This window comes from Alnus glutinosa, chromosome 10 (assembly GCF_958979055.1).
Source record: "Alnus glutinosa chromosome 10, dhAlnGlut1.1, whole genome shotgun sequence".
In the NCBI taxonomy this organism is placed as follows: domain Eukaryota; kingdom Viridiplantae; phylum Streptophyta; class Magnoliopsida; order Fagales; family Betulaceae; genus Alnus; species Alnus glutinosa.
In genome coordinates, this window is record NC_084895.1 from 19643415 (window position 1) to 19751444 (window position 108030).

Genomic DNA, 108030 nt, shown 5'->3' on the forward strand with positions numbered 1-108030 from the left:
TTTTTGTGGTCAGATGATCCCTGGCCGTGACAGGATGCTTGATAGAATCGATCGGTTGGACTTGTTCCCCTGCAAACCCGAGTAAAAGGCAAGTAGCAGGGACCACCTTTTCCGGGCTAATCTCCATGCTTCAAAAGACCGACCAATATAAGATATCGGCTGAGCTTTCGTTATCAACGAACATTCAGTGGATTTGGTGGTTGGGCACCTAGAGCGTGATCACGATCGCATCAGTATGAGAGAGTGAAACTCCCGCATAGTCTTCATTTGAAAATCCCACCACCAAAGACTCCCTTCGGTGGGACTTGTGAGACCTTTTTATAGTCATAACCTCCCAATGCTTCTGGTACCGAGCGTAGGCTTTCCTATCTGCACTCGTTTCTCCTCCTCCTCCTCCTCCGAAACCTCCGAATATGGTTCGGATGTCGGAAATGACTGGCTCATTTTGAGGATCATGATGCGGTGCGCCTCTGCTCTTACTTCTTTCTCGCCGAGGTTCCTCCCTTCTTCTGTCTCCCTGATCGTCTTGGTGCTTTGGAGGGGAGTGATCTCGGCGCCTTGGTTCTTGGTCTTGATGCGACCGAGACCCCTGATTCTGCCGAGGTTGGCCTTGGTTATCTGCTATAAAACGGAGAAGTTTTCCGTTCTTAATAAACTTCTTAATCAGGACTCGGAGATTTTTGCACTCCTTGGTAAGGTGGCCTTGGGCGTCATGAAACGCGCAGAATTTGTGTATGTTTTCTTCTTTCACATATTTATTGTGGAGGGGATAAGGTCTCTTGTACTGCGGATCCCTCCTGATCTCCATTAATACTTCATTAATAGGGGAATTCCAGGGAGTCTAGGTCATTTATACAGAACTGTTAATACTTCGTAGGCTCTATTGCTGTCTTCGTCTCGGCCGATTTTTCCTCTTTTCGGACTTTTTTGTTTTTCTCGGAACTGCCCGACTCCGGAACCTTCTGCTTCTGGGACTCTCTCAGAGCCGTGAGGGTTTCCTCTTGGTTTATGTATTTCTCGATTACCTCCGTGAGGTCAGCCAAATTCTCTGGATGATTGAGAGTGATCTTGGACATTATGGGCCCTTCCACCCGTAATCCTTGATAAAGGGTAGCATAAACCATCTCCTCGGTTGGATTATCAACCGTGAGTCTTGCTTGATTGAATCGGACCACATAATCCTTCAAAGGCTCGTCCTCCTTCTGGCACATCGTCATCAGTTGACCGGAAGGCTTCTTCTGTTTACACCTAACCAGGAACTGGATTACGAATTTCCGTCTGAGATCCTCAAAACTAGTGATGGAACTCGGAGGGAGTTTTCGAAATAAGTCCCGGGCAGAACCGGGGCAAAGTAAACGAAAAGGCTTGGCATGCTAGCTCCTGTGGTGTCCCCCGAAGATCCATATGCACCTTGTAGTTGTCAAGATGCTCAGTTGGATCTTCAACCTCGGTATAAGTCTGGATGGTCGGGATTTTGAATTTTTTGGGGAGGTGGATCGCCATGATACACTCGGTGAATGGGGAAGACCTATTCAAGAGACTGTCCACTCGAGAAATTTTTCCCTTACTCTTATGTTGGATCTCATGCTGCAGATGGTTATACTTTTCTTCATACTTTTCATCGAGCATGGCGATAGCTTTGTTGAGCCTTTTTTCTTCATAGCAAGGATTCACTGCATCTCCGCTAGGGGGAGGGTTTCTAGCTTCCTTGGCTCACCGAGACCGATTTTCGGGCTGGCTTCTCTTGGTAGCCCTTCTGGTCTCCCTATCTTTTTCTTCGTTCGTGTTGTTCTCTCCTTCTCCATGCCCTTTAGATGCCTCAGGAGCTCGTTCATCCGTCAGTCACCTCTATAGAAGGAGGTTCTATTGAGCTAAGACCTCCATGTCCTTAGACATTTGGGCTATTTGAGCCTCCATCTCAGCTACATTATGATGGGATGTACCCCCCACCTTGTGCTGGGGGTTGTTTGCTCCTGAGGCCGTGGCTCTTGTTCGCACCATTTCGTATTTTTTTTTTCTTTTTTCTTTTTTTGCGTAGTAAACGAAGCACACTTGCTAATGGTTTTCCACAGACGGCATCAATCTGTTAGAATAGATTTCGGTTTGGTAACTTGTTGAATTGAAAGAGCCTGCCTTCTGACCTGTAAAAGAGAAAACTGCATCGGGGGGGACCCGACAATCCCACTCCGATGCTAGAGTCAATATTATCTCAAGCGTATATCTCTTTTCTTATCACAGAGAGCAATCTTTCTACCCTGTGTAGTTTGTGAGGTATTTATAGACGGAGTGTTGGGAATGGCCGGTTGTATCATTGGACCACGTGTTGGGTCTGGAGCATTTGTCGACCATCTGGATCGTGGTACATGCTTCACGATCCTTGCGGAGTCGGTCTTCAACCGGCTCTAGATCGTGGGGCACCTTCCGTGACAATCGCTATCGTGCCGATTGTGGCGTGTCCCCTATAATCATCGTTGGGTCGGTTTTTTAACCGGCCCTGGGATGTACGCGAACTTAGTATTTCACCGACTCTGTGTAAGATAGCCTCGGTGAAATGTTATCATGACCTATTGGGCCTTTTCGTTGATGAGCCCAATAGGTCTGGTTTGTTTTTGGGCTTGGTTGACCAAAGCTTCGGCCCATTCGGCAGGGTTGGGATTATTTCCCAACAAAACCCTAATTTCTAATGAATCTAACAAAAAGATGCAAAAGATCCAGGCTTTAGATAGAGCAAAAAGGTCATAGAGAGAAAGTACAAAGGGAGATACCTTAGGAGCTTACAAAGAGACCCAAAGTATGGTACCTTCTGAATCTCGCCCCCAAATATATAGAGAATTTTTTACCCAATTGCTGGTGATCTTCTATAGGAAACGGGAGCTGGATTTGTTGGTTCTTAAAAGCTTTACTTGATATTCACAAAATATTTAGAACTAAATTAGGATTTGGTGTGATAGTTGAATTAGAAATGGAGTTAGCATTCATATTTATTTGTTGGTGACAATATGTAAATTAGGCTAGTTAGTTAAAAAAAATAAAAATAAAAACTAGAAAGAGAAATTTATAATGATCAGGGGTGGAATTGAACAAATTCTTAATTCTATATATGGTTGTTCATATATATATAAATGAATTTATTTGAAAGGCTACCATAAATTTTCTAAAACTACATAAATATGGGAGCTTTATTTTGTTTGTCATCTGCTAAATAAATCATTTGAAAAATGATTAAAAGTAAATAATTACTTACTGTCTTTGGAAGAGCTGTTCTTGTCTTCCCTCACCCGAGAGAGGAACAAGCTAGGCTTAATTAGCAGAACCACTAACTCTCGGTCGTTTTCCTTTTCTAAGCTTAACTCATATTCCGAGGCAAAAGAAAATAAATAGAGGGAAAATAAAGGGGATCCCAATTGCCAATTATGCCTCCCTCTCCGACCAAGATTCACTTTCTTCTTTATGATTTGCTTGTGTCGGAGACCAAATGAATTCTTTTTATATTTTCTGCTCTGCCTTTTACGTTTAATTAACTATTTTTTAGTTTGAGTTCAATCCCAACCATCATTTTTCAGGTGGAGAGGGACCTTTTGGACTTAAAAAAAAAAAAGCTTATTTTTCTGAATCCTGATTGGTCAGTGGTAGGCGATGAGTTTTTCTGTAGCAAAAATACTATCTGGAAATAGCTTTTCCGTTCGGGGAGGGAAATTTGGCTGGCAGTGATTGTGATAATGTTACCCGAACTGTGAGGTAACTGGCGGAAAGGTTGTGCCCGCCTGGGCCCCACCCTGAGAGCGCGCTTTGTTAGACCAAGATGTGATTGGCTTAGATATATCGCATTCAGTTTCGAGCTGTTAGGGCCCGAGGTCACTGCAACATCACATGCGTGTATTCGAATGATCTAACGGCTGCTGTTTGTGTCAAAATGGCCGGCTGTCAGCTGCCTTCGCGTTTTGGTTGTTGGTGACGACGACGTTTTGTGTCTTTAGTTGGGGGCCGCTAACATTTTACGGCCCATTTGGTACCATGGCGTTTAGGGCTCAGCCTGCCATGCGGATTTCAGCCCGATTCCGTATGAAATCAGTTAATTAACTGATTTAACCGACTGGGACAGTTCAGTGAACAAAAAGGCGTCTATCATCAGGGATTTAACCGATACTCAGTCTTATATTTATACTTAGGATTTAAAGTTGGTGTAGGTGTAAATGATTTAAAATTATTTAAATTTTGAAAAAAATATACATACCCTTCTTAAGCTACCATCCAATTGTCAATCTGTCCCATAAACTATCAATTATGTCAATATCTTACCTAAACTACCAAATAATGTCAATGTTTCCCTAATGATAAAAATACATTCCATAAAATTATAAAATTCTTAAAATTACATAAGAAAAAAAACTAAAAATTATTTTTTTAACAAAATTCAAAATTAAAAAAAAAAATGAAAAACCAAGGTTTTCAATTTTTAATAATTTTTGTATTTTCGTTAGCTTTAGGGATATATATATATATATATATATATATATATATATATATATATATATATATATATATATATATATATATATATATATATATATATATATATATATAGAGTAATGTTACACAATATATATATATATATATATATATATATATATATATATAGAGTAATGTTACACATTATCTCCTTGTCCTCCTTTTGTCCCCCCAAAATTGATGTGGCTATTAAAATTACCATTGAATTTTTGATATATCACTCTTGAATTTTGATCAAATGGTGATTTTAAGAGCCACATCAATTTTGAGATGACAAAAGGAGGACAAGAGGATGATGTGTAGCATTACTCCATTAATAATGGAGTGGTAGTTTGAGGGATTATGATCCTATATAATTATTTACCTGAATTTGAGAGAATTCAGATAGGTAATTGTAAGAGACCACTTATGTGACCCGCCTGCTCAAATAAAAATTGGGTTGTTCGGCCATTTATCCTGTTAGATGGATCTCATAAGTGGTCTCTCACAATCACCTGCTTAAATTCTTTCAAATTCAGACAAATAATTGTAGAATATACTAATTCTAGTTTGAAGGAGAGTGTATATTTTCCCTTAAATTTTATAAAAGATGTCCAACATTGACTTTATGCATACATGTACAAACTTAAAAGCTTGACCATAAAATATTAAAATTGATATTATCCATTTCATTTAAAATAAAGAGAATCAATCCACCAGTTCGTTCATGATGATTAAAGTGACATAAATAGAGTAGAAATAAGGTGACGAGCAAGAAAATTAAGATTCTCCTGTTTTAAAACCAATCTTGAATGCTAATTCAGAGATTGCCCTTGTAGAAGAACCTTCTGCACTTAGTGCATTCTCAGCAGCCATCTTCATGTCTTTCATACGGCTGTGAACTCTTTTCCCCTCTTCTCCCACCATCAAACCCTTCACAATTTTCGCAATTTCTTCTCTGTTCACAAGGCCTTTCTTGTTAGCTTTTGGTCTTAAAGCCACTTCCAGATCCTCAACAAGTAACACTGCATTCATTCTTTGCTCTGAGTAAAGCGGCCATGCAATCAAAGGTATGCCATGCATGACACTCTCCAAGATTGAATTCCAACCGCAATGCGTTAAGAACCCGCCCGTGGCGTCGTGGCTAAGGACTCGGGCCTGCGGCGCCCATGACGGCACCACTAGTCCTTGCCCTTTGGTCCTCTCAGCAAAACCTTCCGGCAAGAAAGTTAGAGGGTTTTCATGGCTTTGGTCACTGAGGTATGCTGCATTAGCCAATTCATTGTTTGGGCTTCTTGCAACCCATAAGAACTTTTGCTCACTCAATTCCAATCCTAAGGCTAGCTCATTGAGCTGATCATAGGATAGGGTTCCACCGCTCCCAAAAGACACAAATATGACGGAGCCGCTTGGCTGATTGTCCAACCAACTTAAACACTCTCTCTCGTTAACCTGTCAGAATTTTATTAAAATGATTAAATTTATCATATTTTTTTTGTTGTCAATTTAAACTTTTAAAAAAAGTGATAATTTGACATAACATATATCAGAGCAAATGTTTTAAGTTTAAACCTTGTTTCTATTATTCACTTTTCATTCCAATTAAATATTTGACGTGAATTTGGGCCCACAAGCGAAGGAGAGTGTTAGAATTTATTTAAATGATTAAGATTCTGTTTGAGATTATGTTTAAAAATAAAGCTTTTGTCAATAGAAAGGCCTAAAAGTACTTTTTGTTTTAATTAAATATTTTGTTTGTTGGGTCTACATGTGAAGAGTAGTGTTAAAATATTATTTAAATGATTAAGAGCATGTTTGAGATTACTTTGAAAAATAGAGCTTCTGTATGTAAAAAAAGCCGAAAAGTGTGTGTTTTTTTTCTTGGGTACATCTTTTTATAAACTAAAAACACTTTTTAAGCTCCTTAAAGTGCAAATGAAAAATGTAATTTTAAACTAAATCGCAAAAAATATATCGTTCAGAAAATGCATTTTTAAAAAATTACGATTTGAAAAAGAAAAATACTAGCCTTTTCCAATTGCAGAAAATGTGGTGCATTTTAAAAAACGCACGATTTTAAAGACTAAACTTAAATTTTAAAGGTTAAACTATGATTTTACCAAATACTTAATTGCGTTTTTAAAAATCATTTTTTTTAAATCACAAGTTTTAAAATTGTTATTTTAAAATAGCACATTTTAAAATCACAAATTCAAAAAGACCATTAATGCAATTCCAGACCAGCTCTAAATTTACCATTTTTTATCGATCTTAACTTGTAGGATAAGTACAAATTTAACCCTACCTGTGTAGTACTTGAAGCAGTTTGAATGATGGGTCCAATTGGATAAATTGTGGGGTTTCCAGCTCCTTCCTCTTCCAAAGCTTTGACAGCTCTTCCTTGCAAGTCCATGGACGTATTAACCATAATGCCCTCAGCCAATCGGAGCCGTTTTGTGTGGCGAAGAAACAATTTGTACAGTTCACTTTTCCGGTCTTGAACGTGGTCCATAAGATCTCCACCGTCAAGAGGTACGCACCCCGGAAGTTTCAACGGTTCCGGCAGGTCTCTGTACTCGCACGAAATCGTCTCGTCCAGCTTTGGCAAATGCAAGAGCAACGACAGAGCCAAAGCACTTGACGTGAAGAAAATGTAGGGCGAGAGGTTTAGCTCCTTGGCAACATCTAGTGCGTCGGTGGCCGTATGATCGAGGATAACCGCGGCTAACCGAGAAGTTTCGACCAAGGACTTCAACACGTCGCGAATAGATGGCAGAGAGCGAGTCATGGTGAGGAAAACTTGGATTCCGGGCTGTTCGCCGGCCGGGAGGTCGTTCAGGTTCACCGGAGGAAGAAAGACATGGTCTATGCTTGTGGGGAGAGCTTCGAGGACTCCTTTCATGGCTTTTGATGGAGACCCAATTGTGGGAATGATGCATGTGAGACGGTAGTCATGGCGAAGAGCAAGGATCTTGGCAAGCTCCACAAGTGGGATAAGGTGACCCATCCCTGGACTTGGTAGAATTGCTATGTGGGGTTTGTGTTCCATGGACAAACTCCTCTTTTTTTTTCTTTTTTTTTTCTTTTTTTTTTTTTTTTTTTTTTTTTTTATTGAGAATTTAGCCAGGACTAGATTTTCGAGACATGCATCGTGGAAAACACATGTTAGAATATAAATTAAATAATTAAATTAATCACTTCCTATCAACAAATTAAATTATCTTAATATTTTAGAATAAGTGGTGATTTAACATTTTATCAAAGTAAAAAATTTTGAGTTTGAATCTTGTATCCATCAATTTACTTCACACTTATATATATATATATATTGTATGTGTTGTTTTAGTGTTTAATACCAAAATGACTTCGTTTTGGATTGATATAGGTTATGTTTACATTAGTTTGATTGGTTGTGTTGTTCTTTCGTGTAATATTTGGAGAAAAAGACAAAAGTAATGTGAAATTAATATATTTTTAAAAGATTAGGGCCTAAAAAAAATTAAACCAAACCCAGCCCCAAAACAATAAAGTTTGACCAAAATTATTTACAAAATCGTTTAAAATAATCTCTAATAGAGATTCAAAAAAAAAGCACAAATTAAAAGAGTAAAATAGGTTCAAAACGCCAATTAATTACCTAATATGCGGATAACAAATAATAACCACAATAACTGTACAAATACGGTTAGTAAAAATATGAGGCAGATATCTAAAATTGATATCCGTATTTTGCAGATACGATTACAAATATTATAAATAACTATATCCATATTCGTATGTATGCCTCTACATTTTTAGTTCTGTCTTTGTCCGCAGACTTGACTTTAAGTCTTCAAGAAATTGTTTATACCAACAAAGGTCTAACCTTACACTTAATAATTTACGAGACATTAAAACAAAGTGACTTGCCACTCAAGCCCCGCGCTCAGGTTTAAAACTTCTTGTTTTTGTGGAACGAGAGAGAGAGAAAGAGAGAGAGAAGCAGAGGAAAAAAAAGAGAGAAATTGTCGTTGCCGGGGGAGGGAGGCGAGCCTCCTTCCCCTTGGCTTTGGTCTTGTCCCTTAGTCCTCTTGGACTAAGGTTTTTGTTTCCTCCATGAGTTTTCCTCAGTGGAGGCTAGATTTCTCCCAGCTATTAAGGCTGTGGAGCTGTTGTTCCCCTAGCCTTGTTAGGCTATGGAGGCTTGTATTTGTTTTTTTCTCTTTCTCTTTCTTTTGTTCATGGCAGAAAGGCTCAAATCTAGGTGATCCAGCTTGGGAGTGTGGCGGTATTCGTGTCTTTTAACGGAGGTGTTTTGGCCGGTTTGTTCAAATTTTCTTCTTCAACTTTCGAGCCAGATCTACACATCTTTGTTGCATATTCCAAGACACACGCCCCTCAGCCGCGTTCATCGTCGTTGTCCGCTCCAGCCGCTGGAAGCTCAGGCCACGTCGGTAATCGGTTCCCAGCGCAAGGCCGGCACGCGCCAGAGAGCCTTTTGCTCTTTGGAGCGCATGATGGCCACGCTCCACCTTTTCTGGCCGTGCACTGTGTTGGATGGGGTTTACGGTGGTCTATTTACGGCTGGGTGGTACCGGTGACGGCGCGTGTCCTCCACGTGCCACAGTCTCCGGCGGAATCCGCCACTGCCTCATTGCCGGCAGCTTTTATGGGTTTTCTCTGTTTTTGTGTTGTGTATTCCTCTTGTTTCTTCCGGTATAGTTTGACTATGTATTGCTCAAATTTTATTGGAATTTTTGTTGACTAGATGCTAGATTGGCCCTCTTTTATTTGAGTGTGAGCATTAATATAAGAGAGACTCAAATGTAATTCTGGTAAAATTTGGTGTCTTTGCTCTAACAGTTGTTTTTTAAATCAGATCCTTCTAGCTTAGAGTATAGAGGTCTTGTACCTCTTTCTCAAGATGTAAGCCTTCGGGCTTTTTTAAGCAATATATAGTAACACATGCTACATGTTAAAAAAAAAAAAAAAACTTCTTGGTTTTAAGAGTGTTACGTATAAAGAGCTGGCGATTTATGTGGGAGTGAATGTGTGGCTTACATATCTAAAAATAAAAAAAAAAAAAAAAAAAAAGAAAAAAAAGTGTGGTTTATATAATAATCTTCTGTTTGTTTCGACGTAAAATGATTTTTATCATAAAATGGTTTAAAGGAAGTCATTTTTCAGGAAAATGTTTTTTACCGAATACATTTTTCGGTGTTTGGCACGTACGGAAAATTATAAATATTTTTTATATTTTTATTCAACCATATTAACTTATAAAAATCAATTTTCATTCACAACATAGAAATATTAATGTAAAATAATAAAAATCATTGGTGACGAGATTCCGTTACTGACCGGCAGGATTTTGACTAATTTCATCAGATTCCGGCCACTGTTGCCATATTGTGAGATAAAGGGCGAAATCCGAACAGTTCTGTCATAATCTAGGTTGGTCGAATTTCCGCGAAGATGGCTGGAATCTGGCCATTTGTGTCGGAAGCCAACTGTTCTAGCCAGAACGGCTGGAATCCAGTACAAAACGACCGGATCCCGACCAGTAGGCTGACGTATGGGCAGATCGGATTCCGGCAAAGGTAGCCGGAATCCGGCGACAGTGACCGAACATTGTCGGATTTCGACGCTGACCATATTCTGGTGGTGGTCGACTACTTAAACGTAAAGGTTGACTGTATCGTTTAAAAGAGGGTTGAATGCGTCTGCCATCTGAAAAAAATGATTTATACTTTTAAAAAGCGTAAATCATTTTTTAAAATTTACAGAGCATTTTGGGTAAAACGGGAATCATTTTTCGATAAACTATTATTTTTGCCCTTACTAAACACTAAAAGATGCTAAAATCATTTTGCACAAATCATCGTACGCCAAAACAAACCGAGGATAAATGTAAATAACTTGTGAGGTTTACAGTCTTTTGTTTATATGTGTTACCTTTCCGTCCGGAGCGAGAATGTCTGAACGCACTGTAGCTTTGGCAGTGTTTCTTAGCTCGTGGCGGCGCGTTCCTGTCGACGGTAACCTCGATTACGTAACGTAAAGAGGCAGCAGATCTGTAGTTCCGGTTTGTTGGGCAGGTAGCTAGCTAGACAGAGAGGTGACGGAGCATCGATCTGGGTTTCTCTTGTAGCTCCGGCGGACTTCTGTGCTCGGCGAGATCTTCGGCAGTCCAAACAGCAAGCGTGAACAGATTTTACAGACAAAAGCTACAGATCGTATATATATAGTCAAGCTTATGTTAATTTGCAGCAACTCTTTGTCTGGCCGGCTTTCAGATTTTCCGTGCTAATGAGTGAATGAAGCACCGGATGCAGCAGCCAAGATTCTTTGAATCAGTCAAACATAAACAAAGCTCAATCAAATTCACCAACCACGCGCAGCCACACTTTAATATATATATATATATTTGAGTGGGGATATATCTTTACAGTAGCATAAAAAGTGTGAAAGGGCCTTCTACAGCGTTTCTTGTTTGATGGTGCGGTTTTACGATTCTACCCTTGTTCTTTTTTCTTTAAATTAAATTAGGTAGGGTTATTTTGTCCTTTATTTTTCTTAGATTATAGAGTTATTATGTTGTCCTTGTTCGGCCATTGCACAGAAAGAATACAGAAAAAAATCCACCAAACAGATTTTGTTTGACGGAAGGAATGAGCGAGGCTGAGAGTTCAAAAGAAAATCTACCTAAACGAGATTCGATCCACGACAATTTTTTTCAATCATATCCGGCCTCCCTCTTACTTCTTTTCAATTGTCTAGCGGCAATGAGTGTTTCTATTTGTGTGTGTGATTTTGAAGGGTCAGAATTACAAATCAATACATGAAGGAGCTCTCACACAAACACACAAAAAGATCAAGAAGTAAAAATACACTAAAAAAGTCATAGCGTTGGTGGGGACTTTAATACCTTCGAAAAGATTGAAGAAAGAGAGGCTAAGGAGATTGAGCGTTGTTGGTCGGACAAGCTTGACCTACGAAGGCTACGAAATGGGTTGCGATGTGTTTGACAGAGAAGATGAGCTTCGTGTACAAGCACCGTATGAGTAATGGCTCTAAGCAAGAGATTTAAAATTTCCATAAAGGTAGACAGTTTTGATGAGTGGAAGTTCCTAATTATTGTTCATGCTCCTTGATTGTCGCTTTTTAACCCCCCTCTTTTTTTTTTTTTTTTTTTTTTTTTAAAAAAATTCTTTGTACAGTTTTTTGATGATTGCAATGGCGTTGGTCATGCATCTGTTCCGAGAAAGCTACAGTCAGGTGTGTGGTTCATGAATCAGAACTCGAAAGATTTTGGCATTTACAATTTTTCGGCAATTGGAGTCTTCGTAATTTATTTTTGTAATTTTTTTGTTTGTTTTTTGATGAATTACTTGGAGCCTCATAAGTACATCGATACATATAGTTTTTCTCTATGCGTGTCTGTATGTGTTTATGTAAAATAAACTATAAAAGCCTTAAATTTAATTTCACATTTAATTGTAAGTCATTATTGTATACAAAAGTTACATGTTTATAAAATCATCTTAGAAGAAATCAAGAGAACTTTCCTTTGGAATACACAAGTTTCCTATTTTTCTATAGACATGTACAAAATAAGTGATATTTATCCTATTAATAAGTGATATTTGTTAGAATTTCATTATAGTTCTTATTGCTACTAATAAGTGATATTTATCCTCACTCTTGTGTGGACATGTAAAATATATATATATATATATATATATATATATATATATATATATATATATATATATATATATATATATTTATTATAGTTTTTATTACCACTACTAACAAATTAAACAAACTTGTATAATTTTTTTATATCAAAGTATCCATTCGATTCAAAATTATAATTTCAAATTTTCATGATATCACAAACCCACAATAGTATAAACTACTAGTAAAATAAACTAAGTACAATTTATGGGGTTTAAGAAAAATGGTACTATTGAGCGTAAACTCTCTCTCTTAACAAGAACCCCCGAAACCTCTAACAACAACAATGATGAGAGTCAAGTCATAACAATGTTGAAACATGCAAAGCCTAAATGATAAGCTCATTTAAAAGTCAGAACATATTTGACCAAATATGAAAGCACATGATCCATAGATATGATAACTCTTAGAAATCACATGGTCCATAATTCGTACAGCTATGCTAGTAAAAGAAAGAAGTAACAATTATGATTTATGGAGAAACTTAAGCATCTAATATTCTAAATTTCTAATTACTATAATGTTGGAACAGTGCCGGTCGGCCTTACAAGAACAAGATAGTGCCATACTGGCATAGAATAAAAAAAGTTTGTTCTTGTCAAAATGCCAAATTAAGAGTACCATAAAAAATAAAAAATGGAAGAGTTATAAGAGATTTCTCTATCACTTCACTTGGAATCTTAAAATTAGAAATGAAAGATGGAATCCTGGACATCAAGACTATTAATAAAGAGATTTCTAATCAATATAAAAAGCTATATATTATCAAACTACCAAAAATGAAAACCATGCTAAGAATTTATAAATAGAAATCAATAGATACATTAGTAACATCACGAAATCACTAAAAAAACTAAAATTATAAAAAGGAGTACTTTAAAAAAAAACAAATAATTGGCATGAAAAAAATGTTATTGCTTACATGATGAGAGAGAGAGAGAGTACTCACTAGTCACCACGGCACAACCTGGTTGCCATCTAGAGGGGAAGCCAATGTCCAATACAAAAGGAAAGGGCCTGCACCCAAGCTGAGATTTGAGAAAGTAGGAGAGAAAAGAAACAGAGATAATATGGCTTGCACAATTAACATCATGACATGATAGAGCAATACCTTGCTGGTCCTTGTAGACGTGGAGTCACTGCAATGGTAGTTGTTTTCGACTCATGACTTGTGAGCTCAAGTTTTAAGGCGACTAAAAAAGAAACTAAGTTTGGATATTTGGTTAGAAGCGAACGGTAGAAACAAAGGAATATTTTTGATCTTTCAAGATGAAAGAGGGGTAAAAAATTTTTAGGGAGGACAAATTTATAAATTTACATATTTTAAGATGAATTTCAAAACTTTTGGAGCGACAGTCGTCCCCCACCCATGGATGTGAGTCCGTCACTACATACATGCATCAATTTTAAATTTTATAATAAAATTGATATATATATTGTTGATCCATTTTATTTAAAATAGAGAAGATAGATCTTATTCCCTTTAATAGTGGGCAGTTTTACGATCCGTGAGCTCATTCATGATGAGTAGAATCCAGCCGTATCCATCCGTAATTAGCAAACGGGTAATTTTTCCAAATCGATTCGTTTTACTCAGGAACCATGGGCGTGTCAAAAAATCAAACACGAAATTCATATCATTTTCTCTTCGTGTCTTTAATCATCCACCGAAGCAATCGAATGGATGCGAAATTAATTGAAGTAAATGAAACAACAATTCATAACAAATAGCGCAAAAATCATATAATTTTGTGACCTTCACAACCACATGCATTTCCCTAATTTGTTTTTCACTTTTTTATTTGTTTGATTTTTTTTTTTTTTTTTTTTTTTATAAAGATTATTTTGGTCAGTTTATTTTGTCCAATTAAGATTTAACGAAAAGTCATAAAGAATGAGTAACTAATTAAAAGGGATTGAAAGATTAGAACTCACATTGCAAATTTTTAAAGTATAAGAAGAACATTAAAAAAGAGAAATGCTAGTAGCTATCAAAGCTTTTTCCAACAGATGTGCACTAAAATGATGTGGAGCTTGTTCTTTGGTACTCATAACATTTATTTTTATTAATTGTTTTGATAATTTTCAATGAATATGCTCCACATTATCTTGATAAAAAATTTGATATCCCTAGCATTTCTCATTAAAAAATGCTTGATAGTTTAGGAAAAAATTATGCGAATTTTTCCCAATATTTTTAATATGAGAAATGCTAGAGCTCATTCTAATGTCTTTCTGGGATTCATCTATGCTGACATAGCACCCTGTTTTTAATAATAAAAAAAAAAAACTACAGATTAATTTTTCTTTCTTGTTTTTATTAAAAAAATTAGGGTACCATGTCGGTATAAAAAAGCCCCAAAAAATCATTTGAATAGTTTTAACATTTCTCTATTAATATACAACATTTGCACCGATGTCAGAGAAAATAGGTGACGTGCCTCTTCTTGTGGTCAACAGTTGCTTTGCCTCGAAGTGGTAAATTAATAGGTCTGATCTCTCATCGTTCTTCTCTCTTATTCAACTTTTCTTATATCAATGGTATTCTTTTCCTTGGTTTACATTAAAACCATTGTGTTTTTCCCCTTAGCTTACATAGGAAAAAGGAAAAAAAATTAAAATTAAAATAAAAAGCGCTAATCACATTTAAGTTATCGTTCTAAAAAGAATAGTCCACTTGAAAAGAACTAGTCAAGTTGGATTTGAAACGTCTTAAAATCTTTTATAAAGCTTATTTCGAAAAGTAAAGAATCAATGTAATAATTCGTCTACTTTATTTAAACTATTCATCTTCTCAATATGAGATTGTTGTGTCAAAATTGAGTCACTTAGTCACATTCAAAACAAGCACAACATACGAAATGATATAATTAGTTAAACATTCTACATTCAACAAACAAATAGATTATTTCTATTTCAAATGAAATGGAGAGGAGCTGATTAGTGAAAAAATAAGGACAAAATTATCTAAAAATATGAAAGGACAATTTTACTCTTGCTTTTTTCACTGACCGGTTCCTTTCCATTTCAAATCCATTTTCCAACAACAATATATGATAATTAAAGTGATGTATATATATATATAGAATAGAAATAAGGTAGACGAGCAAGAAAATTAAGATTATTGTCCTGTTTCAAAACCAATCTTGAATGCTAATTCAGAGATTGCCCTTGTAGAAGAACCTTCTGCACTTAGGGCTTTCTCAGCAGCCATCTTCATGTCTTTCATACGGCTGTGAACTCTTTTCCCCTCTTCTCCCACCATCAAGCCCTTCACAATTTTCGCAATTTCTTCTCTGTTCACAAGGCCTTTCTCGTTAGCTTTTGGTCTTAAAGCCACTCTCAGATCCTCAACCAGTAACACTGCATTCATTCTTTGCTCTGAGTAAAGCGGCCATGCAATCAAAGGTATGCCATGCATGACACTCTCCAGGATTGAATTCCAACCGCAGTGCGTTAAGAAACCGCCCGTGGAGCCGTGGCCAAGGACTCGGGCCTGCGGCGCCCATGACGGCACCACTAGTCCTTGCCCTTTGGTCCTCTCTGCAAAACCTTCTGGCAAGTAAGCTAGAGGGTTTTCATAGCTTTGGTCACTGAGGTATGCTGCATTAGCCAATTCATTGTTTGGGCTTCTTGCAACCCATAAGAACTTTTGATCACTCAATTGCAATCCAAAGGCTAGCTCATTGAGCTGATCATAGGATAGGGTTCCGCCACTCCCAAAAGACACAAATAGGACGGAGCCGCTCGGCTGATCGTCCAACCAACTTAAACACTCTCGCTCGTTAACCTGCCATAATATTATTAAAATGACTAAATTTATTATTTTCTATCGATTTAAGCTTGTGAAAGAAGTTATAATTTAACATAACATATATCAGAGCATATGTTCTAAGTTTAAACCTCGTTTCTATTATTCATTTTTCATTCAAATTAAATATTTTACGTGAGTTTGGGCCCACGTAAAATATTATTTTTTATTTTTACATCTTTTTATAATTTAACATAACATATATCAGTGCACACTTTTCATCTACATATTTTTATATTCTAAAAACACTTTTTAAGCTCCTTAATGTGCATTTGGCACTATGATTTTTTAGACAAAAAATGTAATTTTAAACAAAATCGCAGAAAATATATCATTCAGAAAGTGCGTTTTTAAAAAATTGTAATTTGAAAATTAAAAAATCAGTATTTTCAAATTGCAGAAAATATGGTGTATTTTTAAAACACGAGTTTAAAAGATAAATTGAAATTTTAAAGATCAAACTACAATTTTACCAAATGTTTAACTGCATTTTTAAAAATCACATTTTTAAATCGTAGATTTTAAAATTATTATTTTCAAATCGTACATTTTTTAAATCACAAATTCAAACGGACCAGTAATGCAATCCCAATTAAACAAAGCTCTTGTAGAATACATTAAGTAAAAACTTATCCCTACCTGTGTAGTACTGGAAGCAGTATGAATGATGGGTCCAATTGGATAAATTGTGGGGTTTCCAGCTCCTTCCTCTTCCAAAGCTTTGATAGCTCTTCCTTGCAAGTCCATGAACGTATTAACCATAATACCCTCAGCTAATCGGAGCCGTTTTGTGTGGCGAAGAGACAATCTGTACAGTTCACTTTTCCGGTCTTGAACGTGATCCATAAGATCTCCACCGTCAAGAGGTACGCACCCCGGAAGTCTCAACGGTTCCGGCAGGTCTCTGTACTCGCACGAAATTGTCTCGTCCAGCTTTGGCAAATGCAAGAGCAACGACAGAGCCAAAGCACTTGAGGTGAAGAAAATGTACGGCGAGAGGTTTAGCTCATTGGCAACATCTAGTGCGTCGGTGGCAGTATGATCGAGGATAACGGCGGCTAACCGAGAAGTTTCGACCAAGGACTTCAACACGTCGCGAATAGATGGCAGAGAGCGAGTCATGGTGAGGAAAACTTGTATTCCGGGCTGTTCGCCTGCCGGGAGGTCGTTCAGGTTCACCGGAGGAAGAAATACATGGTCTATGCTTGTGGGGAGAGCTTCGAGGACTCCTTTCATGGCTTTTGATGGAGACCCAATTGTGGGAATGATGCATGTGAGACGGTAGTCATGGCGTAGAGCAAGGATCTTGGCAAGCTCCACAAGTGGGATAAGGTGACCCATCCCTGGACTTGGTAGAATTGCTATGTGGGGTTTGTGTTCCATGGACAAAATCCTCCTTTTTTTTCCTCCTCCTCCTTTATTTTATTTTATTTTTTTTAAACCGGGGTATCGGAAGCGAATCCTCATTACACCGTGCAAAGTACCACTTCACATGAGTCGGATAAATTTCAAACTTTCGTCCACTAGCGTAGCCTAAAAGAATTATTTACATTCAAAAGGAGATTAATGAACATTATACCTTATGGTTTACAAGGTATTAAGGCAAGAAGAAAATCAGAATTTTATGGGCGGGGAGTCCGAACCTACGCAAATAAATAAATAAATACATAAATATAATCCTTTTATATGTGTACAAAGTGCTTATGAAAATAAAAATAGACAAATCTTATATTTAATTTCATACTAAGTCGTAAGTTATAATTAACCATATATAAAAGTTACGTAACTATAAAATTATCTTTAGAACGAAGTTCTCTTTCGAATACAAAAATTTACTGTTTGCATAGACATGTAACAAAAAATAAAAAATATAAAAAACTTGACATCTCTTTTAAATTATATTCGACAATATCTGTCTCTTTCATGAAATAAAATTCATAAATTATTATATTTATAGGAAAATTTTTAACAATTTCTTTCTCAATATTTAACTATCTTTTTAGAAAGCAACATTTAAGGGTGTCAAAAAAGTCATAATTATTGGCAGGGCATAATATAGAAAATTATATTTTTGTAAAGACTTGAGCCTGTTTGGCAAAGCTTTCCCATTTTCGTATTTGCCTTTTTTCCCCGTCAAACTACAATACATGAGGACACTAAAGTCAAAAAGTTATTGCAAATTCTGCAATCTCTCTTATTTTAATATTTTTTAAAATCCATCCATTTCTTTTTTTGTTTCTTTTGAGAAAAACCCATCCATTCCTCGTCCCAGAGATGGAAGACGAGGGAGTCGCAGAGATGGAAGACAAAGAATTTCTTTCATTGTTGTCGTCGACGACCGAAGAGGAGGGAGTCGAAGTCGCTGCAGCATTCATCGGACAAGGCCGGGTGCACAGGCGGTACTGGTTCTGACCACCAGGGGGGCCCACCACCACGACCCGTGGCCCACTGAAGGACTCCATAGTGCTGCTCATACTACTCATCGTTGGCCTCGCCGCATGTCACTGAACCGAAACCCTCCCTTTGTCTCGAACCCAAAAATCGGCCATTTGAGCGCCGGTCACCGGGAAATTGATCTTCACCTTATGCCCCCACAGCAACAACGCCACGTCCTCCGTCGAGTGGAATGAATCTTGGATCTCGGATCTCGGCCACGTATGGGCCGTACGGCCTCTTCCGCAAACCTCTGTATCTTTTACTATAATCGTAGGTTTGAAATGGATGGGTTTAAAAAATATTAAAATAAGAGAGATGGCAGAATTTACGGTGGCTTTTTGATTTTAATGTCCTTGTGTACCGTAGTTCATGGAAAAAAAAGGCAAATACGAAAATAAAAAAGCTTTAAAATTCCTTGGGGGTGGTAACTTCCCACTCAAGATAAGTCCTTGAGGTTAAAAACTTCTTGTTTTGAAGAAGAGAAATGCTAGCTAGGTTAAAAACTCCTTGAGGCTTGAGGTTACCTTTTCGTCCGGAGAGAGAACGTCTGAACGCACCGTAGCTTTAGCAATTGGCTGTCTCTCTTGGCTGGTGGTGGCGCGGTCTTGTTCGGTGTGGTAGTTGATCCACGGCAACCTCGATCACGTCACGTAAAGAGGCAGCAGATCTGTAGGTCCGGTTTCTTGCAGGCGGTGGGCAGGTAGACAGAGAGGTGATCGACAGAGCATCTGGGTTTCTCTTGTAGCTCCGGCGCACTTCTGTGCTCGGTGAGATCTTCGACGGTTCAAACAAGCAGTACTGAACAGATTTACAGACAAATGCTACAGAGTATATAGTCAAGCTTTCAGCTTATGTTTGCAGCAACTCGATCTTTGTCTGGTTTTCAGATTTTTCGTGCTGATGAAGCAAATTGATGCAGCAGCCGAGGAAGATCACGTGCAAAATTGCAGTAGCCAAGATTCTTAGAATCAGCCAAACATATATAAACAAAGCTCAATCAAATTCATGACCAACCACGTGCAGCCCCACTTAAATTTGACAAGATTATTATTATTATTATCATTTTTTTAATTCAAATAATCTGAATTATAATCTGGTTGATATTGTCCTCAAGGGTAGTTCAATCGGTTTGGGACCACGTCTTATGAAGTGGAGGTTACTAGTTGAATTTTCCCTCATCCTCTTGTGTGGATGTGTAAAAAAAAATTAATTGTGATTTTCAAAAAGCGTGATTTTAAAATGAGAGATTTAAAAACGTAATTAAGTGTTTGGAAAAATCGCAGTTTAGCCTTTAAAATTGTACGTTTTCAAAAAAATACCAAATTGCATGCGATTTGAAAAGGCAAATTTTGTGGGATTTTAGATTGCAATTTTTTAAAAAAACGCAATTCCAAACGATTCATTTTTTGCGATTTGGTTTAAAATCGCACTTTTTGTCTATAGAATTGCAATTCCCAACGTACCCTAAGAAGAGTAATGTTAAATGTAAGACTCGTGTCCAAAATTGATGCACCTTTTAAAATCACCATTGAATTTGTGATAAATCACTTTTAAATTTTGATCCGATAATGATTTTCAAAGCCACATTAATTTTGAAGAATACAACAAAAACATGAGGTAACGTTTAACATTACTCAACTAAGAATTGTTTGTCTTGGCATAGTATATAAAACTCTGCTTTGGTTCATGACTTTGTTGGATACACTACAAAAAAAAAAAGTTGTTTAGTGTCATTTGAATTAATGTTGCTTGTACAAAACAGTGCTAAATAATGTTGTTTACTGTTCAAATGACACTAATCTTAATTTGGCATTGTTTGAACAATAAATGATATTAAAAAATTTGAATTTAGTATCATTAAATCAGTAAACGACACTAGATTTAGATGGATGGATATTTTAGATAGGCATAGACATATATAAGAATATATGTGTGTGTGACGTAACTTTGTACCTAATAATTAATGTGAGTTTTATTGACACGTGTTAGCATTTAATAGGAATAACATAGCAACTAAAAAAAAAAAAATTAACATATTTCAATCACATGTTGACACGTGTCAACAAGCTAATTGTAAAAGAGTTATAGAACTTACATTTTTCTAATAATATTATACATTGATTTTTTATTTTAAAAAAAATCAATTGTTTATTTTTTATATTTTTTGTTTCTAGAGGTGTTCAATGAAAAGACATGCTAGAACAGAGGAAAAAGTTATCCATTTTTTGAAATTTCTCTTTATTGAAAAGTTTCAGGTATGTAATAATTAAATTTTATATTGATTTATTTTTAAATAATAAAAATTTTAGTGTAAGCTTTTATATTTAGATTGCTTAGTTAAATTAATTGTTTAAGAATCTATATAATTTTGGTTACACATTTTTATCGTATGAAATATATAGATAATCAAAACATGAAGACTCATTTAATTAGGGCAATTGAATAAATTAACATTCGGTGTGGCAAAATAAATTGTAATTTACGTGTAAAATTTGATCAATTTTATTGATTTATTTATTTCATTAGTTATATTTTTTAATATTTTGAATTAATTTCTTTTAAATTTATTTATTTATTTTTTCGCTGAATAACACATACCAGAAGCATTAGTCAAGCGCCAAAAAGTATCCATTCGTAGAATTAATCACTTGAAGCAGGCGTGCTTAGCCAATTAATGTTGAAGAGGAATATAAGTGGGTTAGACTTCCACTTCCAAGTGATATTGCCAATTGTTTAAGAGCAAAAACCCACAATCTCAACTCATATCATCATTTCCTTTCAATTTCAATTCCACTTATATACAAAAAAGTAAAGTCTTGTAAGCACTAACTAAAATTGTAAAAATGAGAAACTCCACTTATCATTTTTTGTAAGTTAAAAAACTCTCAATTTAGTGTATCAAACTTTTAAAATTTACAATACCATCCCTTCTGTTAGAGTTTAGGGTTGAATCAGACGGAGTATAGGTGAAATGTTCCTTATACTCATGTTTTAATTTTTTTTTTTTTAAAAAAATTGCTACTCTAAATCCTAATTTAACTGACTTTAATTGGCCAAGCCATTAAATAAACTAATAATCAAACCCTAACCCTAACCTAATTAACTTTGGGAAAAAAAAAAAAAAAAACTCATTTATTGAAAAAGATGACGTGATATACATCCTCTTCTGATGCTTCTATCCCATCTTTATACTTTTTAAAATTACCGTTGAATTTGTGGAGCCTATGTTTGAGATACATGCGGTCCTACAAATTAAATCTTATAGTGATTCTGAAAAATAGAAGAACGATAGAAAGACCATACGGAAAAAATGAATTATTTCTCACCAAACAGAGCATTACATTATTATTGACTATATATATATATATAGCTGTTATTGTTGACGTTATCTTAATAGTCAACATCGTGGTTGTCTTTAATTACCAGCGAAAAGTATGACCAAATCTATTATATATTTACTGATTAATTACAGCTACTATATATTGTTGTTTACTATAGTATGAACCAATTCTTCCAACTTGGCCACTTCTTCCTTGTCATGTTTCTTAAAAATATCTTGTCATAGTCATGATCAGCTGCGTCACTTCCACTATATTCTACACCAATTATTTAAGATCGAGTAGTAATGGAAGATGCAATGCTTCACTTCCACTATAAAAAGGCCATCCATTATTCAATTCAAGCACTATATTCTACCCCTCTCTCTCTCCTACACAGGACTCATGAAGCTAATAGAAAGGCCATCTATTCTCCTGCTCTTGGGTTTTCTATCAGTGCAGTCATGCATGTTTCGGTTGGCCCAATCTTCCACGAACTTCACCGACCGATCAGCTCTCATTGCCTTCAATTCTAAGATCACTTCTGACCCAAACACAACTCATGTCTTGGCTGGAAATTGGTCCACAGCTACAAACTTCTGCGATTGGATTGGGGTCTCATGCAGCAGACGCAGGCAAAGAGTGACTGCTTTGAACTTTTCCTACATGGGGCTCCAAGGCACCATTTCTCCCCATATTGGTAACCTCTCTTTCCTGCTCTCACTTGATCTTTCTAACAACAGCTTCTTTGGTTCTCTCCCGCATGAGATCAGTCGCCTACATCGCTTGAGAATACTCCAGCTCTCATCCAACCTATTGGAAGGTAGAGTTTTCGTGAAAATTTAAGTTTTCTTATCAATTTCAACTTTCTCTTTATTTTTTAATTTACCCTTTGTCCTACATTAAAAGGCTGAGTTTTTTTTTTTTTTTTGTGCGCTTTATAAGGGTTTATCTTACTCTTATTTCTATATTGCATTTCGGATACGTATGTACACATGCTAGTTGTGTCACCCAGTGCGAAGCACTGGCCTTTCACACATGCACACGTTGCCAAGTCGCTTTGACGCACTTAGCACTTACTCATTGTCGCACATTGGCACGAGCCACATCCTTATTATTTACGTGTGCACTTTTCTGATGTGTACAACTGCTATTATAACAATCATATTTCTTAAAGTATTTAAGTACTGTTTTTTCAACGGTTAGAAGCTCCATTTCAAACTGCTTTTAATTTCAACAGTAATAAGCTGCTTCTATATAATTAATTATATAAAATATAATTTTTTAGCATATTTGAAATGATCTTTTTATTCTCTTCTTCTTCTATACTGTTACAAAATTTCTTATGTAGAGTAGTATTCAAAATTTGCAATCTGAACACTACATTCGGACAATATTAAATCCCGATGATAGAATTGTTGTATTCCATATTGCAAAAGTACTGGGAGGCAATATTTGTCCAAGACTACACAGATTTATATTAATTCGCCTTACTGTCCAACAGTTCAGTAATTTCTATATAGTTCTTATTATGCGCATGCTTTCACTAATTTTTGTACTTCCCACATATTCATTTCTAACAGGTACCATCCCTCCATCTTTGCAAAACTGTCAGAATCTTCGAAAAATACTTCTAGAGAGCAACCATTTTACGGGTGCAATTCCGTCGTCCCTCAGCAATCTACCGTCGTTAGAGTACTTGAGTTTGATATACAACAGCCTCACTGGCCCATTTCCTATTGTCATCCTTAACATATCCTCTCTAACCATGATTGCTCTTACAGAAAATCACATCTCAGGAACTCTTCCAATGGATCTATGCAGCCATTGTCCTAATCTTCGAGGGCTTTATCTTTCAGACAACCAATTCAATGGTCGGCTCCCTTCACAAATGAGTCACTGTAGAGAGGTTGTACACTTAGCCCTATCATCCAATGAATTTTATGGGAGTATTCCACAAGGTTTTGGGAGTTTAGAGAAGCTTAAAGTGCTAGTTCTAGGGGTTAACAAGTTAACTGGAAATATACCTCCTACCATTAGTAATTTGTCAAGGCTACTTGTGTTCGAAATTGCATTCAATAGTATTACAGGAAGCATTCCCAAAGATATATGGCGTCTTCCAAATGTGAAATTTTTGAATTTTCAAGTCAATTATCTCACCGGGACAATCCCCCAAGACCTTTTCAACATTTCATCTCTACAAGCAATCTCCTTGGCAAATAATTCCCTATTTGGCAATCTTCCATCAGATTCTGAATTTTCCTGCCCGAATCTTAAATCTCTATATTTTGCTGGCAACCAATTTAGTGGTTTAATCCCATCGTATATTTCTAATTGTTCTAAGCTTGTCCTACTAGAATTTGCTGCAAACACACTCTCTGGAGCAATACCAACAAGTCTTGGACAACTGAAATACCTCAAAGAACTTTATTTGGGTGACAATCTACTATCAGGAGAGCCTAATCAAAATCAAGAGCTTAATTTCTTCTCATCTTTAATTAATTGCAGATTTTTGGAGCTAGTCTACTTATCCAACAATCCCTTGGATATTACTCTTCCTGATTCTATTGGAAACTTTTCTGTTTCCCTTCGCACCATTGTTTCATCCCAAACCCAAATAAGGGGTCATATTCCTATAAGTATAGGTTCCTTAAAAAACTTGGCCTGGCTTGACTTGGGAAAAAACAATTTGACTGGAAATATACCGTACACAATTAAGAGATTGGAGGGGTTACAAAGATTGTCTCTTGGTGGCAATAAAATAGAAGGCTTCATTCCAGAAGACATATGTGAGTTAAAGAATTTAGGAGAGTTAGATCTCTCTTATAACAAAATTTCTGAATCCATCCCAAATTGCATTTCTAACCTCAATCTTCTCCAAAAGCTATTTTTGGATTCTAATAGATTAGAATCATCAATACCGTTGAATTTATGGAGCCTTGAGAATCTGTTGTTTTTGGACCTATCGTCAAATTCCCTGGGTGGGTCTTTTTCTCCAAACATGAAAAAATCAGATGTTATTGAACACATCAATATATCTCGAAACCAAATCACTGGACATATTCCAAGCATCATTGGAGCTTTTGAAAGCTTAAGTTATCTTGATTTGTCAAGGAACTCATTTCAAGGAAACATTCCACAATCTTTTGGAGATTTAAAAGGATTGGATAATTTAGACCTCTCCTACAATAATTTATCTGGTGTAATTCCGAAGTCTCTTGAAGCACTTTTACATCTCAAGTTTATGAATGTTTCTTTCAACAAGCTATCCGGAGATATACCAACTAGTGGGCCTTTTGCAAACTTCACAGCTAAGTCATTTTTAGGAAACAAAGCACTTTGTGGGAATCCAATTTTTGGAGTTCTACCTTGTCCAAGCCCAAGCTCCCACGGATCAAAGGTGAAACAAAAGTTGCTCAAATATTTTCTTCCTATCATTGCTTCAGTTACAATATGTCTAGCAATTGTTTATATGATGAGAAGACATCAAGAAAGTAAGTTGCAAGTTCCAAGTTCATTTAATACATTGTCTGTATTTGAGCATAGAATGATATCATATCAAGAGCTTTGTCAAGGGACAAACAACTTTTGTGAAAGCAACTTGCTTGGAGTTGGAGGTTTTGCTTCTGTGTACAAAGGGATGCTGCTTGACGGGACAATTGTTGCTGTTAAAGTTATAAATTTGCAATTGGCTAGTGCTTTCAAAAGTTTTGATGCAGAATGCATGGTCTTACGGACAATTCGGCATAGGAATCTTGTTAAAGTCATAACTACATGCTCCAACCTCGAGTTCAGAGCTTTAGTATTGCAATATATGTCGAATGGCAACCTCGAAAGGTGGTTATACTCTTATAACTACTGCTTAAATCTTCTTCAAAGAGTAAACATTATGGTTGATGTTGCATCAACGTTGGACTATTTACACCATGATCAATCGGAATCTGTGGTGCACTGTGACCTAAAGCCTACCAATATTCTTCTAGATGAAGACATGGTTGCACATGTAGGTGATTTTGGCATTGCAAAGATTTTAGTCGAACATAAGGATGCTACACAAACTAAAACTCTTGGTACTCTTGGCTACATTGCACCAGGTACATGAATTCACATCTACTTATTTTATATATATATATATATATATATATATATATATATATATCAAAAACAACAATAGTTTTTGGACTTAAGAATACCAATGTACATGTCAATTTTTCGTAATTCAATTTGAATATACTAATAATAAAAATTACACAAACTATGATTACTTAGTCGATGGATAAGTACCTATTTATTCTTCATATGGATTGATTGCTAATTATTCTAAAATATGTCTAAAGAAATATTTGTATGTGTTGGGGATAAATCCCACTCAACCCGATCCAAAGAGGAGATTCAAAAGTCTAATAAAGTCCAAACAGATATCAGATCAGAAGTCTAAGAAGATATCAGATCAGAAGTCTAAGAAGATATCAGATTGGAAGTCTAAGAAGATATCCAATTAGAAGTCTAGTGAAGGATTGAAGTCCAATTAGAACTCGGACAGCAGTTCTAGATCAACAAGGAGCAGGAGTCCTAATCCAGGTTTGACTCCACCTCTATGCCTATAAATAGGCCCATACCCCAGGTATAAACTAGGTCTCAATTTTTATGCACAGAGCATTATTTCTCTCACAGAAGCTAACTTAGGCATCGGAGCGGGACCCCCGGAAGGGTCCCTAGGTTTTGTTGTTTTGCAGAGTTATTGAGAAGCGTGAAGAACATCAAAGGAACGTGCAGATTCACACCATACCGGAAACTGTACCAACAGTTTGGCGCCGTCTGTGGGAAACGATTATTCGTTCCTCATAAAAGAAAAAGAAGATCCAGCATGGTGATGAACACACGTTCCGGAAGCCAGACCAATCGACAGCCCGTGGCCCCACAGGAACCGGCTATTCAGAATAATTTGCAGCCTCCACCGAACCCTCCCCCGAGGGGTGGAGATCAAGATCGCATAGCAGCGTTGGAAGCCCAGATTGAAGACTTAAATGCAGAATTGTTACGAATGAGGACGAGACAGCCCAATCCCGAGATGAACAGGGATGAGCGTGAGGAAGAAGATCACAATAGCAACATTAATCCTCGGAGGGAGGATGACCGCCAAGGAGATCTGAGCAGAATTATTGCCGAGCTGGAGAGAAGGTGCACGTACATGGAGATGGAAAGAAAGGACAAAGGCAGATCCGTAATGGTGGACAAGCTCCTAATGGGTACAGACTCACCCTTCACCAGACGGGTGGCGGACTATCAGCTTCCCGATAAGTTTAAGGTACCCCAAATTCTAAGTTATGCAGGAGACAGAGATCCCTTGGATCACCTAGAGAATTTCAAAGCTCATCTAGACCTTTACGGGACACCCGATGAAGTAGCATGTCGGGCCTTCCCTCTTACTCTTGCGGGGAATGCCCGAGATTGGTTCAGGAAGCTGCCCCCGAATTCCGTTGATCAGTTCAAGGAATTGTCCAAGATATTCCTAACGGAGTTCTTGGCTTTCCGGACAAGGAAGAAGCCTTCGGGATATTTGCTATCATTGCACCAGCAAGGCAATGAGAGTCTTAAGGAGTTTATGGCTCGGTTCAACCGAGAGAAGGCTACGGTCGAAGATCCGACCGAGGATATGATTTTTGCTGCCATTTATCAGGGAATTTCACCCGAGGAGCCTTTGATGAAGAAGTTGATCCGGAAGCAACCGAGTACCTTGCAGGGCCTCATGGATAAGGTAGAAGAATTCATCAATCAGGAAGAGACGCTGAAGTCTATGGCCAGTTCTAGACTACCCCGAGAGACAGCCCCAGAAAAGAAAAGGAAAGAACTCAAGAAAGCTGATTGGGAAGAGCAGAGGCAGGTAAAGAAGTTCAAAGATTACAACTTTACACCTCTCAATGCCGAGATATCAGAAGTCCTCATGGAGATCAAGAGAGATCCGGCGTTTCGGGAACCACAAAAGATACCAGGTGATCCTCCTTATAAGAATGCAGGGAAGTATTGTGATTTCCATAAACAAGCAGGTCATTACACCGAGGGGTGCGTAACCCTAAGGTTGTTAATAGAAGAATTCATAAAGAATGGCAAGCTAGTTCGGTTCTTGGGAGAGCGACGGAACCATCCAGGAAATAACAGGCCTCGGAATCATCAGGACTATCAGCCCCGAGATCAACAGCCACGGGATTACTATCCCCGAGACCGTCCTCAGCTAGACGAAAGGTATCAAGAGAATGCTCCCCGAGATGACATAGAAAGAAGAGAGGACCGAAGAAGCAGAAGCCCACAGCATAGAGAGCCGAGGCAACAGCAGTATCTGCCCGTGATCCCATAAAAAGGACTCTCGGGAATTTCAGGCTTGCTTTTATTTTTTAGTATTTATATTTGCAAAGAACTAGACTTTTATTTTTAATTCAGACTAGACAGAAAATTCCCCAGATTTTGGGAATAAGTATTTTCAGAATAAATGAATAAAGCTGACTTAAGCATCGGAGTGTTCCCGGTCTAGGGACCAGGAACCCGTTGATGTTGTTTCTTTTGCAGGCAAAAACTCTCGGATTAGTTCTAGCCGAGAGTCTCGGATCAGTCCTAGCCGAGAGCATGAAGAAACTTCTCGGATCAGTCCTAGCCGAGAGCAAGAAGAAAAACTTCTCGGATCAGTCCTAGCCGAGAAGGAGCCTCTCGGATCAGTCCTAGCCGAGAGCAAGAAAAACTTCTCGGATCAGTCCTAGCCGAGAAGGAGCCTCTCGGATCAGTCCTAGCCGAGAGCAAGAAAAACTTCTCGGATCAGTCCTAGCCGAGAAGGAGCCTCTCGGATCAGTCCTAGCCGAGAGCATGAAGAAACTTCTCGGATCAGTCCTAGCCGAGAAGGAGCCTCTCGGATCAGTCCTAGCCGAGAGCAAGAAGAAAAACTTCTCGGATCAATCCTAGCCGAGAAGGAGCCTCTCGGATCAGTCCTAGCCGAGAGCAAGAAAAACTTCTCGGATCAGTCCTAGCCGAGAAGGAGCCTCTCGGATCAGTCCTAGCCGAGAGCAAGAAAAACTTCTCGGATCAGTCCTAGCCGAGAAGGAGCCTCTCGGATCAGTCCTAGCCGAGAGCAAGAAAAACTTCTCGGATCAGTCCTAGCCGAGAAGGAGCCTCTCGGATCAGTCCTAGCCGAGAGCAAGAAGAAAACTCTCGGATCAGTCCTAGCCGAGAGTCTCGGATCAGTCCTAGCCGAGACCAAGAAGAAAACTCTCGGATTAGTCCTAGCCGAGAGTCCCGGATCAGTCCTAGCCGAGAGCAAGAAGAAACTTCTCGGGGGGTCGGATTTAACCCTCGGGTTTTGCAGATTTTTCAAGAGACAGGGAGAAAACCCTAAGGAAAAACAAGAAGGTAATGGGGGGTAAGATTTAACCCTCAGGTTTTGCAGGTTAGCAGGTTTTCAGAAGGAGACAAAGATCGGGTTTCCTTAGACATGGAATTCCCATTATTCAAGCAAGCTTTGGATAAGGGAATTGGGGGGTAACTGTTGGGGATAAATCCCACTCAACCCGATCCAAAGAGGAGATTCAAAAGTCTAATAAAGTCCAAACAGATATCAGATCAGAAGTCTAAGAAGATATCAGATCAGAAGTCTAAGAAGATATCAGATTGGAAGTCTAAGAAGATATCCAATTAGAAGTCTAGTGAAGGATTGAAGTCCAATTAGAACTCGGACAGCAGTTCTAGATCAACAAGGAGCAGGAGTCCTAATCCAGGTTTGACTCCACCTCTATGCCTATAAATAGGCCCATACCCCAGGTATAAACTAGGTCTCAATTTTTATGCACAGAGCATTATTTCTCTCACAGAAGCTAACTTAGGCATCGGAGCGGGACCCCCGGAAGGGTCCCTAGGTTTTGTTGTTTTGCAGAGTTATTGAGAAGCGTGAAGAACATCAAAGGAACGTGCAGATTCACACCATACCGGAAACTGTACCAACAGTATGTGAAGTAATTTAATACGATCGGTGAGTATAAGTCAAAGTCAAACAAGCACACAAATACTGATGTGCACGTGTGAAGATCTAGTTATGTTTGGGTTGAGACAACCTAAGTACTTTGAGAATGTAAAGCTATTTTTACTTATGTAAATAATTACCCCAGAAAAAAGAAACATTGATTGATCTTGTACATTAATTATGTATTACGCGTAATAATTATGCCAAACAATAAAGGTCAGCAAATAAAGTATATGTATGGACTTATCAAAAAATCTTCATAACATAATTATAAATATTCTTTAACAAGTTTAGTACACACACATCATGCATTAGTTGAATATAAGGGTACAATGAATGCATATTTAGATATAAATTTGCATATAAATTGTACTAATTTAAATGCTTCTTTTTTTTTTTTTCCTTGGGCAATTGCGAGCATTGTATAGAGTATGGTTTTGAAGGAAAAGTGTCCATCAAAGGCGATGTTTATAGCTACGGTATAATATTGTTGGAGATGATAACAAGGAAGAAACCTACTGACGACATGTTTGTAGGAGAACTGACTTTGAGGCAATGGATAGATGCATCACTTTCTGATAGAATGATGGAAGTTGTGGATGAGGGTTTATTGAGGATAGAAAATAGAAGAGATGTCACTGTTATGCAAAGTGTTCTATCATCCATCATGGAATTAGGCTTAATGTGCTCTAAAGAGTTACCTGATGAAAGAGCCGACATCAAAGATGTGCTTGCCAAGCTTAAAAAAATCCAATTAACACTTTTTGAAAAAAGAAATAGGGGTGTTTGATATATTTTATTTGGGTTTTATAGGGTTTGTCCTTTTAATTTCTTAAAGTGCTTACAAGTTGTAATTTTATTGTTTGTACGACTTTTCATGTTCAAATAAATGGTTTGGGATTTTCTAACATCTCTTTCTCTTGTGTCTTTTTTTTTTTTTTCCTTATGCTTCTCGTTGAGATCAATATTATCTATATATATCATACCACATGAAACTAAGAAGCTTCAAACATTCTTTATTTCTTTAGAAATATTTGATTCGATATGGTAAAAGTGAAGTTTCAATTTGTATTTCATTTTTTTTGGACAGGCTAAGGCAGTTAATATGTAATAATAGGTAATATAGGAGATATTGTAATCCTCAATGCATATTTACTAGACAATTTCCATCATTCGGTTTTTGTTAAAGTATTTTTGTCATTGGAGACATTCACAATAGAAATAACTTATTTATAGTTAATTCGTACACAGTAATATAATAAAGTGATATGTGTCCCTTAACATACAAAAAATACATATTTTTTTAGTAGATTTGGCTTAAGTGCCATAAAAAAACTACCTGTAATTTTATCAATGGTCTAGATGTAATTCTGATTTTTTCATGAGAAAGAGAGAAAGTTAAAGTAAATCTTGACCATTGAGTGAAATTATAGCAAACATACTATAGTTTTTTTACTCCACCTAAGCCAAATCATTTTTAAATAGCACGTGCTTTTAACATGTTTTAACTTTAATAACATTAGTAAGAAAGCATGTGTTTCTTACATGCTTCAGAAACAAATGTCGCTTTATTAGATTGATTTGTAGGAATTAGATACAGAGGAGTGATTGTTACACTCATGTTGCACAACTCCTGCACTCACACCAGACACAAGGAAATGGGGCTCAGTGTGTATGTCTCACTTCATTGTGTCTGGTGTGAGTGCACAAGTTGTGTAGGTGAAGTGTAACGATCATTTTCCTTAGATACAAACCAGTTTGTAGCTAATTTTTGTCTATTAAATTTTTTTAGTATTTTGGAGAGACGTTGTCTAATTGAGAGTTTGAGACTGACATTATCAATTAAATGGTAGTTTGAGAGGCATTACGTGAAGGGAATAACTTCAATCAGGCAGTGCCAAAAATCTCTTGGTTTTTGCCCTCCATTAAGAAATTGAAACATCATCATTAAATAAGAAAGTAAGTATTAATAAAACCTAGCAAAACATTAATTGGATCAAAACCCTCCATTTCATTATTTTAGTCTTAAAACAAAAATCTATCCTAACTACTGGCCGTCGCCACAGCCCCACTCCTGAATTAGGGGTGGCTGCCACCGGGTCCGAGTCACGCGGCCACTCCCCAGTGGCCGTGCGGCTACCCTCAATCCATGGGGTGGTCGCGTGGTGGTTTCTGGTGTGGAGCAGTGGTGGCGGCGGCGGTGTCTGGGTGGGCGATGGTTGTGAGTTTTTTTTTTTTTTTCTTTTTCTTTTTCTTTTTTCAGACTAAAAAAGTAAAATATATATATATATATATATATATATATATATATATATATATAATAGATTTCGTGTTTTGCAAGAATTGTTTTTCTTGTTATAGGCTGATGTGTCAATCTCTTATTGGTGGCAGAAAATTAGTGTTTTTTACCTTCACCGGATAGAAGAGGCTCTCTTATGTGAAATTTTACCTATAAATTACATGGTTTTTTTTTTTCATCCCCTATAAGCACTTATAGACGGTTACACAAAGCTTCCCTGATCCGAAAAGCACCAGATCCTTTTTAAAATTTTCCAACCGTTGCACCCGCGCGAAACACACCCTCCATCCTCATGACAACTCATTGTCCTTATAAAAACACAAATTTTGAAACGTCGCGATGCTTGAGAAATCAGCATTTCTTTCTATAAATCCTTCGTCTCTCTCACACAATCTTCTTGCCACAGAAAAATACACAGTCTCTCTCTCTCTCTCTCTCCCCCTTCCCGGAGACACAGTTAATCTTCCACCATATGGACGCCGTGCAGGCTCCCAACATTGTCGCCCACATCACCGAAAGGCTTCTGTATCGCCGTTTGATCGCTACCGGAGTTGACCCAGAAGAGTCGATGAAGGTCATGGCGTTTTGGATGTGGCTTGAGGCGCAAGGCTTCAAAGAACTGGTGCGTAAGATATCCTCAAACAACGACAAATTCTTGGCCTTGGTCGCCGACGAAGCTATCGCCGTTTTGGCCACTCTGTTTCCCAGTCCCAGCAGCGCGCCAATTTCGCACAATCTCTGCCCCATCACTTCCATATTTTCCGGCGCCCTCTCCATCCACGACATCTTCGGGAACAAAGAGACTGTCTCCGGAGGTGTCGCCGACGTTTACAACAGAGTTTGTCGCGCGCTTTTTAAGGATGTGTTGGAAGAAAGAAGCGGAAAAGTGGAAGGTGATGCAGTGAGTGTTGGAACGAAACTGAATCCGTTTGCGAGGGAATGGAGTCCGGCAATAGAGCGTGTGCCGGAGGAAGAGAGGTGCTTGTTTCTGACTTTCTCCAAAGGGAATCCTATCACTGAGGACCAAATCTTCAACTTCTTTAACCAGTAAGTCTTGTATTTTATTCTTAGCTTATTAGTAGAAAAAATAGCTTAATTAATTGGTCTTGAATCACATCGTAATTATAAGTTTAATTAGTTAAAAATTGACATTTATTAAGTTAAGCATAAAATTTTTATGGATGAGGATATTTCGTGCAAGGCAGCGATGTGAGAGGTTGTTTGGACTCCGACCGGCAACACAAACACACACATATATGCCAAAAGGAGTCACCATCCTCTCGAATTTAGCTTAGGATTAGGAGCGGTAAAAAAATTACAATATACCTACTGTAATTTTTTCAACGGTTCAGATTTAATTTCAAATTTTCTTTTAAGATACAATGGCATGACAGTTTCATGTAAGGGTTTGTTCGGGAGCCACCAACTCAGGTTGTTTTAACCCGAACAAACTCTCACATATAGGCTTGTGGCAGAGTTAAAATTTCTGTTCAAGAGAGCAAAACTAAAAGATGAGGTTAAAGAAAAAAAAATTATAAAAAAAATTATTAGCTAAATTTTAGGATAGGATCCTCTAAGATATTAACGGCTAAATCCGCCATTTCTTAATATCTTAAGTTATTAGGTTAGGATCCTCTAAAATTCATAATATTTGTCTTGTAGACTTCTTAAAATTTCAACCATTATTTTAAATTAAATATTTGAGATTTTGCCAACTCAACATCTACCCTTCTAAATAGATTTAATTCATATCAATTAGTTTTAGTTGGCTAAATTGGTAAATGTTAAATTTTTTATTTTTTTTTTCCATTTAATACTAAAAAACTTTAGCAAGTTCACAAATATGAGCATTTATTGTATGGCATCGATATCTCTCTCAACAACAAAGGTTAAATACTAGAAAATTAGATTATGAGAATAATTTTTCTAGCTGTTCCATTTTATCAAAAAAATAAATTATATATATATAAAGTTTGTGTATTTATTTAATATATTTATGTGTTTTTGATAATGTGATCGAGCAGAAAATATGGTCGATGTGTGGAAAGGGTGTACGTACACTGGTCGGATCCAAATAATCCGGCACTCTTCGGGAAAGTGGTGTTCAACAGGTGTTCCGTTCCAGCGATTATAATGGGAAGACTTGAGCAAGCCAAATTCACAGTCAATTCAAAGCCGCTTTGGTGCAAGCGATTTGAAGTAGAGAAGAAGGGTCTTTCTAAAAAGAAATAATTCCAGATAATTAATTATCTCATGTTTTATGACTCAATAATAATTATTATTATCCCATATTCTTGGGGATAATTTGTTATCGCTTTTAATAATAATTTCTAATAAAATAATAATTTATGGATGATATAACTAACTTTTCTCCATCCTCGTAATTCCTAATGCTCTTTACACGGACGGAGTCAGAAATTATTATGGTGAGAGGTTAGAGACTAAAAAATTTTGTTGCTAGGCCTATACCAGCCCCATTCATCCGTCTCTAGCTCTGTCTCTCTCTGCATATGAAGTTTTATTTTCTTTTTCTTTCTCTTTTGTTTTTGTGTTTTATGTTGTTCATTTAAATGTTTTGAATTAAAGCAATTAAACCTCATATAATTGTAAGAAATCTCAATTTTTACAAGAAAAAACCCACCATAATAACTCCATAAGGGTCAATTGTGGGGATATTCAAGTATATGTACACAATTCTAGTGACATGACCTTAATGTTAGTCCCATAAATTTAATGATAGATATACAAATATGGAGGGCAAAGTGAAATTAAGGGTAAGTTTGTCGCATTTAGCAAGGGTTATTCCCACCAACATAATGGAAGATGATATCATTAGTTAGTAATGCTATTATAATAGAGGCTGAAATTGAACAGAAAAATATCAAAAGAAAAGCTCCATATCAAATAGCCATTTGGATTAGTTTCAGAAATTTATGAAAGGTCAAACCCACATGGAAAAAAGTAAGTTCTACAAAATTTCCATGTTATCTTGGAAAATTTACCAAATGGAACAATGGGTTCGTCCAAGAAAAATCAGCAACTATTAATGCAATGAATGCATTATCTGTCCTACATTTCAATGAAAGCAAACATTCATTTAGCCGTTTAGGGCAATAAACACAAACATCAATTACCAAACTATAACACAGACCCACGAATTTTTGAACCAAAACATTAGCCTAGTGAGCAAAAACAACCCACATCTAATTAAGCAAAATCACAGATCTGAAAGCTATGGCAAGTAAAAGCTAAAAACAAAGTTTAACCATAGAGACAAAGAGTGTGTGGTATTACTTCAGCAACTAGGTACTCGAGCACTGCTCGAGTACGACGAGCACGGCGAAACAATATCAGGAGAATAGAATAGAGAAAACAATATCAGTTGATTGGTCAACTCGTAGGTCAAGTGGGTTTACCAGTTTGATATGTTCATAAATGAGTTGCTTATTTATGAACCCTTGAATTTGTTTAGCTTAAATTCAAACACTATAATTTCGTATCGTATTCGTATCGAATTTGTAGATCATTTCAAAAATTGTCAGTCCTAATTAAAAGACATAATGAGAAAGACTCAAATGATTGGCTCCTATGGTTGTTAAATTGATGGAACTTCCCCATAATCAAGAGGTCTTTCGACTTCTTCAACTTCTAGGAAATATCCAAGAGTTGAAACGGCTTAAATATATATATATATATATATATATATATATATATATATATATATATATATATATATAATTTAGGAAAGTGTTATTTAGTAGCATGTTATATATGCGATTGTCATACAATTAGGATGACGTGACATTAAAAATCAATTATTAATTTATCTTTTTACAAGTCCTTGCCTATTTAAAAGCGAGATGTGCGTCCACATATAGGCCTCACATATGTAATTATGATTTTAAAAAGTGTGAGGATGAGAAAGGGACCAAGAAGGAAATGAATCATTTCTATTTAAAGACTAATTTTAATGCCACATCATTTCAATTATATGTCTGTAATATAACAGTCTATTAAATATCATTGAGAGTCCCTTTTATAAGGATGTGCTGTAAAAATGATGTTTTATAACTTCCAACAAGGAGTTGACATATTATCTAAGAAAGCTAAATACAATAAACATAAAAGCATCGAATCTTCTTAAAAATAAAAATGGATAATTACACTTAACCCCCCTGATTTATCCACGGTGTGGCGATTTACCCCCCAATGTACCAAAATTGGTACATGACCCCCCCGAACTTGCCAACGTGTGGCAAAATCAACCTTCCGTCCAATCAACCGTTCGTTTGGACGGAAAGTCGGTCACGTGCAAGTCACGTGACTTGGGGAGGTTCTCTGTCTTAAATGGTCACGTGACTTGCACGTGACCGATTTTCCGTCCAAACGAACGGTCGATTGGACGGAAGGTTGATTTTGCCACACGTTGGCAAGTTCGGGGGGGTCATGTACCAATTTTGGTACATTGGGGGGTAAATCGCCACACCGTGGATAAATCAGGGGGGTTAAGTGTAATTATCCCAAATAAAAAAAAAAAAAAATGGGGCACTTTCTGGTTTTCCCTTTTAAGAGCCCAACCGATCCTAAAAAACAACCACCTCCTCAGCCCAACACCACCGTTGGATTCCGCCAATGGCCACATGCCAAAAAAAAAAAAAAAAATATCTCGCTCCCATAAAAAAACAACCAAAAATCACAGTCGAAGAATAGCTAAAACCCAATTCGGCGTTATCATCATCTTCAATTCGGAGACTTTTTTCAAGCTCTAGGTCGGATGACGAAGGATATGCTGTGGGGAAGAATGATTATGTGTTGCAGACTCTGGTGGTGGGCGGTGGAACTGGGAGTATGGGTGGTGGTTGTGGTGGCAGAGGATCAGATGGTGGAGATGGAGGTAATAATGGTGGGTCTGGGTCTTTTGAAGGTAATAATCATGAGAGTGATAGGCCTACTATTGCTGCCTAATTCTTTTGTGAAGAAATTTTTTATTTGGAATCCTACTGTTTCGAACAAGGAGGGAGCGGAGCTAAAAGCGGAATTGAAGGGGAACAAGAAGGAAGGAGTGAAGATCGAAGGAGAGGAAACAGAGTGAGACAGAGAGAGAGATAGTCAGAGCGAGAACGGCAAGACGGGTGTTTAATTTGTTTTAAAAGATCGGGTGGTTTGATGTTTATTGTATTTTTTTATATTTTTATGACTTGTCCACTTATAATTGGCTGCTATAAAATGAGGATTTTATGGCCTTCTTATAAAAGGTATTCTCTTTAACTTATCCTTTAACAATCAAAATCCAATTTTTTGTTTTTTTTTCATGTTCATTTCATTCACTCATTTGTTGTTATTACTATTAAACTGTTCAACATTGCCCCATCCCTCTCTTTATATTTTTATTTCCACTCACCGTTTTCTCACTTGTTCTTTCAACTCACCGAACACTTCCACTCCTCTCTTTATTTTACCATAATTTTATTTCTTTTATTATTATTATTATTATTATTTTCTCTTCTTTCCATTTCAAGTTTTTGTCATTCACTCCTCTCTTATCCTCCAAAGGATGCACATTAATTGCCCCTCCTCCTTCTACTTTATATTTTAATATTATATTAGGGAAAATTAAAAGTAGTTATAAATAGCAAATGCTTGAGGACTTGTTTCTAGCACCAAAGAAAAGCCACACCATTTCAGTTTGACATAAGTGAAGAAAAAGAAAATATGGCCAGGACTCCAATTTTCATCATTTTCATTCTCTTCACAATAACCGGTAAGTGATTCAATAATTTCTTTTTAATTATATATAGCTCAAATATTCTCTACCTTTTTTTTTTGGAAAGGTATTATTCTCTAACTTTTATATTAGGCATGCAAATATAGTTTTACCAAAGATTTTGTGCATAGTTTTCTTTGGACAGAAACTCCTACAAATCAACCTCTAAAAACGAAACACCCATTAAAACTATTAATTAAAGAACACAAATTTCTTACAAGTTGGTTTATAGGAAACTCATACAAACTGACGACATGTGTCCTTTAAGCAATTAAGAAAACATGTGAAAAGCACATGCAATTCAAAAAAATATGTACTTCTTACATGCAAACGACAAATGTCACTATTAGAAGTTGGTTTGTAGAAACTTTCCTACAAACCAGTTTGTATGAAATTTCTATCCTTAAAAAAACATGTGAGAAGCATATGCTAGTAAAAGAAAATATTGTTTCTCACATGTTGAGGACGCACGTCACTTTTAGAAATTGTCATATAAAAAATTTCCTAGAAAACAATATGTAAGAAATTTGCGTCCATTTTTGATATATGGAGTTGAAATTTGATCTATTTTTTATTATTAATTTATTTAATTTAATTTAATTTATATATATTTTTTAATGATTTGTTCATATGATAGCATCAACACAAGGCTTTGTTACCCTCTGTGAGAAAGATAGTCAAACGTACCATGGGCCATGTAGTTGGTCACCGGGTTGTGATGATGGCTGTAGGAACAATGAGAAAGCCTTCTTTGGGAAATGTAAGGGCTATCACTGGGGTTTTCCTAAATGTGTATGCTATTTTTACTTTTGTTGAATTCCTACAACCTAGGAGATGCATGATTTGGGTGTATTAATTACGAAAAATTTGAGTACTTCAGTGATCTTTGAGTACTTCATTGATCAAAGATCACGAGCATAAAACTCTTATATCATAAAGCATAAAATTCTACAAAATCATAGTCGCATGCTATGATCTTACAAACTCATAGATACAAATAAAATTCTTATAATGAAGTGCTCTATGTGACTTACTCAAGGTCTTCATCATTCCTCCAAGCCAGCAGAACATGCCTTGGAATCATCTTGTTCTTCTTCTTGTCATGAGCTGCATTTCCAGCCAACTGCAGCACTTTCACACACATTTGTGCAAAATGACTTCATCATGAAGAATAAAAAACAGAGGTTGAAATTGAAGCAGTACAGAAAAGAAACACCGCTACCTCCTTTGCAATCAGACACAAATACTAAAAACTCCAAAATATTAAATAGCCATTTGGATTAGTTTCAGAAATTTATGAAAGGTCAAACCCACATGGAAAAAAGTAAATCCTACAAAATTTCCACATTATCTCGGAAAATTTACCAAATGGAACAATTGGTTCGTCCAAGAAAAATCAGCTACTATTAATGCAATGTACACATTTTCTGTCCTACATTTCAATGAAAGCAGACATTCATTTAGCCGTTTAGGGCAATAAACACAAACATCAAATACCAAACTATAACAGACTCACGAATTTCCGAACCGAAATGTTTGCCTAGTGAGCAAAACAACCCACATCTAATTAATCAAAATCACAAATCTGAGAGCTATGGCAAGTAAAAGCTTAAAAACCATAGAGACAAAAAGAGTGTGTGGTATTACTTCAGCAACTAGGTACTCAAGCACGGCGAAACAATATCAGTAGAATAGAAAAAGGAAAGAAAATAGGAAAACAAGAAAAATAAGTAGAAACAATACCATGTTCTAAAGCACCCTAAACAGAAAATGAAACAAATGAATACAGTATAATTGCAAGTCAAACAATCAGAGAAGGGAAAAAAAAAAGAGACATAAATTAATGGAACAGGCTGTGTAGTCTGGGGCTATACAGATTGTTCTTTGTTCTTTTTACATTGAAAGTTGAAACTGGTATCATCTTTTCTTAGAAAAGAGCAAAAGAGAGTGATATTTACAATTCATAGATGCTCTCCCTACTGTTTGGAACTTCAAAATCGAGTACGCATAACATTGAAAGAAAAAACATATATCAAATTTTTTTTTTTTTATAAGTAAGAATTCATTAAAAAGCGCAGATATTGAAAACCAATCTATTTGATTTAAATGGAAAATTGAAACCCAGATATTGGCCAACTTCAACCTACATTTGGGCATGATTTCATTGTAAAACAAGAGAAATAAGGCACTAAGCAACAAATAAAAAGGGATTATCAACAACACAAATCTACCAGCCTCGTCTACTCAGACTTGTTAGCTTCCACAGCTTTGTTACCCAATCTGTTCCACATTGTTTTGAACCAACACCCTTGATTTTTGCTATTCAACAAGGGAATACACTTACTAGCTTACAAGCCGGTTCACAGTAATACCACCTGGCCCCCTAGCTGACCCAATCAATTGGGTTTTTCATGTGTTTTCAAGGTGTGTAATGTAAGTCCATAGTCCCTTTGGAGCAAGGGGGGAATGTTTTGTCATTTTCTGTCAATTTGCTCAGATAAGTTCTAAATGCAGAGCAGAACACAGGAGATTGATAACAAAGACTACATTAAGGAAAAACATTTTTTTTATAAGTAAAGACAAATATTATAAAAAGCATAAGGAACCCCTAAGTACACAAATAATACACAACAGGAAGCACCCAATTAAAGCTAGCACAAGAAAGACAGTAGACCCAAACAACCCAAAACAAACAGAACCCACCCAAGGAAAACCCAAAACACACAAAAAGCTTCCAAACCCAAAGCCCACAAACACCAACAACCCTCAAACCCGAAACCCACACGAAGCAGTCAGCACTAAAAAACGTATGCCTTCCCTTTCCCACGCCTAGAGGACGTGCTCTACATTAAGAAAAAAATATTCTCGAGAAGAGTGCCATTGAACAATGGGTCATGTCTGTCGTAACTCATGATCGATCATTGTAGTCTCTATATTCCATCACAGAGAATTGAATATGCAAATGAACTATCAAAAGACAGATCTCTACTTCATTTCACAAATCAAAGCCCCCCTCCTCTTTCAGCATGTTCGAAATACCAATTTTTAGTCATCAATATGAAATGCCCAAAACAGAGAGAATTGATCTTAGAGATAAGAATCAGTGAGAGTGGAAAAATCGGAGAGAGAGAGAGAGAGAGAGAGGGAGAAGTAGGAGAATGAGCTGCAAGAGAGACAATAATACCTGAGATGTGAAAACCCCCACGGCAATGGTAAAGGGAAACTCATAAGCCAAAGCCAAAGAGAGATGAGATCCTTGCGAGTGAAGGAGTTGTGCGGAGCAGAGAGAGAGAGAGGAGACTTTGAAGTTGAGCAAGAAGGAGAATTTGAGAAGGTCGGGTGTGTCGATTGAGCGTGAAGGAGAAGGTCAGGTGTGCAGAATGCGTGAGACTATGAGAGGGGGAAATGGTGTGCAGGAATTTATTTTTTTTTCTTTTTTTTTTTTAAAAAAAACAGAAACCATTTTACGTTGGTTAAAAGATGTTATTCTTGTCAACCGAAAATAATTTCGGTTTGCCTAAGATTTTCAGTCATACCAAACACCGGGAAATGGGTAAAACGTTTATGTCAAAACAATGGGGCCTTAGTTGCTAGTATATGATTCTTTGTTTCAATTTGTGCTTGTATAACCAACTCTACAATTTTTGCACCTTGTATATCCCAATTGGATTAAAAACCCAATTGCTTTCTTTGGAATCTACTCCAAAACATAATACCACAACTCTTTGCAGATGAGCCTGTGACTGCAATAGAAAACTTAAAGCATCACACATACACAGAATGCATACGCATAGAGATGACACCACAATATCAACAAGCTTAGAAACATACCCAAATACGGCACATTAAATCCAATGGATTGCTGGCCAGGTATGCTAAGTTCACATGTAAAATGACAAACAAGAAAACATAAGCCATATCTAGAAGTTCTAAGTTCAATAATGCTACCCGTTTCTCTATATGCTTCGAGGATGATCTTGTTAAGAGACTCAAAACTGTCCAAAGACTCAATTTCATTAAAATCTCATAATAGGCCTAATGTAGGACAACTACATGGCAAATTCTCAGGGTGAAAATACGGGCGGATAATAACCGGCCGCATGCGGATGCGATTAATAACCGCATCCGCATTCCCTTTACATATAATATATTTAGTTAAATTCACTAAAACAATGTCGTTTTGAATTTGATATGTTTCAGACCTTTAAGTTATTTTAGGATTTTTTTCACAATCATCTCAAAATCATATCTCACTACATTTACTTTTTTTTTTTCTTTTTTTTGGGTAATCCAAATCCCGATTACTCTATGAGATATTGACCATCTATGGCTGATAATCATGAATTGCGTGACAAGTGAAATCTTAATTTATTTAAGCTTCCATATAATAATAACCACATTATTTAATCTTTCATATAGATTTAGATAGTAATCCAAACTACCTATTACCTCATATGTGGAAAGCGGATAATAACCGCATTTAATAACCGTGCAGATGCAGATATTTAAAAGTGATACCCGCATTATACGGATGCAGATATTGCTAATAATTATATCCGCATTTTCACCCCTAGCAAATTCACTGGGCACAAAGTGCCTTGTGCATTCAGCACATATGCCAAAGACATTAAGCACATTGAGAAATAGACACTCATGATAGAATCGTCTTGGTGTCAAGCTAGGATGTTCCATCACTCATAAAAATAGGCTGTGAGCAAAAACAAAAGCCATACAGATCAGTCATTGCCTGCATTTCAGGGTCATTTGTCTCTTCTCAGGGGTGGTACGGAAGTGGGAGTTCAAACACAAGTGGCGATATGTGAGTTATGATTTTGTTTGGAATCTAAAAACTATGTCATAGCATAATATTTGATACTTTTGTCTTGGACATCACATTGTCCATGTCAAAACAGAGTAAGATAATACAAATCCAATGCCCAATAACTTACTTTTTCGCCATACAATACCTAATAAATTGAAAATGCTTTAACTGCCAACTATGACACGCATCAAATTGGAAGTCAAAATGTTACAAGTTTCCCATCCCGCGTACCTTCTCAGACTGAAATGCTAAATGAAGCAGACATCTTACCCTGATATACCTTCAACAATTGAGGAACATCATCCTGAAATCTGATCACAAACTTCTCCAAAAACACCCTCTCACTCGGTAGAAAGACAGTCCCCAAGGCCAAGTTATTCTTGACCAAACCCTTGGCTAGCAAAATTTGAACAACCGACCACCGAGGGATTATTCTTTTTTCCAAGCTTAAATTTATAACTGCAGGATTTGTAGCAACATCTGTTGATGTCCAACCACTTTTGTTCACAAGGAAATCCATTGTTTTCGTGATATTCTCTTCTGAAGCTAGCATACAATTTGGAAGCCTTTTAAAAGTTGCGAGGGCAATGTCCCTTGACCAACCCCACCTCTTATAAAGCTCCAATCTTGATTCCAGCTTTGGTTTACTCATCTTCAATAATGCTTGGATTGCCAGGACAAACACTGTTTTTAAGGGATCGAATCCCATTTCCGTAACCTGGTTGGCAGCCTCAGCAAACCTAGTATGCTTAATAAACGCTGTAGAGGGATAATTACTTACCAAGAATGAGATTGTAGATAGAGGCGCTCCAAGTTGTCTCATAAGTGCAATGTTAGGAGCCATAGTATTCGTTACATCGCATAGAAAAGCACGCGGTGAGCGCTTGAAAGTTGTCAGGACTTTCTCGTCAACAAGTACAGTCTTAAGGAAATCATAGGACCCGATAAGACGTTTCTTTAAGTTGGTTTTGAACAGAAATGGGTTTGAAGAAATGATGGTAGTGAGGTCAGAGCTCGAAACCCCAATGGAACGGATAAGCTCAATCTTGGGCAAAAGGGTCTTCTCAGGGTGAGCTAATAGAACCCGTGGATGACTCCTGACGATTTGGGAGATCTGAGCATTGCTGAATCCATTCTCTTTAAGAACATTCAGCACTGAGTCTGGTTTCTCTGGGTTCTGAAATACTACGCTCTGGGATGCTAAAATTGCAGATTTTGCGGACAACCCACAAGAGCTTATGAGGTAAGACACTGCAAAAGAATGTTTTTCCTCTTCTGGTTTTTCATTAGATTCAACTAAACTACCTACTGATGTAAACGATTTGACAATAAAGAAACCATTTTGCTGAAGAAAACCCAAATGGGTCCTCCTGTGTTTGAGTACTAGTAGCTGTCTTGAACAGAGAAAACCAAACATAACTGACTCACCAAAATATTTCCTGAGACAGCTTCAACTGGGCTCGCCTCCTCGAATGGTTTGATTTATCCTTCGGAGAATACTGGCTTCTGAATTCTTCATGCGCTTCTAATCTGAGGGGCGCTTGAGTTCCATCAAAACGGTGTAAAACAATTTAGTCCAACCACACTGGATCCCTCAGCCAATCACCCACCCTTCTTCCTTCTTCACGCCCAACCTCAACCACCATAGTCGTCACTGCCAAGTTCCTCAACCCCCACCCCCCACTCTATCCCTCCCTAAGCCCTTCTGAAACCCATGTCAGCCACTTTTCACCCCTTTTCCAGTCCCCAACAACAGTTATGAGGGAGCAAGGGATTGAGTGCGGTTAAATCCAGATGATTTTCAACCTTATGATTATGTTTAGATGACGTGGTTAAATCCAGAGGTGAGCCGCTCCTGATTTAATTGGTTGCTTAATTTTGGATTAAATTTTTTTATTTGTCTAAATTTAAGAGAATTCATGCCGATAATTATAAGAGCATTTATGAGATCCACGTAATTAAATAAAAATTTAACTGTCCAACCACTTATCTGGTCAGGTGGGTCCTATAAGTGGTCTCTCACAAAAATAATTTTACATATAGATTAAGTGTCCAACAAAAAATGAGATGGCTTTTAAAATTACTATTAGGATTGTGATTAATTAAATGGTGATTTTAAAAGCCGCATCATCACAATTACTCTTCACAATTACCTGTCCGAAAATCTCTTAAATTCGGACAAATAACTTGAAAGGATACTCATCCAATTTTATTTGCCTAACAGAAGATTTTCATGTTGTAAAATTGATCCCATGCCTTAATTAGGTAGAACTTTGTTAATTTAATTTACAACAAAAATCAACTAAGCCTAAGCCTATTGTCTCTCTTTTATGACTTTTAAAATCACTATTAAATTTTGGGATGAATGATTATTAAATTTTGATCCAATGTTATTTTTAAAAGCCATTTCACTATCCGGTTAAGTGGGTCCCACGAGTGATCTCTTACAATCACCTGTCCGAAATCTCTCAAAACTTGGACAAATAATTTAAGAAGATGTTAAGCTGATTTTATTTGCCTGACAGAGGATTTTTCATGTTGTAAAATTGATCCCTGCCTTAATTAGGTGGAACTTTGTTAATTTACTTTACAACAAAAATCAACTAAGCCTAAGCCTAAGCCTAAAGTTAGCACAAGAAAGACCCAAACAACCCATAACAAACAGAACCCATCCAAGGAAAATCCAAAAAAAACATAAAAAGCTCACAAACCTAAAGCCCACAAACAACGACAACCCTTAAACCCGAAACTCACACTCAGCACTCAGCACTAAAAAACATGGGCCTTCCATTTCCCACGCCTCAATGACATGCTCTACATTAAGAAAAACATATTCTCGAAAAGAGTGTCAATGAACAATGGGTCATGTATGTTGTAACTCATGATTGATCATCATAGTCTCTATATTTCACCACAGATATTTGAATATGCAAATGAACTATCAAAAGACACAGATCTCTACTTCATTTCACAAATCAAAGCCCCCCCTCCTCGTTCGGTATGTTCGACATACCAATTTTTAGTCATCAATATGAAATGCCCAAAACTGAGAGAATTGATCTTAGAGATAAAAATTGGTGTGTGTGAGAGAGAGAAAGGGGTACGAGAATGAGCTACAAGAGAGACAAGAATACCTGAGATGTGAAAACCCCAACGACGATGGCAAAGGAAAACTCATAAGCGAAAAGCCAAAGAGAGACAAGATCCTTGCAAGTGAAGGAGTTGTGCGGAGTACAAAGAGAGAGAGAGAGAGAGAGAGAGAGAGAAGGAGACTTTGAAGTTGAGCAAGAAGGAGAACTTGAGAAGGTTGGTTGCGTGGATTGAGTGTGAAAGAGAAGGTCAGGTGTGTAGATTAAGCAAGACTATGAGACGAGAAATGGTGTGCATGAATTTTTTATTTTATTTTTTTTCAAAAAAAAAAATAGAAGGTTAAAAGATGTTATTCTTGTCAACCGAAAATGATTTCGGTTTGCCTAAAATTTTCGATCGTACCAAACATCGAGAAATGGGTAAAACCTTTATGTCAAAACAATAGGGCCTTAGTTGCTAGTATATGATTCTTTGTTTCAATTTGTGCTTGTATAACCAGCTCTACAATTGTTGCACCTTGTATATCCCAATTGGATTAACCACCCAATTGAAAAGAAATGAACTGAATGAGAATTCTGTATTATTAAAAATGCTTCCTTGCTTGCATTACAACGTTATATTCTAAGTATTATATACACAAACTGTCCTAAGTTACTGTTGTTGTATACATGGTAAATGGTGTCAAATAAAAACTAATAATGGACATGAATAATATTGATTTGCTAGGATGCTGATTGTCTTTCCTCTTAGATGGATATGATATCCTTGACCATTGCAAATTGTTCCTTTCCTTGTTGAGCAGATATTGCATGATAATTGCTGGATGGTGATGCGTATGATTCTTTCCTTTTGTGGTCTTGACAGTTTGGAGCTGGAGGCACGGCATTCATGGCTGGATGTGTTGAATATGGTTTAACATCTCCTCTCAAGCGAATGGGCGCGGAACAGACATGCAGCTTCTCACAGAGCATTAAGAAGCGAGGGGCAGTGAGGCCCTTGGTAAAAATGTCAGCTATTTGATTGAGGGTGGAGATATACCGAGTGGTGAGATCCTTGCGAACTACTTTCTCACGAGAAGTGATGGTCCACCTCAATGTGCTTCGTGCGTGTATGGTAAACATGATTGGATGCTAATGAGAGGGCACCAAGATTATCACACCAAAGTGTAGGTGGGATGTTGAGTGGGAGACGAAGCTCTTGGAACAGCATGCGCAGCCAATAGAGTTCGACGGTGGCAAAGGCCATGGAGCAATATTCAGCCTTTTTACTGGATTTGGAGACGACCGGCTACTTCTTGGCGCTCCAACTGATGAGACAAGGCCCTAGAAAAATAGCATAGTTAGTGGTGGACTAACGATCATCTGGGTCCCCTGCCCAGTCCGAATCACTATAGGCATTCAGCTGCAAGGAACCTTTGCAAAAGAACAGGCCGTGGTTGATGGAACCTTTGAGATACTGGATGACAAATTTTGCTGCACTCCAGTGCACAGATGTGGAGCTGTGCATGAATTGGCATAGCTGATACATAGAGAAGGCGATGTTAGGGCGAGTGAGTGTGCAATATTGCAAAGCACCTACAACTTGTCGATGCTCGGTGACATTTTCAAGGGGGTCACTATCATGCTAAGAGAGCTTGGATCTTGGTGGCAATGGAGATTTTACAGGCTTAGCTCTTACCATGTGAAACTTCTCAAGTAATTCGGCAATGTACTTCAACTGAGAGAGGTGAAGTCCAGAAATAGAGCGGGTGACATGAATACCCAAAAAGAAATGTAACGGACCAAGATCTTTCATTGCAAATTCCAGCTTGAGCTTGTGAATTAAGTTGTTGATGGCTGAGAGGTTGTTCCCTGTGACTATAATATCATCAACATATATTAGAAGAAACAAGCATACATGAGAGGTATGGAAGACAAAGAGGGAATGATCCATTTGAAAGGCAGTGAAGCCGAGATGCAGGAGAGTACTGGAGAGCTTGTTGAACAAGGCACGGCGTGCCTGTTTGAGGCCATAAAGAGCCTTCTTGAGGTGACAAACATGGTTAGGAAACCTGCTGTCAATAAAGTCAGGGGGCTGTTCCATGAAGACCTTTTCTTCAAGAGAGCCATACAGGAAGGCGTTGGAGACATCAAGCTGCTGAATAAGCCAGTCAAAGTGAGTGGCAATGACAAGGATGGCTCGGATTCTGGGAGACTTGACAACCAAACTAAAGGTTTCAATGAAGTCAATGCCATCTTGTTGTTGGAAGCCTTTGGCAACAAGTCGAGCCTTGAAGCGATCAAGAGTACCATCTACTTTCTATTTAACCTGAAACACCCATTTGTTGGAGTTGATGTTTTTGTGAGGAGGCCAAGGGCAAAGTTCCCAAGTTTGATTATTGATCAAGGCAGAAAATTCTTCACTCATGGCTTGAAACCAATGAGGGGATTTAAGGGCTTGGGAGAACCGAGAAGGTGGGGTAGGCGGGGGTTGCGTTGTGGTGGAAGGGATGTTTGGTGGATGAATATAGTTTGAAGCCAGAGCATTTCTTTGGTTGGGTGATGCCAGCCTTGGACCTAGTGGTCATTGGATGAGAGGGAATGGGATCAGCTGGCTGGAAGGTTGTGGTAGTAGGAGGAACATCTGGCAGGGGTGATGAGGTTTGGGCAGGAGGCTTTATAAGAGAAGGAGAGGGCAGCTTAGGTTCTGGCGAGGGATAGTCTGATTTAGGAGTGGGTGCAAGGGTGGTTGCCGAAGTGATGGACTTGGGAGAAGCCGAGACGGTTGAGTGTGGTGAGTGAGGCTGCAAAGTAGGAAGAGTGGCAGTAGCAGGTGTAGCAGTAAAATCGTGAGAAAAGGGCAGAAAGGGCCGATTAAATGTGGGAGAAAGATTACCTTGCGTCGTGGCAGAGGCAGCAGCAGCAGGCTACAGTGAAGATGGTGTCCAATCTTGAGCAGGGAAGGTGCCTTCATCAAAGACAACATGATGACTGAGGTAGACTCTTTTGGTGGAAGGATCGAGACAACGATAACCTTGATAGTTGGAACTGTAACTGATAAAAATGCATTTGAGAGAACAATACATGATCTTGTGACTGTTATAGGGACGAAGAAGGGGATATCAAGCACAACCAAAGACTCGAAGAAATGAGTAACCCGGATTTTTCTTTAACAAGGCAGCATATGGGGGTTGGTGGTTAAGGACAGAACTAGGCATTCTATTGATTAGGTACATGGCTGTGTTGAATGCATCTACCTAATAAGTTTGAGGGAGTTTGGATTGAGCAAGCAAAGCAAGGCTGGTTTCTACAATATGCGTATGCTTGCGTTCAGCCAATCCATTTTGTTAAGCAGTATAGGGACAAGAGATCCGATGGAGAATACCATTAGAATTGACGTATTGGGTGAAGTGATGAGAGGTGAACTCCCCACCTCCATCAGATTGGAAGGCCTTGATTCATTTGGATAGAAGATTCTCAACAAGACATCTAAATTTCACAAAACAATCAGAAGTAGCGTCGGATTTCTTATGCAAAATGGAAAAATCCATGAAAATCTGGTGAAGTTGTAAATAAAGATCACATAGTACTAGCAACCACCAATAGAAGAAATTGGTGAACTCCATAAATCTGAATGTATTAATTCAAAAGGTTCAAGAGTTACATTATTGGAAGATTTGAAAGGAAGACACTTGCTTTTAGCCAATTGGCAAGGCTTACATAGTGAGGGTCGGCTGGAAGAAGCAAGAACAGACACAAGACCTAGACTCTTAAGTTTGTCAACAATGGAAAATGCAAGATGCCCTAGTCGTCGATGCCATACAAGGAGATCAGCAGTGAGTCCTTGGAAGGCAGTGAGCTTTTGGGCTTTATTGGTTGATTTGGAGAGAAAAATTGGATAGAGACCATCCCTACTGAGCCCTTGCAAAAGTGTCTGCCCCTTGAGGTTGTCCTTCACAAAGTAATGAATAGTAGTGAGTTTAAACCAACAATGATTATCTAAGCAAAACTTTTGAATAGATAGTAGATTGGCAGCAGCCGTGGGATAGTGAAAGATATTGTTTTAAGTGGAAGGGTTTTTGTGAACTATAAAGAGTAGAAGAACATGTACTGGTAATAATCAAACATGTTCCATTGCCAACAGCCACCTCTTCATCACCTTTGTGGGGTTCTTTGATGGAGAGGTTGACCAAGGCAGCAGTAATGTGATTGTTAGCCCCACAGTTAGCATACCAAGGCTGTTCTTCTGCATGGTCTTGATGGGAGTTTGTTCTTGCTGTCATGGCAACAAGTTGAATAGGTGGACTCTTCCCTTGATATGAATAGTTTATCCGGTTGTAGCAATCTAAGGCTTGGTGGCCAGATTTGCCACAAATCTAACAGGGTGCTCAAGAACCATGGGAAAAATTGTTAGAGCCAGAAGCATGATTTTTGGAAAATGAGTTACCTCGAAAAGGAATGTGTTGAGTGTTGTTGCGAGACTGGCTGGAAAATCTTCCTCTGTTTGGTTGGGAGGCAGGGCCATGGGAGCCATGAGGCTTTGGCTTGTGAGATTATAAGGCAAACTTGCCTAAATCTGTAGGAGATGACTGTTGCTGCTAATGCTGTCCAAGGAGCATTTCATGATTAAGTAGGTCCATTTGAAAGTCATCAAAGGAGGCAGTAGAATCTCGATTGATGATGTTATAAGTTGTAATGAATCCGATGTAGGATGAGCTGAGGCCACTCATGAGATAGGAGATCAAGTCATCCTCATCAACTGGTTTCCCCACTGCATTGAGTTGATCAGCCCAAGACTTGGCTTGAAGCAAATATACTGAGCAGGTTTGAGAACTTTGCTACAAAGATTGAAGTTGTTTCTTCAAATAAGATGTTCTTGCCTTCGATTGAGATGCAAACTAAGAGGCAAGAGTGGTCCACACCTGTCGAGCAGTGTTTAATCCATAGATGGAAGACAATACACTATTGGACAGTGTTGTGGTGAACTAGGACACAATATATTGGTCATTTTTCTGCCATAGTGAATGTACAGGAGAAACATTGAAGGTTAGTTTTCTTGACTCATCACACAGAAATTTTGATGGGCATGACTCAGTGCCATCCACAATACCCATTAGTTCATAGCTTTTGAGAATGAGGGTGAATTGAGATACCCAATTCAAATAGCTACCGGGTCCTTCTAATTTCTTGAAGGAAAACGAAGTGAAGCTAGGAAGTTGGAGAGTGGTAGTAGCGGAATCTGTGGATGAAGAAGCCATTGGAGGATCTGTGGTGTTAGCCAAGAGGCTTTGATACCATGAAAAGAAATGGACTGAATGAGAATTATGTATTATTGAAAAATGCTTCCTTGCTTGCATTACAATGTGATATGCTAGGTATTATATACACAAACTGTCCTAAGTTATCGTTGCTGTATACATAGTAAATGGTGTCAAATATAAACTAATAATGGACATGACTAATATTGATTTGTTAGGATACTGATTGTCTTTCCTTGTACATGGATATGATATCCTTGACCATTGCAGATTGTTCCTTTCCTTGTTGAGCAGATATTGCATGATAATTGCTGGATGGTGATGCGTATGATTCTTTCCTTTTATGGTCTTGACAGGTTGGAGCTGGAGGCACGACAGTCATGGCTGGATGTGCTGAATATGGTTTAACACCAATTGCTTTCTTTGGAATCCACTCCAAAACATAATACCACCCCTCTTTTCAGATGAGCCTGTGACTGAAGCAGAAAACTTAAAGCATCACACATCCACAGAATGCATACGCATAGAGATGACACCACAATATCAAGAAGCTTAAGAACATACCCAAATACGACACATTAATTCCAATGGATTGCTGGCCAGGTATGATAAGTTCGCATGCAAAATGATAAATGAGAAAACATAAACCATATATAGAAGTTCTTAGTTCAATAATGCTACCAGTTTCTCTATATGCTTCGAGGATGAACTTGTTAAGAGACTCACAAATTGTCCAAAGACTCAATCTCATTAAAATCTCATGATAGGCCTAATGTAGGTCAACTACAAGGCAAATTCTCGGGGTGAAAACATAGGGGAATAATAAGCGGCCGCATCCGCTATTTGCATATGCGAATGTGGTTAGCAAAAACAGGGTACGCAAATGCAGTTAATAACCGCATCCGCATTCCCTTTACATATAATATATATCATATATATTTAGTTAAATTCACTAAAACAATGTCGTTTTGAATTTGATATGTTTCGGACCTTTAAGTTATTTTAGGATTTTTTCACAATCATCTCAAAATCATATCTCACTACATTTACTTTTTTTCTTTTTTTTGGGTAATCAAAATCCTGAATACTCTATGAGATATTGACCATCAATATAATCATGAATTGTGTGACAAGTGAAATCTTAATTTATTTAAACTTGCATATAGTAATAACCGTATTATTTAATCTTTCATATAGATTTAGATAGTAATCCAAACCGCCTATTACCTCATATGTGGATAGCGGATAATAACCGCATTCAATAACCGTGCGAATGCGGATATTTAAAAGTGATACCCGCGTTATGCGGAAGCAAATATTGCTAATAACTGTATCCGCATTCACATTTTCACCCCTAGCAAATTCACTGGGCATAAAGTGCCTTGTGCCTTCAGCACACATGCCAAAGACATTAAGCACATTGAGAAATAGACACTCGTGATAGAATCGTCTTGGTGTCAAGCTAGGATGTTCCATCACGCATAAAAATAGGCTGTGAGCAAAAACAAAAGCCATACAAATCAGTCATTGCCTGCATTTCAGGGTCATTTTTCTCTTTTCAGGGTTGGTACGGAAGAGGGAGTTCAAACACAAGGGGCGATATGTGAGTTATGATTTTGTTTGGAATCTAAAAACTATGTCATACCATAATATTTGATACTTTGTCTTGGACATCACATTGTCCATGTCAAAACAGAGTAAGATAATACAAATCCATTAACTTACTTTTTCGCCATACAATACCTAATAAATTGAAAATGCTTTAACTGCCAACTATGACAAGCATCAAATTGGAAGTCAAAACGTTACAAGTTTTCCATCCGGCGTACCTTTTCAGACTGAAATCTGACATGAAGCAGACATCTTACCCTGATATACCTTCAACAATTGAGGAACATCATCCCGAAATCTGATCACAAACTTCTCCAAAAACACCCTCTCACTCGGTAGCAAGAAAGTCCCCAAGGCCAAGTTATTCTTGACCAAACCCTTGGCTAGCAAAATTTGAACAACCGACCACCGAGGGATAATTCTTTTTTCCAAGCTTAAATTTATAACTCGAGGATTTGTAGCAACATCTGTTGATGTCCAACCACTTTTGTTCACAAGGAAATCCATTGTTTTCGTCATATTCTCTTCTGAAACTACCAAACAATTTGGATGCCTTTTAAATGCTGCGAGGGCCGTGTCCCTTGACCAACCCCACCTCTTATAAAGCTCCAATCTTGATTCCAGCTTTGGTTTACTCATCTTCAATAATGCTTGGATTGCCAGGACAAACACCGTTTTTAAGGGATCGAATCCCATTTCCGTAACCTGGTGGGCAGCCTCAGCAAACCTAGTATGCTTAATAAACGCTGTAGAGGGATGATTACTTACCAAGAATGAGATTGTAGATAGAGGCGCTCCAAGTTGTCTCATAAGTGCAATATTAGGAGCCATAGTATTCGTTACATCGGATAGAAAAGCCCGTGGTGAGCGCTTGAAAGTTGTCAGGACTTTCTCGTCAACAAGTACAGTCTTAAGGAAATCATAGGACCCGATAAGACGTTTCTTTAAGTTGGTTTTGAACAGTAATGTGTTTGAAGCAATGATGGTAGTGAGGTCGGAGCTCGAAATCCCTATGGAACGGATAAGCTCAATCTTGGGCAAAAGGGTCTTCTCCGGGTGAGCTAAAAGAACCAGTGGATGACTCCTGACGATTTGGGAGATCTGGGCATTGCTGAATCCATTCTCTTTAAGAAAATTCAGCACTGAGTCTGGTTTCTCTGGGTTCTGAAATACTACGCTCCGGGATGCTAAAATTGCAGATTTTGCGGACAACCCACAAGAGTTAATGAGGTAAGACACTACAAAAGAATGTTTTTCCTCTTCTGGTTTTTCATTAGATTCAACTAAACTACCAACTGATGTAAACGATTTGACAATAAAGACACCAGTTTGCTGAAGAAAACCCAAATGGGTCCTCCTGTGTTTGAGTACTAGTAGCTGTCTTGAACAGAGAAAACCAAACATAACTGACTCACCAAAATATTTCCTGAGATAGCTTAAACTGGGCTCCTCGCCTCCTCGAATGGTTTGATTTATCCTTCAGAGAATACTGGCTTCTGAATTCTTCATGCGCTTCTAATCTGAGGGGCGCTTGAGTTCCATCAAAACAGTGGAGAACAATTTAGTCCAACCACACTGGATCACTACTTCTTCCTTCTTCACGCCCAACCTCAACCACCATAGTCGTCACTGCCAACTTCCTCAATCCCCACCCCCCACTCTATCCCTCCCTAAGCCCTACTGAAACCCATCTCAGCCACTTTCACCCCTCTTCCAATCCCCAACAGCAGTGATGAGGGAGCACGGGATTGAGTGCGGTTAAATCCAGATGATTTTGAACCTTACGATTATGTTTAGATGACGTGGCTAAATCTAGAGGTGAGCCGCTCCTGATCTAACTGGTTGCTTAATTTTGGCTTAAATCCCTCCAAAATTATTTGTTTGAATTTAAGAGAATTTCGGTAGGTAATTATGAGAGATCATTTATAACACTCATACGACGAAATAAAAATTAAATCATATTAATTTTTAAAAATTAAATTTTATTCACAACATAAAAGATATTAAAGTAAAATAATATAAAAATATTTTTCAAATATTTGGTGCATAGGATTCCGGCAAAAGTGGCTGGAATCCGGCGCAAAACAGCCAGATCCTGGCCAGTAGACTAGAAGCCGGTCGTCTTGGCTGGATCCCGACCATAACGGCAGGATCCCAGCCAAACTGGTCGGAGATTAAGCCAGAACGGACAGATCCGGCCAGAATGGTAGAATCCTTACAGGTTCCCAGCCATTTGGCCGACGATCTGACCATTCCGGCCAGATTCCGGATAGTCTGGCTGGAATCTGGCACAGTACCGCTGGAATCCAACGATGATAGCCAGACGTCACCGAATTCCGGCATAATTTTTCAGGGTCGGTGCCAGAATTTGACTTGTCGAAATCCGGCGATAGTCAACTGCTTGAACGTAAAAGTTGACTGTGTCGTTTAAAAGAGAGTCAACTGCGTCTGTCATCTACAAAAAATGATTTACGCTTTTAAAAAGCATAAATCATTTTCTAAAATTTACTAAACATTTTTAGTCAAACGAAAATCATTTTTCGGTTGACCATTATTTTTGCCCCTATCAAACATAGAAAAATGTCGAAATCATTTTTCAGAAACCATTTTACACTGAAACAAACAAAGCATGGGACATAAGTTTGAAATATAGAATTACTCAGAATATAGTTTTGCTTTTCTTATTGTTTTCAAAGAAAATAGAAAAGAGAAAGAGAATTGAATCAAAATATATCAAAATTTTCTATTTTTCGTGTTTTGTTGTTAAAGATTTTAGTATAAATACTTTCGCTTAACTACTTTGGAGGAATTTCATGACCAAATTTCATGAAATTACTCTTCCACTTTTGAATTGGCATAAAGGGAGAAAAACAAAAAACAAAAACTTGTGGGTGTTAATTAAATCTATGAAAGGCAATTAATTGTTTTTATGGTAAACAATTGCTACTATTCAGATTTAGATATTGTAAGTTAAAATTATTTGTGCAATATAACCCTACAAATCCAACTCCTTTGAGATTTCATGCCAGTATGTGGTTGCTGGAGTTCAAGAACTCATGTTCTTCACAAATCACAATGGCAGAAGAGGGATTGAAATGCAACAAAAAATCATTGTTTGAGAATAATTACTCAACTAAATGAAGCTCAAAATTCAGATGTTTATGTTATGGCCCAATCGACTTTTGTACATTATAATTTGTAGTTACTGTTTCTTCAATATATTGAAACTTGAAATTCAATATATCAGGCCAAAGCAGCTTTCAATATAATCTCCCATGTATGTCCATTATTTTCTGCACAATCACAAACATTTTTTAAGTCAGACTTAAAAAGCCAGTAGTATTATATATGTGACTGCATAAAAAGATCTACTGCTATTAATCATTAAATCCATGTAATTTTTCATCATCCATGATGCTTTTCTCAAATCAGAAAATTTAATGGTTTTATCTTTACATGTCTTTTGAATAATGCTAAGGATTATTTTTTTTTATCATTTTAAAGTTGATGTGGCTTTTAAAATCACTATTGGATCAAAATTTAATAGTGATTCATCCTAAATTTAATGTTAATTTTAAGAGTCACATTAATTTGAAAGAATAAAAAAATGGTCCCTAACATTACTCATATACTTTAGTTAGATAAAATATTACACTTTCCACTCATGTTTGCCATAAAAATGGAAGAACCAATATCGACATAAGAATATTTGAAAATATAACGAAGTTTTAAAGAAAAAGGCTTCACCCTATCTATGAAGAAAAAATGGTTGCATTTAGGGTTTTCAATAAAAAAAGAGGGAGAGATTTTTACAAGAAAAAATGGGTTCATGTCATACACACAGATTGTTAGAAGGTTTTACTTGCTAGGTAGTGGACTCATAAGTTCCACCTGTAAAATTAACAATTGTTAATTTTACAGGTATAGCTGGGTTGGAAGCAGATGAGCCTCAGAGGTACGACCAATATGACCCGTAGAGCAACAAGTTCTTAACTTTTGAGAAGCTGAAGGCGGGAGATTAACTTTTAAAGACTTGAGGTTTGTTTTGGTTATTGTATAGTTTTTGTGAAACTCAAGAACAATGCTTAGATAAGTATATTAAACTAATTCTTACAAAAGTTCTAGATTGAATGAAAGTTATGTTCATAATCGTGCTCTGCTTTTTTAAAAGCTGAGTTTTTTTTTTTGTTTAAAAAAAAAATATCAAACCCATTTTCTGCAAAGTCATTTATATAGGATAGTTGTACTGATATGTAGATATTACGATTAATGCAATTATCCAGGTGGGGAGCTACCGAGTTACTCCTCGAGGCTTATTTTGTGCTTCACCCACCTCGTTAACTGGTCTTCAAGGAGAGTAATGCTAGAAGTGCTTCACCCACCTCATTAACTGGTCTTCAAGGAGAGTAATATTAGAAGTTATAATCATGTCCCTCCAAAACTAAAATCATTATTGAATTTTAATTCAATTGTAATTTTGAAAGTCTCATTAATTTTGGAGGGATGCACAGGATATAATTATGACGTTTATAATTATTCCTTCAAAGGCGGCTTAACCATCCCAAAGGAGCCAAGGATTGGTTCGGCAACCCTCACTAGTCCATCCCAAACCAAGCTATAGGGGGTTGCCGACTTACCACTCCGAGATCCATTTCTTAAACTCATACTTATTTATCTATTATCATATCTTTTAGAAAAATATTCTCTATGTTAATGCCAAAACTATTTGAAGATGTTGAGTTATATGGTTTGCATGACAAGATATGTGACTAAAATATCTCTTCAATATGCAACAAACAAAGGGGTATAATGACGATTATCAAAAGCCAGAGAGCTAAATTATAATTAGAGCATACATCAAAGAGATAAATTTGAAAAATATAGCCCAATGAATCCACTAGTACCTAGAAGGGGGGTTTAATAGGTATTCACAAATATAATGTGGAATTTAAAAATTTATCATCACACAAACCATTACAAAAAAATTATGAAGACAAGCGACCCACGTTACCTCTATTACATTAGCTCTCCCAAAATATCTGGACAATTCTTCTACTTGATCTCCTTTTCTAGAACTTCAGTAGACTTTGATTGTTGTTGATGAACAGTAATGGTTTACAGCAAAGGCTAACAAAGAGAAGCAATTGAAAGCATAAGAACATGAGTTTTTCTCTCTTAGCACATAAAGAAATATGCTCTTTGTTCACTGGAAATAATGCCTCCTTTCTCTTGAAAAATCGTATCCCAAAAGCCCTTACATAGACTTGGAAAATTAGCCCTCAAATCTGAAATGCAGTTTTCCAAATATTGCAGATTTTGGGTGCTTGTTTGGACGGAAAGTGAGGAGCAAGTAAATTCCTGACAAAGACAAATCAGTGGTAAATTAAAAATAATTTATACAAACAAACAACAAAAAACAAGATCCATCCTACACCCAGATTGCATACAAATGAAAAAGAAGCAAATCGATTGACTAGAGAAAACTAAGCCTTCTTTGGAGACTTGGGCTCTTTGGCAGCCTTGTCCACCGTCTTCTTCGGCAAGAGAAGAGGGTTGGTGTTGGGAAGGACACCACCATGAGCAATGGTAACACCTGCAAGTAACTTCCCAAGCTCTTCATCGTTCCTCCAAGCCAGCAGAATATGCCTTGGAATGATCTTCTTCTTCTAGTTGTCACGAGCTGCATTTCCAGCCAACTGCAGCACTTTGACATACATTTATGCAAAATGACTTCATAATGAAGAACGAAACATAGAGGCTGAAATTGAAGTAGCAGTACAGAACAGAAAAATATCAAAAGAAAAGAAACACCACCACCTCACTTTGCAATCAGACACAAATACTAAATACTCCAATATTAAATAGCCATTTGGATTAGTTTCAGAAATTTATGAAAGGTCAAACCCACATGGAAAAAAGTAAATCCTACAAAATTTCCACGTTATCTTGGAAAATTTACCAAATGGAACAATGGGTTCGTCTGAGAAAAATCAGCTACTATTAATGCAATGTATACATTTTCTGTCCTACATTTCAATGAAAGCAAACATTCATTTAGCTGTTTAGTGCAATAAACACAAACATCAATTACCAAACTATAACACAAACCCACGAATTTTCGAACCAAAACGTTAGCCTAGTGAGCAAAACAACCCACATCTAATTAAGCAAAATCACAGATCTGAGAGCTAGAAACAATACCAAGTTCTAAAGCACCCAAAACAGAAAATGAAACAAATGAATACATCATAATTGAAAGTCAAACAATCAGAGAAGGGAAAAACAAAGAGACATAAATTAATGGAACAGGGAAACCTTGACACCAGTGATAATATCAGGCGGTGTAGTCTTGGGCTATACAGATTGATCTTTGTTCTTTTTACATTGAAAGTTGAAACTGGTATCATCTTTTCTTAGAATAGAGCAAAAGAGAAAGTGATATTTACAATTCATAGTTGCCCTCTCTACTGTTTGGAACTTCAAAATTGAGTACGCATAACATTGAAAGAACAAACATATATCAAATGGAAAAATCAGATGGAGAAAAAAGTAGTCCATTGAAAACAAGATATTGGCCAACTTCAACCAACATTTGGGCATGGTTTCATTGTAAAACAAGAGAAAGAAGGCACTAAGCAACACATAAAAAGGGATTATCAACAACACAGGTCCATCAGCCTCGTCCACTCAGACTTGTTAGCATCCATAGCTTTGTTACCCAATCTATTCCACATTGTTTTGAACCAACACCCTTGATTTTTGCTATTCAACAAGGGAATACACTTACAAGCTTACAAGATGGTTCACAGTACTACCACCTGGCCCCCTAGCTGCCCCAATCAATTGGGTTTTTCATGTGTTTTAATGGTGTGTGATGTAGGTCCATAGTCCCTTTGGAGCAAGGGGGGAATGTTTTGTCATTTTCTGTCAATTTGCATAGATAAGTTCTAAATGCAGAGCAGAACACAGGAGATTGATAAAAAAGACTACATTAAGAAAAAAACATTTTTTTTTTTTTAATAAGTAAAGATAAATATGATAAAAAGCATAAGGCACCCCAAAGTATACAAGTAATATACAACAGGAAGCACCCCAACTAAAGCTAGCATAAGAAAGACCCAAACAACCTAAAACAAACAGAACCCACCCAAGAAAAACCCAAAAAAAACACAAAAAGCTCCCAAACCCAAACCCAAAGCCCACAAACACCAACAACCCTCAAACCTGAAACCCACACGAAGAACTCAGTGCTAAAAAAGGTGGGCCATCCCTTTCCCACACCTAGAGGACGTGCTCTACATTAAGAAAAACATATTCTCGAAAAGAGTGCCAATGAACAGTGGGTCATATCTGTCATAACTCATGATTGATCATCATAGTCTCTATATTCCATCACAGAGATTTGATATGCATATGAACTATCAAAAGGTACATATCTCTACTTCATTTCACATATCAAAGCCCCCCTCCTCTTTTAGTATGTCCGAAATACAGATTTTTTGTCATCAATATGAAATGCCCAAAACAGAGAGAATTGATCTCAGAGTTAAAAATCAGTGAGTGAGAAAAATCAAAGAGAGAGAGAGAGAGAGAGAAGTACGAGAATGAGCTGCAAGAGAACAAGAATACTTTTTTTTTTTTTTTTTTTATAAGTATATTCAAAAGGCGCAAAGGGGCGCAACCCATAGTACACATGACGTATACATGAAACCCCTAATTTAAAGAAAAAAAGAGAGTACCTATCTATAAAATCAAAATAAGAACAGTCATGCATTAACTGAAATTTCTCTCTCCACATAAACAAGAATACTTGAGATGTGAAAACCCCAACGACGGTGGCAAAGGAAAACTCAAAAGCCAAAGCCAAAAAGAGACGAGATCCTTGCAAGAGAATGAGTTGTGCAGAGCAGAGAGAGAGAGAGAGAGAGAGAGAGAGAGAGAGAGAGAGAGAGAGAGAGAGAGAGAGAGAGAGAGAGAGAGAGAGAGAGAGAAGGAGACTTTGAAGTTGAGTAAGGAGAACTTGAGAAGGTCGGGTGTGTGGATTGAGCGTGAAGGAGAAAGTCAGGTGTGCAAGTTGAGCGAGACTATGAAAGGGGGAAATGGTGTGCAGAAACTTTTTTTTTTAAAAAAAAATGGAAACCAGTTTACACCAGTTAAAAGATGCTATTCTTGTCAACCGAAAATGATTTCGGTTTGCCTAAGATTTTCGGTCATACCAAACACTGGGAAATGGGTAAAACCTTTATGTCAAAACAATGGAGCCTTAGTTGCTATTATATGATTCTTTGTTTCCATTTGTGATTGTATAACCACCTCTACAATTTTTGCACCTTGTATATCCCAATTGGATTAACAATCCAATTGCTTTCTTTGGAATCTACTCCAAAACATAATACCACCACTCTTTGCAGATGAGATTGTGACTGTTGTAGAAAACTTAAAGCATCACACAACCACAGAATGCATACACATAGAGATGACACCACAATATCAACAAGCTTAAGAACATACCCCATTACGGCACATTAATTCAAATGGATTGCTGGCCAGGTAGCCATATATAGAAGTTCTCAATTCAATAATGCTACCAGTTTCTCTATATGCTTCGAGGATGATCTTGTCAAGAGACTCAAAACTGTCCACAGACTCAATTTCATTAAAATCTCATAATAGGTTTAATGTAGGTCAACTACATGGCAAATTCTCGGGGTGAAAATACGGGGTGATAATAACTGGCCGCATCTACTATCTGTGTATGTGGATGCAGTTAGCAAAAACAGGGTATTAATCGCATCCGCATTCCATTTACATATAATATATATTATATATATTTAGTTAAATTTACTAAAACAACGTCATTTTGAATTTTATATGTTTAGGACCTTTAAGTTATGTCAAGATTTTTTTCACCATTATCTCAAAGTCATCTCTCATTACATTTACTTTTTTTCTTTTCTTTGGGCAATCCAAATTTCAATTACTTTATGAGACAATAATCCTTTATGTCTGATAATCGTGAATTTAGTGACAAGTGAAATCTTAATTTATTTAAACTTTCATATAGTAATAACCATATTATTTAATCTTGCATATAGATTTAGATAGTAATATAAAACGCCTATTACCTCTTATGCGGATAGCGGATAATACCTGCATTTAATAACCATGCGGATATGGATATCTAAAAGTGATACCTGCATTATACAGATATTGCTAATAACCATATCCGCATTCGCATTTTCACCCCTAGCAAATTCACTAGGTATAAAGTGCCTTGTGCCTTGAGCACACATAGCAAAGACATTCAGCACATTGAGAAATAGACACTCATGACAGAATCGTCTTGGTGTCAAGCTAGGATGTTCCATCACACTTAAAAATAGGCTGTGAGCAAAAACAAAAGCCATACAAATCAGTCATTGCCTGCATTCAGGGGTGGTACGGAAGAGGGAGTCAAACACAAGTGGCGATACGTGAGTTATGATTTTGTTTGGAATCTAAAAATTATGTCATAGCACAATATTTGATACTTTTGTCTTGGATATCACATTGTCCATGTCAAAACAGAGTAAGATAATACAAGTCCAAGGCCCAATAACTTACTTTTTGGCCATACAATACCTAATAAATTGAAAATGCTTTAACCGCCAACTATGACACAACAAATTGGAAGTCAAAATGTTACAAGTTTTCCATCCGGCGTACCTTCTCAGACTGAAATGCTACATGAAGCAGACATCTTACCCTGATATACTTTCAACAATTGAGGAACATCATCCCGAAATCTGCTCACAAACTTCTCCAAAAACACCCTCTCACTCGGTAGCAAGAAAGTCCCCAACGCCAAGTTATTCTTGACCAAACCCTTGGCTAGCAAAATTTGAACAACCGACCACCGAGGGATAATTCTTTTTTCCAAGCTTAAAATTATAACTTGAGGATTTGCAGCAACATCTGTTGATGGCCAACCACTTTTGTTCACAAGGAAATCCATTGTTTTCGTGATATTCTCTTCTGAAACTACCATACAATTTGGATGCCTTTTAAATGCTGCGAGGGCCATGTCCCTTGACCAACCCCACCTCTTATAAAGCTCCAATCTTGATTCCAGCTTTGGTTTACTCATCTTCAATAATGCTTGGATTGCCAGGACAAACACCGTTTTTAAGGGATCAAATCCCATTTCCGTAACCTGGTGGGCAGCCTCAACAAACCTAGCATGATTAATAGACGCTGTTGAGGGATAATTACTTACGAAGATAGAGATTGTAGACAGAGGCGCTCCAAGTTGTCTCAAAAGTGCAATGTTGGGAGCCATAGTATTCGTTACATCGGATAGAAAAGCACGTGGTGAGCGCTTGAAAGTTGTCAGGACTTTCTCGTCAACAAGTACAGTCTTAAGGAAATCATAGGAGGGGATTAGACGTTTCTTTAAGTTGGTTTTGAACAGTAATGTGTTTGAAGCAATAATGGTAGTGAGGTCAGAGCTCGAAACCCCTATGGAACGGATAAGCTCAATCTTGGGCAAAAGGGTCTTCTCAGGGTGAGCTAAAAGAACCAGTGGATGACTCCTGACGATTTGGGTGATCTGGGCATTGCTGAATCCATTCTCTTTAAGAAAATTCAGCACCGAGTCTGGTTTCTCTGGGTTCTGAAATACTACGCTCCGGGATGCTAAAATTGCAGATTTTGCGGACAACCCACAAGAGTTTATGAGGTAAGACACTACAAAAGAATGTTTCTCCTCTTCTGGTTTTTCATTAGATTCAACTAAACTACCAACTGATGTAAACGATTTGACAATAAAGGCACCAGTTTGCTGAAGAAAACCCAAATGGGTCCTCCTGTGTTTGAGTACTAGTAGCTGTCTTGAACAGAGAAAACCAAACATAACTGACTCACCAAAATATTTCCTGAGATAGCTTCAACTGGGCTCCTCGCTTCCTCGAATGGTTTGATTTATCCTTCAGAGAATACTGGCTTCTGAATTCTTCATGCGCTTCTAATCTGAGGGGCGCTTGAGTTTCATCAAAACAGTGGAGAACAATTTAGTCCAACCACCATAGTCGTCACTGCCAACTTCCTCAACCCCCACCCCGCACTTTATCCCTCCCTAAACCCTCCTGAAACCCTTCGCAGCCACTTTCACCCTTCTTCCAATCCCCAACAACAGTGATGAGGGAGCACGGCATTGAGTGTGGTTAAATCCAGATGATTTTCAACCTTATGATTATGTTTAGATGACGTGGCTAAATCCAGAGGTGAGCGGCCCCTGACTTACCTGATTGCTTAATTTTGGATTAATCTCTTCAAATTATTTATTTGAATTTAAGCGAATTTGAAAAAATAATTATAAAAAATTACTTGTAAGACCTACTTAGCTAACTACTGACGTAAATTTTATAAATAATTTTTTACAATTACTTGTCTAAAATCTTTCAAATTCGAACAAAAAATTTGAAAAGATGCTAATTCGATTTTATTTGCCTGATAGAGAGTTTTCATGTTGTAAAATTGAACCGTTTTAATTATTATTATTATTATTATTATTATTTTATGAATGAAAAAAACTATATTAAAATCAAAGAATCAAAATGTACAAAGTCCACCAACCAAATGGAACAGACTCCAAACAGAGCATTAAAGCTCAAGCAAATCAACACATATCAAACCAACGTAGCAGGATCCAAATTCCATCTATGACAAAGGCTAATGTTAGCCCTAGTCTTCTTAAATTTCCTTTCCCTGCAACTCTAGAATGAACTTCTCAGAAGATATGCTTCAAGATTTGCTCCTTTATACGAGGATGGCCAGCATGCTTCACTTTATTACGAGCTTTCCACAAATCATACAGTGCAGAGCTTAACACCAAGCAACAGACCACTCCAAACATAAATTTTGTTTTCCAATTTTTACAGCCTTCATCCACAACGTCCTACTAAGCAAAACACAACTAGTATCACCCGAGAAGCCCCTTGACAAAAGCCTATCACTAGTGGTCAAATGGTTTTGAACAGCTAGCCATAACAAACATGCATGTTTCGAAATGGCCTGGGGGAACCAAACAAGGGACCACCATGGAACTAAGCTTTTCTTTTGCCTCAAAGACTCCCAAGTGTCAGAACTAACATAAGAACCATTCTTGGAAATGGTCCATATAGGCATATTAGCATCTACAATCTGCACCACAGGAAGACGACACTGAATTTCAACAAGGGTCTCAAATCGGGCTGGTTTCCAACACCACAAACCGTTCTTCAAAATCGAATCCAGCTTCGCATTAAGATTACTTTGGGAATCATAGACAACTCTGAACCCAAATTTATCAAACAAAATTTCAGAAGGATGCCAATTATCCAGCCACAAATGAATTCCCTTCCCATCTCCCACTTCAAACTTGAGAAAATTCCTTGCAAGCCCACGTAATTTCAGAAGTTTTCTCCAACTCCAAGAGCAACTTTGGGGGATGTTTACACTTCAAAAACTCATCCCCTTCAATAAATACTTGATAAGTCTTGAATTATTCGATTCAAGACCATTTAATTTACATTTGTTAGACCTAGTTCGTATTGTATATATAAAGTTTTGTTGTAGTTTTGTTTTATGTCTTATTTTCAGGTCTTAGTTGAAATCTAGTTCAAAACATTTTAAATTAGACCTGGAAATACATCAAGGGCGTTTTGGTCATTTCCAGAGTTCGAGGCTGATCCTGAGAAGGTGAAAAATCGTCCAAGGCATTTTGATCGATCGATTATTTGTACAGCAATAATTCGATCGATCGACTTTCAGTCGACTTAATTTCGATCGATCAAGATGCGATCAATCGATTCTCAGTGCAAGACATTTTCGATTGATCGACTTTCGATCGATCGACATATTTTCGATCGATCGACTTCGCGTCTTCCAGAAGGTCAAGATATTTCCAAATCGAAAGTTGAGTTTAATGGACAGAAATGGACGCCGACCAGCTCTGTTTGTGCGGCTAGAATTAACTCTTGATGGTCTTTTGTAAATCCAATTCTCTATATATATGAGATTAGGGTTTTAGGATAAAACATGCATCTTTTGGGGTTTGTTCGGATTTTCTCAGGTGTATCACTTTAATTTCTCATGTTTTAGTTTACTTTGATGCACGTTTTCTGGGCTTAATTCCAGAAAGCAATTTCTTCTTCTTTTTCCTCTTTGTTCTTCATGTTCTAGCTTAGGTTTTATTTCCTTTTTGTAATATGAATTTTATGATTTTAATATAGTTGTTTTTAGTTCATTTTAATCTTGTTTCCTTTTCTGTTTTCCTTTAAATTCATGCCTAGATTAGATTCAATTCATGTCTAGCTAATTTAGTTCTTAGGGTTTGATCCTAATCCTATCCAAAACCATGTAGTGTTCTTGATGTTCTTAGAATTTTCTAGATGTGTTTGATGATTGTTGAGGGCTAGAGGATATCAAAACTCATGCTAAAAGGTTTTGGTATCAAGATTCCAATCTATTTATTCACGAAAAAGAGTTAAACTTGTCAATGAGTTTTCTTAGATTTCTTGAGTAAAACCAATATTCTTAGAAATAAGAATGATGTCTTTTGCAATGGTTCTATATGACTTGATATATGACTACCTATTAGAGTCACCTTATAGGGTATGCTAGGGAACACCGATCATTTCATACCTTTGGTAGTATAGAATGTCTTTTCATTGTAATTTAATCTTTACATGGAATAGATTGGTGTGAAACTAGATGCCTTATCATTGTGGCCTAGTTAGGGTTTTCGTATATCTTGTATGCTTATTGGGATGTGTTTTAGAGTAGTAAGCTAGGGAGCATTAGTCACTCCACACCTTTGGTAGAGTAAATGCTTTTCAATTATAGTTTAATTTTTACGTGGAGTAAATTAATGTAAAACTAGGTGCTTTATAACTACGTCTTTACGAAAGTATTTTCGTGTCGAGGTCGTCGTAATGGTTGACGCTCATTACGTGCTCATATCAAGCATGTTAGGAAGGTCCATATAGATTTTAAGCATTTCATTGGTTGAGGATTGGATAAGATCAATACACTAAGTTTTCTCTTAGTTTGTTTTCAATTTCCGCTTTCCTTCACCTTATTATTGTAACTTCAATTCTACAACCCTTGCTTTTATTTTTATCTTTAAGTTAAGTTAAATACGCTCTTTAATATTCCATTACGCAAAACAACCAATAATTTCTGTGGTTCGATCACTCTTACTATAGTACAATCAATACGTATTATTGCGAGTGGTAAACGTATAAATTTAAAATCCACGTAGCCGCTTTGCGCGCTACCAATACTCCTTTATCTAGGCCACCCAAAAAGAACCAAAGCAAGAAAACAAGCTCCTAATATGTCTCAACATAGAAGAATTGTTCCAAACAACCAGATTTTTCAGTCCTAACCCTCCTTCTTTCTTTGGGAAGCAAACTTCATTCCAAGCTACTTTTGCCTTGCAGAATTTCCATCCTTACCATTCCAAAGAAACCCACTAAACTTCTGATTTATATCCTTCAAAATCTTCATAGGCAAGATAAAAATACCTGTCCAATATATTTGGAGACTATAACACAAAAGATAAAAGCTGCAACCTTCCTGCAAAGGAAAGGTTCTTTGAAGTCCAAGAAACCATCCGACCAGAAATTCTATCCAAAAGCAATCTACAATTAGCAGCAGATAATTTGGAAGAAATTAGAGGAACTCCCAAATAACGGACAGGGAATGAACCCTCCTTCATCTGCAGATCCTCCAGCAAAAGACCTTTCATTCTATCCGAAACACCTGAACAAAATAATGAACTTTTAGAAACGTTTGCTTTTAAATCAGATAGTTGCTCAAAATCTTCCATAACTTACTTGATAATTGAGGTAGAAACCAGATTAGCCTCTGAGAAAATCAATAGATCATCCGCAAAACACAAGTGGGTCAAATTCAGCTTGGAACACCGATGATGATATTTAAAACCAGAACCTGCCCGAGTGCCATTTTCCATGATTCTAGAAAAAACTTCCATAGCTAGCACAAAAAGATGTGGGGAGAGAGGATCCTTTTGATTCAAGCCTCTACACCAAAGTTCCATTAAAAGAGATGGAGAACCGAGGAGAGGAGATACAAACCTTAATCCAATTTGTGAACTTGGCAGGAAAACCAAAACAAGTAAGACAATGGATAATGAATTGCCAATCCACTAAATCATAGGCCTTCATTAAATCTATCTTCATTGTGCACTAAGGATTCCCATCCTTCCTATGATAGTTCTTAACAAGTTCTTGAGCCAAAAGAATGTTTTCCAAAATACACTTTTCTAGAATAAAAGCAGACTAACCCTAATTAGTTAGAACTTTGTTAATTTACTTTAGAGCAAAAATCAACTAACCCTAAGCCCGTATCTCTTTTAGGATTTTTAAAATCACCATTAAATTTTAAGATGAATGATTATTAGATTTTGATCCAATATTATTTTTAAAAGCCATATCACTTTTGGAGACTGAGACATAAGTCCGACATAAGCATTACTCAGAAGAATATGGTTTTGCTTTTCTTATTGTTTTCGGGAAAATAGAAAAGAGAAAGAGATTTGGATCAAAATATATCAAAATTTTCTATTTTCCATGTTTTGCTGTTAAAGATTTTAGTATAAACACTTTCACTAACTACTTTGGAGGAAGTTCAAAACCAAATTTCAGGAAATTACTCTTCCACTTCTGAATTGGCATAGAGGGAGGAAAAAAAAAAAAAAACAAAAGGTTATGGGTGTTAATTAAATCTATGAAAATATACAATATGAAAGGCAATTACTTGTTTTTCTTGTAAACAATAGCTACTATTCAGATTTAGATATTGTAAGTTCAAATTATTTGTGCAATATAACCCTACAAATCCAACTCCTTTGAGATTTCATGCCAGTATGTGGTTGATGGAGTTCAAGAACTCATGTTCTTCACAAATCACAATGGCAGAGGAGGGAAATGCTACAAAAATCATTGTTTGAGAATAATAACTCAACTAAATGAAGCTCAAAATTCAGATGTTTATGCTATGGCCAAATTGACTTTTGTACATTATAATTTGTAGTAGTTGTTTCTTAAATATACCGAAGAAAAACATGGTTGCATTTAGCGTTTTCAATAAATAAAGAGGGAAAGATTTTTACAAGAAAAAATGGGTTCATGTCACACACACAGATTGTTAGAGGGTTTTACTTGCTGGGTAGTAGACTCATAAGTTCCACCTATAAAATTATTAATTTTACAACTATAGCTAGGTTGGAGGCAGATGAGCCTCAGAGGTACGTCCAATATGGCCCGTAGAGCAATGAGGTCTTAACTTTTGGGAAGTTAGAAGGTGGGAGATTAACTTTTAAAGACTTAAGGTTTATGTCTAGTGGGCCTATGTGTTGTTTTGGTTATTGTGTAGTTTTTTTGAAGCTCAAGAACAATGTTGAGATAAGTATATTGAACTAATTCTTACAAAAGTTCCTGATTGAATGAAAGTTATGTTCATAATTGTGCACTGCCTTTTTAAAAGCTGTGTTTTTTTGTTTAAAAAGAAAATATCAAACCTGTTTTCTGCGAAGTCATTTATCTAGAATGGTAGTACTGACACGTGGATATTACAATTAATGCAATTATCCAGGTGGGGAGTTATCAAGTTACATAACCACTCCTCAAGGCCTATTTTGTGTTTCTCCCACGTCGATAACTGGTCTTCGGATGAGTAATACTAGAAGTCATAATTATGTCCCTCAAAAACTTAAAATCATCATTGAACTTGTGATATATTATTATTAAATTTTAATTCAATTGTAATTTTAAAAGTCTCATTAATTTTGGAAGGACACAAAAAAAATATGGGTATGATTTTTATAATTATTCCTTCAGGAGTAGCTTAACCATCCCAAAGGAGTCGGGGATTCGTTCAACAACCCTCACTAGTCCACCCCAAACCGAGCAATAGGGGGTTGCTAACCCACCACCCCAAGTTCCATTTCTTAAACTAACGCTTATTTATCTATTATCATATCTTTAAGAAAAATATTCTCTATGTTGATGCCAAAATTATTTGAGGATGTTGAGTAATGTGATTTGCATGACAAAATATGTGACTTGCATTGTTGCATGTTTCCCTTCTCATTTATTTTGTAAGAGAAAACTAAAATATCACTTCAACATGCAAAAACAAAGGGGTTTAATGACAATTATCAAAAGCCAGAGAGCTAAATTATAATTAGAGTATACATCAAAGGGATAAATTTTTAAAAAATATAGCCCAATGAATCCACTAGTACCTAGAAGGGGGGGTTTAATAGGTATTCACAAATATAATGTGGAATTTAAAAATTTATCATCACACAAACCATTACAAAAAAATTATGAAGACAAGCGACCCATGTGACCTCCATCACATTAGCTCTCCCAAAATCTCTTGACAATTCTTCTACTTGATCTCCTTTTCTAGAACTCCAGTCGACATTGATTGTTGTTGATGAACAGTTATGGTTTACAGCAAAGGCTATAAGAGAGAAGCAATTGAAAGCTCAAGAACATGAGTTTCTCTCTCTTAGCACATGAAGAAATATGCTCTTTGTTCACTGGAAATAATGCCTCAAGAGAACCAAAAGCCCTTAAATAGACTTGGAAAAGTAGCCCTCAAATCTGAAATGCAGTTTTCCAAACATTGCAGATTTTGCGTGCTTGTTTGGACGGAAAGTGAGAAGGAAGTAAATTCCTGACAAAGACAAATCGGTGGAAAATTAAAAATAATTTATACAAACAAACAACAAAAAACAAGATCCATCCTACACCCAGATTGCATACAAATGAAAAAGAAGCAAATCGATTGACTAGAGAAAACTAAGCCTTCTTTAGAGACTTGGGCTCTTTGGCAGCCTTGTCCGCTGTTTTCTTTGGAAAGAGAACAGGGTTGGTGTTGGGAAGGACACCGCCATGAACAATGGTAACACCTGCAAGTAACTTCCCAAGCTCTTCATCGTTCCTCCAAGCCAGCAGAATATGCCTTGGAATGATCTTGTTCTTCCTCTTGTCACGAGCTGCATTTCCAGCCAACTGCAGCTCTTTGACGCACATTTATGCAAAATGACTTCACAATGAAGAACGAAAAAAAGAGGCTGAAATTGAAGCAGTACAGAAAAGAAACACCACTACCTCACTTTGCAATCAGACACAAATACTAAAAACTCCATATTAAATAGCCATTTGGATTAGTTTCAGAAATTTATCAAAGGTCAAACCCACATGGAAAAAAGTAAATCCTACAAAATTTCCACTTCATCTCTGAAAATTTACCAAATGGAACAATGGGTTCGTCAAAGAAAAATCAGCTACCATTAATGCAATGTATACATTTTCTGTCCTACATTTCAATGAAAGCAAACATTCATTTAGCCGTTTAGGGCAATAAACACAAACACAGACCCACGAATTTTCGAACCAAAACTTTAGCCTAGTGAGCAAAACAACCCACATCTAATTAAGTAAATCACAGATCTGAGAGCTAGAAACAATACCAAGTTCTAAAGCACCCAAAACAGAAAATGAAACAAATGAATACAGCATAGTTGAAACTCAAACAATCAGAGAAGGGAAAAACAAAGAGATAAATTAATGGAACAAGGAAACCTTGACACCAGTGATAATATCAGGCGGTGTAGTCTTGGGCTATACAGATTGATCTTTGTTCTTTTTACATTGAAAGTTGAAACTGGTATCATCTTTTCTTAGAAAAGAGCAAAAGAGAAAGTGATAGTTACAATTCATAGATGCTCTCTCTGCTGTTTGGAACTTCAAAATTGAGTACGCATAACATTGACAGAACAAACGTATATCAAATTTGAACCAACCTATTTGATTTAAATGGAAAAATCAAATGGAGAAAAAAGTAGTCCATTGAAAAAAAGATATTGGCCAACTTCAACCAACATTTGGGCATGGTTTCATTGTAAAACAAGAGAAAGAAGGCACTAAGCAACACATAAAAAGGGATTATCAACAACTCAGACTTGTTAGCAACCATAACTTTGTTACCCAATCTATTCCACATTGTATTGAACCAATACCCTTGATTTTTGCTATTCAACAAGGGAATACACTTACTAGCTTACAAGCCGGTTCACAGTACTACCACCTGGCCCCCTAGCCGACCCAATCAATTGGGTTTTTCATGTGTTTTCATGGTGTGTGATGTCAGTCCATAGTCCCTTTGGAGCAAGGGGGGAATGTTTTGTCATTTTCTGTCAATTTGTTTAGATAAGTTCTAAATGCAGAGCAGAACACAGGAGACTGATAACAAAGACTACATTATGAAAAAACATTTTTTTTTTATAAGTAAAGATAAATATGATAAAAAGCATAAGGCACCGCTAAGTATACAAGTAATATACAACAAGAAGTACCCAACTAAAGCTAGCACAAGAAAGAACCAAACAACCCAGAACAAACAGGACCCACCCAAGAAAAACCCAAAAAAACACAAAAAGCTCCCAAACCCAAAGCCCACAAACACCAACAACCCTCAAACTTGAAACCCACACGAAGCACTCAGAACTAAAAAATGTGGGCCTTCCCTTTCCCACATCTAGAGGACGTGCTCTACATTAAGAAAAACATCTTTTCGAAAATAGTGCCAATGAACAATGGGTCATGTCTGTCATAACTCATGATTGATCATCGTTGTCTCTATATTCCATCACAGAGATTTGAATATGAATATGAACTATCAAAAGACACATATCTCTACTTCATTTCACAAATCAAAGCCCCCCCTCCTATTTTAGTATGTTCAAAATACTGATTTTTAGTCATCAATGTGAAATGCCCAAAAAAGAGATAATTGCTCTTAGAGATAAAAATCGGTGAGAGTGAGAAAAATCAAAGAGAGGGAGGGAGGGAGGGAGAGAAAAATACGAGAATGAGCTGCAAGAGAGACAAGAATACCTGAGATGTGAAAACCCCAACGGCGATGGCAAAGGGAAACTCAAAAGCCAAAACCGAAAAGAGACAAGATCCTTGCGAGAGAAGGAGTTGTGCGGAGCAAAGAGAGAAAGAAGGAGACTTTGAAGTTGAGCAAGGAGAACTTGAGAAGGTTGGGTGTGTGGATTGAGCGTGAAGGAGAAGGTCAGGTGCACAGGTTGAGCGAGACTATGAGAGGGGAAAATGGTGTGCAAAAACTTTACTTTTTTAAAAAAAATAAAATAAAAATGGAAACCATTTTACGCCGGTTAAAAGATGTTATTCTTGTCAACCGAAAATGATTTCAGTTTCCTAAGATTTTCGGACGTACCAAACATTGGGAAATGAGTAAAACCATTATGTCAAAACAATGGGGCCTTAATCGCTAGTATATGATTCTTTGTTTCAATTTGTGATTGTATAACCACGTCTACAATTTTTGCACCTTGTATATCCCAATTGGATTAACAACCCAATTGCTTTCTTTGGAATCTACTCCAAAACATAATACCACCACTCTTTGCAGATGAGCCTGTGACTGCAGTAGAAAACTTAAAGCATCACACATCCACAGAATGCATATGCATAGAGATGACACCACAATATCAACAAGCTTAAGAACATACCCAAATACGGCACATTAATTCCAATGGATTGCTGGCCAGGTATGATAAGTTCGCATGTAAAATGATAAATGAGGAAACATAAGCCATATATAGAAGTTCTCAGTTCAATAAAGCTACCAGTTTCTCTATATGCTTCGAGGATGATGTTGTTAAGAGACTCAAAACTGTCCAAAGACTCAATTTCATTAAAATCTCATAATAGGCCTAATTTAGGTCAACTACATGGCAAATTCTCGGGGTGAAAATACCGGGAGATAATAACCAGCCGCATCTGCTATCCGCATATGTGGATGCGGTTAGCAAAAATAAGGTATACGGATGCAGTTAATAACCATATCTCCATTCCCTTTACATATAATACATATCATATATATTTAGTTAAATTCACTAAAACAATACCGTTTTGAATTTGGTATATTTCGGACCTTTAGATTATGTTAAGATCTTTTCACTATCATCTCAAAGTCATACTTCACTATATTTACTTTTTTTCCTTTCCTTGAGTAATCCGAATCCCAATTACTGTATGAGATAATGACTCTCTATGGCTAATAATCATGAATTGTGTAACAAGTTAAACTTAATTTATTTAAACTTGCAAATTGTAATAACCGCATTATTACATATAGATTTCAATAGTAATTCAAAACTCTTATTATCTCATATGCGAATAGCGGATAATAACTGCATTTAATAATCGTGCAGATGCAGATATCTAAAAGTAATACCAGTATTATGCGAATGTAAATATTGCTAATAACCGTATCCGCATTTTCGTCCCTAGCAAATTCACAAGATATAAAGTGCCTTGTGCCTTGAGCACACATACCAAAGACATTAAGCACATTGAGAAATAGACACTCATGATAGAATCGTCTGGGTGTCAAGCTAGGATGTTTCATCACACTTAAAAATAGGCTGTGAGCAAAAACAAAAGCCATACAAATCAGTCATTGCCTGCAATTCAGGGTCATTTTTCTCTTTTCAGGGCTGGTACAGAGGAGGGAATTCAAACACAAGTGGCGATATGTGAGTTATGATTTTGTTTGGAATCTAAAAACTATGTCATACCATAATATTTGATACTTTTGTCTTGGACATCACATTGTCCAGGTCAAAACAGAGTAAGATAATCCAAATCCAATGCCCAATAACTTACTTTTTGGCCATACAATACCTAATAAATTGAAAATGCTTTAACTGCCAACTATGACACACATCAAATTGAAAGTCAAAATGTTACAAGTTTTCCATCCGGCATACCTTCTCAGACTGAAATGCTACATGAAGCAGACATCTTACCCTGATATACCTTCAACAATTGAGGAACATCATCCCGAAATCTGATCACAAACTTCTCCAAAAACACCCTCTCACTCGGTAGCAAGAAAGTCCCCAAGGCCAAGTTATTCTTGACCAAACCCTTGGCTTGCAAAATTCGAACAACTGACCACCGAGGGATAATTCTTTTTTCCAAGCTTGTATTTATAACTCGAGGAATTGAAGCAACATCTGTTGATGGCCAACCACTTTTGTTCACAAGGAAATCCATTGTTTTCGTCATATTCTCTTCTGAAACTACCATACAATTTGGATGCCTTTTAAATGCTGCGAGGGCCGTGTCCCTTGACCAACCCCACCTCTTATAAAGCTTCAATCTTGATTCCAGCTTTCATTTATTCATCTTCAATAATGCTTGGATTGCGAGGACAAACTCCATTTTTAAGGGATCGAATCCGATTTCTGTAACCTGTTGGGCAGCCTCAACAAACCTAGTATGCTTAATAAACGCTATAGAGGGATAACTGCTTACGAAGAATGAGATTCTAGATAGAGGCACTCCAAGTTGTCTCAAAAGTGCAATGTTAGGAGCCACAGTATTCGTTACATCACATAGAAAAGAACGTGTTGCGCGCTTGAAAGTTTTCAGGACTTCCTCGTCAACAAGTACAGTCTTAAGGAAATTATAGGAGGGGATAATACGTTTCTCTAAGTTGGTTTTGAACAGAAATGGGTTTGAAGAAAGGATGGTAATGAGGTCAGAGCTCGAAACCCCTATGGAACGCATAAGCTCAATCTTGGGCAAAAGGGTCTTCTCAGGATGAGCTAAAAGAACCTGTGGATGCATCCTGACGATTTTGGAGATCTGGGTATTGCCGAATCCATTCTCTTTAAGAAAATTTAGCACCAAGTCTGGTTTCTCTGGGTTCTGAAATACTACCCTCTGGGATGCTAAAATTGCATATTTTGCGGACAACCCACAAGAGTTTATGAGGTAAGACACTGCAAAAGAATGTTTTTCCTCTTCTGGTATTTCATTAGATTCAACTAAACTACCTACTGATGTAAACGATTTGACAATAAAGAAACCATTTTGCTGAAGAAAACCTAAATGGGTCCTCCTGTGTTTGAGTACTTCTAGCTGCCTTGAACAGAGAAAACCAAACATAACTGACTCACCAAAATATTTCGAGAGACAGCTTCAACTGGGCTCCTCGCCTCCTGGAATGGTTGATTTATCCTTCAGAGAATACTGGCTTCTGAATTCTTCATGCGCTTCTAATCTGAGGGGTGCTTGAGTTCAATCAAAACAGTGTAGAACAATTTAGTCCAACCACACTGGATCTCTCAGCCAATCACCCACCCTTCTTCCTTCTCCACGCCCAACCTCAAACACCATAGTCGCCACTGCCAACTTCCTCAAGCCCCACCCCCCCAACTCTATCCCTCCCTAAGCCCTCCTGAAACCCTTCTCAGCCACTTTCACCCTTCTTCCAAGTCCCCAACAACAATGATGAGGGAGCACGGGATTGAGTGCGGTTAAATCCAAGGGAAATGGCTCTTTTTGTTAAAAAAATAAAATTTAATTAAAAACTGTCCTTTGATGTGATATCTAGGGATAGTTTTTAATTAAATTTTAGGGTTAAATATTTCAGAGGTATCTGAGTTTTACATGTTTTTAAATCTAGTACTTCAGTTTCATTTCGTATCACAAATAGTACCTGAATTTGAAAGAAAAAAGCTCTAGGTAGTACCTGTCAGATTTCTCGTCCAAATTTCAACTTCTCGCCACGTGTCAACCGCTGAGGTTGACACGTGGCACAAAAAAAAAATTAAAAATTTAAAAATTTAAAAAATGATTAAAATTAAAAAAATTTTAAAAAAAAAACTAAAAAAAAAAAAAAAAAGAAAAAAAAAAGAGGGGTGGCTGAGCCACCCCCCTTGGCCACCATGGGGGTGGCCAGCCACCCCCTTGGCCGGTCTGGGGTGGCCGAACCACCCCAAAGGGGGTGGTTCGCCCACCCCACAGTTGAAAAAAAAAAAAAAAAAAAATTGAAGGGTTTTGGCCCTAGGGGGTGGTTCGGCCACCCCACAGTTGAAAAAAAAAAAAAAAAAATTGAAGGGTTTTGGCCCTAGGGGGTGGTTCGGCCACCCCCAGTCCGGCCTGTCCGGGGGTGGCCGAACCACCCCCGTGGCCCTAGGGGGTGGTTTCGGCCACCCCCTAGGGCCAAAACCCTTCAAAAATTTTTTTTTTTTTTTTTTTCAACTGTGGGGTGACCGAACCACCCCATAGGGGGTGGTTCGGCCACCCCAGACCGGCCAGACCGGCCAAGGGGGTGGCTCAGCCACCCCTCCTTTTTTATCTTTTTTTCTTTTTCTTTTTTTTTTCATTTTTTTTATTTTAAACATTTTTTTAATTTTTTTTTTATGTGGTGCCACGTGTCAACTTCAGCGGTTGACACGTGCGCGAGAAATTGAAATTCCCACCAGAAATCTGACAGGTACTACCTAGGATTTTTTTTTTTTTTTCCAAATTCAGGTACTACCTGTGATACGAAATGAAACTGAGGTACTAAATTTAAAAACATGTAAAACTCAAGTACCTCTAGGGTATTTAACCCTAAATTTTATTTTTAAATCCAGATGATTTTCAACCTTATGATTATGTTTAGATGACGGGGCTAAATCCAGAGGTGAGCCGCTCCTGATTTAACTGGTTGCTTAATTTTGGATTTAATCCTCTCGAAATTATTTGACAAATTTGAGAGAATTTGGGAATTTGATTATGAGAGATTAATTATAAGATCTATTTGTATAAATAAAAATTGAGTTGTGTTACTACTTTTTCAGTCAAGTGAATTTTATAAAGTAAAAAGAATTTATACGAAAATGTGAAAAAATAAAAAATAAAGACAAAAATTTGTATAGTAGTGAATTTTTTTTTATTTAAATAATAATAAAAAAATTTTATGTGATATAAAAAATGAAAAAAGTTATAATGTTTTAAAGTTGATGTTTTTTAGGAGAAGTGAAAAAAAAAAAAAAAAAAAAAAAAAAAAAAAAAAAGGGGGGGGGGGGGGGTGGGGTGGGGAGGGGAGGGGAGGGGGTTGCCAAATAGGATAATCTCCGACATGTATGTCTATTATTTTTCAAGCCATGCTACATATGCACCCCTCATCCCCTCCCTCATCCTCCCTTTATAATAAAAAAATTAGTTTTAAGAAAAGGGTAATACTTGGCTGAAGCAAAATTTTCGAAAATCATCAAAGACAACTTTTTTCTTAAAATCAATTTTTTTAAGGAAAATGGGAGACAAAGGGGGAATGAGGGGTGCATTTCTAGCATTTCTCATTATTTTCTGCACAATCACAAACCAATTTTTAAGTCAGACTTAAAAAAGGCAGTAGTATTATATATATGATGCATAAAAAGATCTATTGCTATTAATCATTAATAAATCCATGTAATTTTTCATTATCCATGATGCTTTTCTCAAATCAAGAAATTTAATGGTAGTATCTTTACGTATCCTTTGAATAATGTTAGGAAATATTTTTTTTTTATCCTTTTAAAGTTGATGTAGCTTTTAAAATCGCAATTGAATTAAAATTTAATAGTGCTTCATCTCAAATCTAAGGATGATTTTAAGAGATACGTCAATTTGAAAGGATAAAAAGATAATCTTTAACATTACTCATATCTTTTAGTTAAGATAAAATATTACCCTTTCCACTCATGTTTGCCATAAAAATGGAAAACCAAACTCGACACAAGAATATTTGATATAATAAAGTTTTAAAGAAAAAGGCTTTACCCTATCTACGAAAAATAACATGGTTGCATTTAGTGTTTCAATAAACAAAGAGGGAGAGATTTTTACCAAAAAAAAAAAAATGGGTTCATGTCACACATATTTTGTTAGAGGGTTTTACTTTCTAAGTAGTGGATTTATAAGTTCCACCTCTAAAATTGTTAGTGTGGCCCATGCAAGATGCATGGCCTATGCTGAGAGGGGCTACATGGCTCCTATAATGTTTTTGAGTATATTGTGAATTGCTGCAGAAAGTGGCCACGTGATGGCACTGCCCTACTCTAGTGAACCTGTTATGCTAATATATTACGATTAATTCAATTATCCAGTGAGAAGTTATAGAACCACTCCTCGAAGCCTATTTTGTGCTTCACCTACCTCAATAACTAGTCTTCAGGGAGAGTAATGTATGTACCTCTCACATGTTTTAAGACATTTATCAACTTATTAAACCTGTTTATAGCTAATTTTTATCCGATCTGCTCTACCTATCAATGTGAGTGTAGCTTGCATGAGACCTAACAGACACAGGCTTATAGGCTATAGCTACAATAATTAGCACTATTTATATATGCAGAGCCAAAATAACACAGTACAATGAAATTCCTTCAGGCATTAGTCCTCTGTAATCTGTATCTGTTTGGCTGTGACATTCTCTACTTGCAAAGAAAAGAACAATAAAAATGAAGAAAACGGGGGCACGGGGAGAGAACTGAAAAAGGAAAGGAAAAACTAAACCGTAAAAGAGAGAAGTTTGGCAACACAATTATCTCCCTCTTTATTTTTAATTTTTTAGAAAATGCTTTATTTTTTAAATTTTTATTCTCAACAGTAGTTTTCAAATGATGTGTCGTTATCCCATAAGATAATGAAACATTTTTCAAAAGGAATGTGTTATTTCTACATCACATTACCTTACATCAATTCTACACCAAGACACATAGGGTGTGAAATCCATGTATATGAGACTCATATATATGAAAACTACGTGCATGAGTCTCACACTCTATGTATCTTAGTCTAGAGTTGATGTAGGATAATGTGATGTAGAAAAATTATTTCCCTTCCCAAAATAATAGATCACATGAGATTGTGACACATCATTTGGAAACTAAATTTTTGGAAAAAAAAATAAAAATAAAAATTGGGATGTGTAGCACTTCTCTCTCTCTTTTTTAATTCTCCCAAAAACGTCAAATCCAAAACATTTCAACTTTTTTTTTTTTTTTTTCACTTTTTATTATTATTCAAATAAAAAAAAATCACTATAAAATAAAATATTTTCACTTTTCTATAAAACAATTCTAAACTTTTTTATATTTTATATCACATCAATCACTTCTTATTACTATTCAAATAAAAATTGCAAAACATAACCATTTATAAACGCACCTTAAAACTTTGAAAAGTGAAAAACTGTTTTGAAAGGATATATATACCTTTTGTTTTTCCATATAGGTTTTTTTTTTTTTTTTTTTTCTTGGTGGTTGGCTCAAGAGTTTTTGGTTTGGAGCTTAAAAAATCTAAAACATTTTTTTATTTCAAGATTATGTTGCTCACCTTTTTATATAATTTTCTTGGGAACCCGAACCTCCGTATAGTATCCAGTTATTTTTTTTTTTTTTTTTTATTTTTTTTTTTTTTTTTTGAGACAGTTTTGGTCCGTGCAAAAATAAAAGACAGTGTGTCCTTTAAATGTAATGAATATATATTTCTTTTTCATAGTAATATTTTTTACATAATTTTTTTTTTTACAATTTTAACAATTTTTTAAAGATAAATCATTAAATTTTTTTTAGGGCACACATATAAGAAAACAAATTCAATAATTGACCATAAAAAAAAAATAAAAAAAAATAAAAAATTGTTAAAATTGTACAACAATCCTTTCTCTTTCATTAAACATATGAGTTATAGACTAGTAATGCTTATTGTATACACTTTGTACACAAAATCTTAAGTGGCACTTGTTTTAATTTTTAATTTTTTTTTTAAAATATCATTTCCCCTTCGAATGCCTTTTAAACAAGTGCCACATAGGATTCATAGGATTTTATGTACAAAGTTTGTGCAAGAAGTATTACTCGTTGTGGACACTAAATTTTGTATTCGACATTTACCTTATACTTAGTTTTCAACTAATAAAAAATAGGGTAAAATATCTTACACTTCACTGTGGTTTAAAAATTTTATTTTTTGTCCACTCAATTTTTATTTTTTTCATAGGTGGTACCTGTGCTATAGGAAAAGACGGAAATAGTACTTCCGTCCAAAACTGACAGATTTTCACGTTAGCAACACGTGACACCATTTAAATTACAACATGTGGCCCCCATATTTTTTTAATTTTTTTATATATATATTGATACTTTTTTTAAAAAAAATAAAATTTGTAAAGCCACTCCCAAGGCGATGGGGTTGGTTCGGCCACTCCCAATGGTCAAAATGGGGTCGACCATCCCCATTTGGCCTGGAGTTGGCTTGGTCATCCCTAAAGGCTAAAGTGAAAAATAAATAAATAAATAAATAAATTTAGGTTTTCACCCTTAGGGGTGGTTCAAGGGACATGGAGGTTGTTCAACCACCCTCAAAACTGGCATTGTGGGTGGCTAAGCCAACCCCTTGGCCAAATGGGGGTAGCCGGCCACCCCCATGTGGCCCAAAGGCACCCCTACAATTTTATTTTATTTTTTTAAAGAAAAATAAAACCTTAATAACAAAATATGGGGGTTACGTGTCGCGATTTTAATGGTGCCACATATCGCTGATGTGAAAATCCGTCAGTTTTGGATTGAGGTACCATCTCCGTCTTTTCTCATAGCACAAGTGAAGAAAAAAAAAAAAAAAAACTGAGATGGCCAAAAATAAAGTTTTTAAATCACAGGGGGCAAAAAAGTATTTAACCCTAAAAAATATAGGTTATGTTACAATCCTCTCTTGATTTGGGAAAATAAATATACGCTAAGAGTAGTAATTATTTTATTTCTTTCCAAGTAATCGTTATTTTCTTTATTTCCTTGTTAGTCGTTGTTTTCACATTAAGTAGTAACTGTAGTATAAGTTAATTCTAGTTATATTAGGTACATAATATAATGTATGTATTTCTATAAGAGTATTTCTATAAGAGTGGCTTGATTGATAACTCAACCCTAATTTTCCTTTGGTACGTTATAATAGTTTCTTTATTTAAAGGTTGCTATATTATGAATCAAGGAGAAGAATAATTAATCAAAATCAACACTTGCGTTGTGAGGTCTAGGTTTCCTCAAAAAACCTAAATTATCCTGTTACAAACTTAAGTTTGTAACAAGTTATTACTACAAAACATTCACTACCAAAAAAATAAATAAATAAATAAATGTTTCAAGTTGCTTGAATAGTGTTGTTTTTGAGCAAAAATATGACGCTATTCATTTTAAGTCATTTGAATAAGAGTAATGTTTCTTACACAATTTTTGTACAACTTTTACACAACTCTAACAACTTTCTTTTAAAATCAGCCATTGAATATTTAGGACCCACATGTTGAAAAACAAATCCAATGGTTAATCATAACAAAAAGCAGTTAGAGTTGTGCAAAAGTTGTGAGAGAGTTGTGTAAGAAACATTACTCTTTGAATAATGTTCGTTAGAAAACGACTTAACACATAAGGTTTAGAGCCCAGATGATAGTCGTTTTGCTGTTCAAACAATCACTAAAAAAAAAAGTGATTTAGTGTCGTTTAATTTAGGGTCGTGTTACTGTTCAAACAACTCCAAATTAAACGACACTAAGTCACTTTTTTTTGTAACGATTGTTTGGATTCTGGCATTTATCAATTTTTATTTTTTTTATGTTGCGTGCTTACGTAACGTAGGATGAAGATTAACAAAAAAAGAAAGATATGTTAGAATTTTCGAGGAATTCTAGACCTCCTATTTTAGGATTTTCGATGAATCCTAGACCTCTTTGGTTGAGCAATTAGAGGTACTCGGAACTCACAAATATAAGGTTTGATAATTAACTTGATTGATTCTTATTCAATAACAAAACAGTATTTAAAAGAATGGAATACAATAGAAAATAGAGTTCCACATGAAATAGAACTTCTATTTGACTTCTATCTCAACAACCTAACCTACTGTCAACAAGACTCCTAAAAGATAAAGATAAAAGAGATAAACATGAGACCTCTAACCAAATACAACTACTAAAGACTCGACTATAACTAAAGCAACAATTGAAATAATACTACTAATAATAAAATACTAACAGATAATTCTAACAGACTTAATGCCTAACAAAGACTACGACTACATACAGTAACATTCCACCCTTCTTCGAAAGACCTTGTCCTCAAGGTCTTAAAAATCTTGAAATGTCTTGAACTTGGATTCGTCTTTTGCTGACTTATCACTGAAAACGAAAGCACATGATTGCTTATCTAACTTTCTAAAAAATGTCTTTTTCCTTTTCTTAGACCAAACATTGATTTAGCCGTTTAGGGCAATAAACACAAACATCAACCAAACTATAACACAGACCCACGAATTTTCGAACCAAAACGCTAGCCTAGTAAGCAAAACAACCCACATCTAATTAAGCAAAATCACAGATCTGAGAGCTAGAAAAAATACCAAGTTCTAAAGCACCCAAAACAGAAAACGAAACAAATGAATACAGCATAATTGAATGTCAAACAATCAGAGAAGGGAAAAACAAAGAGACTTAAATTAATGGAACAAGGAAACCTTGACACCAGTGATAATATCAGGCGGTGTAGTCTTGGGCTATACAGATTGATCTTTGTTCTTTTTACATTGAAAGTTGAAACTGGTATCATCTTTTCTCAGAAAAGAGCAAAAGAGAAAGTGATATTTACAATTCATAGATGCTCTCCCTACTGTTTGGAACTTCAAAATCGAGTACGCATAACATTGAAAGAACAAACATATATCATTTGAACCAACCTATTTGATTTAAATGGAAAAATCAAATGGAGAAAAAAGCAGTCTATCGAAAACAAGATATTGGCCAACTTCAACCAACATTTGGGCATGGTTTCATTGTTAAACAAGAGAAAGTAGGCACTAAGCAACACATAAAAAGGGATTATCAACAACTCAGACTTGTTAGCATCCATTGCTTTGTTACCCAATCTATTCCACATTATTGTTTTGAACCTACACCCTTGATTTTTGCTATTCAACAAGGGAATACACTTACTAGCTTACAAGCCGGTTCACCGTACTACCACCTGGCCCCCTAGCTGACCCAATCAATTGGGTTTTTCATGTGTTTTCATGGTGTGTGATTTAAGTCCATAGTCCCTTTGGAGCAAGGGGGGAATGTTTTGTCATTTTCTGTCAATTTGCTCAGATAAGTTCTAAATGCAGAACAGAACACATGAGATTGAAAACAAAGACTACATTAAGAAAAAACATTTTTCTTTTATAAGTGAAGATAAATATGATAAAACGCGTACGGCACTCATAAGTACACAAGTAATATACAACATGAAGCACCCAAGTAAAGCTAGCACAAGAAAGACCTAAACAACCCAAAACAAACAGGACCCACCCAAGAAAAACCCAAAAAAACACAAAAAGCTCCCAAACCCAAACCCAAACCCAAAGCCCACAAACACCAACAACCCTCAAACTTGAAACCCACATGAAGCACTCAGCACTAAAAAATGTCGGCCTTCCCTTTCCCACATCTAGAGGATGTGCTCTACATTAAGAAAAACATATTTTCGAAAAGAGTGCCAATGAACAATGGGTCATGTCTGTCATAACTCATGATTGATCATCGTTGTCTCTATATTCCATCACGGAGATTTGAATATGAATATGAACTATCAAAAGTACTTATAAAAAAAAAATAAAAAAAAATATGAACTATCAAAAGACACATCTCTACTTCATTTCACAAATCAAAGCCCCCCTCCTATTTTAGCATGTTCGAAATACTGATTTTCAGTCATCAATATGAAATGCCCAAAAAAGAGATAATTGCTCTTAGAGATAAAAATCGGTGAGAGTGAGAAAAATCAAAGAGGAGGAGGGAGGGAGGGAGAGAAAAATACGAGAATGAGCTGCAAGAGAGACAAGAATACCTGAGATGTGAAAACCCCAATGGCGATGGCAAAGGAAAACTCAGAAGCCAAAACCGAAAAGAGACAAGATCCTTGCAAGAGAAGGAGTTGTGCGGAGCAGAGAGAGAAAGAAGGAGACTTTGAAGTTGAGCAAGGAGAACTTGAGAAGTTTGGGTGTGTGTATTGAGCGTGAATGAGAAGGTCAGGTGCACAGGTTGAGCGAGACCATGAGAGGGGAAAATGGTGTGCAGAAACTAAACTTTTTTTAAAAAAAAAAAAAAAAACCGAAACAATTTTACGCCGGTTAAAAGATGTTATTCTTGTCAATCGAAAATAATTTCGGTTTCTTAAGATTTTCGGTCGTACCAAACATTAGGAAATGGGTAAAACCTTTATGTAAAAACAATGGGGCCTTAATCGCTAGTATATGATTCTTTGTTTCAATTTGTGATTGTATAACCACCGCTACAATTTTTGTACCTTGTATATCCCAATTGGATTAACAACCCAATTGCTTTCCTTGGAATCTACTCCAAAACATAATACCACCACTCTTTGCAGATGAGCCTGTGACTGCAGTAGAAATCTTAAAGCATCACACATCCACAGAATGCATACGCATAGAGATGACACCACAATATCAACAAGCTTAAGAACATACCCAAATACGGCACATTAATTACAATGGATTGCTAGCCAGGTATGATAAGTTCGCATGTAAAATGATAAATGAGAAAACACAAGCCATATATAGAAGTTCCCAGTTCAATAAAGCTACCGATTTCTCTATATGCTTCGAGGATGACGTTGTTAAGAGACTCAAAACTGTCCAAAGACTCAATTTCATTAAAATCTCATAAGAGGCCTAATTTAGGTCAACTACATGGCAAATTCTCGGGGTAAAAATACCAGGAGATAATAACCGGCCGCATCTGCTATCCGCATATGTGGATGCGGTTAGCAAAAACAAGGTATACGAATACAGTTAATAACCACATCTGCATTCCCTTTACTTATAATACATATCATATATATTTAGTTAAATTCACTAAAACAATGCCATTTTGAATTTGGTATATTTCAGACCTTTAGGTTATGTTAAGATCTTTTCACTATCATTTCAAAGTCATACCTCATTATATTTACTTTTTTTCCTTTAATCCAAATCTTGATTAGTGTATGAGATAATGACTCTCTATGGCTGATAATCATGAATTGTGTAACAAGTTAAATATTAATTTATTTAAACTTGCATATTGTAATAACTGCATTAGTACATATAGATTTCAATAGTAATCCAAAACTCTTATTATCTTATATGAGAATAGCAAATAATAACTGCATTTAATAATCGTGCAGATGCAAATATTTAAAAGTAATACCAGTATTATGCGAATGTAGATATTGCTAATAACCATATCCGCATTTTCACCCCTAGCAAATTCAATGGGCATAAAGTGCCTTGTGCCTTCAGCACACATGCCAAAGACATTAAGCACATTGAGAAATAGACACTCATGATAGAATCGTCTTGGTGTCAAGCTAGGATGTTCCATCATGCATAAAAATAGGCTGTGAGCAAAAACAAAAGCCATACAAATCAGTCATTGCCTGCAATTCAGGGTCATTTTTTTCTTTTCAGGGGTGGTACGGAAGAGGGAGTTCAAACACAAGTGGCGATATGTGAGTTATGATTTTGTTTGGAATCTAAAAACTATGTCATACCATAATATTTGATACTTTGTCTTGGACATCACATTGTCCAGGTCAAAACAGAGTAAGATAATACAAATCCAATGCCCAATAACTTACTTTTTGGCCATACAATACCTAATTAATTGAAAATGCTTTAACTGCCAACTATGACACATCAAATTGAAAGTCAAAATGTTACAAGTTTTCCATCCGGCATACCTTCTCAGACTGAAATGCTACATCAAGCAGACATCTTACCCTGATATACCTTCAACAATTGAGGAACATCATCCCGAAATCTGATCACAAACTTCTCCAAAAACACCCTCTCACTCGGTAGCAAGAAAGTCGCCAAGGCCAAGTTATTCTTGACCAAACCCTTGGCTTGCAAAATTTGAACAACTGACCACCGAGGGATAATTCTTTTTTCCAAGCTTATATTTATAACTCGAGGAATTGAAGCAATATCTGTTGATGGCCAACCACTTTTGTTCACAAGGAAATCCATTGTTTTCGTCATATTCTCTTCTGAAACTACCATACAATTTGGATGCCTTTTAAATGCTGCGAGGGCCGTGTCCCTTGACCAACCCCACCTCTTATAAAGCTCCAATCTTGATTCCAGCTTTTGTTTACTCATCTTCAATAACGCTTGGATTGCCAGGACAAACTCCGTTTTTAAGGGATCGAATCCGATTTCTGTAACCTGTTGGGCAGCCTCAACAAACCTAGTATGCTTAATAAACGCTACAGAGGGATAACTACTGACGAAGAATGAGATTCTAGATAGAGGCACTCCAAGTTGTCTCAAAAGTGCAATGTTAGGAGCCACAGTATTCGTTACATCACATAGAAAAGAACGTGTTGAGCGCTTGAAAGTTTTCAGGACTTTCTCGTCAACAAGTACAGTCTTAAGGAAATCATAGCAGGGGATAATACGTTTCTCTAAGTTGGTTTTGAACAGAAATGGTTTTGAAGAAAGGATGGGAATGAGGTCAGAGCTCGAAACCCCTATGGAACGCATAAGCTCAATCTTGGGCAAAAGGGTCTTCTCAGGATGAGCTAAAAGAACCTGTGGATGCATCCTGACGATTTGGGAGATCTGGGCATTGCTGAATCCATTCTCTTTAAGAAAATTTAGAACCGAGTCTGGTTTCTCTGGGTTCTGAAATACTACCCTCTGGGATGCTAAAATTGCAGATTTTGCGGACAACCCACAAGAGTTTATGAGGTAAGACACTGCAAAATAATGTTTCTCCTCTTCTGGTTTTTCATTAGATTCAACTAAACTACCTACTGATGTAAACGATTTGACAATAAAGAAACCATTTTGCTGAAGAAAACCTAAATGGGTCCTCCTGTGTTTGAGTACTTCTAGCTGTCTTGAACAGAGAAAACCAAACATAACTGACTCACCAAAATATTTCGAGAGACAGCTTCAACTGGGCTCCTCGCCTCCTGGAATGGTTAATTTATCCTTCAGAGAATACTGGCTTCTGAATTCTTCATGCGCTTCTAATCTGAGGCGTGCTTGAGTTCCATCAAAACAGTGTAGAACAATTTAGTCCAACCACACTGGATCTCTCAGCCAATCACCCACCCTTCTTCCTTCTCCACGCCTAACCTCAAACACCATAGTCGCCACTGCCAACTTCCTCAACCCCCACCCCCCCAACTCTATCCCTCCCTAAGCCCTCCTGAAACCCTTCTCAGCCACTTTCACCCTTCTTCCAAGTCCCCAATAACAATGATGAGGGAGCACGAGATTGAGTGCGGTTAAATCCAGATGATTTTCAACCTTATGATTATGTTTAGATGACGTGGCTATATCCAGAGGTGAGCCGCTCCTGATTTAACTGGTTGCTTAATTTTGGATTAACTCCTCTCAAAATTATTTAACAAATTGGAGAATGTGATTATGAGAGATTATTTATAAGATTTATTTGTCTAAATAAAAATTGAGCTTTCTAGCTACTTTTTAATCAAGTGAATTTTATAAAGTAAAAAAAATTTATATGAAAATGTGAAGAAAAAAAAAATTGTATAGTAGTGAGTTTTTTTTTATTTAAATAGTAATAAAAAAAATTATTTTTGTGATATAAAAAATGAAAAAAGTTATAATGTTTTAAAGTTGATGTTTTTGTAGGAGAAGTGAATAAAAAAATAAAAAAGTGGGGGGGGGGGGGGAGGGGGGGTTGCCAAACAGGATAATCTCCTACATGTATGTCTATTATTTTCTGCACAATAACAAACCAATTTTTAAGTCAGACTTAAAAAGGCAATAGTATTATATATGAGGAATGTTAGAGCATCTCCTTGTGTTCTCCTGGAATGGCATAGATGCAATTTTTTTGATTAAAAAATTGCATTTGTGCCATCCAAAAGGACATAGATGTAATTTTTTAATTACATTTATGCCATTCCAGGAGAACACTAGGAGATGTTCTAGCATTTCTCATTATATCTATGATGCATAAAAAGATCTACTGCTATTAATCATTAATAAATCCATGTAATTTTTCATTATCCATGATGCTTTTCTCAAATCAAGAAATTTAATGGTAGTATCTTTACGTATCCTTTGAATAATGTTAGGAACCATTTTTTATTTTTTATCCTTTTAAGTTGATGTGACTTTTAAAATCGCAATTAGATTAAAATTTAATAGTGATTCATCTCAAATCTAAGAATGATTTTAAGAGATACGTCAATTTGAAAGGATAAACAGATAATCCTTAACATTACTCATATCTTTTAGTTAAGATAAAATATTACCCTTTCCACTCATGTTTGCCATAAAAATGGAAAACCAAACTCGACACAAGAATATTTGAAAATATAATAAAGTTTTAAAGAAAAAGGCTTTACCCTATCTATGAAGAAAAACATGGTTGCATTTAGTGTTTTCAATAAACAAAGAGGGAGAGATTTTTACCCAAAAAAAAATGGGTTCATGTCATGCATATTTTGTTAGAGGGTTTTACTTTCTAAGTAATGGATTTATAAGTTCCACCTATAAAATTGTTAGTGTGGCCCATGCAAGATGCATGGCCTATGCTGAGAGGGGCTACACGGTTCCTATAATGTTTTTGAGTATATTGTGAATTGCTGCAGAAAGTGGCCACGTGGTGGCACTGCCCTACTCTAGTGAACCTGTTGTACTAAGATATTATGATTAATTCAATTATCCAGTGGGGAGTTATAGAACCACTCCTCGAAGCCTATTTTGTGCTTCACCTACCTCAATAACTAGTCTTCAGGAAGAGTAATGTATGTACCTCTCACATGTTTTAAGACATTTATCAACTTATTAAACCTGTTTATAGCTAATTTTTATCCGATTTGCTCTACCTATCAATGTGAGTGTAGCTTGCATGAGACCTAACAGACACAGGCTTTTAGGCTATAGCTACAATAATTAGCACTATTTATGCAGAGCCAAAATAACACAATACAATGAAATTCCTTGAGGCGTTAGTCCTCTATAATCTGTATCTGTTTGGCTTTGACATTCTCTACTTGCAAAGAAAAGAACAATAAAAATGAAGAAAATGGGGGCACGGGGAGAGAACTGAAAAAGGAAAGGAAAAATTAACTAAACCGTAAAAGAGAGAAGTTGGGCAACACAATTATCTCCCTCTTTATTTTTCTTTTTTTTTTAGGAGAAATGATCATTACATTCATTTCTCACAATAAATCCACAACAAGTTGACGTGGCTGGTAATATTTTATTATTATTTTGGGATTTGATTCTTGTACAACACCAATACAACAACTTTACAACAACCCCTCACGTGAGGGTAGGCTCCAGTATGTGGGACCCACCCTCATATGAGGGATTGTAGTACAGTTGTTGTATTGGTGTTGTAAATCTAACATTTTCCTATTATTTTTGTTTTGTTTTGTTTTCTTTTTGTAAAAAAGTAATAAAATATTACCAGTCACGTCAGCTTGTTGTAGAGCTGTTGTGAGAAATAAGTGTAGGGATCATTTCTCTTTTTTTAGAAAATGCTCTATTTTTTAAATTTTTATTCTCAACAGTAATTTTCAAATGATGTGTCATCATCCCATAAGATAATGATACATTTTTCAAAAGGAATGTGTTATTTCTACATCACATTACCTTACATCAATTCTACACCAAGACACATAGAATATAAGACCCATGTATATGAGACTCACAGATATGGAATCCACATGCATGAGTCTCACACCCTATGTGTCTTAATATAAAGTTGATGTAGGGTAATGTGATGTAGAAAATTTCCCTTCCCAAAATGATAGATCACATAATATTATGACACATCATTTGGAACTAAATTTTAGAAAGAAAAAAAGAATTGAGATGTGTAGCACTTCTATTTTTTTTTTTTTTTGCTTCTCCCTAAAAAGTCAAATCCAAAACATTTTAACATTTTTTTACTTTTTACATCACATCAATCATTTTTTTATTATTATTCAAATAAAAAAAAATCACTATAAAACAAAACATTTTCACTTTTCTATAAAACAATTCCAAACTTTTTTATATTTTATATTACATCAATCACTTCTTACTATTATTCAAATAAAAATTTCACAGCATAACCATTTATCAAACACACCTTAAGAGCATTAGTAGCAGATACCTTATAAATAGTTCTGTTTCTTAAAATAGGAAAAATTGGAAAAAGGTACAAAAAAATCAAGCTACAGCAGTTATCCTATTTTAGATGGTCATCCTTGAGAAGCTACAGTGCTTCCCAATACATTGGGTAGCTATGTTGCTACCCAATACAATATTTTAATAAAAAAAAAAGAAAAAGGCTTTATCTCTCTCTGATTCTCTCTCCTTCACCCGTCCTTTGAATCACTTCACTCGTCCTCCTTTATTTCCGTTGTCCTTCCTTTCCCAACTAGAACCGGAAGCTAAACCAGCTGAACCAAAGTTAGTGTCGAAGCGAAACTAGAACCGCCAGAGGCTCCCGATGCAGATCCGAAACCCAAAGAACCGAAGCAGAACTTGATCCGATCCAATGAAGCTGTCGGTTGCAAGACGATTGATTTGATCATTGGGTCTTGCAAAATTTCCCTCTCTCTTCTGCACGCTATAATCGAACTTTTTGTTGCTGTAATATTTCCAAAGGCCGTCGATGGCTTTAAGCTCTGCTTTTGGGATGAACTGGACCTCGGAGAAGAAGATGTAGCCTTGATTTTAAGTGGGCTCACCAGCCAGGATGATTTTAATGCTCCATTTGTTTCGACGTAAAATGATTTCAGTTGTAAAATATTTTTCGACGAAATTATTTTCAGAAAAAATGATTTTCTCGAAAATATTTTCAAGCGTTTGGTTCGCATGAAAAAATTACGAAAGGCGAAAATACAATTGTTGCCGGAATCCGGCAATGTCCGGTCGCTGTTGCCGGATTCCAACGAGCATGTTTGGCCAGAATCCGGCAGGACTCATTCAGATCCGGTCAGATCTGGTCGGACTCCTCTAGATCCAGTTAGATCCCGGCCATTTTGGCCAAATCCAGTCGAATTAGTGGCTAGATCCGGTCAGATCCGACAGGAATCTGGCCCGCCGGCATCCTGCGACGGTGGCCGGATTCCAGCACCGGCAGGATTCCGGTGGTCGGATGTTGCCGGATTTAGGCCCGACTTGGATTCTAACGATCGATCATTGTCGAATTCGAACAATCGCATATCAAACGTGCGTGTAAGGACGAAGAGTTTAATTTCGGAAAACGATTTACGGTTTTTAAAACTGTAAATCGTTTTTCGAAAATTAAAAAAGCTTTTACGGTCAAACCGATGATTTTCGTTAATCATTATTCTTGCCCCTACCAAACAACGTAAAATGTCAAAATCATTTTTAAAAAATCATTTTACGCCGAAACAAACGGAGCAGAAGTGAAAAACTGTTTTGAAAGGTTATATATACCTTTTGTTTTTTTATTTTTATTTTTGTGGTTGGTTCAAAAGTTTTTGGTTCGGAGCTTAAAAAATCTAAAACATTTTTTTATTTCAAGAATTATGTAGCTCACCTTTTTATATAATTTTCTTGGGAACCCGAACCTCCGTATAGTATCCAGGTTTTTTTTTTTTCGTTTGAGACAGTTTTGGTCCGTGCAAAAATAAAAGACAGTGTGTCCTTAAAATGTAATGAAACTTTTTTTTTTTTTTTCAGACTAATATTTCTTATATAATTTTTGTATAATTTGTACAATTTTAACAATTTTTTTAAGATAAATTATTAAATATATCTTTAGGGCTCACATGTAGGAAAACATATTCAATAATTGACCATAAAATATTTCTTTTTCATTAAACATATGAGTTATAAACTAGTAATGCTTACTGTACACAAAATTTTACGTGGCACTTGTTTTTATTTGTTTATTTATTTTTTTAAAATATCATTTCCCCTTCCAATGCCTTTTAAACAAGTGCTACGTAGGATTTTATGTACAAAGTTTATGCAAGAAACATTACACTTTACTGTGGTTTAAAAACTTTATTTTTTGCCCCCTCAATTTTTATTTTTTTTATAGGTGGTCCCTGTGCTATATGAAAAGAGGGAAATAGTATTTCCGTCCAAAACTGACAGATTTCCACGTTAGCGACACATGACACCATTTAAATTACAACATGTGGCCCCCATATTTTTTTAATTATATATATATTGATACTTTTTTTAAAAAAATAAAAATTTCTAGAGCCACTCCCAAGGACATGGGGTGGTTTGGCCACCCCCAATGGTCAAAATGGGGTCGACCATCCCCATTTAGCTTGGAGTTGGCTTGGCCATCCCTAAGGGCCAAAGTGATAAAAAATAAAATAAAATAAGGTTTTCGCCCTTGGGAGGTGGTTCGACCACCCTCAAAACTAGCCTTGGGGGTGGCTAAGCCAACCCCTTGGCCAAAATGGGGGTAGCCGGCCACCCTCATGTGGCCCAAAGCCACCCCTACAATTTTTGTTTTGGTGCCACATGTCGCTGATGTGAAAATCCGTCAGTTTTGGACGGAGGTACCATCTCCATCTTTTCTCATAACACATGTGAAAAGAAAAATTAAAACTGAGAGGGCAAAAATAAAGTTTTTAAATCATAGGGGGGAAAAATGTATTTAATCCTAAAAAATATCGGTTATGTTACAATCCTCTCTTGATTTGGGAAAATAAATATATGCTAAGAGTTGTAATTATTTTATTTCTTTCCAAGTAATCGTTATTCTCTTTATTTTCTTGTTAGTTGTTTTCACATTAAGTAATATAAGTCAATTCTAATTATATTAGGTACATAATATTATGTATGCATTTCTATAAAAATATTTCTATAATAGTGGCTTGATTGATAACTCAACTCTAATTTTCCTTAGGGACGTTATAATAGTTTCTTTATTTAAAGGTTGCTATATTATGAATAAAGGAGAAGAATAATTAATCCAAATCAACACTTGCGTTGTGAGGTCTAGGTTCCCTAAAAAAACCTAAATTATCCTATTACAAACTTAAGTTTGTAACAAGTTATTACTACAAAACATTCACTACCAAAAAAAATAATCAATGTTTTAAGTTGCTTGAATAGTGTTGTTTTTGAGCAAAAATATGACGCTATTCATTTTAAGTCATTTGAATAGTGTTCGTTTGAAAACAACTTAACACATAAGGTTTAGAGTCCAAATGATAGTCGTTTTGCTGTTCAAACAATCACTAAAAAAAATAGTGATTTAGTGTCGTTTAATTTAGGGTCGTGTTACTGTTCAAACGACTCCAAATTAAACGACACTAAGTCAATTTTTTTATAATGAATGTTTGGATGCTGGCATTTTTCAAGTTTTATTTTTTTTTTAATTCATGTTTGGCAGGCAAGTGCGATTGGGTTAGCAGATCAAATGAATTCAACCCCTATTGAATGCATGAAAAAATAGGTGAATCATCCCTTTTTTTTCTCCAAATTTCGACGCAGTCTTCACTTGGACGTGATCGCGTGTAGGTTGATCTTGTTAGCTAAGGCTAAACCTGTTAAAGACCCTCAATTATGTTTATGGTGCTGACTTTTCCCGATTTGAGAGCTCAGTAAGCAATCTGGACCTTCAATGTTAAATCTAAAGTGCACTGCGTATGCATGTGAAAATAGCAGTATATATGGGGTACATAGCCTTTTCCCCATGGCATGGTAAACAGGTGAAGAAAAGAATCGTGCTCCATTTGTTTGAGCGTAAAATATCTGGTAATAACAAGTTATTATACTACAAGTTGGCAGCCTTGTCCGTCGTCTTCTTCGGCAAGAGAAGAGGGTTGGTGTTGGGAAGGACACCACCATGAGCAATGGTAACAGCAGCGCTCTTCATCGTTCCTCCAAGCCAGCAGAATATGCCTTGGAATGATTTTGTTCTTCTTCTTGTCACGAGCTGCATTTCCAGCCAACGGCAGCACTTTGACATACATTTATGCAAAATGACTTCATAATGAAGAACGAAAAATAGAGGCGGAAATTGAAGCAGTACAGAACAGAAAAATATCAAAAGAAAAGAAACACCAGCACCTCACTTTGCAATCAGACACAAATACTAAATACTCCATATTAAACAACCATTTGGATTAGTTTCAGAAATTTATAAAAGGTCAAACCCACAAGAAAAAAGTAAATCCTGCAAAATTTCTACGTTATCTCGGAAAATTTACCAAACGGAACAATGGGTTCATCAAAGAAAAATCAGCTACTATTAATGCAATGTATACATTTCTGTCCTACATTTCAATGAAAGCAAACATTGATTTAGCCGTTGAGGGCAATAAACACAAACATCAAATACCAAACTATAACACAGACCCACGAATTTTCGAACCAAAACGCTAGCCTAGTGAGCAAAACAACCCACATCTAATTAAGCAAAATCACAGATCTGAGAGCTAGAAAAAATACCAAGTTCTAAAGCACCCAAAACAGAAAATGAAACAAATGAATACAGCATAATTGAAAGTCAAACAATCAGAGAAGGGAAAAACAAAGAGACATAAATTAATGGAACAGGAAAACCTTGACACCAGTGATAATATCAGGCGGTGTAGTCTTGGGCTATACAGATTGATCTTTGTTCTTTTTACATTGAAAGTTGAAACTGGTATCATCTTTTCTTAGAAAAGAGCAAAAGAGAAAGTGATGTTTACAATTCATAGATGCTCTCCCTACTGTTTGGAACTTCAAAATCGAGTACGCATAACATTGAAAGAACAAACATATATCATTTGAACCAACCTATTTGATTTAAATGGAAAAATCAAATGGAGAAAAAGCAGTCTATCGAAAACAAGATATTAGCCAACTTCAACCAACATTTGGGCATGGTTTCATTGTTAAACAAGAGAAAGTAGGCACTAAGCAACACATAAAAAGGGATTATCAACAACACAAGTCTATCAGCCTCGTCCACTCAGACTTGTTAGCATCCACAGCTTTGTTGCCCAATCTATTCCACATTGTTTTGAACCAACACCCTTGATTTTTGCTATTCAACAAGGGAATACACTTACTAGCTTACAAGCCGGTTCACAGTACTACCACCTGGCCCCCTAGCTGACCCAATCAATTGGGTTTTTCATGTGTTTTAATGGTGTGTGATGTCAGTCCATAGTCCCTTTGGAGCAAGGGGGGAATGTTTTGTCATTTTCTGTCAATTTGTTTAGATAAGTTCTAAATGCAGAGCAGAGCACAGGAGACTGATAACAAAGACTACATTAAGAAAAAACATTTTTTTTATCAGTAAAGATAAATATAATAAAAAGCGTAAGGCATACCTAAGTACAGAAGTAATATACAACAGGAAGCACCCAACTAAAGCTAGCACAAGAAAGACCCAAACAACCCAAAACAAACAGAACCCACCCAAGAAAAACCCAAAAAACACAAAAAACTCCAAAACCCAAAGCCCACAAACACCAACAACCCTCAAACCCAAAACGCACACGAAGCACTCAGTACTAAAAAACGTGAGCCTTCCCTTTCCCACACCCAGAGGACATGCTCTACATTGAGAAAAACATATTCTCGAAAAGAGTGCCAATGAACTATCAAAGGACACATATCTCATGATTGATCATCGTAGTCTCTATATTCCATCACAGAGATTTGAATATGCATATGAACTATGAAAAGACACATATCTCTACTTCATTCACAAATCAAAGCCCCCCTCCTCTTTTAGTATGTTCGAAATACTGATTTTTAGTCATCAATATGAAATGCCCAAAAAAGATAGAATTGATCTTAGAGATAAAATTCAGTGAGTGAGAAAAATCGAAGAGAGGGAGGGAGAGAGGGAGAAGTACGAGAATGAGCTGCAAGAGAGACAAGAATACCTAAGATGTGAAAACCCCAATGGCGATGGCAAAGGGAAACTCAGAAGCCAAAGCTGAAAAGAGACAAGATCCTTGCGAGAGAAGGAGTTGTGCGGAGCAGAGAGAGAAAGAAGGAGACTTTGAAGTTGAGCAAGAAGGAGAACTTGAGACGGTCGGGTGTGTGGATTGAGCGTGAAGGAGAAGGTCAGGTGCGCAGGTTGAGTGAGACTATGAGAGGGGAAAATGGTGTGCAGAAGCTTTTTTTTTTATTAATAATAATAAAAAAAATTAAAAAAAAAAAAAAAAAAAAAAAAAAAAAAACCATTTTACGCTGGTTAAAAGATGCTATTTTTGCCAACCGAAAATGATTTCGGTTTGCCTAAGATTTTCGGTCGTACCAAACACCGGGAAATGAGTAAAACCTTTATGTCAAAACAATGGAGCCTTAGTTGCTAGTATATGATTCTTTGTTTCAATTTGTGATTGTATAACCACCTCTACAATTTTTGCACCTTGTATATCCCAATTGGATTAACAACCCAATTGCTTTCTTTGGAATCTATTCCAAAACATAAAACCACCACTCTTTGCAGATGAGCCTGTGACTGCAGTAGAAAACTTAAAGCATCACACATCCACAGAGTGCATACGCATAGAGATGACACCACAATATCAACAAGCTTAAGAACATACCCAAATAGGCACATTAATTCCAATGGATTGCTGGCCAGGTATGATAAGTTTGCATGTAAAATGATAAATGAGAAAACATAAGCCATATATAGAAGTTCTCAGTTCAATAATGCTACCAGTTTCTCTATATGCTTTGAGGATGATCTTGTTAAAAGACTCAAAACTGTCCAAAGACTCAATTTCATTAAAATCTCATAATAGGCTTAATGTAGGTCAACTACATGGCAAATTCTCGAGGTGAAAATACAGGGGAATAATAACCGGCTGCATCTGCTATCTGCATATGCAGATGCAGTTAGCAAAAATAGGGTATGCAGATGCAGTTAATAACCGCATCCGCATTCCCTTTACATATAATATATATCATATATATTTAGTTAAATTCACTAAAATAACTTCGTTTTGAATTTAATATGTTTCGGACCTTTAGGTTATGTTAGGATTTTTTTTTTTTTTTTTTCCATTTCTTTGAGTAATCCAAATTTTCAATTACTGTATGAGATAATGACTCTCTATGGCTGATAATCGTGAGTTGTGTAACAAGTGAAATCTTAATTTATTTAAGCTTGCATATTGTAATAACTGCATTATTACATATAAATTTAAATAGTAATCCAAAACTCTAATTATCTCATATGCGGATAGCAAATAATAATTGCATTTACAATCGTGCGGATGTGGATATCTAAAAATAATACCAGCATTATGCGGATGTAGATATTGCTAATAACCGTATCCGTGTTTTCACCCCTAGCAAATTCACTAGGTATAGAGTGCCTTGTGCCTTGAGCACACATACCAAAGACATTAAGCACATTGAGAAATAGACACTCATGATAGAATCGTCTGGGTGTCAAGCTAGGATGTTCCATCACACTTAAAAATAGGCTGTGAGCAAAAACAAAAGCCATACAAATCAGTCATTGCCTGCAATTCAGGGTCATTTTTCTCTTTTCAGGGGTGGTACAGGAGGGAATTCAAACACAAGTGGCGATATGCGAGTTATGATTTTGTTTGGAATCTAAAAACTATGTCATACCATAATATTTGATACTTTTGTCTTGGACATCACATTGTCCAGGTCAAAACAGAGTAAGATAATACAAATCCAATGCCCAATAACTTACTTTTTGGCCATACAATACCTAATAAATTGAAAATGCTTCAACTGCCAACTATGACACACATCAAATTGAAAGTCAAAATGTTACAAGTTTTCCATCCGGCATACCTTCTCAGACTGAAATGCTACATCAAGCAGACATCTTACCCTGATATACCTTCAACAATTGAGGAACATCATCCCGAAATCTGATCACAAACTTCTCCAAAAACACCCTCTCACTCGGTAGCAAGAAAGTCCCCAAGGCCAAGTTATTCTTGACCAAACCCTTGGCTAGCAAAATTTGAACAACCGACCACCGAGGGATAATTCTTTTTTCCAAGCTTAAATTTATAACTCGAGGATTTTTAGCAACATCTGTTGATGGCCAACCACTTTTGTTCACAAGGAAATCCATTGTTTTCGTCATATTCTCTTCTGAAACTACCATACAATTTGGATGGCTTTTAAATGCTGCGAGGGCCATGTCCCTTGACCAACCCCACCTCTTATAAAGCTCCAATCTTGATTCCAGTTTTTGTTTACTCATCTTCAATAACGCTTGGATTGCCAGGACAAACACCGTTTTTAAGGGATTGAATCCCATTTCTGTAACCTGTTGGGCAGCCTCAACAAACCTAGCATGCTTAATAAACGCTGTAGAGGGATAACTACTTACGAAGAATGAGATTCTAGATAGAGGCACTCCAAGTTGTCTCAAAAGTGCAACGTTAGGAGCCACAGTATTCGTTACATCACATAGAAAAGAACGTGTTGAGCGCTTGAAAGTTTTCAGGACTTTCTCGTCAACAAGTACAGTCTTAAGGAAATCATAGGAGGGGATAATACGTTTCTCTAAGTTGGTTTTGAACAGAAATGGGTTTGAAGAAAGGATGGTAATGAGGTCAGCGCTCGAAACCCCTACGGAACGCATAAGCTCAATCTTGGGCAAAAGGGTCTTCTCAGGGTGAGCTAAAAGAACCAGTGGATGCATCCTAACGATTTGGGAGATCTGGGCATTGCTGAATCCATTCTCTTTAAGAAAATTTAGCACTGAGTCTGGTTTCTCTGGGTTCTGAAATACTACCCTCTGGGATGCTAAAATTGCAGATTTTGCGGACAACCCGCAAGAGTTTATGAGGTAAGACACTGCAAAAGAATGTTTTTCCTCTTCTGGTTTTTCATTAGATTCAAATAAACTACCTACTGATGTAAACGATTTGACAATAAAGAAACCATTTTGCTGAAGAAAACCCAAATGGGTCCTCCTGTGTTTGAGTACTTGTAGCTGTCTTGAACAGAGAAAACCAAACATAACTGACTCACCAAAATATTTCCTGAGATAGCTTCAACTGGGCTCCTCGCTTCCTCGAATGGTTTGATTTATCCTTCAGAGAATACTGGCTTCTGAATTATTCATGCGCTTCTAATCTGAGGGGCGTTTGAGTTCCATCAAAACAGTGGAGTCCAACCACACTGGATCCCTCAGCCAATCACCCACCCTTCTTCCTTCTCCACGCCCTCCTGAATCCCATCTCAGCCATTTTCACCCGTCTTCCAATCCCCAACAACAGTGACGAGGGAGCACGGGATTGAGTGAGGTTAAATCCAGACGATTTTGAACCTTATTATTATGTTTAGATGAATGACGTGGCTAAATCCAGAGGTGAGCCGCTCCTGATTTAACTGGTTGCTTAATTTTCGAGTAAGTGGTGGTACATTTTGTACAATATTGCTGATGTGAAAGTAATTTTTTTTTTATTAAAAAAAAAAAGAATAATGTCTTATATACAATAAAGAAAATGAAAATTATTTTCACGTCAGTGTTCTTGACTTGTTGTACAAAGTGTATACATTTGTTCCTCAGAAAACATTACACTTGGATTAAATCCTTTCAAAATTATTTGTCTGAATTTTAAATTCAGACAGGTGATTATGAAAGATCACTTATAGAACTCACTTCATCAAATAAAAATTTGATGTCCAACCACTTATACGATCAGGTGGATCCCATAAGTCGTCTCTTACAATAACCTTATCGAAAATTTTCAAATTCAGACAAATAATTTGAAAGGATTGTGATCCGATTTTATTTGGTAAAAGCTTGTTAATTTACTTTACGACAAAAATCAACTAAGCCTAAGCCTAATACCTCTATTTTATGACCTTTAAACTTACTAATAAATTTTGAGATGAGTGGCTATTAAATTTTCATCCAATATTATTTTTAAAAGCCATACCACTTTAGGAAACTGAGAGATAAGTTCGACATATAGTATTACTCAGTAGGATATGGGCTAGTTTGGCAAACTACTTTCATTTTCCCTCTACTTTTTTTTTACTTTTTTTTAAAAATATCAAATCAAAAACATTCCAACTTTTTTACATTATATCATATCAATAGTTTTTTTTTTTATTATTCAAATAAAAAAATTCATTACAAAACAAAACTTTTTTACTTTTCTATAAAACATTTTCAAATTTTATATCATACCAATAACTTTTTATTACTATTCATCAAACAAATATTTCATAACACAATTACTTACCAAACTAGCCCATAGGTTTTACTTTTCTTATTGTTTTTGACGAAATAAGGGAAAAATAGTAAAGAGAAAGAATCTCTTTGAACGCCACACTGTCTAAAGTTTTCCAAAGCCTTGACGTCAGTGTCCAGAATGCCTCTTTTTGGACCCGGCGATTCGACATGAGACGCTCAATGAGACATCGTCCACTCTTCATGCATAGGCCAGCAGTTTCGAACGGGGGCACAATGCATCTCAAGGAGATGAAGGGGGAGATTCGAAGGTGCACTCTGCACCATAGAATTTTACCTTGAAGAACAGAAGGGATTTCTTTTGTCCGACTCTCCACTGGTCTCTTCCCAGCGAACAATTGAGTGGTTGGTTAATTGTCTCCTCCTTTTAAGGGGTAGGAGTTTACTGGTCCTGTTCTTTTCACCAAATCTCCCTGCGGGAGTGCTAATGGCGAGAAGATATGGGGGAAACAAGGACACGATTCCGCTTACTGCAAGTGAGTCACAAGGCATTTCGGGCAGTGATGATGAGACGGAAGTTTTGAGGGCCAAAGGATCGAGGTGCCTCATAGGAAGAATGGGTGCTGTGAAACGGTTAAACAAAGAAGCTTTTAAAACCCTATTACTCTGGATTTGGCGTATAGGGGGACAAGTATTCTTTAAGGAAATCCAAGAAAACCTGTGGCTCTTTGAATTCACCGAAGAAGAAGATAGCCAGATAGGCAACAAGTATTGGGGGGCAAACTGTGGTTGTATGATCGCACTATTCTCGTGCTGAATATCTTTGATGGGAAAACTCCTCCATCGCAAATGGTCTTCACACATTCCCCGATGTGGATCCAAGTCCATGATATGCCCCTTGGGTGCATGAACAGGAAGATTGGCCAGAAGATAAGGGAATCAATCGGAAGGGTGGAGGAAATTGCAGTGGCAGATGAAGATATAGGGTGGGGGAGAAGTCTGAGGATTCGAGTCGTTATTGATTTGTTCAAACCACTGGATCGCAGACGTGCTCTGGAGTTATCGGGAGTATCCTGTTGGGTCCCTTTCAAATACAAAAAAATGCCTTCCTTTTGCTATAGATGTGGGAGAATTTTCCATGATCCTAAAGGCTGTCCGAACAAGCCTATAGATAAGAAATCCCACAATGAAGGACTCCCGGTGTGGGGCACGTGGTTACGGGTGGAAGAATCTGGGCATGGTGGGGATGGCACCCATCCATATTGGTCGGAGCGACCAGCCGAAGAGGTACCGAAGATGGCGTCTCAGGCGAAGGACGGTCCCAGAAAGGAAAGTTGGAAAGCAAAAGGAAAAAATCAAAGATGCCAGAAAATCCGGAAGGAGGATCCGTGCCAATCTTCAACTGTCCAACTGGTTTGCCTCAGGAAAGGAAAGGAGAATTTGTCTAAAGGGGACCCAACTGATGGTTTTTCAAAAAAGACACCGCCAACTCAGTTTGTGGTGGGCCCAAGCAACGTGGAAAAAAAGCAGAAAGTCTGGGCTAAGCCCAAATCGGTTGGTTTGTCTTCGCTGCTGAAGGATGTTAGGCCCAGTCAAAGATCCAAACAACCCACCCCATGCAAACAGTACGTACGTTCCTCGTAAAAAAACCCCGAACCTAGAAGCATCCGAAGGCGACAACAACACTCTCCAGAAGAGGAAAGTGAGGAGTGGAGGAACCAACGTGTCCAGGGTAGGGGAGGGGAAAAAGGCTCAAAGTGCAGACCAGGTAGATTTCACGGGAGATACGACAGGGGTCAGACTCACCCATTGGAGGAGAGTTGCTCGGAGCACTCAAATGGATTCCAAGGAAAAAGGTGTGACAAATGTGTTACCGGAGAAGCATAGGCGTTCAGACTCAGCAGGAGATCAACTTTTGCTTTTCTTCCCTCGCAAAGAGCGGAAGTCTGATTCTGATGGAGATGCGTTGTATCCTAGTCTGGCAGAGGCTGTGGAGTAGCCCTGCTGCTCATCATGAGTCTTCTGAGTTGGAATTACCGAGGCCTTGGGCGGCCTCGAGCAGTTCGTGATCCTCGCCGTCTGGTGAAGGAAAAGAAGCCAACGTTCCTATTTCTGATGAAACTCATCTAATAAATTTGAAGATGCAAGAAATAAGGATAAAACTTGGTTTTGAAGGGATGCTAACTTTGGAACCTGTTGGTAAGAGATGAGGTTTAGCTTTTTTGTGGATGGATTCAAGGGAAGTGGAAGTCCTGAATTATTCCCTACGCCATATTTGTGCATCGATTAAGCTAGAAGGATCTGATTTCTCCTGGAAATTTACTGGTTTCTATGGTGATCCTGATCGTAGTAAGCGGCAAGATTCCTAGAATCTACTGAGACATTTGAGGTCTTTCTCTCGACGGGAATGGCTTTGTATTGGTGATTTCAATGAAATTGTTGATAATTCAGAGAAGGTTGGGGGATTATGGAGATTAGAGACGCAATTGGCAGGATTCAGGAATTCCTTGGCAGATTGCAACTTGGGGGATTTGGGATTTTCTAGTTCCAAATTGACATGGAGCAATAAGAGGAACTCGACTGATTTTATTAAGGGACGGCTTGATCGAGCTTTGGCAACCCGGGGTGGTGTAGTCATTATCATTTCTTTGGAGTTGAGGTTTTGGCCACTCGAACTTCAGACCACAAGCCTCTTTGGTTGCGGTTTTCAACCACCCCTTCTCAAAAACGTTGGCCAAAATCTTTCAGATTTGAAGCTTAATAGAATGTGGATGAGGGGTGTTCAAAGGTGGTCAAAGAGGTGTAGGATAGGGGAGGTGAAGAGAGGAATACCATGGGTGGAGTTTTGTCTAAGCTGGCCTCCTGTAGTAAGGTCCTTACCAACTAGAGTAGTGTCAAATTTGGAGCTCTGGACACTACCATTAACCGTTTAACACGAAATTGGAGAGATTGTAGAGGAATGAACATCTAGGGAATCTGGACAACATTAGAACTCTTCAGGACAAGCTCAACCAGCTTCTGGAAATGGATTATATTAAGTGGAGACAGCGTGCTAAAAGACATTGTATAAGGACGGTGACCAAAATACCAAGTTTTTCATGCTTGGGCCAACCAAAGAATAGAAAATCCAATTTCATAAAGAAGATCAAAGATGAAGAGGGAAACTACTGGTCCTCCCAATAATGCATTGGGAGAGCTTTTTCATCTTATTTTTAGAATCTTTTCTCTTCAATTGGCTCGGAGGGACTTCAGGAGCTTCTAGAGGTAGTGCAAACCCGAGTCACAAATGAGATGAACAACACTCTGATTGCCCTTTCCTCTCGGATGAAGTGGACTTTGCTCTCTCCCAGACGCAAACTCTCAAGGCACAGAGTCCGGATGGCTTTGGGGTATGCTTTTATCAACAACATTGGGCAACAGTAGGTGATTCTGTCAGGAAAGTGGTTCTAGACTTTCTGAATTAGGGCTATTTGATCATTCTTTGGATTCCACTTATATTGCTCTCATTCCTAAACTGGCCCAATCTATGGATGTCACTAATTTCCGCCCCATTAGTTTGTGCAATGTTCTATATAAGCTCATTGCGAAGGTGCTAGCAAACAGGCTTAAAAGGGTGCTACCGAGAATCATATCCCCTCAACAGAGTGCTTTTGTCCCTGGCCGTTTGATCTTTGATAATGTCCTTGTGGCCTATGAAGCTCTTCATACGATGCAAACCAAATTAAGGGGCAAAAAGGGATTCATGGCCATCAAATTGGACATGAGCAAGTCTTATGACCGGGTGGAATGAGGTTTCCTTGAAGTAATGATGAGGAGGATGGGGTTTGCTGATTGGTGGATTGACTTGATAATGAAGTGTGTGTCATCTGTGTCATATTCAGTCTTGGTGAATGGTGTCCCACAGGACAGGTTTCAACCAACCAGAGGAATCTGACAGGGTGACCCCCTCTCCCCTTATCTTTTTCTCCTATGTGCAGAAGGTCTTAGTAGCCTTTTACAAAGAGCTAAAATGGATGAGAGAATCAATGGAGTTCCAATTGCTACTGGGGGAACCAAGATCACTCATCTATTTTTTGCGGAGGACAACCTTCTTTTTTGTAGGGGCAAACTATAATGAATGGTGCACGATTATGGAGTTGATAAAGAGGTATGAAGTAGCTTCTGGTCAGAGGATCAACAGTTCAAAGACTGCCATTTACTTTAGTAGAAACACAGGTATGCCATTCAGGGAGTTCGTTTGCTCCTCAGTGGGAATTTCTTCCTCTGCTAGCTTTGAAATACACCTTGGGTTACCTTCCTTGGTTGGCCAGTCTAAGACTAAAGCTTTTGCTCATATTCTAGTAGGGTCAAGAAGAGGGTGGATGGTTGGAAAGAAAGGTTTCTTTCTCTAGGGGGGAAAGAGGTCCTATTGAAGGCAGTTATTCAAGCTATCTCCACTTACTACATGAGCGTGTTTCTCCTTCCTTCAACTTTGTGCCAGCAGTTGAATGCCCTAATGAGCAATTTCGGTGGGGTCACATGCATTAAGAGAAGAAATACCACTGGTTAAGCTGGAAAAAGCTGGGACAGCCTAAGAACATGGGTGGTATGGGCTTTAGAGATCTAGAGGTTTTCAATTTGGTACTGCTGGCCAAACAAGGATGGCACATCCTACAACAACCTAAGTCCCTAGTGGCAAAAGTTTTAAAAGATAAATATTTCTCTTTTTGTGACTTCATGCAGGCCTCAATGGGGAGGAATCCATCTTATGTGTGGCGTAGAATCTTTAAGGCCAGGGGTTGTTGGAAAGGGGATTGTCTTGGAGGGTGGGAAATGGAGAGACAGTGAGACTTTGGCTTGATCATTGGCTTCCAATCTATCCTTTTCATCCAGCTGTCTCTGAGGAGAGGGGATTGGACATGGGGGCTTTGGTGAGTTCACTGATTAACAGGAACACTGGTTGGTGGGATCTCAACATGGTCAATTCTCTCTTCCCCGAGTCTGTTGCTGCTCAAATCTGTGGACTACCACTCAACTCATTGGCCCAACCTGATAGAGCAGTATGGAAAGGAACCATTCATGGGTGTTTTAGTGTGAGAAGTGCTTACTAAATGGAGATGGTTAGGAGGGAGCAAGAGAGAGGAGAAAGCTCGAGTGCTGGGAAAATCATGATGTGTGGAAGATGATTTGGAATATGAAGATGCCTGCTACTATCAAAACTTTTGCTTGGAAAGTGGGTGCAAATCTGCTCCCAACCAAAGCAAATTTGGTAAGTAGGAGGATTGGCACAGATCCTCTATGTCCTATCTAAAAGTCCACTTTTGAGACCACATGCCATATACTTTGGGAATGTTCCTCCTCAGTAGCAGTTTGGCAAGAATGTAGCCGGAAAGTGCAAAAACTTGCTCTCTCCCAGTAGATGGAATGGACCTTTTAAAGCTCTTCAGTATCAATCTTGATTCTGAGGAATTTCTAGAGGCGCTGACCACTGCCCGTCTTATTTGGTTTCGTCGAAATACCTTAGTTTTTCAGAATGTTTTCTCTGCTCCGGGTTCTTTGGTTAGCAAGGCTACACAATACATCGAGGAGTATCATCAAGCTAATAGCTCACCACTATCAGAACCAGTTATGCAGGAAGGGAGCAACTCTTGGCAAAAACCTTCCCCGGATACGGTTAAGGTGAATTGAGATGCAGCTATAGCGCGAGATGTTCATAAGATGGGGGTTGGAGTGGTGATTCGGGATGCAGATGGTCTTTGTGTTGGGGCTATGGCAGTGGTTATTCCCCATATAACTGATTCAACTATTGTTGAGGCCTTGGGAGCATGGAGGGCAGTCTTGTTATGCCGAGATTTGGGGCTCTCTAATATTGTGTTGGAAGGTGACTCTAAGATTGTGGTCTCGGAGATTAATGGATCTTCCTAGTGCTTGAGCAGCTTCAGTCACATAGTTGAATCTACTCGGGAACAATTGCGGACTTTCCCCTTTGCTGAGGTGCAATACACGGGTAGAAATGCAAACCAAGCTGCTCATGTGCCTTCTAAGTCTTCTGTTAAGTTCAATATTAATTGTGTTTGGATGGATGAGACTTCCTCTTATATCCACAATATTGTAATTGGCGAATGTGGCCTTTCTCTTTGAGCAATATATGAGAATTTCTTTTCAAAAAAAAAAAAAAAAGTAAAGAGAAAGAGTATTGGATCTAAATGTATCAAAATTTTCTATTTTTCATGTTTTGTTATTAAAGATTTTAGTATAAACACTTCCACTAACTACTTTGGAGGAAGTTCATGATCAAATTTCAGGAAATTACTCTTCCACCTTTGAATTGGCATAGAGGAAAACAAAAAAAAAAAAAAAAACAAAAACAAAAAACAAAAGCTTGTGCGTGTTAATTAAATCTATAAAAATATAAAATATGAAAGGCAATTACTTGTTTTTCTAGTAAACAATTGCTACTATTCAGATTTAGATATTGTAAGTTAAAATTATATGTGCAATATAACCCTACAAATCAAATTACTTTGGGATTTCATGCCAGTATATGGTTGTTGGAGTTCAAGAACTCATGTTCTTCAGAATGAAGCTCAGAATTCAGATGTTTATTCTATGGCCCGATTGACTTTTATACATTATAATTTGTAGTTGTTGTTTCTTCAATATACTGAAACTGAGTTGAAATTCAATATATCAGGCCAAAGCAGCTTTCAAATATAATCTCCCATGTATGTCTGTTATTTTCTGCACAATCACAAACCAATTTTTAAGTCAGATTTAAAAAGGCAGTAGTATTATATATGTGACTGCATAAAAAGATCTACTGCTATTAATCATTAAATCCATGTAATTTTTCATTATCCATGATGCTTTTCTCAAATCAAGAAATTTAATGGTAGTATTGATCTTTACGTATCATTTGAGTAATGCTATAGACTATTTTTTTTATCATTTCAAAGTTGATGTAGCGTTTAAAATCATCATTGGATTAAAATTCAATAGTGTTTCATGACAAATCCAATAATGATTTTAAGAGTCACATCAATTTGAAATGATAAAAAGATGGTCCCTAGCATTACTCATATCCTTTAGTACTTAAGATAAAATATTACCCTTTCCACTCATGTTTGCCATAAAAATGGAAGAACTAAAATCGACATAAGAATATTTGAAAATATAATGAAGTTTTAAAGAAAAGGCTTTACCCTATCTATGAAGAAAAACATGGTTGCATTTATCATTTTCAATAAACAAAGAAGGAGAGACCTTTACAAGAAAAAATGGGTTCATGTCACACACAGATTGTTAGAGGGTTTTACTTGCTATGTAGTAGACTCATAAGTTCCACCTGTAAAATTGTTAATTTTACAGGTATAGCTGAATTGCA

At 36.9% G+C, this 108030-nt stretch overlaps 13 protein-coding genes and 1 long non-coding RNA gene across 22 annotated transcripts; 5 read left to right on the top strand and 9 right to left on the bottom strand.

The window, feature by feature from the left end:
* Window positions 1-5154: 5154 nt before the first annotated feature.
* Window positions 5155-7581, bottom strand: LOC133878835 (hydroquinone glucosyltransferase-like). Its single transcript, XM_062317378.1, has 2 exons — window positions 6794-7581; window positions 5155-5940 (listed from the first exon to the last, which is right to left on the bottom strand). The coding sequence occupies exons 1-2, from the start codon at window positions 7535-7537 to the stop codon at window positions 5269-5271; spliced, it is 1416 nt and encodes a 471-aa protein (XP_062173362.1). The 5' UTR covers window positions 7538-7581; the 3' UTR covers window positions 5155-5268.
* Window positions 7582-15073: 7492 nt separating this feature from the next.
* Window positions 15074-19383, bottom strand: LOC133879463 (hydroquinone glucosyltransferase-like). The gene is made up of 3 exons (XM_062318034.1): window positions 18979-19383; window positions 16658-17551; window positions 15074-15997 (listed from the first exon to the last, which is right to left on the bottom strand). The coding sequence occupies exons 2-3, from the start codon at window positions 17399-17401 to the stop codon at window positions 15329-15331; spliced, it is 1413 nt and encodes a 470-aa protein (XP_062174018.1). The 5' UTR covers window positions 17402-17551; window positions 18979-19383; the 3' UTR covers window positions 15074-15328.
* Window positions 19384-22176: 2793 nt separating this feature from the next.
* On the top strand, window positions 22177-24680 carry LOC133879141 (probable leucine-rich repeat receptor-like protein kinase At1g35710). The gene is made up of 3 exons (XM_062317684.1): window positions 22177-22594; window positions 23355-24560; window positions 24676-24680. Exons 1-3 carry the CDS (start codon window positions 22177-22179, stop codon window positions 24678-24680), a joined length of 1629 nt encoding a protein of 542 aa, XP_062173668.1.
* LOC133878823 (receptor kinase-like protein Xa21) lies at window positions 24356-30664 on the top strand. Its single transcript, XM_062317365.1, has 2 exons — window positions 24356-25865; window positions 30202-30664. The coding sequence occupies exons 1-2, from the start codon at window positions 24773-24775 to the stop codon at window positions 30561-30563; spliced, it is 1455 nt and encodes a 484-aa protein (XP_062173349.1). The 5' UTR covers window positions 24356-24772; the 3' UTR covers window positions 30564-30664.
* LOC133878817 (uncharacterized) lies at window positions 27237-28329 on the top strand. Its single transcript, XM_062317361.1, has 2 exons — window positions 27237-27764; window positions 27861-28329. The coding sequence occupies exons 1-2, from the start codon at window positions 27377-27379 to the stop codon at window positions 28124-28126; spliced, it is 654 nt and encodes a 217-aa protein (XP_062173345.1). The 5' UTR covers window positions 27237-27376; the 3' UTR covers window positions 28127-28329.
* Window positions 30665-32544: 1880 nt separating the features above from the next.
* Window positions 32545-34304, top strand: LOC133879142 (uncharacterized). Its single transcript, XM_062317685.1, has 2 exons — window positions 32545-33119; window positions 34097-34304. The coding sequence occupies exons 1-2, from the start codon at window positions 32545-32547 to the stop codon at window positions 34302-34304; spliced, it is 783 nt and encodes a 260-aa protein (XP_062173669.1).
* Window positions 34305-37731: 3427 nt separating this feature from the next.
* On the top strand, window positions 37732-38721 carry LOC133879994 (uncharacterized). Its single transcript, XR_009902169.1, has 2 exons — window positions 37732-37833; window positions 38474-38721. It is a non-coding gene; the product is annotated as an uncharacterized LOC133879994 (long non-coding RNA).
* Window positions 38722-38787: 66 nt separating this feature from the next.
* Window positions 38788-63752, bottom strand: LOC133879989 (uncharacterized). 7 transcript variants are annotated; one of them, XR_009902168.1, is made up of 3 exons: window positions 62301-63752; window positions 58043-58291; window positions 57487-57953 (listed from the first exon to the last, which is right to left on the bottom strand). XR_009902168.1 is itself a non-coding variant. In XM_062318833.1 (2 exons), exon 1 carries the CDS (start codon window positions 63484-63486, stop codon window positions 62305-62307), a length of 1182 nt encoding a protein of 393 aa, XP_062174817.1. In that variant the 5' UTR covers window positions 63487-63752; the 3' UTR covers window positions 38788-38959; window positions 62301-62304. The 7 variants fall into 7 exon arrangements, 6 of the variants coding, with proteins under 6 accessions (XP_062174817.1, XP_062174815.1, XP_062174819.1 ...); XM_062318833.1 differs by lacking the exons at window positions 57487-57953; window positions 58043-58291 and adding an exon at window positions 38788-38959; XM_062318831.1 differs by lacking the exons at window positions 57487-57953; window positions 58043-58291; window positions 62301-63752 and adding exons at window positions 38805-38959; window positions 42890-44405.
* On the bottom strand, window positions 51034-54303 carry LOC133880165 (uncharacterized). 2 transcript variants are annotated; one of them, XM_062319059.1, is made up of 2 exons: window positions 52814-54303; window positions 51034-51454 (listed from the first exon to the last, which is right to left on the bottom strand). In XM_062319059.1, the coding sequence occupies exon 1, from the start codon at window positions 53997-53999 to the stop codon at window positions 52818-52820; it is 1182 nt and encodes a 393-aa protein (XP_062175043.1). In that variant the 5' UTR covers window positions 54000-54303; the 3' UTR covers window positions 51034-51454; window positions 52814-52817. The 2 variants fall into 2 exon arrangements, with proteins under 2 accessions (XP_062175043.1, XP_062175041.1); XM_062319057.1 differs by having other exon boundaries at window positions 51034-51460; window positions 52814-54301.
* Window positions 63753-64457: 705 nt separating the features above from the next.
* On the bottom strand, window positions 64458-67446 carry LOC133879143 (uncharacterized). The gene is made up of 2 exons (XM_062317686.1): window positions 67190-67446; window positions 64458-64905 (listed from the first exon to the last, which is right to left on the bottom strand). Exons 1-2 carry the CDS (start codon window positions 67444-67446, stop codon window positions 64458-64460), a joined length of 705 nt encoding a protein of 234 aa, XP_062173670.1.
* Window positions 67447-69824: 2378 nt separating this feature from the next.
* LOC133879991 (histone H2A.Z-like) lies at window positions 69825-74857 on the bottom strand. Its single transcript, XM_062318837.1, has 3 exons — window positions 74494-74857; window positions 70415-70647; window positions 69825-70325 (listed from the first exon to the last, which is right to left on the bottom strand). The coding sequence occupies exons 1-2, from the start codon at window positions 74774-74776 to the stop codon at window positions 70451-70453; spliced, it is 480 nt and encodes a 159-aa protein (XP_062174821.1). The 5' UTR covers window positions 74777-74857; the 3' UTR covers window positions 69825-70325; window positions 70415-70450.
* Window positions 74703-75913, bottom strand: LOC133879990 (transcription termination factor MTERF9, chloroplastic-like). Its single transcript, XM_062318836.1, has one exon. It carries the CDS (start codon window positions 75638-75640, stop codon window positions 74864-74866), a length of 777 nt encoding a protein of 258 aa, XP_062174820.1. The 5' UTR covers window positions 75641-75913; the 3' UTR covers window positions 74703-74863.
* A 10383-nt stretch (window positions 75914-86296) lies between these two features.
* Window positions 86297-87460, bottom strand: LOC133879144 (transcription termination factor MTERF2, chloroplastic-like). The gene has a single exon (XM_062317688.1). It carries the CDS (start codon window positions 87458-87460, stop codon window positions 86297-86299), a length of 1164 nt encoding a protein of 387 aa, XP_062173672.1.
* Window positions 87461-94114: 6654 nt separating this feature from the next.
* LOC133880153 (uncharacterized) lies at window positions 94115-99808 on the bottom strand. 2 transcript variants are annotated; one of them, XM_062319044.1, is made up of 2 exons: window positions 98300-99808; window positions 94115-94448 (listed from the first exon to the last, which is right to left on the bottom strand). In XM_062319044.1, the coding sequence occupies exon 1, from the start codon at window positions 99483-99485 to the stop codon at window positions 98322-98324; it is 1164 nt and encodes a 387-aa protein (XP_062175028.1). In that variant the 5' UTR covers window positions 99486-99808; the 3' UTR covers window positions 94115-94448; window positions 98300-98321. The 2 variants fall into 2 exon arrangements, with proteins under 2 accessions (XP_062175028.1, XP_062175027.1); XM_062319043.1 differs by having other exon boundaries at window positions 94115-94472.
* Between the last annotated feature and the right edge of the window lie 8222 nt (window positions 99809-108030).

Coding starts and splice junctions, on each gene's coding strand:
- LOC133878835 (XM_062317378.1), bottom strand. CDS start 7,537: ATGGAACACAAACCCCACATAGCAATTCTACCAAGTCCAGGGATGGGT. Junction 5,941..6,793: donor CTGCTTCAAGTACTACACAG/GTAGGGTTAAAT, acceptor AAATTCTGACAG/GTTAACGAGAGAGAGTGTTT.
- LOC133879463 (XM_062318034.1), bottom strand. CDS start 17,401: ATGGAACACAAACCCCACATAGCAATTCTACCAAGTCCAGGGATGGGT. Junction 15,998..16,657: donor CTGCTTCCAGTACTACACAG/GTAGGGATAAGT, acceptor ATATTATGGCAG/GTTAACGAGCGAGAGTGTTT.
- LOC133879141 (XM_062317684.1), top strand. CDS start 22,177: ATGAAGCTAATAGAAAGGCCATCTATTCTCCTGCTCTTGGGTTTTCTA. Junction 22,595..23,354: donor CTCATCCAACCTATTGGAAG/GTAGAGTTTTCG, acceptor CATTTCTAACAG/GTACCATCCCTCCATCTTTG.
- LOC133878823 (XM_062317365.1), top strand. CDS start 24,773: ATGAAAAAATCAGATGTTATTGAACACATCAATATATCTCGAAACCAA. Junction 25,866..30,201: donor TCTTGGCTACATTGCACCAG/GTACATGAATTC, acceptor AGCATTGTATAG/AGTATGGTTTTGAAGGAAAA.
- LOC133878817 (XM_062317361.1), top strand. CDS start 27,377: ATGGCTCGGTTCAACCGAGAGAAGGCTACGGTCGAAGATCCGACCGAG. Junction 27,765..27,860: donor GGAACCACAAAAGATACCAG/GTGATCCTCCTT, acceptor GGTTGTTAATAG/AAGAATTCATAAAGAATGGC.
- LOC133879142 (XM_062317685.1), top strand. CDS start 32,545: ATGGACGCCGTGCAGGCTCCCAACATTGTCGCCCACATCACCGAAAGG. Junction 33,120..34,096: donor ATCTTCAACTTCTTTAACCA/GTAAGTCTTGTA, acceptor GTGATCGAGCAG/AAAATATGGTCGATGTGTGG.
- LOC133880165 (XM_062319059.1), bottom strand. CDS start 53,999: ATGTTTGGTTTTCTCTGTTCAAGACAGCTACTAGTACTCAAACACAGG.
- LOC133879989 (XM_062318833.1), bottom strand. CDS start 63,486: ATGTTTGGTTTTCTCTGTTCAAGACAGCTACTAGTACTCAAACACAGG.
- LOC133879143 (XM_062317686.1), bottom strand. CDS start 67,446: ATGGAAGATTTTGAGCAACTATCTGATTTAAAAGCAAACGTTTCTAAA. Junction 64,906..67,189: donor AACCTTTCCTTTGCAGGAAG/GTTGCAGCTTTT, acceptor ATTTGGGTTCAG/AGTTGTCTATGATTCCCAAA.
- LOC133879991 (XM_062318837.1), bottom strand. CDS start 74,776: ATGGTAGTTTCAGAAGAGAATATGACGAAAACAATGGATTTCCTTGTG. Junction 70,648..74,493: donor ATTGTTGAAGGTATATCAGG/GTAAGATGTCTG, acceptor CTGGAAATGCAG/CTCGTGACAAGAGGAAGAAC.
- LOC133879990 (XM_062318836.1), bottom strand. CDS start 75,640: ATGTTTGGTTTTCTCTGTTCAAGGCAGCTAGAAGTACTCAAACACAGG.
- LOC133879144 (XM_062317688.1), bottom strand. CDS start 87,460: ATGTTTGGTTTTCTCTGTTCAAGACAGCTAGAAGTACTCAAACACAGG.
- LOC133880153 (XM_062319044.1), bottom strand. CDS start 99,485: ATGTTTGGTTTTCTCTGTTCAAGACAGCTACAAGTACTCAAACACAGG.